The 111,340-nt window shown below is 44.9% G+C and overlaps 3 protein-coding genes across 3 annotated transcripts; all 3 read left to right on the forward strand.

Moving 5' to 3' along the window:
- The first annotated feature begins 974 nt into the window (after nucleotides 1-974).
- Nucleotides 975-10,103, forward strand: LOC140070271 (vomeronasal type-2 receptor 26-like). The gene is made up of 6 exons (XM_072116622.1): nucleotides 975-1,204; nucleotides 1,852-2,143; nucleotides 4,031-4,819; nucleotides 6,609-6,821; nucleotides 7,835-7,958; nucleotides 9,184-10,103. Exons 1-6 carry the CDS (start codon nucleotides 975-977, stop codon nucleotides 10,101-10,103), a joined length of 2,568 nt encoding a protein of 855 aa, XP_071972723.1.
- An 8,199-nt stretch (nucleotides 10,104-18,302) lies between these two features.
- Nucleotides 18,303-42,836, forward strand: LOC140070272 (vomeronasal type-2 receptor 26-like). Its single transcript, XM_072116624.1, has 8 exons — nucleotides 18,303-18,324; nucleotides 19,030-19,177; nucleotides 20,403-20,579; nucleotides 33,235-33,526; nucleotides 39,280-40,071; nucleotides 40,673-40,885; nucleotides 41,311-41,434; nucleotides 41,917-42,836. Exons 1-8 carry the CDS (start codon nucleotides 18,303-18,305, stop codon nucleotides 42,834-42,836), a joined length of 2,688 nt encoding a protein of 895 aa, XP_071972725.1.
- Nucleotides 42,837-56,451: 13,615 nt separating this feature from the next.
- On the forward strand, nucleotides 56,452-75,287 carry LOC140070273 (vomeronasal type-2 receptor 26-like). Its single transcript, XM_072116625.1, has 5 exons — nucleotides 56,452-56,616; nucleotides 62,401-63,192; nucleotides 64,060-64,272; nucleotides 73,784-73,910; nucleotides 74,368-75,287. Exons 1-5 carry the CDS (start codon nucleotides 56,452-56,454, stop codon nucleotides 75,285-75,287), a joined length of 2,217 nt encoding a protein of 738 aa, XP_071972726.1.
- Nucleotides 75,288-111,340: the final 36,053 nt, after the last annotated feature.

Here is a 111,340-nt window from a genome sequence, read left to right on the forward strand (position 1 = left end):
TGTCACAGTGCCATCACAGTAGCCAAGTCACAGGGCCACCGCTCTTGTTACTACCTCCACCCCACCAATACAACCAGTGTCCCAATAGTTTTAGAGTTAAAAAATAAATCTGTTTATACTGATTCTTTCTCTTCTATTCCTCCTTCCACATCTGTAGGAGATTGTGGTGCAGGCGCTGTATGATAGCAAATTCACCTGTCTGGACAGCTCCATTTTCAGACTAGGTAGGACGCGGTTCAGACAGATGCGTTGTCACATGTGGCCTGCAGCATATCTCACCATTTCAGTCAACTCTATCTGCATCTGGAGAATACAGATAGAGTTTCCTGATAGAGAGGCCTGCCTGGGACCCCAATTCATGGGTCCTGTAGCAGCCGCCATGGTAGTTCTGATCTTGCTTAATCTTGCATTACTCAATGAAGGCCACTCATGAGAATACATTGGGGTGACTTAGACAATGGGGCTATTTACTAAGGATTCTGACAAACCAAGATATTTAACTTAAAAATTGTGTCGCAAGCCATGCACTTACATGCACCAGGAGGAAGATGGTGAACTGAGCGGGGAAGCGACACATTCAGGAAATCGGGCGCACGATCTAAGTGAATCGCAGCACAGTGCATGATCGTCGGACATTCCGGATCGGGTAAGTAAATGTGCCCCAATGTCTATGGTAGCAGCTCCACATCAGATTAGCTTAGTGTCCCCACTTCTATTGATTACAAATACTAATTTTTTCTCTATATAATATCAGCAATTTTCCTTCATGACTAAAATAAAATTAGAAGGAGAGAAAAATATTGTGTGTTCTATTGTGGCTGCAGGCGTTTCATACAGTAAGAATAGTCGCAGCAGTGGAAGAGGCATGATACAAAACTGTATATAAGACGACTGCTGAGACTCTCATCACCTCAACCCTCTACAGACCTTGGGATACGTCTCCTCTGTGACACAGTGAATTCAACACTACTACAATGTCCATCTTCATGAAAGCTCTTCCTGTCCTGTTATTTGTCCCAAATTTTAGCTCTGTCGTAACTGACTGGTCATCAGCTTGTAATATTCAGCTGGTCCCAGCCTATGAGGACTATGAATATGTGCAGGATGGAGACATCATCATCGGAGGGATATTCTCTGTCAATTGTGTGCTGGGTTTAATTCAACTTTCTGAAATGCCTCATATGCCTCCATTTTTATGTATGAAGTAAGTACTATTTGGATAATATTTTGTGTACAGAATAAACCGTGCACATGTCTATGATGGTATTAAGGTTCTCCGAGTAACAAAACCTCCACAGATACTATATAGGACATTGTTTTAGGGGATTTGAATGTATCTGATCTGAGCCATCCCTATAATGTGCTGTTCTTCATTCAATATTTTACATTATGAGGTTCCCTTTAGCCACCTTCAAGAGGTTGGGATATAGTCTAACATCCACATGCATGCTAGGATCCAAGGTTTCATAGAGGAACTTACTACTTGCTCACCTGGTCCATATAGGGTCTATGATCTGTAAGACTGAACCACTTGACTAGACATGTAGATGGACGGGGGTCAACCTGGGCAGCCTGAGCAGTATATCCTTCAATTTTGAAATATTTCATGTGCAATGTCTCTTCTGTATGATCAGACTGGACAAGCCAAATCATTGCTCTTGAGCTCCATCATGCCTTCACACGACCTCCAGTGGGAACCACACGTGTCGAAACCATGTCTTAACTTTTCTGTATGATACAATGACAATGAAGTTTAACCAAAAATCTCAAGGATAGAACCTACAAAAAAAAATAAGCGTAACTGAAATTATTATGGCCAATCAAGTAATGATATTCTTCTTCTGCTTTCAGACCACTGTCCCAGTTCTACCGAAATCTGCAAATTTTTCTTTTCACCATTGATCAACTTAAGAAAGACCAATTTCTATTGCCAAACCTCACCGTGGGATATCACATCTATGACTCTTGTGCTCATCCAATGAAAGCGATCAGAAGTGTCCTACAGATGTTATCAGGACCTGGAGTGACCGTCCCTAATTACTCCTGCAAAAGAAACTGGAGACTCACCGGGTTTATTGGGGACCAGAGTTCAACCACAACTCTGCCGATAGCTGAACTTTTGGCTGTGTATAAATATCCACTGGTGAGTATTGATATGTATATCCTCGTTCTATACTATTATTTCTCCATGGGGCAATGCATGATGAACCAGCCGTAGCTGTGATCAATAGGAAATCACAAAAATGAAGAGAGATGCAAAAGTTCAGGTTGAGGTTTCGGAAGCCAATTCGGAAATATTCAGCTCCACTCATCACTAGTCATAATTATATTTGAGGGCAATTGAAAATATAATTACTTTATTAATTCTAATATTAGTTCCAGTGGAATAGGAAACACAACTTCCTAATGTAACAGTTAAGCCCGTTTGGATTTCAGCGCCATTCAGCTTCTGGACCTGGGCTCTGGTATCTCATAAAAGGTTTCGTGAACAATTGGTCTTTGCTTGTTAAAGTTTTATTTTTAACTCAGCTAGCTAGTTTTTTCTGTCTTCTGTATTCTGCTATCTTTGACCCTTGGACTGATTTTCTGACTAACCTTTAGCCTATTGATTTTGTCCTGCATTGTCCATTTTTAATGGCTAAATCTTAGGTATGCCTTATAGTAAGGTAAGTCTAATAGACTGTTAACATGGTAACTATTTTCAGGCAACGCGAATGAGATTTAGAGAAAGCTCTCCTCATATGGATGGCTCATAACTAGTGCGTAGAGTGTGTACCCGTTCGTCTTGGTGAGCCTAAGACTAAATACAGTGCATTGCGTATTAAACCTCCTTGAACTTTTCTACCTTTTGCCACATTTCAGGCTTCAAACGTAAAGTTATAAAATTGTCATTTTTTTGGTGAAGAATCAACAACGAGTGAAACACTATTGAAGTGGAACCAAATTTATTGGATATTTTAAACTTTTGTAAAAAAAATAATAAACTGAAAAGTGGGGCCATAACATTATTTGGCCCCTTTACTTTCAGAGCATGAGGATCTCTGAATGACCCAATGTTGTCCTAAATGACTGATGATGATGGATATAATCCACCTGTGTGTAATTAAGTCTCCATATAATTACACCCATTTTTACATATTTTTTTTTTACAAAAGTGTAAAATATCCAATAAATTTCGTTCCACTTCACAAATGTGTCCCACTTGTTGTCAATTCTTCACCCACAAAATTACAGTTTTTGAAATGTGGCAAAAGGTAGAAAAGTTCAAGGGAGGGGGGTGGCGATTATACTTAAAGGACATCTACCACCTGATTACTGGTGGTAGACTGTCCAAATTAGTTTACTCGTTACCAGTAGGGCAGTGTTTTTTATTAGTTATATGGCTTTCCGAATTACAGAGAAAATAACTTTGCACTATTATGTAAATGATCCTGAGGCCCTCAGGCTGACGTCACCTGAGAGCCTCATGGCTCCACTGACAACTAATTATGCATGCCCTCCCCATTCACTCTTCACAGACACCCGATGACATCAACTTAATGTCCACAATTCTTGCGATTAACATTCCTTGGGGGGCCAGCGGCTTACAGTGTGGGTACACAAAGAACGGTGTCCTTGCGCATGCTAGAGATTTGTCTACAGCCAGCTGACGTCTCCGGCTGTGTGTGAAGAGTGGACGGGGGTGGGGAATTGTGCATAATTAGTTGTCGGCGGAGCCATGAAGCACTCAGGTGACGTCAGCCTGAGAGCCTCCGACTCATTTACATATTCTTACAAAGTTATTTTCTCTGTTATTTGGAAGCTTTATAATTAATAAAAAAGCATTGCTCTACTGGTAACGAGAAAGCTAATAAGGACATTCTCCACTTCTCCACCAGTAATCAGGTGATAGATGTCCCTTGAACCTCTATTGCACGTTTATGTAAAATATGGACTTTATCCCTAGTTTACTTTGATATTGATATGAATTTTGGGAAAATCAATATACGGTATATATATATACGTATAATGTTGACCTTCTCCCTCATAGATCAGTTATGGAACCATAATCTCATCTTCAAGTAGCCCAAGTTTTATAACTATAATTCAGGATTATGGCGAGGTATTGGCTGGTTTATCTGAACTTGTGAAATACTTTGGATGGACTTGGGTTGGAATTATAACATCTAGTGATGAGAACGGAGAGAGAGAATCAAGCCTGTTATCACATTTTCTGAGACTTCATGAGATCTGTGTGGGGTTCCTTATACGTAATACTTTTATAACATGTGAGAGTAAACACACAGATCATCAAAGAAATCTTGAGATTGTTCAAAAACAGTCAGTCCAGGTGGTTATCCTGTGTGGATCTTATCATGACTTCATATTTGAGTCATCCATAGTGAAGTGGCTCCAGGGTGTGACTATGATTTTGACTCCTTCTTGGGCCCCACACATCGTCCTCATAGAGAAGTATCCGGAGATCTTCAATGGCAGCTTGTCACTTGAGCCTAGATCATTGGTCACCACTGAATTCAAGCATTTCATAGATGGATTTTACCCTTTAGGACGCCCTAGAGATGTATTGCTTCAGAATTTGTGGATGACAACGTTTCACTGCTTTTCAGGGGACAGGGAAAAAGATGAACACTTTGAGATGATTTATACAATTTCTCTACATAACTGCACCGGACTGGAGCATAAGACGGGAACATGGAGTGATGATCATGAGATGTTTGATCCGGTCTATAATGCCGTATGGTTAATGGCCAAAGTCCTAAATACCACAAGCTCATCCATAAATGACTGGTATGGGAATGAAGGATCTTATCGAAACCAGGTGAACTATAGAACTTCTACATTGTCATCTAAGACATAGTAATCACAGCAGTGCAATATCTTACCCATAGTCCTCCAGAGGAACATAGTTATCAGATTAGGACCAGATTAGGACCAGATTAGACTGGAAAGGAATATTTACGGTATCTCCCAAAACCACAAAAGAAAATGTGTGTAAAAAAACCCTTTACAAGGTCTGGAAGGCCAAAAACAAAATCTATTTGGAACCTAAAGAGAATAGTGCCACCTCATACAGTGCTCTCCTGTGCCCTGCTCCTTTAAAGGGTACCTGTCATGAGTGTCCCTTACCCCCTCCATACACACAGTAATTTTTGTCTGTGTTTATACATTATTCACTCATGTCTTTATACATGCGATAAATGCCACCATTCTTACAAAAAATAGACTTTTACTGAAGCCCTCTGTCACTAAAGATCTCACTAAGGAGCGAGCTACCTCGCCTCCTAACTGACACTGCTAACCTCAGGAATGAGGGGGTTGAGAGAGGCTGTGTGTGACTCACTGAAGAGAATTCCTGGGAGTAGGGGGAATGAGGGGGTTGAGAGATAAGGCGGCTGTGTGTGACTCACTGAAGAGAATTCATGAGAGTAGGGGGAATGAAGGGGTTAAGAGAGATAGTGGCCGTGCATGACTCACTGAAGAGAATTCCTGGGAGTAGGGGGAATGAGGGAGTTGAGAGAGATGGCGGCTGTGTGTGACTCACTGAAGAGAATTCCTGGGAGTAGGGGGAATGAGGGAGTTGAGAGAGACGGTGGCTGTGTATGACTCACTGAAGAGAATTAATGAGAGTAGGGGGAATGGGGGGTTGAGAGATACGGCGGCTGTGTGTGACTCACCGAAGAGAATTCATGAGAGTATGGGGAATGAGGGGGTTGAGAGATACAGCTGCTGTGTGTGACTCACTGAAGAGAATTCATTAGAGTAGGGGGAATGAGGGGGTTAAGAGAGATGGTGGCCGTGCGTGACTCACTGAAGAGAATTCCTGGGAGTAGGGGGAATGAGGGAGTTGAGAGAGACGGCGGCTGTGTGTGACTCACTCAAGAGAATTCCTGGGAGTTGGGGGAATGAGGGGGTTGAGAGAGACGGTGGCTGTGTGTGCCTCGCTGAAGAGAATTCATGGGAGTAGGGGGAATGAGGAGGTTGAGAGAGATGGTGGCCGTGTGTGACTCACTGAAAAGAATACCTGGTAGTAGAGGGAATAAGGGGTTGAGAGAGAAGCTGGCTGTGTGTGCCTCGCTGAAGTGAAATCAGCTCCCTAATCATCCCTCTCTCAGGAATTCTCTTTACACAGCCTGAACTCCCTCCTTCTTAAGGAGGACCGGGTTGTCAATGTCCGCATCAGTTAGGAGGACAGGTAGCTTGATTGTATGCTAGAGCATGTGTCCATGAAGAATGGTGGTTTTAATCCCTCAGATAGAGGTACCAGTGAAACATGTTCAATAAAATCTGTTGGGGGGGATTGGTTTGTATTTTATTTTCCTCACATCCAATACATGTGGCAAAGTCTATTAAAAGTTTAGATATTAATTTATTGGATATAAAATTTAAGGAGCTAAAGCTTATTATTTTTGGAAAGGAGCTCATTTGCTGAGAATTGCCTGATGTATAGCATTGACACATATGAGTATCAAAAAACGTTTTATTCTCATATCACACATATATACATATATTATTACAAAAGTAGCAATAAGGATGGACACATCTGTATGTAGGGTATACAATGTATATGCACGTACAATTAATGTCCCAAATATATTTTTTACTCCTAGCTAAGCCGGAATTTGATGCGTGTGGTCTTCCAGGGACACAGTGTCAATAACAAGGCTGGAGAGCTGATAACCAAATATTCCCTCTACAACAATATAATAGTCAACCAAACGTGGAATAAGATTCCCGTCGATGTCTTCTTGCCTTACGATTCAGCTCATTACAAAACCCTTATTAATATCAGTTCAATAACATGGAAAACCATCAATAATGAGGTGAGTGGACCATTATAGTCATGGGAACCAAATGTGGATCTACAACTGTTGTCAAAAACACAGTATAAAGGCTCCTGAGAATGGTAGTGTCAGGCTTCTGGGGTAGTGGACCCACTGGACCACCACGGACGATAACATAAGCTGACACCTGGGAGCATAGTCTAAGTGGCACCCAGTTTTCACCAGAGCCCACTGCAAAGTGAGTTGGACTTGCTGCAGCGTGGTACCATCAGGTTGCGGCCAGGGCGAGGTGCAGAATCGTGAGGCAGAACCATGGTCAGGGAAAGGCAGGAGGTCGAGACAGGCAGCACAGGATCAACGTCAAAGGCAAAGCATGAGGTCAGGGCAGGCAGCAAAGGAGTGTAGTCAGGGACAGAACCGGGGTTACAACGAGAATTCACAAAACTAGCACTAAGCTTTTCCTGAGGCACGAGGCACAAAGTTCCGGCAGGGGACACAGTAAAGGGCCTGGATTTAAACCGGAAGAGAAGATGGCCCTTTAAATTTCAGAATGCCGGCGCATGCGTACCCTGGAAGGTATGGACGCACACGCCGGAGCGAGGAGATCGCCGGTGGAACATGGGAAGGTAAGCGAGATGTCCGCGGGGGTCCTGGGGCACAGTGAGGGGAACAGGTGCGTCTGGGACCCGGGACATGGGTTGCAGGAGCACCCGTGACAGGTAGGAGAGAAAAATTGGGCATCTATTAGGGGTACGGGGTAACAAACAGCCATGGCTGCCAAGGTCATTATTCTGTCTGGGCAGTTACATTATTACCAACATTTATTCTGTAGTGGTTAATAAAAAATGAGAGCATAGATGGAATATAATAAAGTTTCTACAGCTGCTGAACAGAATTGTCTCCATGGTTACAGACTACAGACAAATCCTTTGTAGTCTGATCCAGCAATCATGTTTCATCTTCTACAGGTATAAAAATTACTGGTTTTGATATCTGATACCATGTAGGCTACCAGAATTTATATAAAAATGAACAATATCTTTCTCTGTTAGATTCCAGAATCTCATTGCACAAAAAGTTGTTTGCCGGGAAGTAGAAAAGTTCCGGGCATTACTATCTCCCCATGTTGTTATGGCTGCCTACCATGTTCGGAAGGAGAAATATCAAATAGATCTGGTCAGTATTACTAATTCCATATTATAATAACTCTTATTGTCGATGTAAGCCACAGGGCCCCAGTAAATGGTGTGTATGACAGCCCCTACCTACCATGTGCCGTGGTGATTGAAATTGCATGAGATTGTACCATACAGGTTCCTTTCACGGAGGCAGAAACCCCATTCACAGTTATTTATAATCTTTAGGAAGGTTTTTGTCACACAGTGTCACGGTTCGTAGGGACGGACCGTCAGAGAGTCTCTGTGGGAAGAGTCAGTGGATTCCCTGGACCACCGCCGGGGAATGATGGTACTAGCCGCAACCTGGGCCGGAGTCTAAGCGGCCCCTGGTCTTCACCAGAACCCGCTGCAAAGCGGGATTGTCTTGCCTCAGCGGGGAGCCACCCGGTCGCTCCCCGAGTGCGACTAGGCCCACGGTGGCAGACAAGGTAGGAAAGAAGGCAACAGGAATCACAGGATGGCACAGGAACCACAGGAATGGATCACCGGAGATGGACACAAGAACAGACGGCAGGATGGTAGGACCTTGGCAGGATGGCAGGACCTCAGCTGGACCACAGGAGTACAGGACCACCACAGGACCACCACAGGAACGCGGGAACGCCACAGGAACACGGGAACGCCACGAGAACTCCGGAACGCCACGAGAACTCGGAGGAACACTGGAGTACAGACACACAGAGGAAACACAGGAGGGCTTTTTCTTCAGGGAATGACTTGAAGATCCGGCAGAGAGTGAAGGGAGGTGTCGGATTATAAGGGGAGTGCGCAGCGTAGTCCAGAAGCTGACGTGTGGCCTACTCGGGCCCGACCCAGAGCCAGGACCCCGGAGAGGTGAGTACGGCCCTTGGGGCATAGGCGCCACATCGCGGAGCACGGGTGTACCCGCGATCCGTGACATGGATCGCGGGGGCATCCGTGACACACAGCTCAGCATCCGTGACTTTATACTTATGGTATATGCTCATATTTACAAAATGGGATGTGATAGATAATCACAATGCAGCTTCCGCTACCAATAATGATTTTGTCTCTGACTTGTCATGTGTGATACTGTGTTGAGGCATCATGATATTGATCACAAACTTATTTTTTTGGGGCCATTCTAATTTAATTTTCATAATCTGGGAAAATCGCATGATATGACTCCGGTCATGGTCCCATCATAGTTAAAGTATTAGTATTTGGAATGTTTTTCATGATTATATTCTCTTTCTTTCTAGACAGTGAAAATTGTATGAAATGTCCCGATCACCAATGGCCCAATGACAATAAAACTGAGTGTAAATCAAAACAGGTGGATTTTTTGTCTTACACAGAAGATGAGATATCAGTCATTGTGATTGCTGGATCCATATTATTTGTTATTGTGACTGGTTTTATATTGGGAATATTTGTATTATATCGGAAGACTCCAATCATCAAGGCAAATAACCGGAACCTGAGCTATGTCCTCCTGACCTCCATCATGCTGAGCTTCCTCTGTGTCTTCTTGTTCCTTGGTCGTCCAGTGGATGGAACCTGCATGTTACGTCAGATCTCTACTGGAATACTACTATCTATATCCATATCCTCATTGTTGGGCAAGACCCTAATGGTTTACATTGCGTTTAAAGCCACCAAGCCGGGAAGTGTGTGGAGAACATGGACTGGGGTAAAGGTCCCTAATTACGTGCTCCTAACCTGCTCTACCGTCCAGGTTGTCATCTGTATGTGTTGGGTGACTCTCTCTCCTCCCTTCCAGGAGGTGGACACACAAACTTATAATGATAAGGTCATAGTTCAGTGTAACGAAGGGTCAGATCTTTGGTTCTCCTCAGTCCTGGGTTATATGGGGATTCTGGCCACCGTTAGTTTTATTTTGGCTTTCTTAGCCCGAAAATTACCAGACACTTTCAATGAGGCCAAGTACATCACCTTCAGCATGCTGGTGTTCTGCAGTGTCTGGATAGCCATGATCCCGGCTTATCTCAGCACCAGAGGGAAATATATGGTGGCCGTGGAGATATTCGCCATCCTGACCTCTAACGCTGGACTGCTGGGATGTATATTTCTTCCTAAATGTTATGTTATTGTGTTGAAGCCAGAACTTAATACAAGAAAACACATACTAGAAACTAAAAATACCATGTCCCATCATTGATACTAAAATATCTGTGCACCACAAGCAAATCCATGATGGCCAAGTTGATTTTTGGACCCTTACATCCTCAAATGTATGACTTTGAGATATCATTTTTTGTACACATGAAAAAAATATAGTTGAAAGAGATCTGCCTAAAAAAGCAAAGGAATCCATTACAAGAAAGAAAAGTCATATAGTAAATCTTTTAGACCTAGATAATAGGCTGAACTAGTGGGTGCTATGCTCATCAGTAACTCACTTACGGTTATCCAGAACCGGCACATGAATGAAAATCTGCTTGAAAGGGGTGTTATGCCGGCTCTGGGAACAGCCAAAAGACACAGAAAGTGGGTCCTGACCCTAAAGCCCCTGCCATCCCTACCCATTCTAGGTGATGGGTAGACAACTAGTCAACGTTCCCTTTCTGCACCAAATTGCAAACACAGAGAAAAAGACAAACAGAGAAGGATAGTGTCAGAACTTGCAAAATGTTCTGAATGGGATCAGATTTCGTACCTCTGTGCTTGAAAACTACACCTCGGGCTGCCTTCATTGACAGCTCCCTTTCAGCATCTTTCCTGAGCGAAAACTGGGTGTGAGTTTGAGCTTGATTTATGTGCAGCTGTGAGTGATGGACGGCTGGGGGTGGTGTCCATTACTCGCTTTATATTCTGCCAAGTCCCTTCAGTGGGTGCTGGTAATTCAGTCTTCTCTTTGCTTTCTAGTGCTATTGCTTTGTTTGCTGGGTTATTGACTTCAGCTACATGTTACCCAACACTATTTATACAATTTTGTACCTTTGTCACCATCTTAGTTTTGACCTAATTCTATCTGAGTTCCCTTATCCGTCTGTTTCTGCTGTTTGTCCATTACCATTTATCTCCCGGTGTTACCCAGCTTTACCTGTCTCAGACTTGTTTGTAAACATTGGTCTATCTCTGATTTCCTATTACCTGTCCATTCCACTATCCCATGGCTACCAGACGAAGTAAGTTCATCCCCAAGAGCGGGTTTGCCCTTGCTGGGGCATTTTACCTGCTGTAGGCAAGGCCATAGCCCACAGGGATGTTGCAGTCTAATAGCTTGTGCCACTTCTGGTTGCTGAAAGGATTCATTATAGGTAGTAGCCAAATATGAGTCAAAATCAAAAGGACAAAGCAGTACAAAATCACCAGGCAAAACAAATAATCAAGAATACAAGCAAAGGGTTAAGGTAAACCAACATACAGAATGACAGGATAACACATCAAGCTTGCAAAGCATAAATACTATAGCACAGACAGAATACTGATTCTGAAGACCTTATATGTAAATCCATAGTCCCTGTCTGGAAGGTGAATGGATCAGAACTCTGACATCAGTCAGGAAGGCAATGGGAGTGGAGAGAGATTCTGTCAATAATGGTGGGCTAATTGGTAGTGAACTGGAGCACAGTTATTAGGGGACTGGTGGGTGTGGTAAGATTCAATAAAGGTAGTTAGCAAGCGTAAACCACTAGCAAGGCCAGAACTCCAAGCCACCTTGGACCACAACTGGAGCTGTTGGGTTAGACACCAGTAATACAGGAGGATATAAAAAATACAGAATTTCCTAGGTAGCTGTAGTATGATAGACACGGGATTAAATGTTTTCACTCATGCTATATGGACCACACTGAGGATCAAATTTCCCAGGCGGAATCTTGAGGCACAGATTCTTAATAGATAAACTAAACCCACTCCTTCATAACATAACAGAGAAAATAGCTGGTGAGGATACCCGTACTGCCTTCACAGTGACATTAGCAGCATTTTATTTGGTAATTAATTTTTTAACCCCTTCCCGACATGCACAGTCATACCCACGCCATACTATTAATAAAATATTATGGTGTTAGCTCACGAGTGGAGCCAGCATAATACAGAGCGGGTGTCGGCTGCATATCAAATCTGACACCCTGCACTACCAACCGTGACTGGAGATTGCTCTGATCGTGGATGTTATGACCTTAGTATGACGGTGGCGTGTAAGAAGAATCTGTCAACTTTCTCCCCCCTGTGCCACTTACCGATCCGGGGGTCCGATCCTTCTATGGCAGCCCCGCTGCTCTACAACACTTAAGTTCCACCTCCGGGCAGGACCCAACTGCAATGCATCCAGCATGCTTAGAGAGCTACATAACACACTGCAATATGTTTGTATTTCAGCTTGAACAAGTGATCAGAGGATTGCCTGTTCAAACCAACCTGTAAAAAATCAAACTGTAAATTAAAACTTTTTTTAAAAATAAAAATAAATAAATAAAATGTGAAAGTCCCCTAATCACCAACATAACATATACAGGCAGTCCCCGGGTTACATACAAGATAAGGTCCATAAGTTTGTACTTAAGTTGAATCTGTATGTAAGTAGAAACTGTATATTTTATAATTGTAGATCCAGACAAAAAAAAATTTTGCCCCAGTGACAATTAGATTTTCAAAATTTTTTGCTGTAATTGGACCAAGGATTATCAATAAAACTTCATTACAGACACCTTACAGATGAATATTGCAGTCTGGGACTAAAGTAAAGCATTCAGAGAGCTTCACTACAGGTCACAGTGGGCAGAGAGGTCCGTCTGTAACTATGGGTCGTCTGTAAGTAGGGGACTGCCTGTACATATCTAATAAAGTACAAAAAAACCCCTAAGATCACCAAAAAAACACATATTTTGTATTGCCGTGTCCATAACAAACTGTTCAATAAATCCGAAACATTATTGGACCTGCTCCCTTAACGCTACATTTAAAAAATGGAAATATTTGTAAATTTTTCGTCAAATCCCTTCACAAAAATGTTCTAAAAAGTGATCAAGAAAAGTTATATGCGCCAAAATGGTACCGCTAAAAAGAACAACTTGTCATGCAAAAAATAAGCCCTCAACCAGCTATGTAAACTGAAAAATACGCACATTATGCCTCTGAAAACATGGCAATTCTAAAGAATATGATATTTTCTTTATTTTAGCTTTTATTAAGTGAAATTGGCCAAATATAAAGAAAACTGAATAAATGAGATATCAACAGTAATCGTAGATAATGTATTATTTTTATGGTACAGTGAATTGCCCCCGAAATTTTTTTTATCCATTGTTAATATGTAAATTCTTTAAAAAATACAGGCAGTCCCCGGGTTATATACTAGATAGGTTCCATACGTTTGTTCTTAAGTTGAATTTGTATGTAAGTTGGAACTGTATATTTTATAATTGTAGCCCCAGCCCAAATTTTTTTTGGTCTCTGTGACAATTGGATTATAAAAATGTTGGGTTGTCATAAGAACCAAAATTAACAATTAAGCTTATTTGCAGGCACCTTTCATAACTCCTATAGCTGATTATTATAGCCTAGGGCTAAACTACAGTGAATTTACCGACATCCATAGGTCCTTTTGTAACTAGGGTTCGTCTGTAAGTCGAGTGTTCTTAAGTAGAGGACCGTCTGTACTTTCATTTCGCCAAAAAAATTACAATTTCAAAATTGCACCTCCATCTTGTTTTAACCTCTGCGAAATACTTTAAGGGTTATGTAACTTAATAAAATTTGTTTGACATACATTGAGGGTGTAGTTTCTATAATTTATGAGGTTTTAAGGCATCTCAAAGTGACTTGAAAGCTGAGCAGGTCCCTCAAAAGAACGTTAAAGCATTTTAATTAAAAATCACACCTAGGTTCTAAGCCTCGTAACATCCTATAAAGATGAGAGAATGCATAAAAGAACAAAAAGCAAACATTCACTAAAATGTCAAATATGTTGGTGGAATCAGCCACGGGAGCAGGAGGAGGAACTTGCTGGAAGAAGCGGTTCCAGATGACTGGCTTCAGGAGAGAGACATGGAAGGATTTCAGGATGCGCATGGTGGGAGGAAGGTGCAGCTTATAGTCCACAGGATTGATGTTCTCCAGCATCTCGAAAGGACCCAGGAAACGTGGCCCAAGTTTGTAGCTGGGGATCTTCAACCGAACGTACTTGGAGGACAGCCACACCTTGACACCTGGAGAGAAGATTAGAGGAGACCTGTGTCTTTAGTCGGCCTGGGTCTTGGTTCAGATAGACTAGAGATCTTGGACCAACTCTTCCATGGCAGGAACATCAGAAGGGACTGTATGAGGAAGAGGTGGAAGTGGGTGTTGTCCATAGACAATAAAGAAAGGAGAAAAGCCAGCAGATTCTGAGTCCAAGGAATTGTAGGAAAACTTAGCCTATGGCAGAAGAGAGGACCAGTCATTCTGTTGGGCACAGACAAAATGGCGGATAGCAGTCCAGGGTCTGATTAACACTCTCCACTTGTCCATTAGACTGTGGATGGTATGCAGAGAAAAAGTCCATTTTCACTTGAAGTTGGCTGCACAGAGAATACCAGAACAGAGAAACAAACTGGAGCCCTCGGTCTGACGCAATATGTAGGGAGTCCATGAAGCCAGAAGATGTGAATGAAGAAAAGGCTGGTGAGTCCTGGAGCTGATGGCTGAACTGGCAGGAGAACAAAGTGGGACATCTTGGAAAACGAGTCGGTAACCACCCAGATGACTCGAGGAAGATGGAAGATCTGTGATAAAGTCCATAGCCACGTGTGCCACAGCAGCTGGGTGTTGGTAGCGGCAGGAGAAGACCAGCTGATTTTAGACAAGATGGCTTTTTTCGGGCACAGGAAGTGCAGGAGCCCGTGAAATCCCATACATACTTGACCAGATCTGGCCACCAGTAGAAACAGGAAATGAGGGCAACAGAGCGTTGCACCCCAGGGTGCCCAGCCACACAAGAGCAATGTCCCCTAGTCAGTATCCTCTTCCGAAGAGAAGGTTGGACATAGGTGTTGCCAGGAGGAAGCTGCCACTGGAGCGGCAACAATCAGTCGTTCAGTAGGGAATGACTTGCTGAGTAGCCGGTTCTTCCCTAATAACATCAGAGGCATGAGAGAGGGCATCAGCCTTGACATTCCTCCCTGCAGGACAGAAGTGGATAAAGAAACTGAAACGGGAAAAGAAGAGTGACCAGCAAGCTTGTCGTGGATTGAGGCGTTGAACAGTCTGGAGATAAAGAAGGTTCTTGTGATCTGTATGTATGCAGACTGGATAGTGAGCTGCCTCCAGAAGATAGCGCCACTCTTCCAAAGCAAGTTTTTTGGCCAGTAATTCTTGGTCTCCTTTTGAGTAATTTCTCTCTGCAACGGAGAAAGTCTTAGAAAAGAACCGAAAGGTGAGACTTCAGCCTTTCAGCCCTTTCTGGGTGAGCACCGCTCCAGCTCCCGCTGAGGAGGCGTCAACTTCCAGCTGGAATCGCTTCTCCGTATCAGGCTGTATGATATTGGCAAAGGCAGACTTCAGTTTAGAGAAAGCTAATCCAGCCGCCGAAGGCCTGAGTTTACTATTGGCGTTCTTCTTGGTCAGCTCCACAATGGGAGATACGAGGGAGAAGTGTAATTAGCGAAGCCCAGGAATCTCTGAATAGCACTAAGTCCCACTGTGCGAGGCCACTGAAGTACTGCAGACAACTCGGCAGAGATAATGTATCCCAGGAACAGAAGTCTGTTCTGATGGAATTGGCACTTCTGGAGCTTGGCATTTAGGCAATTGGCCCATAGGCGTCTGAGAACTTGCCGTATGTGAAAATGTCGTTGACGAACTCCTGAAATACAACTGGTGCATTACAGAGTCCAAAAGGGATGATGAGAAACTTGAAGCCATGACTTTGTCTGTGGTGGCGGTCAAAGCGAAGTACAGAGTCGTAGAGCAGAATTATAGTCAGGGACAGGCAGCACGGGATCTTAGTCAGTGGTGAAGCAGAAGGTCATGGTTGGCAGCAGAGAAGCGTAATCAGGAACAGAACCGGGGTAACAACGGGAAATCAGTCTAAGCGCACGGAACAAAGTTTTCTCAATGGCATGAAAGCACAAACATCTGGCAGGGTATGAGGGAAGAGGTTGGCTATTTATAAATTGCAAGATGGCCAGCGTGCACTGGAGCGAGGAGAATGTTACTGTAGCGGAGAGGTAAGTGAACCTGCTGCTGGCGTGAGGGGGCATTGCAGGACCACTTGTGACAGTACCCCACCCCCCCAACCCTTCGGCCTCCACCTCTTTTTGGTCTGAAGAAACCTCTGCAGAAGTGCACGGTCCAGGATGTTGTCCTCAGTCTCCCAAGACCTCTCCTCTGGACTGAACCCCCTTTCAGACGACAAGAAAGAACTGCTTCCCTCTGACTGACTTCATATTCAGGACCTCTTTTACCTCATAGACATCGGTGGCATCACCTTCAGGAGTAGGGTGAGGTACCTGTCAGGAGAAGCGGTTCAGGACAGAGACATGGAAGGAGTTCAGGATGCAAATAGTGGGAGGAAGGCGCAGCTTATAGGCCACAGGACTGATGCACCTCAGCACCTTGAAAGGACCCAGGAAACATGGCTCAAGTACGTGGCTGGGAATCTTCAGCCAGACAAATCTGGAGGAGAGCCACACTTTATCACCTGGAGAAAAAACTTGGGGAGGTCTGTGTCTTATCGGCCTAATTTTTGGACGCCCGAAGTAGAGATTGACAAGTCTGTTCCCAGATGGTTTAAAGGTCTTCTACCAACTCTTCTAAGGCAGAAACATCAGCAGACCGATCTGTTATCAACCAGATGACTGTATTACTGGAAGAAGATGGGAGATGGGAGTCCATGGCTATGTGATACCATGGGCAACTGGGCAACAGCAACGGCAGGAGCAGATCTTCTGGCTTGAGATGTGACGACTTGTTATGGCCACAGGAAGCGCAGGAACTCACAAAATCTTGAACGAAAGCAATGTCCCCAAGTTAGTATTCTCCTCCTTAAAGCTGATCGGACATAGGTCTTGCCAGGAGGAAACTGCTGTAAGTTCACAGGAGCAGCAACAACCAGCTGCTCAATGTGTATAGGAATGGGCCCTTCCCCAATTACGTCAGAGGCACAAGAGAGGGCATCAGCATTAAAGGGGTATTCCAACGCAGACAAGTTTCTTATATGTATAACAAAATAACACATTCTAGACCTTTCGAGCCCTTTCTTGGTGCAAACGGCTCCAGCAACAACCGAGGAGGCATCAACCTTGAGCAGGAATGGTTTCTCAGTATCGGGCTGACTTCAAAGGCAGACTTCAGCTTGGAGAAAGCTTCCTCAGCCGCCTGAGGCCACAGTTTAGGATTGGCGTTTTTCTTTGTCAATGCCACAATGGGAGACACGAGGGAGGAGAAATGTGGAATGAACTGCCGGCAGTAATTAGCGAAGCCCAGGAATATCTGCATGGCATAAAGTCCCACTGGGCGAGACCACTGAAGTACCACAGATAACTTGGCAGGATCCATCTGTAGTCCCTTGTCAGAGATGAGGTAACCAAGGAATGGAAGACTCTTCTGATGAAACTGACACTTCTCGAGCTTGTCATACAGGCAATTAGATGTCTGAGAACTTGTTGTACCTGAACCTGATAGGACTTGAGGTCCGCAGAGAACACCAGGATATTGTTCAGGTAGACCACGACACAGGTATATAGCAAGTCTCTGAAAATGTCAGAACTCCTGTAATACATCTGGTGCGATACAGAGTCCAAGCGGCATGATGAGATACTCGAAGTGTCCATCAAGAGTATTGAAGGTGGTCTTCCTCTCATTACCATCGCGGATGAGGTTATACGCCCCAGGTAGGTCTAGTTTTGTAAAAACCTTGGCTCCACATAGGCGGTCAAAAAGTTCCATGATCAAAGGCAATGGCTAGCTGTTCATCAGAGTAATTTTGTTAAGCCTGCAAAAGTCTAGGCATGTACGGAGTGAGCCATCCTTTTTGGCCACAAAGCAAAACCCTGCACCGACAAAAGAAGAGGACTTGCATATTAACCCCTTCTGCCAGTTCTCCTTCACATAGGCTGATATAACCATGGTTTCAGGCACTGAAAGTGGATACACCCGACCCTGTGGAGGAGACGTGCCCGGCAACAGGTCTATAGTCGTAGGGACGGTGTGGTGGCAGAGTCTCCGCTTGCTTCTCCAAGAAGACATTGGCAAAGTCTTTATTGGAGAGGGTAGACCAACCAGAGGCTTGGAGGACATCGGAGAAGACATGGTGGACACGTGACAAGGTACCACCAAAAAGCATGACTGCCATTCTAGTCCCCAGTGGAAAACTTCCCCAGTCTGCCAGTTGAGCAGGGATGCGTGTTGCTGCAACCATAGAAGATGCAGAATGACGGAAGACGTGGACCAGGGTAGCACATAAAATGACTGTCTTTGTGTGTACAATGCCCTGATTTGCAGACGTAGAGGCTTGGTGCAGTACCGGACTGGATCGCAGGAATTTGATGCTAGGAGACCAGGGCAGCATCCACGAAATTTCCTGCAGAGCCGGAATCCAGGAAGGCTAAAGCTTGAAACTGGGTACCACACCCAGAGCTGAGTAGCACAGGGATATTCAGACTTGGAGAAGCTTTGTTCTCGCCCAGATGCTCCTCCCAGAAACCCTAGGTGCATACGTTTCCTTGAACGCTGAGGACGGAGAGGACAAATCACGAGAAAGTGCCCCGGGCTAGCACAGTAGAGACATAGATTCTCCTGTCATCTGTAACGCTCTTGGGGTTTCAGGCGAATTTTATCCACCTGCATGGCTTCCTCTACAGCAGACAAGGAGGGCAGTTGTGGTGGTCTTTGAAAAACTGGAGCCAGGCGGGGGAATCCTGATCTGCATTTGTTCTAGGCGCTGCTTGTCTAGACGCTCCAAGAACCTGATATCAATCCAAGTGGCCAGGGAGATGAGGTCACTCAGCAGGTCCCATGTAGACAGCACATCTTTTACTCTGCCAGGCGGGTCATGTCTTTAAAGTAGTGGTCAAGGCAGCTTCATTCCAAGAAAGTGGAGTATGGAATTGAACTGCGTAGTTGCCAACAGACAAGTCCCCTTGATGCAAATTCAACAGGGCGGTCTCAGCAGAAGATGCCCGGGCTGCTTCCTCAAAGACAGACCGGAATTCTGTTGGCAGTGACCAAGCAGTTCCTGTCTCAGAGGGGGTTGGCCAATGCAAAGCCTTTCCTGGAGAGTAGACTGACGACAAATGTGGATGTGCAGTGAGCACTGGGTGATGAAGCCCCTGCACGACTTGGCATCTTTGTCATATTTGGACGGCATGGACAAATGCAGTCTGGGTTCTGTAGAAGACAGTGTAGCTGCTGTAATAGAAAGTGCCTTAGGAACAGGATGCTACTGCTGGAAATACAACAATTGCTGTATAACGGTGGTAAGCTGACCAAGTTGTTGCTGGCACTGCAAGGAATTCTTCTGGGACTGCTGGGCCAAGACGGTGGTGAAATCAGCCAGTTCAGACAGCAGAACCTTGGCGGGATCCATGGCCGGATCAAGATTCGGGTGTAGTGGACCCACTGTACCCCCGTGGATGATGACGTAAGCCAACACCTGGGAGTGGAGTCTAAGTGGCACCCGGTTTTCACCAGTGCCCACTGCAAAGCAGGTCGGACTTGCTGTGGCGTGGTACCACCAGGTGGCTCCACAGGTGCGACTTTGTCAGAGTCGTAGAGCAGACAGGCAGGAGGTCAGAATAGGCAGCACTGGATCAGAGTTAGTGACGTAGTGAAAGATCAGGGCAAGCACAACGTGAACACAATGGGAATTCACCAAACAATCAAAGAGCATAGAAACAAGGTTTACCCTAAGGCACAGGGCACAAAGATCCGGCTGGACATTAGGGAAGAGCCTGACAAACTATTAGATTGCCAGGTGGCAAGCGCCAATTAGCGGTGTGCTGGCCCTTTAAAGCTCGAGAAGCCGACGCTCGCTCCTCCTAGGAGGTGGATAGCAGGACACGCTGCTGGATCGCAGACAGGTGAGTGAGCCTACCGAAATGCTGAGGTGCCACAGCTAATTATACAGTAAATCTTTGGCTTTTAAAATTTGGGTCCCTATGGATTTTGAGGGGTTCAGGGCCAAGTATGGCTACTCCTCTGTACTCCCCACTTGAATAGATTCCACATGTTTAATTTTTCTCTGTATAATATCAGCAATTTTCCTTCATGGCTAAAATAAAATTAGAAGATGAAGAAAATAATGTGTCTTCTTTTGTAACTGCTGCGGTTTCATACAGTAAGAATAGTCACAGCAATGGAAAAGGCGTGATACGAAACTGTATATAAGACGACTGCTGAGACTCTCATCACCTCAACCCTCTACAGACCTTGTGATACGTCTCCTCTGTGACACTGTGAATTCTCCACTGATGCAATGTCCATCTTTATCAAGTCTCTTCTTCTTGTCCTCTTTATTTGTCCCAACTGTTAGCTCCATCATCAGTGACCGCTCATCGGCCTGTCATATTCAGCTGGTCCCAGCCTATGAGGACTATGAATATGTGCAGGATGGAGACATCATCATTGGAGGATTATTCTCTGTCAATTATCTTATGGGTTCACTTGCTGTGTCTGAAATGGCACATCAGCATCCACTAGTCTGTATGGTGTAAGTACAACCTGCATCATTGTCTGCACACAGAAAACACAGTCTAGAGAAGTAATACACAGTCACATGTGTATGATGGTATTATGGTTCTCCAAGTAATATACCACCCACAGATTCCATATAGAGATGTATAGGGTAAATTTGATCTGAGCCATCTCTATAATGTGCAGATATGTAGCTTCCAACTCCCTCTGTTACATTATTAGGGTCCCTGCACGTCACCTTAAAGAGTTTGGAATAAAGCTGAACATCCACAATCCTCATAAATCCAAGGTTTCTTAGCAGAACGTTGTCCACATCAGACTCACCTTCTCCTTATAGGGCATCTCTTCCATAGGTAGGTTTCCACATTTATCTGGCTTCCCAAATCATGTTAAAGAAAATGTGACCTATAAGATCAAACCACCTTATTTCACCAGTTATTAGGCTCAGGTGTCCATTGTAGAGATGTAGATGGACAGCTGTTACCTCTGACCAACTGAACTTTAGAAAAATTCCATCTACAATAGCTCCTCAGTATGATTAGACCGGACAGGCTTATTTTTGCCGTCCAGCTCCCATGCACTCGTACACCATCATGCCATCGCACCACCACCGATGGGAACCAAACATGTGGAAACCATATACAGGCTGTCCCCGGGTTACATACAAGATAGGGTCTGTAGGTTTGTTCTTAAGTTGAATTTGTATGTAAGACGGAACTGTATATACTATCATTGTAATCCCAGCCAGAACTTTTTTGGTCTCTGTGACAATTGGATTTTAAAAATGTTGGGTTGTCATAAGAATCAGGATTAACACTAAAGCTTCATTACAGATGCCTGCGATAACTGTTATAGCTGATTATTGTAGCCTAGGACTAAAATACAATAAATTACCAATATCCAGTGGTCCGTTTGTAACTAGGGGTCGTCTGTAAGTCAGGTGTTCTTAAGTAGGGGACCGCCTGTATTCAGCTTTTCTCTATTTGGAAATGTCTCCATAAGAAGTATTCTTTCTTCCTGACCCCAGTCAAAAGCATCTAAAAACGCAAAAAAACCATTTCCCTACACTGTACTGAAGAGATGTAAAGACATTGAAACAGCGATGTCTACAATTGGTTTAATGGTTTAACCCCTTCGGGACTCAGCCTCTTTTGGCTTTAAGGACGTGGCTCCATTTTTCAGATCTGCCCGGTGTCACTATAAGTGGTTATAGCTTTGGAACGCTATGAGATATCCAGGAGATTTTGAGATTGTTTTCTCGTGACACATTGTACTTCAAATTGGTTTAAAAATTTGGATGAAATCTTTTGTGTTTAGTTATGAAAAAAAAAACAAAATTTGGAAAAATTCTTTATTTTCAACGTTCTAAATTCCCTACTTTTGATGCAGATAGTCATAACACCCAAATAAATTCATAACTTACATTTCCCATATGTCTGCTTTATGTTGGATGGTTTTTTAAGATTCCACATATTTTACTAGAATGTTATGAGGCTCAGAATTTCACATTTCTCTTTTTCACATTTTTTGTAAAATCACCAAAACCCGTATTTAGATGGACCTGCTCAACTTCTAATTGACACTGAGAGGCCTAAATAATAGCGTAAATTACCCCATTATGGAAACTACACCCCTCAATGTATGCAAAACCACTTTTAAGAAGTTTGTTAACCCTTTAGGTTTTTTTTTATAGGGGTTAAAACAAAATGGAGCCGCAGTCTACAAATTGTAATATTTTTTCACAATACACTCATTTTGGGTGGAAAATTAAAAATTTACAATGGATTAAATGAAAAAAGGCTCCACAAAGTTTGATACCCAATTTCTCCAGAGTCCACTGATACCCCATATGTGGTGGTAACCTGCTGTATGGGCACACGGCCGGGCATAGAAGGGAAGGAGGCAACATCCAGAGCAGATTTGCTATGTCACATTGTACAGGCTAGAATTTTTTTCATTTTTTAATGTGGACCTATAGGGGCTTATTTCTTTTGCCACATGAGATGCACTTTTCTGGTGCATAATTTTGGGGCATCTATAGCTAATAGGTGAGATTTTATTAACTCTTTGTTGGTGGAGGAAATGAAAATCATCAATTTTTAGGAAAATTTTTATGTGTTTTTTTTTTTGGCCGTTAACCATACCATAAAAATAGTATATTATTTATTTTTCTATGGGTTGCCACGATTACAAAAATACCTCATTTATATAGATTTTTTAAATTTTTTTCCCATTTTTACTGAACAAAAAGTAATTTGGCAAAAATGTTAATTTTAGCATCACAGTCTTTCATATGCATAACTTTTTAATTTTTCGACTCAAAAATCCGTTTAAGGGCTTATTTTTTGCGAGAAGGATTGTTCTTTTTAGTGGTCTTGTTTTAGAGTGCATAACATTTTTTATATCACTTTTTTGAGCATTTTTTATAGGGTTTTTAATTAAAAATTATAAAAAATTAGTTTTTTTTTAACGGGGTTCACTTTGAGGATCTAATAACAATTCTGTTTTATTATGCAGACAGATACGGACGCAGCAATACCAAATATGTGGGGATTTTGTGTATTTCATTCAATTGTACTGAATAAAAACTAATTTGGAGAAAATCTTGTTCATTTTAGCATCACCATTAGAGATGAGCGAACACTAAAATGCTCGGGTACTCGTTATTCGAGACGAACTTTTCCCGATGCTCGAGTGCTCGTCTCGAATAACGAACCCCATTGAAGTCAATGGGAGACTCGAGCATTTTTCAAGGGGAACAAGGTTTTGCACAGGGAAGCTTGGCCAAACACCTGGGAACCTCAGAAAAGGATGGAAACACCACGGAAATGGACAGGAAACAGCAGGGGCAGCATGCATGGATGCCTCTGAGGCTGCTTAATCGCACCATTATGCCAAAATTATGGGCAACAGCATGGCCATGACAGAGTGACAGAATGAAGCTAGATAGCATCTAAAACATCTAATAATTGACCCTGACACTATAGGGGACGGCATGCAGAGGCAGCGGCAGCAGGCTAGAGAGTGTCATGGCGACATACCCTAAATGGACTCAGGCTTCAAACCAATGGGTGGCAGAGAGGAACCAAAGGAGGTGAGCAAGAAGCGCTCAAATAATATCGGTACATGATAAAAGTTTGCCAGTATATTTTGTGGATTACACAGCAGGCTGGCGACAAAGTTAACATGGAAGCCATGAAAACAACCCAAAATTCTGCCTGACACAGCTCGTTTGATAAGGGGACCATGTATGGAGGCAGTGAACTAGTAGTAGATTAAAGGTGCTGCAACTATGTTAGTTGGATCTTGTGATGGAGCTGGCGCTCTGCAGCCAGGCGAGCTTTCGCCAATCCAAGCCCCTGTTTCTAGGCTACTCCCCAAACAGCACTTCTAAGAACCTTTTGTATAAGATCAAGTGTAGTAGCGTTCTTATAAGTTTAGGATATGGCGGGTGAGGGGAATGTAAACAGATGCGCAAGAAGCGCATGATGCGCATGGAGCTGGCGCTCCGCTGCCAGGCGAGCTTTCGCCAATCCAAGCCCCTGTCTCTAGGCTACTCCCCAAACAGCACTTCTAAGAACCTTTTGTATAAGATCAAGTGTAGTAGCGTTCTTATAAGTTTAGGATATGCCGGGTGAGGGGAATGTAAACAGATGCGCAAGAAGCGCTGAAATAATATCCCTAAATGGTAAAAGTTTGCCAGTATATTTTGTGGATAACACAGCAGGGTGGCGACAAAGTTAACAACTTTGATGTGGAATCCATGAAAACAACCCAAATTTCTGCCTGACACACCTCGTTTGATAAAGGGACGATGTATGGAGGCAGCTATATGGACGACTTTTGGAGGTAGCAATGGAGACAACGTGTGGAGGCTGCTATGGAGACAATTTAATTTGGATAGTGCCTGTATGTGGCAGTCCCAAACATTTTTCAAACCAGAGGAGCAGGTAGGTGGCCCTCCAGTAAAATGGAATAGATTGAGTGCCTGTATGTGGCAGTCCCAAAAATTGTTCAAACCAGAGGAGCAGGTAGGTGGCCCTCCAGTAAAATGGAATAGATTGAGTGCCTGTATGTGGCACTCCCAAAAATTCTTCAAACCAGAGGAGCAGGTGGCCCTGCAGTAAAATGGAATAGATTGAGTGCCTGTATGTGGCAGTCCCAAAAATGTTTCAAACCAGAGGAGCAGGTAGGTGGCCCTCCAGTAAAATGGAATAGATTGAGTGCCTGTATGTGGCAGTCCCAAAAATTGTTCAAACCAGAGGAGCAGGTAGGTGGCCCTGCAGTAAAATGGAATAGATTGAGTGCCTGTATGTGGCAGTCCCAAAAATTGTTCAAACCAGAGGAGCAGGTAGGTGGCCCTGCAGTAAAATGGAATAGATTGAGTGCCTGTATGTGGCAGTCCCAAAAATGTTTCAAACCAGAGGAGCAGGTAGGTGGCCCTCCAGTAAAATGGAATAGATTGAGTGCCTGTATGTGGCAGTCCCAAAAATTGTTCAAACCAGAGGAGCAGGTAGGTGGCCCTGCAGTAAAATGGAATAGATTGAGTGCCTGTATGTGGCAGTCCCAAAAATTGTTCAAACCAGAGGAGCAGGTAGGTGGCCCTGCAGTAAAATGGAATAGATTGAGTGCCTGTATGTGGCAGTCCCAAAAATGTTTCAAACCAGAGGAGCAGGTAGGTGGCCCTCCAGTAAAATGGAATAGATTGAGTGCCTGTATGTGGCAGTCCCAAAAATTGTTCAAACCAGAGGAGCAGGTAGGTGGCCCTGCAGTAAAATGGAATAGATTGAGTGCCTGTATGTGGCAGTCCCAAAAATTGTTCAAACCAGAGGAGCAGGTAGGTGGCCCTGCAGTAAAATGGAATAGATTGAGTGCCTGTATGTGGCAGTCCCAAAAATGTTTCAAACCAGAGGAGCAGGTAGGTGGCCCTCCAGTAAAATGGAATAGATTGAGTGCCTGTATGTGGCAGTCCCAAAAATTGTTCAAACCAGAGGAGCAGGTAGGTGGCCCTGCAGTAAAATGGAATAGATTGAGTGCCTGTATGTGGCAGTCCCAAAAATGTTTCAAACCAGAGGAGCAGGTAGGTGGCCCTCCAGTAAAATGGAATAGATTGAGTGCCTGTATGTGGCAGTCCCAAAAATTTTTTAAAACAGAGGACCGGGTAGGTGGCCCTCCAGAAAAATGGAATAGATTGAGTGCCTGTATGTGGCACTCACAAAAAATTGTTTCAAACAGAGGACCGGGTAGGTGGCCCTCCAGAAAAATTAAATGCATGAAGTACTATAGCAAGAGCCAGTGGGCCCTGTCAAAAAATAGCCATTTTCCTCTGCTTTACTGTACAAAGAGGAGGAGAAGGAGGAAAATGAGGAGGAGGAGGAGGAGTGGATCAATTATTCAGGTTGAGCTTCCTTCACCTGGTGGAGATTGGAAATTCTGAGAAATCCAGCCTTTATTCATTTTAATAAGCGTCAGCCTGTCAGCGCTGTCAGTCGACAGGCGTGTACGCTTATCGGTGATGATGCCACCAGCTGCACTGAAAACCCGCTCGGACAAGACGCTAGCGGCAGGGCAGGCAAGAACCTCCAAGGCGTACAGCGCCAGTTCGTGCCACATGTCCAGCTTTGAAACCCAGTAGTTGTAGGGAGCTGTGTGATCATTTAGGACGATGGTATGGTCAGCTACGTACTCCCTCACCATCTTTCTGTAAAGATCAGCCCTACTCTGCCGAGACTGGGGACAGGTGACAGTGTCTTGCTGGGGTGACATAAAGCTGGCAAAAGCCTTGTAAAGCGTACCCTTGCCAGTGCTGGACAAGCTGCCTGCTCGCCTACTCTCCCTCGCTACTTGTCCCGCAGAACTACGCACTCTGCCGCTAGCGCTGTCAGAAGGGAAATACTGTTTCAGCTTGTGCACCAGGGCCTGCTGGTATTCATGCATTCTCACACTCCTTTCCTCTGCAGGGATGAGAGTGGAAAGATTTTGCTTGTACCGTGGGTCCAGGAGAGTGAACACCCAGTAATCGGTGCTGGAATAAATTCTTTGAACGCGAGGGTCACGGGATAGGCAGCCTAGCATGAAATCTGCCATATGCGCCAGAGTACCAACGCGTAAGAATTCACTCCCCTCACTGGCCTGACTGTCCATTTCCTCCTCCTCCAACTCCTCCAACTCCTCTTCTTCTGCCCATACACGCTGAACAGTGAAGGACTCAACAATGGTCCCCTCTTGTGTCTCGCCAACATTCTCCTCCTCTTCCTCCTCATCCTCCTCCACCTCCACCTCCTCCGATATGCGCTGAGAAACAGACCTCAGGGTGCTTTGGCTATCAACAAGGGAATATTCTTCCCCCGTCTCTTGTGACGAGCGCAAAGCTTCCGACTTCATGCTGACCAGAGAGTTTTTCAACAGGCCAAGCAGCGGGATGGTGAGGCTGATGATGGCGGCATCGCCACTGACCATCTGTGTTGACTCCTCAAAGTTACTCAGCACCTGACAGATATCAGACATCCACGTCCACTCCTCATTGTAGACTTGAGGAAGCTGACTGACCTGACTACCAGTTCTGGTGGAAGTTGACATCTGGCAGTCTACAATCGCTCTGCGCTGCTGGTAAACTCTGGATAACATGGTCAGTGTTGAATTCCACCTCGTGGGCACGTCGCACAACAGTCGGTGAGCGGGCAGTTGGAGGCGGCGCTGCGCTGCCCTGAGAGTGGCAGCATCTGGGCTGGACTTCCTGAAATGCGCACAGATGCGGCGCACCTTCGTGAGCAAATCAGACAGATTGGGGTATGTCTTGAGGAAACGCTGCACTATCAGATTTAACACATGGGCCAGGCATGGCACATGTGTCAGTCTGCCGAGTTGCAGAGCCGCCACCAGGTTACGGCCGTTGTCACACACAACCATTCCCGGCTTGAGGTTCAGCGGTGCCAGCCACAGATCAGTCTGCGCCGTGATGCCCTGTAATAGCTCTTGGGCGGTGTGCCTTTTGTCGCCTAGGCTCAGCAGTTTGAGCACCGCCTGCTGTCGCTTAGCGACGGCACTGCTGCTGTGCCTAGAGCTACCGACTGATGGCGCCGTGCCCACGGATGGTAGTTCGGAGGAGTAGGTGGAGGAGGGGTGGGAGGAGGAGGAGGCATAGTAGGCCTGAAACACCTGGACCGAGGTAGGCCCCGCAATCCTCGGCGTCGGCAGTATATGAGCAGCCCCAGGGTCAGACTCGGTCCCAGCCTCCACCAAGTTAACCCAATGTGCCGTCAGCGATATATAGTGGCCCTGCCCGGCAGCACTCGTCCACGTGTCCGTGGTCAGGTGGACCTTGTCAGAAACGGCGTTGGTCAGGGCACGGATGATGTTGTCTGACACGTGCTGGTGCAGGGCTGGGACGGCACATCGGGAAAAGTAGTGGCGGCTGGGGACCGAATACCGAGGGGCGGCCGCCGCCATGAGGTTGCGAAAGGCCTCGGTCTCTACTAGCCTATAGGGCAGCATCTCCAGGCTAAGCAATCTGGAGATGTGCACATTAAGGGCTTGGGCGTGCGGGTGGGTTGCACTATATTTGCGTTTCCGCTCCAGCGTCTGGGGTATGGAGAGCTGAACGCTGGTGGATGCTGTGGAGGATCGTGGAGGCGACGATGGGGTTTTTGTGCCAGGGTCCTGGGCAGGGGGCTGACTAGCAGCTGACACAGGGGAAGGAGCAGTGGTGTGCACGGCCGGAGGTGAACGGGCTTGTTGCCACTGAGTGGGGTGCTTAGCATTCATATGCCTGCGCATACTGGTGGTAGTTAAGCTAGTAGTGGTGGAACCCCTGCTGAGCCTGGTTTGGCAAATGTTGCACACCACAGTCCGTCGGTCATCCGGTGTTTCCTTAAAGAACCTCCACACTTCTGAAGATCTAGCCCTCGCCGCAAGAGCCCTCACCACGGGAGCTTCACTAGTTGACAGTGGCGCTGATGCACCAGCTCTGGCCCTGCCTCTCCGTCTGGCCCCACCACTGCCTCTTCCAACCTGTTCAGGTCGAGGACTCTCCTCCGTCTCAGAAGCACTGTGTTCACCCGGCCTCTCAACCCAGCTTGGGTCTGTCACCTCATCATCCTCCGATCCCTCAGTCTGCTCCCCCCTCGGACTTCCTGCCCTGACAACAACTTCCCCACTGTCTGACAACCGTGTCTCCTCATCGTCGGACACCTCTTTACACACTTCCACTACGTCAAGAAGGTCATCATCACCCACAGACTGTGACTGGTGGAAAACCTGGGCATCGGAAAATTGCTCAGCAGCAACCGGACAAGTGGTTTGTGACTGTGGGAAGGGTCCAGAAAACAGTTCCTCAGAGTATGCCGGTTCAAATGGCAAATTTTCCTGGGAGGGGGCAGACTGGGGGGGAGGAGGCTGAGGTGCAGGAGCTGGAGGAGTGGGGATTTCGGTGACATGGGTGGACTGCGTGGAAGACTGACTGGTGGTGGACAAATTGCTCGAAGCATTGTCAGCAATCCACGACATCACCTGTTCGCACTGTTCTGGCCTCAACAGTGCTCTACCACGAGTCCCAGTAACTTCAGACATGAACCTAGGGAGTGTAGCTCTGCGGCGTTCCCCTGCTCCCTCATCAGCAGGTGGTGTCTCACCCCGCCCAGGACCACGTCCTCTGACCCCTGCAGTAGTTGGACGCCCACGTCCCCGCCCTCGTCCTCTACCCCTAGCCCTGGGGTTAAACATTTTTAAAATGAGAGTTATAACTTTTTTTTTTTTTTTACTTTTTTTTGTTTTTTTTTGTGTTTTTTTGTGTTTTTTGTTTTTTTTTGTGTTTTTTGTTTTTTTTTGAGTTTTTAGAACCAAACAATCCTATCCTATTGCTATGGCTATTTTCTAGCCAAGTATCAAAGGAAGCACACTACTATGCCAGATGAGATGACACTGAGTTAGTGCCTAATAGAAATCCAACCCCTACTGAATTTTCCCACTTCAGCCTTTGCTATGGATATGTGCGCCACTAAGCGCAGAACACAGCGGTCGCAAGTCTCACTACAAATTGCTCAGAATTGGCAAGTACATGCACTGCAGAAACTACAGCCACCAGCAGATCAACCAGAAATCAAATATATAGAACGCTACTGTAGGCTTCAAGAAGCTATTTGTATTCTCCTATGGCTATTTTCTAGCCAAGTATCAAAGGAAGCACACTACTATGCCAGATGAGATGACACTGAGTTAGTGCCTAATAGAAATCCAACCCCTACTGAATTTTCCCACTTCGGCCTTTGCTATGGATATGTGCGCCACTAAGCGCAGAACACAGCGGTCGCAAGTCTCACTACAAATTGCTCAGAATTGGCAAGTACATGCACTGCAGAAACTACAGCCACCAGCAGATCAACCAGAAATCAAATATATAGAACGCTACTGTAGGCTTCAAGAAGCTATTTGTATTCTCCTATGGCTATTTTCTAGCCAAGTATCAAAGGAAGCACACTACTATGCCAGATGAGATGACACTGAGTTAGTGCCTAATAGAAATCCAACCCCTACTGAATTTTCCCACTTCGGCCTTTGCTATGGATATGTGCGCCACTAAGCGCAGAACACAGCGGTCGCAAGTCTCACTACAAATTGCTCAGAATTGGCAAGTACATGCACTGCAGAAACTACAGCCACCAGCAGATCAACCAGAAATCAAATATATAGAACGCTACAGTAGGCTTCAAGAAGCTATTTGTATTCTCCTATGGCTATTTTCTAGCCAAGTATCAAAGGAAGCACACTACTATGCCAGATGAGATGACACTGAGTTAGTGCCTAATAGAAATCCAACCCCTACTGAATTTTCCCACTTCAGCCTTTGCTATGGATATGTGCGCCACTAAGCGCAGAACACAGCGGTCGCAAGTCTCACTACAAATTGCTCAGAATTGGCAAGTACATGCACTGCAGAAACTACAGCCACCAGCAGATCAACCAGAAATCAAATATATAGAACGCTACTGTAGGCTTCAAGAAGCTATTTGTATTCTCCTATGGCTATTTTCTAGCCAAGTATCAAAGGAAGCACACTACTATGCCAGATGAGATGACACTGAGTTAGTGCCTAATAGAAATCCAACCCCTACTGAATTTTCCCACTTCAGCCTTTGCTATGGATATGTGCGCCACTAAGCGCAGAACACAGCGGTCGCAAGTCTCACTACAAATTGCTCAGAATTGGCAAGTACATGCACTGCAGAAACTAAAGCCACCAGCAGATCAACCAGAAATCAAATATATAGAACGCTACTGTAGGCTTCAAGAAGCTATTTGTATTCTCCTATGGCTATTTTCTAGCCAAGTATCAAAGGAAGCACACTACTATGCCAGATGAGATGACACTGAGTTAGTGCCTAATAGAAATCCAACCCCTACTGAATTTTCCCACTTCAGCCTTTGCTATGGATATGTGCGCCACTAAGCGCAGAACACAGCGGTCGCAAGTCTCACTACAAATTGCTCAGAATTGGCAAGTACATGCACTGCAGAAACTAAAGCCACCAGCAGATCAACCAGAAATCAAATATATAGAACGCTACTGTAGGCTTCAAGAAGCTATTTGTATTCTCCTATGGCTATTTTCTAGCCAAGTATCAAAGGAAGCACACTACTATGCCAGATGAGATGACACTGAGTTAGTGCCTAATAGAAATCCAACCCCTACTGAATTTTCCCACTTCGGTCTTTGCTATGGATATGTGTGCCACTAAGAGCTAAACACAACGGTAGCAAGTCCCCCTGCTAATTCCTCACAAAATGGTAATAGATGCAAATTAAAATAAAAAAAGTAGAACGTTATTGTAGCCCTAAGAAGGGCTGTTGGGTTCTTTGAGAATCACTCCTGCCTAACAGTAAGCTAATAGAACACCCTAACGCTTTCCCTGACCAGCAGCAGCTCTCTCCCTAGCGGCATCCAGAGACAGAATGATCCGAGCAGCGCGGCCAGCGGCTAGTCTATCCCAGGGTCACCTGATCTGGCCAGCCAACCACTGCTATCGACGTGTAAGGGTACCACGTCATGCTGGGTGGAGTGCAGAGTCTCCTGGCTTGTGATTGGCTCTGTTTCTGGCCGCCAAAAAGCAAAACGGCGGGAGCTGCCATTTTCTCGAGCGGGCGAAGTATTCGTCCGAGTAACGAGCAGTTTCGAGTACCCTAATGCTCGACCGAGCATCAAGCTCGGACGAGCATGTTCGCTCATCTCTAATCACCATCTTTTCATATGCATAACTTTTTTATTTTTCGGCTGACAAATCTGGTTAGGGGCTTATTTTTTGCAAGAAGAGTTGTTCTTTTTAGTGTGCTTATTTTAGAGTGCGTAACATTTTTTATCACTTATTAGAGAATTTTTTTTAAAGATATTAATTAAAAATTATCTTTTTTCAGAACGTTTTTTGTGTTTTTTTCCTCCGGTATTTACCGCGCGGGTCCAATAACGATTCTGGGGGGCGATTTGTGTTTTTTATACTTTATTAAGTGTTTTTATGGGAAAGTGACATTTTGGAGGCTTACATTTTTATGTATTTATGTTTTATTTATTCTAATGTGTAGTGTTTAGTGTTTTTACATGTTTTTACTTTTCCATACTTGATGCTCTGATCGCTGGTTCAAGTTCAATACACTGCTCTACAATACTATACCCGGAAGGGGTCTGACTGTCAGGCACATCGGGCAGCCCCAGGGCACTTGTCAGATCTCGGGGCTGCCCAGAAGTGGATCCCCCGGTAAGCGGCACAGGGGATCTGATCCATATCGGAAACACACTTACATGCCGCGGTCATGCTGCGGGTGTTGGCGCACGCTGTCAGCTGTGATAGACAGCTGACAGCCACCGCTTCTGGTGCCGGCTCCGTTTGTGAGCCTGTGCCAGAAGCAGGGCATTATAGCACGTCCCTGTGCGCTTAGCATCTAGCCGCGGGGACGTACTATAACGTCCAGGTGCGCCCAGGGGTTAAGGTCATGCTTGGTGATAAGGGGGCTGCCTAACAAAGTAGCTAAAAGAGGTGTTGTTTTCCTTGTCCCATCCTGGAAAACACATTTGTATATTTCCCAGAATCCCCAAGTGCAGCGTCAATGCCTATAAGCCACCACACGCCTGCAAGGTGTCCTTAATTGGCAAAGTCTCCATAAAAAGATCTTTTACAGGCAGTCGCCGGGTTATGCACAGGATAGGTTCTTTAGGTTAGTACTTAAGTTGTAAGTCCTAACTAGTAGATTTTTTTTTATTGTAGCTCCAGACAAATAAAAATTCTTTATCCCTGTGACAGTTGGAATTTCAAAATTTTGTGCTGTCATGGAAACAAGAATTATCGATAAAGCTTAATTACAGACACCTTACATCTGCTCATTGCAGTCTGGGACTAAAGTAGAACATCCAGAGAGCTTCACCAGAGGTCACAGTGGGCAGAGAGGTCCGTCTGTAACTAGGGGTCGTTTGTAAGTCGAGTGTCCTTAAGTCAGACACCACCTGTACTTCCTGACCCCACACTAAAGTACTGATTTCACAACAAAACATAAGACTATGGGAGCTTATGAGGATGTGTTATAGTTTATAATGTCTGACTGGTCCTTATTCGGTAAATTACCAGTAGGAGAACCTAAAAGGTTTTATTATGGACAAACCCGTAATAATACTCTTCTTCTGCTTTCAGACCACTGTCCCAGTTGTACCGAAATCTACAAATTTTTCTTTTCACCATTGACCAACTGAACAAAGACCAATCTCTATTGCCAAACCTCACCGTGGGATATCACATCTATGACCCTTGTGCTCATCCAATGAAAGCGATCAGAAATGTCCTACAGATGTTATCAGGACCTGGAGCGACCGTCCCTAATTACTCCTGCAAAAGAAACTGGAGACTCACCGGGTTTATCGGGGACCAGAGTTCAACCACAACTCTGCCGATAGCTGAACTTTTGGCTGTGCATAAATATCCACTGGTGAGTATTGATAAGTATTTTCAGGGGCCTAACGGTCACAGTCTCAAGGGTGGGACCAAGCCCAGGGATGGAGGGGTCACAGACTGCAGGTCCATGAGAGGAAATGAATTGTATTCGTGGAAGACAATCATAAAATTGATTACAAGAGCAGACAAATTGTACTTCCAAGTGACAGTATTAAATATTCCATGCCATGTAGTTGTTAAAAAGTTCCAAATTGGTGAAAAAACGCATTTCCCCGTTTTCTTTCAGGCTTTATGACTTTCACTTTGATCTTCAAATGACAAGTCTCCTTATTCTTTCGGTCAGTAAGACTACTGGAATACCAGATATGCTTACGTTTTATTGTGTTTTAACACATGCAGAATTTTTTTAAAATTTGTTTCGCCATCTTCTGACCCTAATAACTTTGTCATAGTTCAGTGTACGGAGCTGTGATAGGTCAGGACTTTTAGGATGTTGCAGATACTTAACATGTAATGATGTTATTTGTTTATTCATTTTATATTAGTTATAGGGAAAGGGGGTAAAGTAAAGTATATGTGCCACTGACACATTGTAACAGGTCTGCACAAATGACACAGCCTTGGGTCATATAAGGGGAGGCTGCTGGACATTTTATTAATAAGAGACGGATAATTAGCATTTAATTACTGAGGGTAAGCTGCTGGGCAATTCATTAATGAAGGGGGCGGCTGAACCTTTCATTACTAAAGGGAGGCTGCTGGACATTTAAAGGGGTTTTCCCACCAAACAAATTAAGCCCTATCTAAAGTATAGGGCTTAGCTTGCTGATTGGTGGGGGTCTCAGTGATGAGACCCGGACAGATCACGAGAACTTAAATGTTCATCAACCTCCCCTCACTGATAAAATGTCCAACAGCCTTTCCTTGTTACTTAAATGTCAAGCAGCCTCCCCTCACTGATAACATGTCCAGCAGCCTCTTCTCACTGATAACATGTCCAGCAGCCTCTTCTCACTGATAACATGTCCAGCAGCCTCTTCTCAATGAAATGTGCAACCGCATTTCCTTACTTCTTAAACATCCAGCGGCCTCTTACTAATTAAATGTTCATGATCCTCCCTTACTAATTAAAGAGGATTGGGCCTAACTTTCTGATCAGTGGGGGTCTCAGTGATGAGACCCCCACAGATCACGAGACTGGGGGAGTCTGACGGTGTCTGAGGAACCTCTGTTGGACCCCTCGTTGCTGGCGATCTCCGTCAGCTCCATTTACAAAATATTTATGCGTTTGGTGATGTGTTTGCCCAATGCATTCGATTTGTAAACGTATAATCATCAGAATGTGGCCTCCAGCTGTGTTCACACTCTGCTTGAATAGTGTTCCTAAATGTAAAGCAAGCACAAAGTGTGTGTCACAGTCTGTGGGAATAGTCCCTTGGGACTAAAGTCTGTGGACTTCCTGGACCACCGCGGGAGAGAAAGATGCGAGCCGCAACACGGGAGCAAAGTCTAAGTGGACTCCTGGTCTTTGCCAGAGCCCGCCGCAAAGCGGGATGGTCTCACTGCGATGGGAAGCCACCAGGTTGCTCCACGGGTGTGACTAGGCCAGTGGTGGCAGCCAAGGTAGGCACACAGGGCAGGCAGGACCACGGGAAGGCAGGACCACGGGATGACAGGACCTCGGGATGGCAGAACCTCGGGATGGCAGGACCTCGGATGGACGGCTGGCAGGACCTCGGATGGACGGCTGGCAGGACCTCGGATGGACGGCTGGCAGGATCTCGGATGGACGGCTGTCAGGACCTTGGAAGGACAGCTGGCAGGACCTTGGAAGGACAGCTGGCAGGACCTCAGAAGACCACAGGATATCTAGACCGCCACAGGATTACCGGACCGCCACAGGATAACCGGACCGCCACAGGATTACAGGACCGCCACAGGATTACACGAACATGGGAACACCACGGGAAACACGGAAACACCACAGGAACACAGGAACATGGAAACATGGGAACACCACAGGAACACGGAGGCGTCTGGAAATGCTCAGGGAGGCTTTCTCTTCATTAGAATAACCTGAAGATCTGACAGGGGATGCTGGGAGTCACCAGGCTATTTATAGCAAAGCCGGGATGCCAGCGCCAATAAGGAGGACGCTGGCCCTTTAATTTCTTGGAGAGTCGGCACACGGTGGAGCAAGGGGGTACCTACGATCCACAACTTGGATCAAGAGACCTGGATCGTGGGGTCACCGGTGACAGCACCACCCCCCCCCCCTTAGGACCCCTCTTGTCTTCTTCTTCAGCGCGCTGTTTTTCTTTCTTCACCTCCTCCAATTCTTCTTGGTGATGAGACACCTTAGGAGGAGAGCAGGCACCGAGAAGACTTGGGAAGCCGCAGGCTGGGTCGGCTCTTGGCACACTGGAGCTGCCTCAGGGGAGGCCGGTGAAGACTCTGGAGTGGCCTCAGGGGAGGCCGGTGGAGACTCTGAAGTGGCCTCAGGGGAGGCCGGTGGATACTCTGGAGCGGCCTCAGGGGAGGCCGGTGGAAGTTGCGGAGTAACCGGAGCAGCCGTGGGAAGCTGCAGAGGCTCTGGAGCAGCTTTTGGAAAAGCCGGGGCAGCTCTGGAAAGCTGCAAAGTCACCGGAGCAGCACTGGCAAGCTGCAGAGGCTGGGATGCCACTAGAGCAGCACTAGCTGGCTGCGGAGGCTGGGGCGCCACTGGAGCAGCACTGGCAAGCTGCGGAGGCTGAGGCACCGCTGGAGCAGCTCTGGGAAGCTGCTGAGGCTGAGGCACCGCTGGAGCAGCTCTGGGAAGCTGCGGAGGCTGAGGTACCGTCGGAGCAGCACTGGCAAGCTGCGGAAGCTGAGGCGTCGCTGAAGCAGCTCTGGCTAGCTGCAGAGGCTGAGGCGCCGCTGGAGTAGCTCTTGGAAGCTGCAGAGGCTGAGGCGTCGCAGGAACAGTTCTGGGAAGCTGCGGAGGCTGAGGCGCCACTGGTGTAGCTCTGGGAAACTGGGAAAGCGTTCGGTGGTGAACTGGCATGACATCAGTTTGATGTGCAGCGAGCACTGGACAACAAAGCTCCTGCAAAAATTGGGGTTGCCATCAAATTTGTTAGGCATCAAAAAATCTGATCCAGAGTCTGCTGCCAAAAAACATGTCTGGGAGACAGAAGCAACAGGAGCCGCAGGAGCCTGCTGCTGGGAGGCAATCATCCGAAGAGTGGCAAAGAGTTCCTTTTGGGCATCAATCTCTTAGGACTGCTGGGCGATAGTGCTGGGAAGGTCACCCAGTAGCAGATACGGATCCTTGGGATTGTAAAACCTGTTTAGAAAAAGAAAGCCACTTTACCTGACTTATATGTGATGGTATACCTTTATTATATAAAGAAAAAACACATATAAACATTTAAAAACAGTTTGCAGGCTGATAATAATTTAAGGGAAACAAGGACACTACAAGAAAAGTTACAAAATTACAACCAGATGATCCGGGGTGATACATGGGACTGCTAAAGAGCAAAAATGGATATATCAGACATTAAAAAGCATTAAAAGCAGCTCGGAAAGTGCAGGGTGCATAAGATGGTTAATATCAGGGAGATTATACAGGTGCTTTAAATAAGGTGCTAAGAGTATGCACAGATTATGTAGTTCCCAGATATTGCACTATAGATTGTGTTACTTCTAAACAGACCGCATGTTTAGATATAGTGGGGTCTGTTAATCAGTAAGGTGCTATAACATATTGCACATGCCCAATATCACTGAAAGAAGAATGTATTGCACCTACCCATGATCAGTGATCAGTCCAAGTCTGGTGTAAGAGGATCCTCGACGCGCGTTTTGGCGCAAGATTTCGTCTGTAATACAATCTATAGTGCAATATCTGGGAACTACATAATCTGTGACTGCGATCATTATGCCTCTGGCCCTAAATCTCACCACCACCACACGGGTCCGCTAATCCCTATGCCCACGTGAAATACAGCTCATACTTATCCACATGATGTGATACATTTATTTGCTCTTGGTCATATAGACCAGTGATTTTCAACCTTTTTTGAGCCGCGGCACACTTTTTATACTTAGAAAATCCTGTGGCACACCACCAACCAAAATAGCACAAAATGACACTAAAACAGTCATAAAAGGCCTCCCTTTACTAATAAAAAACCCCCTAGCGCCCTCACTTTACTAATAAAAACCTCTAGCGGCCTCCCTTTACTAATCAAAAGCGCATAGCGGCCTCCCTTTACTAATTAAAAGCCCCTAGCGCCCCCTCCCTTTACTAATTAAGAGCCCCTAGCGGCCTCCCTTTACTAATTAAGAGCCCCTAGCGGCCTCCCTTTACTAATTAAGAGCCCCTAGCGGCCTCACTTTACTAATTAAAAGCCCCTAGCGGCCTCCCTTTACTAATTAAGAGCCCCTAGCGGCCTCCCTTTACTAATTAAAAGGCCCTAGAGGCCCCCCTTTACTAATTAAAAGCCCCTAGCGGCCTATCTTTACTAATTAAGAGCCCCTAGCGGCCTCCCTTTACTAATTAAAAGCCCCTAGCGGCCTTCCTTTACTAATTAAGAGCCCCTAGCGGCCTCCCTTTACTAATTAAAAGCCCCTAGCGGCCTCCCTTTACTAATTAAGAGCCCCTAGCAGCCTCCCTTTACTAATTAAGAGCCCCTAGCGGCCTCCCTTTACTAATCAAAAGCCCCTAGCGGCCTCCCTTTACTAATTAAAAGGCCCTAGAGGCCTCCCTTTACTAATTAAGAGCCCCTAGCGGCCTCCCTTTACTAATTAAGAGCCCCTAGCGGCCTCCCTTTACTAATTAAAAGACCCTAGCGGCCTCCCTTTACTAATCAAGAGCCCCTAGTGGCCTCCCTTTTACTAATTAAAAGGCCCTAGAGGCCCCCTTTTACTAATTAAAAGGCCCTAGAGGCCCCCCTTTACTAATTAAGAGCCCCTAGTGGCCCCCTTTACTAATTAAAAGGCCCTAGAGGCCTCCCTTTACTAATTAAAAGGCCCTAGAGGCCTCCCTTTACTAATTAAAAGGCCCTAGAGGCCTCCCTTTACTAATTAAAAGGCCCTAGAGGCCCCCCTTTACTAATTAAGAGCCCCTAGAGGCCCCCCTTTACTAATTAAAAGGCCCTAGAGGCCTCCCTTTACTAATTAAAAAGCCCTAGAGGCCCCCTTTACTAATTAAAAGGCCCTAGAAGCCCCCTTTACTAATAAAAAGGCCCTAGAGGCCCCCCTTTACTAATTAAAAGGCCCTAGAGGCCTCCCTTTACTAATTAAAAGGCCCTAGAGGCCCCCTTTACTAATTAAAAGGCCCTAGAGGCCCCCCTTTACTAATTAAAAGGCCCTAGAGGCCCCCCTTTACTAATTAAAAGGCCCTAGAGGCCCCCCTTAACTAATAAAAAGCCGCAGTTTCCCTTTACTAATAAAAAAAGACCCTAGTTTCCTTCCTTATACAACTAATAACATTATATACTTACCCTTGATGTCTTCTTCCGCGTAACTTCTCTCCTAATGGCGATCCGCCCATCTTCTATAGCTCCTGCACCGCGCGTCAGTCACGTGACATGGGCCGCGCGGTGCAGGAGCTACAGAAGATAGGCGGATCGCCGACGCAGGGCTTGTAGGTAAGTATGGGGGCCAAAACACGGGGGCGCGGCGGCAGCGCTACACAGGGGCTCCCCGCGGCACACTCAACCATGTTGAGCACATGGCACACAGGTTGAAAATCACTGATATAGACAGTTGACACTTTAATTTTGACCTTCTCTCTCATAGATCAGTTATGGAGCCACACTCTCATCTTCAAGTAGCCCACGTTTTTTAAGGACCATTCAGAATGATGGAGAGACATTTCCAGGTTTAATTAAACTTCTGAAATACTTTGGATGGAATTGGGTCGGAATAATAGGAACTAATGATGAGAGCGGAGAGAGAGAAGCAAGCCTATTAAAACGAATTTTGAAACAACATGACATCTGTGTTGGGTTTGAAGCAACTGAAACTTTTACAACTTTGGACAAAAAAACACCAGATGATCCAATGAATGATGGGATTCTTAGAAAGCTTTCAGTCCAGGTGGCTATCGTGTGTGGGACTTATCAAGAGCTTGTATTAGGAACTAAAATAAGGAAGTTTCTCGAGGGTATGACCATAATTTGGGCTCCATCTTGGGCCCCACACATCGTCCTCCTAAAGAAGTATCCAAAGGTCTTCAATGGCAGCTTGTCACTTGAGCCTAGATCATGGGTCACCACTGAATACCAGCATTTCATAGATGGATTTTACCCTTTAAAACGCCCTAAAGATTTATTACTTCAGAGTTTGTGGATGGTGAATTTTCACTGCTTATCAGGGAACAGAGAAAAAGATAAATTATATAAGGCATTCTATAAAATTTCTCTAAGGAACTGCACTGGGTTGGAGAGTATTCCTGGAACATGGAATATTATATCTGATGAGATGTTTGATCCGGTCTACGATGCCGTATGGTTAATGGCCAAAGCCCTAAATCCACTAAACCTGTCCATTAATGACTGGTATGGGAATGAAGCTTCTTATAGAAACCAGGTGGACCATAGACCTGCTTCTACATTTAGTGGGACTTAGTAATTCAATTAGAACATTTATAAATGTGACTTAGCTGTGTCAATCCCTTTACAAGGCCTTGAAGGCCAAAACAGAAATAGCTCCACCTCATCCAACCCCTTGTGTACTGCGCCCTAAAAAAGTCTTTTGGCCAGGACATCATCAAAGCAAACAAGTATGTTTGGGATATCTACCATCAGTAAATCTGATGGTAGATGTCCTTTTTCTATTTGGAAAGCAGCTCATTTACATAATATTTTTACAGAAAACATTTGCAGGATGGTTATTTCTTGGTATCGGAAAACAGTTTGATTTTTCAAACATATAGAGATATGGACCGACACCTCTGAATGTAGGGGATAGAATAGATATACCGTATATACTCGAGTATAAGCCGACCCAAGTATAAGCCGAGGCCCCTAATTTTACCACAAAAACCTGGTAAAACCTATATATTTTTTACTCGAGTATAAGCCGAGTTTGGGTTTTCAGCACATTTTTTTGTGCTGAAAAACTAGGCTTATACTCGAGAATATAAGGTACTTGGAAAATTAATACTAAAAAGTTTTTTTTTTACTCATAGCTAAGACGCAATTTGAAGCGTGTGGTCTACCGGGGACACAGTGTCAATAATGAGGCTGGAGAACTGATAACCAAATATTCCTTCTACAACAATATAATAAGCAATGGAAGATTGCTTCGAGTTCCGGTCGGTGTCTTCCGGCCTTATTCATCAGAAAATAACAGAACTTTTGTAAATCTAAGTTTAATTACATGGAAAACCATCAACAATGAGGTGAGCGGGAATTAAAGTGGTTGGAACCAAATTTGGCAAATCTTTAAAATGTTCTTCATTGTTCAATTATGGTAATGGTCTCCATGTGGATCTTCTCCTGTTCCAAGGCTGATGGGAACGGTAGGAGATGTAGTTTTTTTTATAGAGTATTATGGAAGAACTGGGCCTCCACTGGAGGAACAGGATAACAATCAGACATCATTATTCTCTCTGGGCAGTTACATTATTATTACCAAGAGATCTGAATGGAACACAACAGTCCTGTGTAGTCTGATGCAGCTGTCATGTTTAAGTTTCTTGCTTCTGCCTTCCCATCCCCTCTCCTGTCTATAGGTAGGAAAATAATCTTTTTTTTTAATCTGTTACCATGTGGGCTACCAGTTTATTTAATTTACATAAATATATTTTGTATCGTTCTCTATTAGATTCCAAAAGCTTGGTGCACAGAAAGTTGTTTACCAGGAAGTAGAAAGATTCAGAACCGTAGAAAAACCCTATGTTGTTATGGCTGCCTACCATGTTCTGAAGGAGAAATATCAAATAGAACTGGTCAGTATTACTAATTCCATATTATAATAGATAGAATAATAGAATATTATTGTAGATCTAATTCTAAGTCCTAGGGCCCTGATAAAAAAAAATCTGTAAGGCAGCCCCCATCTTCCTTGTGCTATATGAATGTAAATTGTATGGACTCCTCACCGGGGGCAGAAGCTCGTATCACAGTTACTTATAATAGTAAGACTGGTTCCTGTCACACAGTTGTGGGTAAGAAGCTCCTAGCTCAGCCTCCCTATCATCTTATCTACCAAAATGTAGATGGGGAGGATAATCATAGTGCACTCGCAGCAAGTAGGGATGGATCCAGCTCTGGCCGGTCATACTGTGTGGAGGCATCATGGGATCTACAAACTTTTTTTTGGCCATTCTAGTTTAATATTAATAATCTGGAATATCAGGTGATCTGAATCCCCTTTTGGTCGCACTATAGCTATAATATCTGATTTTTTTTTATTATTTACTCTTTATAGACAGTGAAAATTGTATGAAATGTCCTGATCACCAATGGCCCAATGACAATAAAACTGAGTGTAAATCAAAACGTGTGGATTTTCTGTCTTACACAGAAGATAAGATATCAGCCATTGTGATTGCTGGATCCGTGTTCTTTGTTATTGTGACTGGTTTTATATTGGGAATATTTGTATTATATCGGAAGACTCCAATCATTAAGGCAAATAACCGGAACCTGAGCTATGTTCTCCTGATCTCCATCATGCTGAGCTTCCTCTGTGTCTTCTTGTTCCTTGGTCGTCCAGTGGATGGAACCTGCATGTTACGTCAGATCTCTACTGGAATACTACTCTCCATATCTGTCTCCTCTTTGTTGGCCAAGACCATTATGGTTTACATTGCGTTTAAAGCCACCAAGCCCGGAAGTGTGTGGAGAACATGGACTGGGGTAAAGGTCCCTAATTATGTGCTCTTGACCTGCTCCTCTGTCCAGGTTGTCATCTGTATGTGTTGGGTGACTCTCTCTCCTCCCTTCCAGGAGGTGGACACACAAACTTATAATGATAAGGTCATGGTTCAGTGTAACGAGGGGTCAAATCTTTGGTTCTCCTCAGTCCTGGGTTATATGGGGATTCTGGCCACTGTTAGTTTTATTTTGGCTTTCTTAGCCCGAAAATTACCGGACACTTTCAATGAGGCCAAGTACATCACCTTCAGCATGCTGGTGTTCTGCAGTGTGTGGATAGCCATGATCCCGGCTTATCTCAGCACCAGAGGGAAATACATGGTGGCCGTGGAGATATTCGCCATCCTGACCTCTAACGCTGGACTGCTGGGATGTATATTTCTTCCTAAATGTTATATTATTCTGTTCAAGCCAGAACTAAATACAAGAAAACACTTACTAGAAACTAAAAATACCATGTCCCATCATTGATACTGAAATATCTGTGCACCACAAGCAAATCCATAATGGCCGAGGTGATCCTCAAATTTATGACTTTAAAAAATCATTTTTTGTAGACATGAACAAAATATAGTTGAAAGAGTTCTGCCTAAAAAAGCAAAGGAATCCATTACAAGAAAAGATTAAGTCATATAGTAAATCTTCTAGACCTAGATAATAGGCTGAACTAGTGGGTGCTATGCTCATCAGTAACTCACTTATGGTTTTTTTTTTGTAAATCAAAGCTTTTTATTGAGCATTTTCAACTTATTTTTTAACAAACATTTCCCACCTTCCCCCCTCCCCCACCCACAAGAAGACATACAGTCCCACCCTATCCCAACCCGTCCAGACACATGCATAATGTACAATAACCTGCACAATCATTTTTTCCAAAGTGTACACCTTATACAATTCCCTACATACAATATAGATAAATTATACATTGGCCACATGTTTTAAAGGAAGGCAGTCAACGGATTACGTTGTAAGTGTGTTGATGGTAGACCAGGAGTGTCTATCCAGGGACCCCATACATGTTCAAATTTTGCAGTTGCTTTCCGTTTGCAATAAACACCTCTTTCTAATCTAATTATGTTGAATTCACTTATGGTTATCCAGAACCTGCACATGAATGATCATATATGATGTGCTGGGAATTTAAGGAAAATCTGCTTAAAAGGGGTGTTATGCAGGCTCTGGGAACAGCCTAGAGACACAGAAAGAGACAGTGGAGTTCATTTACTAAGGGTCTGAATCGCGCACTTTCATCGGGTTTCCTGGCGATTTCCGATTTGCGCTGAATTGCCCCGGGTTTTTGGCACACGTGATCGGATTTTGGTGCATCGGCGCCGGCGTCGGCACCCGATGGTTTCTGAAAAACCGCAGAATTTAAAAAAATAAAACTGACGCAAGATCAGCACTTACATGCACCGGGAAGAAGCAGGTGAAATCCGGCGGACCTCGGCGCAGCAGCGACACCTGGTGGATATTGGGCGCACGGACCTTAGTGAATCCCGGCAGACCAGAATTCTCATCTGAGAACGCGCCGCTGGATCGCGACTGGACCGGGTAAGTAAATGTGCCCCAGTGGGTCCTGATAATAAAGCCCCTGCAGTTCCCTTCCGGGGCCAAAAAGCAAACACAGAGAAAAAGACAAGACAAACAGAGAAGGATAGTGTCAGAACTTGCAAAATGTTCTTAATGAGATCATATTTCAGACCTCTGTGCTTGAAAACCTCACCCAGGGCTGCCTTGATTGACAGCTCCCTTTCAGCATCTTTACTGGGTGTGAGTTTGAGCTTGATTTGTGTGCAGCTGTCAGTGATGGACGGCTGGGGGTGGTTTCCATTACTCACTTTATATTCTGCCCTGTTGAGTGGGTACTCATAATTCAGTCTCCTCTTTCACTTTCTAGTGCTATTGCTTTGTTTGCTGTGTTATTGACTTCAGCTACATGTTACCCAACACTCTTTTGTTATTACTGTTATTACTTTTTCTTTGTTATACGATTTTGTACCTTTGCCACCATCTTAGTTTTCATCTGATTCTGTCCGACTCTGCTTATCTATCTGTTTCTGCTGTTTGTCCATTACCGCCATGTATCTCCCATCGTTTTCTCAGACTTATTGTAAAAATTGTTCAAATCCATAGTCCCCGTGTGGAAGGTGAATGGATCAGAACCATGACATCAGTCAGGAAGGGAATGGGAGTTGAGAGAGATTCTTGGTAACGGTGGGCTAATTGGTAGTGAACTGGAGCACAGCTTTCAGTAGACTGATGGGTGTGGTGCGATTCAATAAAGGTAGTTAGCAAGCGTAAACCACTAGCAAGGCCAGAATAAATGAAACCCAATGAGATTAACAGCACCGGGGAGAGATGTTACAGCACCTCCCTTTTATAAAGGGCTTCTGGACTCTCATTAGTTCCACTAGGTTTGGAAAGATTTTAGCGATCTTGAGAAAATGTCAAGCATTTAGGATTCTGCCAGAGACCCATGACCGATCCTCAGCAGCAGATCCATTCCGATGAACTGCATTGAATTCTCGGTTCTATGAGAAACAAGAATCTTTTCTACCTAAAACTCCAAGTCACTCTGGACCACAACTGGAGCTGTTGGGTTAGACACCAGTAATACAGGACTAATATAAAAAATACAGAATTTGCTGGGTATCTGTAATATGATGGATTCATGTTTTAACTTATGGTATATGGACCATACTGAGGATCAAATTTCCCAGGCGGAATCTTGAGGCACAGATTCTTAATAGATAAACCACACCCACTTCCCCAAAACATACACAGGACCGGGAGAACGTCTTTTATTAGCCTGGGCCCAGACTGCACACAGTCATTAAAATGTTGTTTTGGCAGAGAAATTATCAGACTCATTGGTATTTGGTGTTAAATCCATATTTACATAAGAACTCATTGAGGAGTTGAAAGCAAATTCTGCATGTGGGAGTAAAACCTTCCATTCCTCCTAAACATCTAAGACAAAACACGTTAAAAATAGTTAAATGTTTTATTGAGTTTCTCTGAAAAGCGGATGAGAAGGACAGAGAGTTCCCCAAACACCCACAAAATTCTCCCCTCGTCAAGCATGACTGTGGCATGTAAGGGGAATGTGTCCACTTTCCCCATGGATCAGACCTCCCCGTGCCACTAATTATTAGATCCTCCTACAATAGCAGCGGGGTCTGACAATTGGCATTGGCGTTTCATGGCAAGTCCTACCTCTGGGCAGGACCCAACTGTATTTGAGCTCAAACAAGCAATCAGAGGATTATTTGTTCAAACCAACATGTTAAAATTCCAACAGTAAATAAAAAAAAAATAAATAAAAAAAATAAAGTGAAAGTCCCGTAAACACCAGCATTACATATACATTTCTAATAAAGTACAAAAAAAAGCTTACAATCGCAAAAAAAAACAACATATTTGGTATTGTCCATAATAATAGTGCTCATTTACTAAGGGTCCGCGGACCGCATGTCCGCCGGGTTTCCCGACGCTTTTCGATTAGCACTGCATTTAACAGGGTTTCTTGATGCACGCGATCGGATTTTGGTGCATCGGCGCCAGCTTTCATGCGACACAATTTGGGGGACGGGCCGTCGGTCAACCCGACGGATTCGGACAACGTGTCATTTCTATAATGGGGTAGATTATTTGGTTTAACTTTTATTTAGGCCTCTCAAAAGCATGAAAGCTGAGTAGGTCCTTCGAAAGATTCTAGATTCTACAAAACGGACACATAAAAGGGGTTAAGTATTTCTTTGTTTATTTTATTTTTTTAATATTATGTTATCATTTTAACTACTGTCCCTAGCCCATTTTGGCAGGGCAATTTGTTGGAATATTACACCCAATAGTATAGCCAATTTATGGCTGTTAAAATTTGGGTCCCTTTTCATTTCAATGGGGTTTAGGGCTAAGTCTGGCTACTCCTCTATAGTCCCCATTGTATAGATTCCACATGTTCAGTTTTTCTCTGTATAATATCAGCAATTTTCCTTCATGCCTAAAATAAAATTAGAATGTGAAGAAAATAATGTGTCTTCTTTTGTAACTGCTGCGGTTTCATACAGTAAGAATAGTCACAGCAATGGAAAAGGCGTGATACGAAACTGTATATAAGACGACTGCTGAGACTCTCATCACCTCACCCTCTACAGACCTTGTGATACGTCTCCTCTGTGACACTGTGAATTCTCCACTGATGCAATGTCCATCTTTATCAAGTCTCTTCTTCTTGTCCTCTTTATTTGTCCCAACTGCTAGCTCCATTATCAGTGACCGCTCATCGGCCTGTCATATTCAGCTGGTCCCAGCCTATGAGGACTATGAATATGTGCAGGATGGAGGCATCATCATTGGAGGATTATTCTCTGTCAATTATCTTATGGGTTCACTTGCTGTGTCTGAAATGGCACATCAGCGTCCACTAGTCTGTATGGTGTAAGTACAACCTGCATCATTGTCTGCACACAGAAAACACAGTCTAGAGAAGTAATACACAGTCACATGTGTATGATGGTATTATGGTTCTCCAAGTAATATACCACCCACAGATTCCATATAGAGATGTATAGGGTAAATTTGATCTGAGCCATCTTTATGATGTGCAGATATGTAGCTTCCAACTCCCTCTGTTACATTATTAGGGTCCCTTCCCGTCACCTTAAAGAGGTTGGAATAAAGCTGAACATCCAAAATCCTCATAAATCCAAGGTTTTCTATTAGAACTTTGCCCACATCAGACTTCTCCTTATAGGGCATCACTTCCATAGCTAGGTTTTCATGCTTACCTGGCTTCCCAAATATGTGACCTATAAGACCAAACCACCTTATTTTGTTTCTCTGTGGTCCAGTTATTAGGCTCAGGTGTCCATTGTAGACATGTAGATGCACAGCAGTTACCTCTGACCAACAGACCTTAAGACAAATTCCATCTACTGGTACAAAAGCTCCTCGGTATAAACAGACCGGACAAGCTTATTTTTGCCATCCAACTCCAATACACCATCATGCCTTCACACCACCAGCGTGGGGAACCACACAGGTAAAAAACATATATTCACCTTATCTCTATTTCTCTAGTCTAAAGCTTCTAAAAACACAAAAAAATTATTCTCTACACTGTACTGAAAAGATGTGGATCTGTTGGGAATCTGTTCCTTCTGGAATAGATATACTGTTTTGACTTAATCTCACATCATGTCATTAGGCTTCTTGAAAGTCATGCTTGATGTTAAGGGGGCTGCCTTTCAAGATAGCTAAAAGAGGAATTGTTTTCCTTGTCCCATCCTGGAAAACACATTTGTTTATTTCCCAGAATCCCCCAGTGGAGCCTCAATGGCTTTAAGCCTTTATATGCCTGCAAGATGTCCTACAGGAGTTTTTTTTTTCTTCCCGACCCCAGACTAAAGTACAAATTTCACAATAAAACATAAGACTATGGAGGCTTATGTGGACGTGTTATAGTCTACAATGTCTGGTTATGAACATAATTATGAACCTAATTTGGTAAATTATCAGTAGGGGAACCCAAAAGGTAAGTAATAGAGATGAGCGAACATGCTCGTCCGAGCTTGATGCTCGGTCGAGCATTAGGGTACTCGAAACTGCTCGTTACTCGGACGAATACTTCGCCCGCTCGAGAAAATGGCAGCTCCCGCCGTTTTGCTTTTTGGCGGCCAGAAACAGAGCCAATCACAAGCCAGGAGACTCTGCACTCCACCCAGCATGACGTGGTACCCTTACACGTCGATAGCAGTGGTTGGCTGGCCAGATCAGGTGACCCTGGGATAGACTAGCCGCTGGCCGCGCTGCTCGGATCATTCTGTCTCTGGATGCCGCTAGGGAGAGAGCTGCTGCTGGTCAGGGAAAGCGTTAGGGTGTTCTATTAGCTTACTGTTAGGCAGGAGTGATTCTCAAAGAACCCAACAGCCCTTCTTAGGGCTACAATAACGTTCTACTTTTTTTATTTTAATTTGCATCTATTACCATTTTGTGAGGAATTAGCAGGGGGACTTGCTACCGTTGTGTTTAGCTCTTAGTGGCACACATATCCATAGCAAAGACCGAAGTGGGAAAATTCAGTAGGGGTTGGATTTCTATTAGGCAATAACTCAGTGTCATCTCATCTGGCATAGTAGTGTGCTTCCTTTGATACTTGGCTAGAAAATAGCCATAGGAGAATACAAACAGCTTCTTGAAGCCTACAGTAGCGTTCTATATATTTGATTTCTGGTTGATCTGCTGGTGGCTGTAGTTTCTGCAGTGCATGTACTTGCCAATTCTGAGCAATTTGTAGTGAGACTTGCGACCGCTGTGTTCTGCGCTTAGTGGCGCACATATCCATAGCAAAGGCCGAAGTGGGAAAATTCAGTAGGGGTTGGATTTCTATTAGGCAATAACTCAGTGTCATCTCATCTGGCATAGTAGTGTGCTTCCTTTGATACTTGGCTAGAAAATAGCCATAGGAGAATACAAACAGCTTCTTGAAGCCTACAGTAGCGTTCTATATATTTGATTTCTGGTTGATCTGCTGGTGGCTGTAGTTTCTGCAGTGCATGTACTTGCCAATTCTGAGCAATTTGTAGTGAGACTTGCGACCGCTGTGTTCTGCGCTTAGTGGCGCACATATCCATAGCAAAGGCCGAAGTGGGAAAATTCAGTAGGGGTTGGATTTCTATTAGGCAATAACTCAGTGTCATCTCATCTGGCATAGTAGTGTGCTTCCTTTGATACTTGGCTAGAAAATAGCCATAGGAGAATACAAACAGCTTCTTGAAGCCTACAGTAGCGTTCTATATATTTGATTTCTGGTTGATCTGCTGGTGGCTGTAGTTTCTGCAGTGCATGTACTTGCCAATTCTGAGCAATTTGTAGTGAGACTTGCGACCGCTGTGTTCTGCGCTTAGTGGCGCACATATCCATAGCAAAGGCCGAAGTGGCAAAATTCAGTAGGGGTTGGATTTCTATTAGGCACTAACTCAGTGTCATCTCATCTGGCATAGTAGTGTGCTTCCTTTGATACTTGGCTAGAAAATAGCCATAGCAATAGGATAGGATTGTTTGGTTTTAAAAACTCAAAAAAAAAAAAAAAACACAAAAAAAAAAAAAAAACACAAAAAAACACAAAGAAAAACAAAAAGAAGTAAAAAAAAAAAAAAAGTTATAACTCTCATTTTAAAAATGTTTAACCCGAGGGCTAGGGGTAGAGGACGAGGGCGGGGACGTGGGCGTCCAACTACTGCAGGGGTCAGAGGCCGTGGTCCTGGGCGGGGTGAGACACCACCTGCTGATGAGGGAGCAGGGGAACGCCGCAGAGCTACACTCCCTAGGTTCATGTCTGAAGTTACTGGGACTCGTGGTAGAGCACTGTTGAGGCCAGAACAGTGCGAACAGGTGATGTCGTGGATTGCTGACAATGCTTCGAGCAATTTGTCCACCACCAGTCAGTCTTCCACGCAGTCCACCCATGTCACCGAAATCCCCACTCCTCCAGCTCCTGCACCTCAGCCTCCTCCCCCCCAGTCTGCCCCCTCCCAGGAAAATTTGCCATTTGAACCGGCATACTCTGAGGAACTGTTTTCTGGACCCTTCCCACAGTCACAAACCACTTGTCCGGTTGCTGCTGAGCAATTTTCCGATGCCCAGGTTTTCCACCAGTCACAGTCTGTGGGTGATGATGACCTTCTTGACGTAGTGGAAGTGTGTAAAGAGGTGTCCGACGATGAGGAGACACGGTTGTCAGACAGTGGGGAAGTTGTTGTCAGGGCAGGAAGTCCGAGGGGGGAGCAGACTGAGGGATCGGAGGATGATGAGGTGACAGACCCAAGCTGGGTTGAGAGGCCGGGTGAACACAGTGCTTCTGAGACGGAGGAGAGTCCTCGACCTGAACAGGTTGGAAGAGGCAGTGGTGGGGCCAGACGGAGAGGCAGGGCCAGAGCTGGTGCATCAGCGCCACTGTCAACTAGTGAAGCTCCCGTGGTGAGGGCTCTTGCGGCGAGGGCTAGATCTTCAGAAGTGTGGAGGTTCTTTAAGGAAACACCGGATGACCGACGGACTGTGGTGTGCAACATTTGCCAAACCAGGCTCAGCAGGGGTTCCACCACTACTAGCTTAACTACCACCAGTATGCGCAGGCATATGAATGCTAAGCACCCCACTCAGTGGCAACAAGCCCGTTCACCTCCGGCCGTGCACACCACTGCTCCTTCCCCTGTGTCAGCTGCTAGTCAGCCCCCTGCCCAGGACCCTGGCACAAAAACCCCATCGTCGCCTCCACGATCCTCCACAGCATCCACCAGCGTTCAGCTCTCCATACCCCAGACGCTGGAGCGGAAACGCAAATATAGTGCAACCCACCCGCACGCCCAAGCCCTTAATGTGCACATCTCCAGATTGCTTAGCCTGGAGATGCTGCCCTATAGGCTAGTAGAGACCGAGGCCTTTCGCAACCTCATGGCGGCGGCCGCCCCTCGGTATTCGGTCCCCAGCCGCCACTACTTTTCCCGATGTGCCGTCCCAGCCCTGCACCAGCACGTGTCAGACAACATCATCCGTGCCCTGACCAACGCCGTTTCTGACAAGGTCCACCTGACCACGGACACGTGGACGAGTGCTGCCGGGCAGGGCCACTATATATCGCTGACGGCACATTGGGTTAACTTGGTGGAGGCTGGGACCGAGTCTGACCCTGGGGCTGCTCATATACTGCCGACGCCGAGGATTGCGGGGCCTACCTCGGTCCAGGTGTTTCAGGCCTACTATGCCTCCTCCTCCTCCCACCCCTCCTCCACCTCCTCCTCCGAACTACCATCCGTGGGCACGGCGCCATCAGTCGGTAGCTCTAGGCACAGCAGCAGTGCCGTCGCTAAGCGACAGCAAGCGGTGCTCAAACTGCTGAGCCTAGGCGACAAAAGGCACACCGCCCAAGAGCTATTACAGGGCATCACGGCGCAGACTGATCTGTGGCTGGCACCGCTGAACCTCAAGCCGGGAATGGTTGTGTGTGACAACGGCCGTAACCTGGTGGCGGCTCTGCAACTCGGCAGACTGACACATGTGCCATGCCTGGCCCATGTGTTAAATCTGATAGTGCAGCGTTTCCTCAAGACATACCCCAATCTGTCTGATTTGCTCACGAAGGTGCGCCGCATCTGTGCGCATTTCAGGAAGTCCAGCCCAGATGCTGCCACTCTCAGGGCAGCGCAGCGCCGCCTCCAACTGCCCGCTCACCGACTGTTGTGCGACGTGCCCACGAGGTGGAATTCAACACTGACCATGTTATCCAGAGTTTACCAGCAGCGCAGAGCGATTGTAGACTGCCAGATGTCAACTTCCACCAGAACTGGTAGTCAGGTCAGTCAGCTTCCTCAAGTCTACAATGAGGAGTGGACGTGGATGTCTGATATCTGTCAGGTGCTGAGTAACTTTGAGGAGTCAACACAGATGGTCAGTGGCGATGCCGCCATCATCAGCCTCACCATCCCGCTGCTTGGCCTGTTGAAAAACTCTCTGGTCAGCATGAAGTCGGAAGCTTTGCGCTCGTCACAAGAGACGGGGGAAGAATATTCCCTTGTTGATAGCCAAAGCACCCTGAGGTCTGTTTCTCAGCGCATATCGGAGGAGGTGGAGGTGGAGGAGGATGAGGAGGAAGAGGAGGAGAATGTTGGCGAGACACAAGAGGGGACCATTGTTGAGTCCTTCACTGTTCAGCGTGTATGGGCAGAAGAAGAGGAGTTGGAGGAGTTGGAGGAGGAGGAAATGGACAGTCAGGCCAGTGAGGGGAGTGAATTCTTACGCGTTGGTACTCTGGCGCATATGGCAGATTTCATGCTAGGCTGCCTATCCCGTGACCCTCGCGTTCAAAGAATTTATTCCAGCACCGATTACTGGGTGTTCACTCTCCTGGACCCACGGTACAAGCAAAATCTTTCCACTCTCATCCCTGCAGAGGAAAGGAGTGTGAGAATGCATGAATACCAGCAGGCCCTGGTGCACAAGCTGAAACAGTATTTCCCTTCTGACAGCGCTAGCGGCAGAGTGCGTAGTTCTGCGGGACAAGTAGCGAGGGAGAGTAGGCGAGCAGGCAGCTTGTCCAGCACTGGCAAGGGTACGCTTTACAAGGCTTTTGCCAGCTTTATGTCACCCCAGCAAGACACTGTCACCTGTCCCCAGTCTCGGCAGAGTAGGGCTGATCTTTACAGAAAGATGGTGAGGGAGTACGTAGCTGACCATACCATCGTCCTAAATGATCACACAGCTCCCTACAACTACTGGGTTTCAAAGCTGGACATGTGGCACGAACTGGCGCTGTACGCCTTGGAGGTTCTTGCCTGCCCTGCCGCTAGCGTCTTGTCCGAGCGGGTTTTCAGTGCAGCTGGTGGCATCATCACCGATAAGCGTACACGCCTGTCGACTGACAGCGCTGACAGGCTGACGCTTATTAAAATGAATAAAGGCTGGATTTCTCAGAATTTCCAATCTCCACCAGGTGAAGGAAGCTCAACCTGAATAATTGATCCACTCCTCCTCCTCCTCCTCATTTTCCTCCTTCTCCTCCTCTTTGTACAGTAAAGCAGAGGAAAATGGCTATTTTTTGACAGGGCCCACTGGCTCTTGCTATAGTACTTCATGCATTTAATTTTTCTGGAGGGCCACCTACCCGGTCCTCTGTTTGAAACAATTTTTGTGAGTGCCACATACAGGCACTCAATCTATTCCATTTTTCTGGAGGGCCACCTACCCGGTCCTCTGTTTTAAAAAATTTTTGGGACTGCCACATACAGGCACTCAATCTATTCCATTTTACTGGAGGGCCACCTACCTGCTCCTCTGGTTTGAAACATTTTTGGGACTGCCACATACAGGCACTCAATCTATTCCATTTTACTGCAGGGCCACCTACCTGCTCCTCTGGTTTGAACAATTTTTGGGACTGCCACATACAGGCACTCAATCTATTCCATTTTACTGGAGGGCCACCTACCTGCTCCTCTGGTTTGAAACATTTTTGGGACTGCCACATACAGGCACTCAATCTATTCCATTTTACTGCAGGGCCACCTACCTCCTCCTCTGGTTTGAACAATTTTTGGGACTGCCACATACAGGCACTCAATCTATTCCATTTTACTGGAGGGCCACCTACCTGCTCCTCTGGTTTGAAACATTTTTGGGACTGCCACATACAGGCACTCAATCTATTCCATTTTACTGCAGGGCCACCTACCTGCTCCTCTGGTTTGAAGAATTTTTGGGACTGCCACATACAGGCACTCAATCTATTCCATTTTACTGGAGGGCCACCTACCTGCTCCTCTGGTTTGAAACATTTTTGGGACTGCCACATACAGGCACTCAATCTATTCCATTTTACTGGAGGGCCACCTACCTGCTCCTCTGGTTTGAAAAATGTTTGGGACTGCCACATACAGGCACTATCCAAATTAAATTGTCTCCATAGCAGCCTCCACACGTTGTCTCCATTGCTACCTCCAAAAGTCGTCCATATAGCTGCCTCCATACATCGTCCCTTTATCAAACGAGGTGTGTCAGGCAGAAATTTGGGTTGTTTTCATGGATTCCACATCAAAGTTGTTAACTTTGTCGCCACCCTGCTGTGTTATCCACAAAATATACTGGCAAACTTTTACCATTTAGGGATATTATTTCAGCGCTTCTTGCGCATCTGTTTACATTCCCCTCACCCGGCATATCCTAAACTTATAAGAACGCTACTACACTTGATCTTATACAAAAGGTTCTTAGAAGTGCTGTTTGGGGAGTAGCCTAGAGACAGGGGCTTGGATTGGCGAAAGCTCGCCTGGCAGCGGAGCGCCAGCTCCATGCGCATCATGCGCTTCTTGCGCATCTGTTTACATTCCCCTCACCCGCCATATCCCAAACTTATAAGAACGCTACTACACTTAACTTGGTGCAGGCTGGGACCGAGTCTGACCCTGGGGCTGCTCATATACTGGCGACACAGAGAATTGCGGGGCCTACCTCGGTCCAGGTCTCAAAGGCCTACTATACCTCCTCCCGCCCCTCCTCCACCTCCTCCTCCTCCGAATTACCATCCGTGGGCATGGCGCCATCAGTCGGTAGCTCTAGGCACAGCAGCAGTGCCGTCGCTAAGCGACAGCAGGCGGTGCTGAAACTGCTGAGCCTAGGCGATAAAAGGCACACCGCCCAAGAGCTATTACAGGGCATTCCACATCAAAGTTGTTAACTTTGTCGCCACCCTGCTGTGTAATCCACAAAATATACTGGCAAACTTTTACCATTTAGGGATATTATTTCAGCGCTTCTTGCGCATCTGTTTACATTCCCCTCACCCGCCATATCCTAAACTTATAAGAACGCTACTACACTTGATCTTATACAAAAGGTTCTTAGAAGTGCTGTTTGGGGAGTAGCCTAGAAACAGGGGCTTGGATTGGCGAAAGCTCGCCTGGCTGCAGAGCGCCAGCTCCATCACAAGATCCAACTAACATAGTTGCAGCACCTTTAATCTACTACTAGTTCACTGCCTCCATAATAATAATAATCTTTATTTATATAGCGTCATCATATTCTGCAGCGCTTTACAAATCATAGGAAACAAATACAAATGTAATGTAACAGAGCACAACATTTGTATGGAACAACAGGAGTGAGGTCCCTGCTCGCCAGAGCTTACGGTTTATGAAGATGATGGGGTAACACGAGGTAAAAGAATATTTAATGGTCAAGCCATTCTTCTTAGGGAATAGAAAAAAATATAATAAATGGAATTGCTGTCGCTTGAAACACTCAGCCGTCATCTTATATACCAGGTCCAGGGTGAATGGGACTGCAGAGAAGTCTGGTGCCTGTTGGTTGCTGGATAACAGATGGGAGGACGACACAGGACGGGTTAGTAGAAGAGTTAAAACTTCATGCAGTTAATGAGTGTTATAGGCTTGCCTAAAGAAATGGGTTTTAAGAGCACGTTTGAAACTTTGGAGGTTAGGTATTAGTCTGATAGTCCGGGGCAGAGCATTCCATAGAATTGGTGCAGCTCTAGAGAAGTCTTGGAGACGCGAGTGGGAGGTCCGCACTAGGGTAGAGGTTAATCTAAGATCACTGGCGGATCTAAGAGCACGGGTTGGGCGATAGACTGAGATAAGAGAGGAGAGGTAGGGGGGTGCAGCATTATACAGAGCTTTATGGATGAGGGTTATTATTATTTTAAACTATTCGAAAGGAGACTGGCAGCAAGTGCAGCGACTGGCATGAACTGTAAGCATACATGGTCCCCTTATCAAACGAGCTGTGTCAGGCAGAATTTGGGGTTGTTTTCATGGCTTCCATGTTAACTTTGTCGCCACCCTGCTGTGTAATCCACAAAATATACTGGCAAACTTTTATCATGTAGCGATATTATTTGAGCGCTTCTTGCTCACCTCCTTTGGTTCCTCTCTGCCACCCATTGGTTTGAAGCCTGAGTCCATTTAGGGTATGTCGCCATGCCACTCTCTAGCCTGCCGCTGCTGCCGCTGCCTCTGCATGCCGTCCCCTATAGTGTCAGGGTCAATTATTGGATGTTTTAGATGCTATCTAGCTTCATTCTGTCACTCTGTCATGGCCATGCTGTTGCCCATAATTTTGACATAATGGTGCGATTAGGCAGCCTCAGAGGCATCCATGCATGCTGCCCCTGCTGTTTCCTGTCCATTTCCGTGGTGTTTCCATCCTTTTCTGAGGTTCCCAGGTGTTTGGCCAAGCTTCCCTGTGCAGAGCCTTGGTCCCCTTGAAAAATGCTCGAGTCTCCCATTGACTTCAATGGGGTTCGTTATTCGAGACGAGCACTCGAGCATCGGGAAAAGTTCGTCTCGAATAACGAGTACCCGAGCATTTTAGTGTTCGCTCATCTCTAGTAAGTAAGTAATCAGTTTTATTATAGCCAATCCCGTAATAATACTCTTCTTCTGCTTTCAGACCACTGTCCCAGTTGTACCGAAATCTACAAATTTTTCTTTTCACTATTGACCAACTGAACAAAGATCAATTTCTGTTGCCAAACCTCACCGTGGGATATCACATCTATGACCCTTGTAGTCATCCAATGAAAGCGATCAGAAGTGTCCTACAGATGTTATCAGGACCTGGAGTGACTGTCCCTAATTACTCCTGCAAAAGAAACTGGAGACTCACCGGGTTTATCGGGGACCAAAGTTCAATCACAACTCTGCCGATAGCTGAACTTTTGGCTGTGTATAAATATCCACTGGTGAGTATTGATATATATATTCAGGGGCGTTACGGTCACGGTCGCAAGGGTGCAAGTCCACGAGAGGAAATCAACTGTATGCCTGGAAGACATGCATAAAATTGATTAGAAGAGCGAACAAATTGTACTTCAAAGTGATGGTATTAAATATTCCATGCCATGTAGTGGGAAAAAAAGCCCAAATTGGTAAAAAAAAAATTCCCCATTTTCTTTTAGGCTTTATGACTTTCACTGTGATCTTCAAATGACAAGTCTCTTTATTCTTTCTCTCGGTACGACTTCTGGAATCCTAAATTTGCTTAGGATATATTGGGGCAGATTTACTTACCCGGTCCGTTTGCGATCCAGCGGCGCTTTCTCTGCGGTGGATTCGGGTCCGACCGGGATTCATTAAGGTAGTTCCTCCGCCGTCCACCAGGTGGCGCTGCTGCGCTGAAAAGCATCTGAACGCACTCAAATTCACCGAGCCGGACCTAGTGAAGGTAAGTGCGTCCCAAGCGACACTTTTATTGTTTTAAATGCGGCGGTTTTTCCGAATCCGTCGGGTTTTCACTCGACCACGCCCCCCGATTTCCGTCGCCTGCATGCCGGCGCCGATGCGCCACAATCCAATCGCGTGCGCCAAAATCCCGGGGCAATACAGGGAAAATCGGCGCAAATCGGAAATATTCGGGTAACATGTCGGGAAAACGCAAATCAGGCCCTTAGTAAATTACCCCCATTGTATTTAAATACATTTAAAAAAATGTAATTCTTCTGTATGAAAAACAATTGTACAGGCAGTCCCCGGGTTACATACAAGATAGGTTCTGCAAGTTTGTTCTTAAGTTAAGTTCTTAAGTTAATTTGTATGTAAGTCGGAACTGTATATTTTATAATTGTAACCACAGCCAGAACTTTTTGCGGTCTCTGTGACAATTGGATTTTTAAAATGTTGGGTTGTCATAAGAACCAGGATTAACAATAAAGCTTCATTACAGACGCCTGTGATAACTGTTATAGCTGATTATTGTAGCCTAGGGCTCAAGTACAATAAATTACCAATATCCAGAGGTCTGTTTGTAACTAGGGGTTGTCTGTAAGTCGGGTGTCCTTAAGTAGGGGACCGCCTGTACTTGTTTCGCCATCTTCTGAAACTAATAACTTTGTCAAAGTTCTACCATTTTGGGGACTGCATTGACTTGATTACTTTATATTACAATTTTTATATGTTTCAAAATGGTGGTGGTTCCAACATTTGGCCGCTATTTTCCATGACAGGATTCAGCGCCAGGAATAACCGTTATTATATTTTGATAGATCAGGACTTATAATTTTATTTGGTTATTCATTTTATATCAGTTCTAGTTAAAGGGGAGTGATAAAAACTATAGTAAAAGTTACCATTTTTTTGAACATTTTTAATTTTCTTTTATATTTTTCAGATCCCCTAAAGTACTTTAAACCCTAGTTGTCTGATCAATCCTACCATAAACTACAATGCTACAGTAAAGAACAATATATGTGCCATCAGCACATTGTAACAGATCTGCACAAATGACAAAGCCTTGGGTATTACAAGGGGAGGCTGCTGGCCATTTGATTAATAAGAGGAGGCTAATGAGCATTTAATTACTAAAGGTAAGCCGCTTAGCATTTTATTAATCAAGGGAGGCTGCTGGGCATTTCATTAGTGAAGGGAGGCATTCAGGCATTTTAGTACTGAGGGGAGGCTGTTGGACATTTAATTACTGAAGGTGGCTGCTGGACATTTTCTTACTGAAGGGATGCTCCTAAGTATTTAATTACTGAGGGGGGCCACAGATCACAAGAATTGAATTTTCCAGCAGCCTCTTCTCACTGATAAAATGCCCAGCAGCCTCCTCTCCCTGATAAAATGTCCAGCAACCTCCCCTCACTGATAAAAGGTCCAGCAGCCTCCCCTCACTGATAACATGTCCAGCAGCCTTCTTTTACTGATAAAATGTCTAGCAGCCTCCCCTCACTAAAGAAATGTCCAACAGCCTTTCCTTACTACTTAAATGTCCAGCAGCCTCTTCTCACTGATAAAATGTCCAACAGCCTTTCCTTACTGCTTAAATATCCAACAGCCTCTTACTAATGAAATCTTCATGAACCTCCCCTTACTACTTAAAGGGGTTTTTCCATCAAAATAGTAAGGCCCTATCCACAGGATTGGGCCTAACTTGCTGACGGTGGGAGTCTCAGTGATGACACCCACACAGATCACAAGAACGAGTGGGTCCAACGAGGTCCAACGAAGGAAAGGCTGTTGGATATTTCATTAGTGAGGAACTGCCAGACATTTTATCAGTGAGGGGAGGGTGCTGGACATTTAAGTAGTAAGGAAAGGTTGTTGGATATTTCATTAGTGAGGGGAGGCTCTTGGACATTTCATTAGTGAGAGGGGGCTGCTGGGCATTTATCATTGAGGGGAAGGTGCTGGAAATATTAACAGAGAGGGGAGGCTGTTGGTCATTTCATTAGTGAGTGGAGGCTGCTAGACATTTTATCAGTGAGGGGAGGCTGCTGGAAGTACATATATTATATGGTATACGTGTATGGAGTGTATATGTCTGGGTTAAATATCATATCATATGTCTATTATCAAGTTGAATATGTGGAATGGAGGCAGTGGTGAAAATTTTGATATATGTGGACTTGACTCAAGGTTCGCATCGGGAGCCCATTGGTGTTTTGTAACGCCATTGGGTATACTTCTTTTAATAAGATATTTCTAAGATACAAATTACAGAAACAAGACATACAACTTTATTTTTACAGAATTTTCATATTTGAAGATTTTCTGATATTGAGATATAGGTAGAAATCTTTAGCTTCCAGGAGTTTTGTTTTTCAATTTTGACATGTAAAATCATAATTAACCCCATAAAGCCATACATTATCTGAAAGCGTAATTTGCACACAGTGTTTACACTACATTCATTTGGAATGTTATCTGTGAAATGCTGTATTTTTATTAATTACAGTGAATCAGAGAATGTGTTATTTTGTTATTCTGAGTATATTTTAAAATGTTGTCTCCCTGGGAATACACCTTTAATGTTAAAAGACTAAACTCATGTTACCACTTACAAAACGTAAATGCGCTTGGTATAGGTATATATATATATATATATATATATATATATATATATATATATATATATATATATATATTATATATATATATAAATGAAAACAGAACCAAAACCAAGCTCATTGTCAGATTTCTGAGCTAATGTGTAATACCTGCACTTACTGTAAATCCAGCAGCTTACACATGACGTCTTTGGTTGGAGGAATTATCTTTTATCTTCTTATTCTATCTGGAAAAAAAGGCAGCTTCTTCCAGCCAGAACTTGGCTATAAAAATTTAGCAACACAAAAAAGTTAGGTTCCTCATTTAATCCTTATATCCTCCACCTTCTTATGACAAATTTAAAAGTATTCTGTTTTTCCAATAGAGGTCACAATTATGCTCTTACAATAGTACCAGTTAAAGGGGTATTTCCACAAAGGCAAGTTTCTTATATGAACTCAGGATAACAAAATAACACATTCTCTAATTCACTGTTATTAACAAAAATACAGCATTTCACAGATATCAATCCAACCTTTCTATATCAGTCCTGGTGTACACAATTTCAGTTGGCCATAGGCACGACCCAGTAACTTCTGACTTAGGGTCGGGCCGCCATCCTGGATTTCTATGCTGTGCCTGTAGCCACACCCGTTGCATGTAATTTAGAGACTTTTACTGATTACTTCCTGCCAGGACATGGGGAGCAGAGAGAGAGGCTGCAAACTACAAGGGGATAAGTGATCTGAGGGAGGGGGAGGCAGGCACATATCTGTGAGATGAAGGAGAGCTCACAATGTAACAATGTAAAAGCCTGTCAACCTCTGTAATCACATGAATCTCTGATCTGTCTCATCTCTTTCTAAGTGTCAGATACTAGCACAATGTCAGAAACCAGATGAGAGTGCAAATACACCTGTACCCTGATAATATTGGGGCACATTTACTAATGGTCTGATGTGCTCTTTTTCGTCGGGTTTTCCGAAAATTACCAGTTTGCGACAAATTGCCCCGGGTTTTTGCCCCATGTGATCGGATTGTGGCGCATCGGCGCCGGCATGCATGCAACGGAAAACGGGGGGCATGGCTGTCGGAAAACCCAATGGATTCGGAAAAACTGCGGTATTTAAAAAAAAAAATGTGTCGCTTGACACGCACTTATAGGAGCTAAAACAGCAATAAGCAATAATGAGTAAAATTGTAAGGGGATAAAATGATCTCAATTGTGTTAACATCACTAGGGGATTGAAATGTGAGAATTTTCTTTTGTGGGAAAACCCCTTTAATTTCCACAGTAGCCATTAGTCACAGGGCTGCCACTAGTAGCTACAGTGGTACCCCTAGAAACCAGTGCTTCCCCAAGTAGCTAGTGCAGACCCCAGTAGTCGCAGTGCGGCCCCCAGTAGCCAGTGCTGCCTCCAGGACCAGTTGCCCCCAGTAGCCAGTAGGCACAATACTGCCTCCCCAGCAGTCCCAGTGCTGTCCCCAGGCCACAGTAGTCTCACTGCTGCCCACACTAGCCACAGTGCTGTCTCCTAGTTGTTCCAGTGCTTTCCCAGATGCCACAGTGCTGTCCCTGTAGCAAGTGCTGCTCCCAGAAGTAGCAAGTGCTGCTCCCAGCAGTAACAATTTTGCCCCCGGTAGTCACAGTGCTGCCCTCAGTAGCCATTGTGCTGATCCTAGTTGTCACAGGGCTGGCACCAGCAGTCACAGGGCTTGCCAATTTAGTTACACTGCTCCCCTCAGTAGCCACAAGGCAGCCATTAGTAGCCAGTGTAGCACCCAGTAGTTACAATGCTGCCCCAGAGGCCAGTGTTGTTCCGGTAGCCAGTGTTGCCCCAGCTGTCACAGTTTTGCTCCTAATAGTCAGTGCTGCCACAGTGCTGCCCCCAGTAGCAAATGATGCTCACAGTAGTCACAGTGATGCCTCCAGTTGCCAGTGTTGCCCGTAGTAGTCATAATGATGCCCCAGTAGTAAGTGCTGCCCACAAGTTGCCACAGTGCTGCCTCCAGTAGCCAGTGTTGCCCCAAGCAGTCACACTGCTGCCCTCAGTAGTCACACTGCTGCCACTAGTGGTCCGTGCTGCTTCCAATAGTCACATGGCTGCCCACAAGTAGCCACAATGATGCACCAGTAGTCACAGTGCTGCCCTCAGTAGCCGTAGTGATTTCCCCAGAAGTCATGGTGCTAGCCCCCCCCCCCCACACACCACCGGAAACCAATAGAAGCAACTTATAGCAATATGTTGAACTTCTTGCTAGTGCTGCTCCTCTTCTGCCCTCTTATCCTGACTGGCTCCCTGTGCTCCAGCGTCAGCGGCACATGTGCGCGTGGGATTTTGTTTACTTCCTCCTGATTGGTCTAGATGCAGCAAAAAACATCATTATTCACCACTAGCCTGGTGCCGCTGCATCCAATTCTCTATGCAGAAATTGTGCTCCAGTGCGTGTGTAACTGACACACGTCAGCAAAAAGCTATATTGCCACTAATACCCCCTATGTGGTTTACAGACCCCTAACCCCCCCTCCTCCTTCCCATGTACACAAGAATTTACTCATTCCCATTCCTTATGTGATGTACGGCTCATACATATCCACATGACATAAAGATTCCAAGAAACATGATTATGGATGTGATATAATTATTTGCTCCTGGTCATGGAGTCAGTTGACACTTTAATTTTGACCTTCTCCCTCATAGATCAGTTATGGAGCCACAATCTCATCTTCAAGTAGCCCAAGTTTTTTAAGGACAATTCAGAATGATGGAGAGACATTTGCTGGTTTAACCGAACTTCTGAAATACTTTGGATGGAATTGGGTTGGAATAATGAGATCTAATGATGAGAGCGGAGAGAGAGAATCAGGACTATTAAAGCTCATTCTGGAACAACATCACATCTGTGTCGGGTTTGAAACATGTGATACTATTGTATCACTTAACAAAAAAACAACAGATCATCAAAGAAATGTTGAGAGTCTTCAGAGGGTTTCAGTCCAGGTCGTTATTGTGTGCGGGACTTACCAAGAGTTTGCATTTGAATCTGTAATGGCGAAGTTTCTCGAGGGTATGACCATAATTTTGGCTCCATCTTGGGCCCCACACATCGTCCTCCTAAGGAAGTATCCAAAGATATTCAATGGCAGCTTGTCACTTGAGCCTAGATCATGGGTCACCACTGAATACCAGCATTTCATAGATGGATTTTACCCTTTAAAACGCCCTAAAGATTTATTACTTCAGAGTTTGTGGATGGTGACATATCAATGCTTATCAGGGGACAGACAAAAAGATAAATTTTATGAGGAATTTTATAGCTTTTTTCTACAGAACTGCACTGGGTTGGAGAGTATTCCTGGAACATGGAATATTATGTCTGATGAGATGTTTGATCCGGTCTACGATGCCGTATGGTTAATGGCCAAAGCCTTAAATCCGATAAGCCTGTCCATAAATGACTGGTATGAGAATGAAGCTTCTTATCAAAACCAGGTGAACCATAGAACCATCTGGTAGGACTTAGTAATCCGATTAGAAGATTTATAAATGTTATGTAGATGTGTCAATGTGTGACCCTTAACAAGGCCTTGAAGACCTAAACAGAAATAGCGTCACCTCATCCAGCCCCTCCTATACATATGGCAAGGCCTGTTAAAGTGCCCTGCATTCATTTATTGAAAATAATATTTAAAGAACATCTACCATCAGATTTACTGATAGTAGATGTCCCAAACTTACTTGCTGGTCCTGTCTGTCAGCATCGGCATTGTTCTAAAAACCACTTTATAAAGATATTCAAATGAACCCGAGGTGCTCAGGGCTATGTCACCCGAGCGCCTCTAGTATCCACCCCTTGCTAATATATGCTGTAATCACCCATTATATGCTGGCCCCACCCATCGATCTTGATGTCAGCGGATTGCTGGCCAGGACCAGCATACATATATTAGCAGGAGGCGGAGCCAAGTGTCGGTGGGTTGACGTAGCCCTAAACGCTTCCTACTCATTTGAATATCTTTATGAAAGCTTTTTTAGAACAATGCCGATGTCCCAAGACTTCATAAAAGTGAGATCGTCCCCTGACAGGCGGGACGAGCAAGTACGTTTGGGATATCTACTATAAGTAAATCTTTTTCTTTTTGGAAAGCAGCTCATTTGCAGAATATTTTCACAGAAAAGATTTGCAGGATGGTTATTTCTTGGCACAGTATCGAAAAACAGGTTTTTTTTTTCATATCAAACATTTAGAGAAAATATTAGGCCAAATGCAACAATATGGACAGACACCTCTGAATGTAGGGGATAGAATAGATATGCTTGGAATATTAATAATAAAAATATATATTTTTTTACTCATAGCTAAGACGCAATTTGAAGCGTGTGGTCTACCGGGGACACGGTGTCAATAATGAGGCTGGAGAACTGATAACCAAATATTTCTTCTACAACAATATAATAAGCAATGGAAGATTGCTTCGAGTTCCGGTCGGTGTCTTCCGGCCTTATTCATCAGATCATAACAGAACTTTTGTAAATATAAGTTTAATTACATGGAAAACCATAAACAATGAGGTGAGCGAATATTAACACCTTTCTGCACCTTGACGTGATACTAAGTCATAGGATGCGGGTCGTTCCCGCACCAGCTTCTGAGCCCGGGCGATCGCCGCAGGATCCCGGCAGTAAGCGGTAGCCGGGATCCCGCAGTAACAGCCAGGATCGCGACTATCGCAATCCCGGCTGTTTAACCCTATAGACGCCACGGTCATTGTGACCGCTGCGCCTATGGTGAACCGCCGCAACGATCGGCACCCTCCGTGCATGGCACGGAGGTGCTGATCGTTGCCATGGCAACCCTGAAGCCCGATAAGGACCCCAGGGTTGCCTTCACTAGAAGCCTGTTAGGATCGTACTTACAGCACGATCTAACAGTGCTGATGTCAGCCTATGCAGAATGTATAGGCTGACTATGTAATATGCTGTAATACATTAGTATTGCAGTATATTACAATGAACAAGTAATCAAATGATCACTTGTTCATGTCCCACCCTGGGACAAAATAAAACAGTAAAAAAAAAAAAAGTGAAAAAAAAAGTGCTATTAAAAAAATTACTAAAAAAGAATAAAAGTCCCTTGAAGTCCTATCCCATGCAATAATCCACTAAAACATAAAAAAGTGAAAATCACCAAAAAAACCACAACATATTGGGCATCACAACGTCCGTTACAACCCGTACAATAAAATAAAATTGTTATGAACCCATTATGAACCCATGATGAACGGCGTAAAAAAAAAAACACAAAAAAACTTGCAAAAATTATGAAATTTTCACATCTGACGCATAAAAAGTAATCAAAAAGTAACATTTACCTCGACATGATACCAAGAAAAAGTGCAGCTTGTCCCGCAAAAAATAAGCTCTATGAGTTCTATATTCTGCAAAACAAGTTAACCATAAAAAATCCATATAAATGGGGTATGACCCAGAGAATAAAGATAACACATTATTTTTAGGCAAAAAAAATGCTAAAAACCATAAACAAGAATTAATTATTTTTTTAACCACCACCAAGAAAGAGTTAATAAAATCTGATTATTAGCTATTGAGCCCCCCTGTAAATGATGTACCTGATCTGCTCTGAATGGCGCAGCTTCCCTTCTATGCCGTGCGCCCAAACAGCAGTCACCACCACATATGGGGCATCCTGTGACTCGGGAGACATTGGGTATCAAACTTTGTGAAGTTTTTTTGTCATTTAATACTTTGTAACGGTTTAATTTTTGGCCAAAATTAATATATTGTCTAAAAAAAATTACAGCTTGTAAATTACACCTCCATATTGTTTTAACCCATGTGAAGCATCTAAAGGGTTAACACACTTCTTAAAGTTGATTTTTTTACACATTGAGGGGTGTAGTTTCTAAAATGGCATAATTTATGCGGTTTTACTGCTGTTTAGGCCTCTGTAAGTCAGTTAAAGCTGAGAAGGAGCCTCTAAATAAGGGTTTGGGCGATTTTCATAAAAATGAGAAAAATTGCACCCAAAATTCTGAACCTCCTAACAACCTAGAAAAGAGAGAGGATGCATAAAACCCTATGCCGATATAAAGCAGACAATCCAGAAATGTTAGTTCTAAAGTTACTTGGGTGCTATGACTATCTGGCTGAAAAGCAGCAAATTTTGAACTTTGAAAATGAATAATTTTAAGAAATTTTTGGCAAATTTAAATTTTTTTCATAACTAAACATAAAAGATTTCATCAAAATTTTCTATTACTTTGAAGTACAATGTGTGACGGTAACACAATCTCAAAATCCTCTGGTTAAGTTAAAGCGTCACAAAGTTATAACCACCTATAGTGACACAGGGCAAATTAAAAAAATCAGGCCTGGTCCTAAAGGTCTAAAATGGCTTAGACACAAAGGGGTTAAAGTGGTAGGAACCAAATTTGGCAAATATTTTTAAAATGTTCTTCATGGTTCAATTACAGTAATGGTCTCCACGTGGGAACGGTAGGAGATGTAGATTGGTTATTGAGATGTATTATGGAAGAACTGGGCCCCTAATGGAAGTCCAGGATAAAAAACAGACATGGGTGCCAAATCATTATTCTCTCTAGGCAGTTACATTATTATCCTGCAGTCTTAGCAACCGATCGCTGTCCCCCGATGACGTCATGGGGAGCGACGATCCTCACCAAAATGGCAGGTCTTACAGCCATTATAAGGAAAACCACGCCAATTTTAGTTACCTTGTAAAGCATCTCCCATGACATCAAGCATGGCCTTCAGGAAGCCTTATAACATGATGCAGGATTAAAACCAAACCAGTATATAGGAGAATTATTCAGTGGAGGGAGTATTATTTAGTGTTCACTGCACATGATTAAAAAGGGGCCACAATCGTGAGTCATGAAGTGTTGAGGGGGCATTAAACACCAAAGAGGCATTAGAAGAGGCCACAAGTATAAAGTCCATTATTACATGTTGTGCCACGTTTAGGGAACATTTAGGGATTTTCTGTGTGTATGACAGTGCAACATCCCCCACCGGGGCCTAGCCTTTTCTTGGGGCCTGGAGACAGCCGGGCCCGCAGTACCTGAGTGGCTGGCGGTTGCGGCCTAGGCACGCTAGTGTCACGGTGCTTGGTATGGGGAACCGGAGGGCTGTCCTACAGCCTGGCAGGTCCTCAGCAGGGTGGTGTTGGCAAGAAATGATGAGGGAGAGGCTGCTGTAGCGGATCTCCCTGGGGCAACTCTTTGGTGTCTGGAGTATGAGTCCCTGTGTAGTGGACAGGGTGCCCGTGATGGTGACAGCCGTAGTAGCAGGGACCAGATGGAGGCAGACGTTGAACAAAAATAACTTACAATTCTTTATTGGAACCGACAGGAACAGTAGCAACGTGCCTTGACAAATGGTAGAATGCTGGAGATGCAGTTGGAGGGAGCCACAGGAGTAGATCACCAGCCTGGATGCAAAGGGCAGGCTGGGAGGTAGCTGTGTCCTAGTAAGATGCTTCAGCTTGTCCTGGGTTGCTTCAGATATCACCCTTGAAGGTAGGATGATACTAGAGAACATACTCGTCCGAGCTTGACGAATATTTCGCCAGCTCGAGAAAATGGCATCTCCCGCCGTTTTGATTTTTGGCGGCCAGGAACAGAGCCAATCACATGCCAGGAGACTCTGCACTCCACCCAGCTTCACGTGGTACACATCAGGTGACCCTGGAATAGACTAGCCCCTGCCCGCGCTGCTCGAATCATTCTGTGTCTGGATGCCGTTAGGGAGAGAGCTGCTGCTGCTGCAGGGATAGCGTTAGGGTGTTCTATTAGCTTACTGTTAGGCAGGAGTGAGTCTACAAGAACCCAACAGCCCTTGTTAGGGCTAGAATATTTTTTTTTTCTTTGCTTGTGGCTGGGCTTGCTGGCAATAGTAGTGCAGCTATTTAGCTCTTAGTGACACACATATCCACCTCAAACACCGAAATGGGACAATTTATTAGGGGTTTGATTGAATTAGGCACAGTCTGCCGATTTTTTTTTTTTTTTTCAAAACTAAAAGTCATCACAGGCACAGCACAAAATACTGTTGTGTGCTGACAGTGTAGGTTAGAAACTAGCCATAGCAATCATCATCATCATCTTCTGTGGTTGCTGTGTGATTTCTTCTGATCGTTTTGTTAAAAACAAAAAAAACCACACAAAAAATTTACAGTTTACACTTTAATTTTGAAAATGTTGAACCCGAGGGCTAGGGGTAGTGGTAGAGGACGAGGGCGTGGGCGTCCAACTACTGCAGGGGTCAGAGGCCGTGGTCCTGGGCGGGGTGAGACACCACCTGCTGATGAGGGAGCAGGGGAACGCCGCAGAGGTACACTCCCTAGGTTCATGTCTCAAGTTACTGGGACTGAGTAACTTTGAGGAGTGCTGGTAGAGCACTGTTGAGGCCAGAACACTGCGAACAGGTGATGTTGTGGATTGCGGACAATGCTTCTAGCCATTTGTCCACCAGTCAATCTTCCACGCAGTCCACCCATGTCACCGGAATCAGCACTCCTCCAGCTCCTCCACCTCAGCCTCCTTCCCCCCAGTTTGCCCCCTCCCAGGAAAATTTGGCATTTGAACCGGCATACTCTGAGGAACTGTTTTCTGGACCCTTCCCAGAGTCACAAACCACTTGTCCGGTTGCTGCTGAGCTCTTTCCTGATGCCCAAGTTTTCCACCGGTCGCAGTCTGTGGGTGATGATGACATTGTTGATGTAGTGGAAGAAGTGTGTAAAGAGGTGTCGGACGATGAGGAGACACGGTTGTCAGACAGTGGAGAAGTTGTTGTCAGGGCAGGAAGTCCGAGGGGGGAGCAGACTGAGGGATCGGAGGATGATGAGGTGACAGACCCAAGCTGGGTTGATAGTCCGGGTGAACACAGTGCTTCTGAGACGGAGGCGAGTCCTCGGCGAGAACAGGTTGGAAGAGGCAGTGGTGGGGCCAGACGGAGAGGCAGGGCCAGAGCTGGTGCATCAGCACCAAATGTTTCACGAAGTGAAGCTCCCGTGGCGAGGGCTAGATTTTTGGAAGTCTGGAGGTTCTTTAAAGAAACACCGGATGACCGACGGACTGTGGTGTGCAACCTGTGCCACACCAGGATCAGCAGGGGTTCCACCACTACCAGCTTAACCACCACCAGTATGCGCAGGCATATGAATGCTAAACACCCCACTCAATGGAACCAAGGCCGGGCACACCACTGCTCCTTCCCCTGTGTCATCTGCTGCCTCTGCTAGTCAGCCCCCAAGCCCTCAACGTCCACATCTCCAAATTACTCAGCCTGGAGATGCTGCCCTATAGGCTGGTAGAGACCGAGGCCTGTCGCAACCTCATGGCGGCGGCCGCCCCTCGGTGTTCGGTCCCCAGCCGCCACTACTTTTCCCGATGTGCCGTCCCAACCCTGCACCAGCACGTGTCAGACAACATCATCCGTGCCCTGACCAACACCGTTTCTGACAAGGTCCACCTGACCACGGACACGTGGACGAGTGCTGCCGGGCAGGGCCACTATATATCGCTGACGGCACATTGGGTTAACTTGGTAGAGGCTGGGACCAAGTCTGACCCTGGGGCTGGTCATATACTGCCAACGCCGAGGATTGCGGGGCCTACCTCGGTCCAGGTCTCTCAGGCCTACTATGCCTCGAATTACCATCCGTGGGCATGGCGCCATCAGTCGGTAGCTCTAGGCACAGCAGCAGTGCCATCGCTAAGCGACAGCAGGCGGTGCTCAAACGGCTGAGCCTAGGCGATAAAAGGCACACCGTCCAAGAGCTATTACAGGGCATCACGGCGCAGACTGATCTGTGGCTGGCACCGCTGAACCTGAAGCCAGGCATGGTTGTGTGTGACAACGGCCGTAACCTGGTGGCGGCTCTGCAACTCGGCAGACTGACACATGTGCCATGCCTGGCCCATGTGTTAAATCTCATAGTTCAGCGGTTCCTCAAGACATACCCCAATCTGTCTGATTTGCTCACGAAGGTGCGCCGCAGAGCAGAGCGATTGTAGACTGCCAAATGTCAACTTCCACCAGAACTGGTAGTCAGGTCAGTCAGCTTCCTCAAGTCTACAATGAGGAGTGGACGTGGATGTCTGATATCTGTCAGGTGCTGAGTAACTTTGAGGAGTCAACACAGATGGTCAGTGGCGATGCCGCAATCATCAGCCTCACCATCCCGCTGCTTGGCCTGTTGAAAAACTCTCTGGTCAGCATGAAGTCGGAAGCTTTGCGCTCGTCACAAGAGACGGGGGAAGAAGATTCCCTTGTTGATAGCCAAAGCACCCTCAGGTCTGTTTCTCAGCGCATATTGGAGGAGGTGGAGGAGGATGAGGAGGAAGAGGAGGAGAATGTTGGCGAGACAGAAGAGGGGACCATTGCTCAGTCCTTCACTGTTCAGCGTGTATGGGCAGAAGAAGAGGAGTTGGAGGAGTTGGAAATGGAGAGTCAGGCCAGTGAGTGGAGTGCATTCTTGCGCGTTGGGACTCTGGCGCATATGGCAGATTTCATGCTAGGCTGCCTATCCCGTGACCCTCGCGTTCAAAGAATTTATTCCAGCACCGATTACTGGGTATTCACTCTCCTGGACCCACGGTACAAGCAAAATCTTTCCACTCTCATCCCTGGAGAGGAAAGGAGTGTGAGAATGCATGAATACCAGCAGGCCCTGCCGCACAAGCTGAAACAGTATTTCCCTTCTGACAGCGCTAGCGGCAGAGGGCGTACTTCTGCGGGACAAGTAGCGAGGGAGAGTAGGCGAGCAGGCAGCTTGTCCAGCACTGGCAGGGGTACGCTTTACAAGGCCTTTGCCAGTTTTATGTCACCCCAGCAAGACACTGTCACCTGTCCCCAGTCTCGGCAGAGTAGGGCTGATCTTTACAGAAAGATGGTGAGGGAGTACGTAGCTGACCATACCATCGTCCTAAATGATCACACAGCTCCCTACAACTACTACAAGCTGGACATGTGGCACGAACTGGCGCTGTACGCCTTGGAGGTTCTTGCCTGCCCTGCCGCTAGCGTGTTGTCCGAGCTGGTTTTCAGTGCAGCTGGTGGCATCATCACCGATAAGCGTACACGCCTGTCGACTGACAGCGCTGACAGGCTGACGCTTATCAAGATGAATAAAGCCTGGATTTCTCAGGATTTCCATTCTCCACCAGGTGAAAGAAGCTCAACCTGAATAACCGCCATAACCAAGCCAATGACTTATAAGAACAGTACTACACTTGATCTTATACAAAAGGTTCTTAAAAGTGCTGTTTGTAGCCCCCGCCTGCTTTGAAAATTATAATTTTTTCAAAGTAAACGCTTCTGGCCCTCAGGCTCATTTTGGGTGGGGAGGAGCCGAGAGGCAGGGACTTGGACAGGAGAAAGCTCGCCTGGCAGCGGACCGCCAGCTCCATCCCAAGATCCAACTAACATAGTTTTAACTGCAGCACCTTTAATCTACTACTACTTTACTGCCTCCATACATCGTCCCCTTATCAAACGAGCTGTGTCAGGCAGAATTTTAGGGTGTTTCACCAGATACATAGTGGAACTCGGCCCATCTGTTGCCGCCATGCTGGAGACCTGAAGTTGCAATCATAGCAGCGCAATATGGATGCCCCATACTGTCGCTCTTAATCATGGAACCATTTACGAAAAAACTATTAAAAATAGAACTACTATACTATTCCATTATTCCTAGGTGAAATATTCAAACGACCCGGCCTGCTTTGAAAATTATAATTTTTTCAAAGTAAACGCTTCTGGCCCCCAGGCCCATTTTGGGTGGGGAGGAGCCGAGAGACAGGGGCTTGGACAGGCGAAAGCTCGCCTGGCAGCGGACCGCCAGCTCCACCTCAAGATTAGTTAGCCTCAGTGGCATCCATGCATGCTGCCCCTGCTGTTTCCTGTCCATTTCGCCTCCACGATCCTCCACAGCGTCCACCAATGTCTCCATGCGCAACTTTCAACTGTCTATACCCCAGGCGCTGGAGCACGAGAGGATATGCAGCACATCATCCCCTTATCAAACGAGCTGTGTCAGGCAGAATTTTCAGGTGTTTCACCAGATACATAATGGAATTCGGCGCATCTGTCGCCGCCATGCTGGAGACCTGAAGTTGCAATCATAGCAGCACAATATGGATGCCCCATACTGTCGCTCTTAATCATGGAAGTCGTCTCCATGGCTGCCTCCACATGTCGTCCCCTTATCAAACAAGCTGTGTCAGGCTCATTTTTCGGGTGTTTCACCAGATACGTTATGGAACTTGGTCACTATGTCGCCACCATGCTGTGTTATCGACTAAATATACCGTTAACCTTTTGTTCACATAGGAAATCATTTCAGTGCTTCTTGCTCGCCTCCTTTGGTTCCTCTCTGCCGCCTTAACCAGGCAAAATACTGATACATACAGTGCTACACATTATCCTCGCCAAAAGGAATTTTTTAAATTGGTTTGAAGCCTGAGTCCATTTAGGGTATGTCGCCATGCCACTCTCTAGCCTGCCGCTGCTGCCGCTGCCTCTGCATGCCGTCCCCTATAGTGTCAGGGTCAATTATTGGATGTTTTAGAGGCTATCTAGCCTCATTCTGTCACTCTGTCATGGCCATGCTGTTGCCCATAATTTTGGCATAATGGTGCGATTAAGCAGCCTCAGAGGCATCCATGCATGCTGCCCCTGCTGTTTCCTCTTCATATCCGTGGTGTTTCCATCATTTTCTGAGGTTTCCAGGTGTTTGGCCAAGCTTCCCTGTGCAGAGCCTTGGTCCCCTTGAAAAATGCTTGAGTCTCCCATTGACTTCAATGGGACTTGTTATTCGAGACGAGCACTCGAGCATCGGGAAAAGTTCGTCTCGAATAACAAGCACCCGAGCAATTTAGTGCTCGCTCATCTCTAGATGATACCCCTTTCATCTCACTAACTAACTCACTACACTCTTCGGGCAGGGAGCTGAGCTCTCCTGCTCTGGTCTGTCTTCCTGTCTAACTAGACTGGACTGGAACTCTAGAACTTTCCTGACCAGGGGTTTTATTACTCCCACTGGTCAGGTGGTGGTTACTCCTCCAATTGCATCCCAGCTTACAGATACAAGGTATAACACATGTGATTGGTTGTTGGAATTGCATCACATAAAACAATTAACTCCTGCCTCACCAGGCAGACTCTACCGCTGCAGTGTTCCCCTGTGTTATGTAGTGACCTACTGTGGGGTTGATCAGACCCTACACAGGCTGCAAGCTACATTGTGGGATGTATTCGCAACAACCCCTCTGCCTGTACCAGTAGGAAGGTGTACAGCGTGTGCCTTCCTACTGGTATAGGTAACATTACTGCTCTTATGTGAGGGACGCCTTTCCTCTGTTTGCAATTCCTACTTAGGTTGTGACTATTAATAGGCTACACTTACCAGTCTCTACTTGTTCTACTGGTTTTATCAACTTTATATTATGTGGCACTCTCTGTTGTTTTTATATTGTACTGTTGCTGGTGCATTGTGATGCACTATTTTTTCTCAATAAAGATTGTTTTGTATTATACGAAATATACTTTAGATGCTGTGTTTTTCAATTTTTTGGTGAGATAAACCCCTCTGCCTTGCATCGGCAGGGGTGTTGCAACAGTATTTAGGGGACAGTGTTGGGGGACCATGATGTAGAAATAATGGAGAACATAAGATGTCTGTGTGGTGAACTCCACAGGGAGGACACGTGTCTCCGAAGTGGAGACATGGTGATATAGGACCTAATGGAGAAGATAGAGAACAACTATAGTCCATAGACACGTCCCCTACAGCTACTGGGTGGAATAGGTAGGGATTTCTCCTGTGTTTTAAGTTGGTTTTGGAAGCACATTTGAGGGTACAAGAATGGAAATGACTGAACATTCAATAAATATGCATTGGGGCCCTTTCCCCGGATCTTTTATGGCCCTAGCAATGCCCCTGCTCCTGTCTATAGGTAGGATAATCTGTAATCTGTTACCATGTGGGCTTCCAGTTTAATGAACTTATGTAAATATATTTTGTATCGTTCTCTTTTAGATTCCAAAAGCTCAATGCACAAATAGTTGTTTACCAGGAAGTTTCAGAAAGACTCAGAACCGTGTACGCTCCTCATGTTGTTATGACTGCCTACCATGTTCTGAAGGAGAAATATCAAATAGAACTGGTCAGTATTACTAATTCCATATTATAATAATTCTTATTGTCGATGTAACTCTAAGTCCTCAGGCCCCGATAAACAATCTGTAAGGCAGCCCCCATCTTCCTTGTGCTATATGAATGTAAATTGTATGGACTCCTCACCGGGGGAAGAAGCTCATATCACAGTTACTTATAGTAAGACTGGTTCCTGTCACACAGTTGTGAGTAAGAAGCTCCTAGCTCAGCCTCCCTATCATCTTATCTACCACAATGTAGATGGGGAGGATAATCATAGTGCACTCATAGCAAGTAAGGAATGGATCCAGCTCTGGCAGGTCATGGGTCATACTGTGTGGAGGCATCATAGGATCTACAGTATCACAAACTTCATATTTTTTGGCCATTGTTGTTTAATATTAATAACCTGGAATATCAGGTGATCTAGAGTCCCACCATTTTTCATGATTATTTCCTCATTCTAGACAGTGAAAATTGCATGAAATGTCCTGATCACCAATGGCCCAATAACAATAAAACTGAGTGTAAATCAAAACGTGTGGATTTTCTGTCTTACACAGAAGATGAGATATCAGTCATTGTGATTGCTGGATCCGTGTTCTTTGTTATTGTGACTGGTTTTATATTGGGAATATTCGTATTATATCGGAAGACTCCAATCATCAAGGCAAATAACCGGAACCTGAGCTATGTTCTCCTGACCTCCATCATGCTGAGCTTCCTCTGTGTCTTCTTGTTCCTTGGTCGTCCAGTGGATGGAACCTGCATGTTACGCCAGATCTCTACTGGAATACTACTCTCAATATCCATATCCTCATTGTTGGCCAAGACCATAATGGTTTGCATTGCGTTTAAAGCCACCAAGCCGGGAAGTGTGTGGAGAACATGGACTGGGATAAAGGCCCCTAATTACGTGCTCCTAACCTGCTCTACCGTCCAGGTTGCCATCTGTATGTGTTGGGTGACTCTCTCTCCTCCCTTCCAGGAGCTGGACACAACATCTTATAATGATAAGGTCATAGTTCAGTGTAACGAAGGGTCAGATCTTTGGTTCTCCTCAGTCCTGGGTTATATAGGGATCCTGGCAGCGGTTAGTTTTATTTTGGCTTTCTTAGCTCGGAAATTACCAGACACTTTCAATGAGGCCAAGTACATCACCTTCAGCATTCTGGTGTTCTGCAGTGTGTGGATAGCCATGATCCTGGCTTATCTCAGCACCAGAGGGAAATACATGGTGGCCGTGGAGATATTCGCCATCCTGACCTCTAATGCTGGACTGCTGGGATGTATATTTCTTCCTAAATGTTATATTATTCTGTTCAAGCCAGAACTAAATACAAGAAAACACTTACTAGACCCTAAAAATACCATGTCCCATCATTGATACTGAAATATATGTGCACCACAAGTAAATCCATCATGGCCAAAGTGATATTTGGACCTGGACATTCTCAAATTTAGGATTTTGAGGTCTTATTTAAATACATATATAATTAACTCTCCAAAACCTAGATAATATGGTCAACTTTTGGGTGGTATGCTCATCTGTAACTCACTTAAGGTTCTCCAGAAACCTGGACATGAATGATCAGATATTGGGGGTCATTTACTAAGGGCCCGATTCGCGTTTTCCCGACGTGTTACCCGAATATTTCCGATTTGCGCCGATTTCCCCGGGATTTTGGCGCACGTGATCAGATTGTGGCGCATCGGCGCCGGCATGCACGCGACGGAAATCGGGGGGCGTGGCTGAACAAAAACCCGACAGATTCGGAAAAACCGCCGCATTTTTAAAAAAGAATTGGTCGCACGCGCCATACTTACATGCACCAGGAAGAGATCAGTGAACCGCGACGCAACTCGCCGGACCTCGGCACAGCAGCGACACCTGTTGGACCTTCATGAATCGCCGGAAGACCCGAACGCTCGTCGGAGAAGCCGCCACTGGAACGCGAATGGACCGGGTAAGTAAATGTGCCCCATTATGCATTATGTGCTGGGATTTTAGCATAATCTGCTTAAATGAGTTGTTATGAGAAGGATAGCCTCCAAAAACAAGAGGACAAAACAGTACAAAATCTGTACAAAATAAATAATCCATGATACCGGCAAAGAGTCAAGACATGATGGACATGTGTCTTTTTTCAACCATATAAACTATGTAAGATAACAGAATGACATGATATCACATCAAGTTTATTATGCACAAAAACTGTAGTAGGCACAGAGTACTGATACTGAAAACCTTATATGTGAATCCATAGCATCAGTCTGGAATGTCATTGGATCAGAACTCTGAAGACGACAAGGGCAGTGGAGTGAGATTCTGTCAATCACAATGGGCTAACTGTTGCTGAACTAGAGCACAGTTTCCAGGAGACTGATGGGTATGGTGCAATTCAATCAAAGTAGTTAGCAAGTATAACCCAAATCAAGGTAGTTCGCAAGTTTTCACACTAACAAGGACAGAATGAAAGAAACACAATCAGGGCTTATTTACTAAGGGTCCCCGGATCGCATTCTGTTGGACTTTCCAACGTTTTAGGGGATTAAACACCTGTGATAGGTATTTAGAAGAGGATTGTGACACACGCGATCCAATTTTGGCGCAATCACTGCAGCTTTCATGAGACAGAAATCGGGCAGGCCGCCGGACATTCCGATGTATACGCACTGAGCGCGGGATTTACCTTTAAAATGGTGTCGCAAGTCATGCAGTTACATGCACCAGGAAGAAGAAGGTGAACTCCGTCTGACCTGAGCGGGGATATCGGGCGCATGATCTTAGTGAATCGCGGCAGAGTACATTAGCGTCGGAACAATGCACTTCGGGTGAAATCTTTGGACAGGTAAGTAAATGTGCCCCAATGAGACTAGCGGTTGGACTCTCATTAGTTCCACCAGGTTTGGATGGTTTGTGTCGATCTTGAGAAGTTGTCAGGCATGGAGATCCTTGTATAATGTAGAAGTGTAAGTATAGTGTAGAATTGTTCTAGAGATTGTTCTTGAGAGATCTCCAAACACCCACAAAATTTGCTCCAGAACCTAAAGACAAACTACATTCCCCGGTGAGATACAATAATTTCAGGGATGCCATGAAGGTGAACATTAAAGAATCTATCACAAACCACCAAGTCCACAGTTTTTCCATAGGAATTAGGCAAATCGGTAAAAAAATCTATAAAAATGTGAGTCTGTGGCCTTTTTATGTCGAGGAAGAGGGTGGAGGAAGTCCGCCGGTGATCTTTGGGGCACTTTTGTCCTAACAAATACTTCACAAGCTGCTACAATGTATTGGACAACACATGGACCTCGAGGGCCACCAGTAGTTGGTGGTTCCAGCATGTCCGCTAATACAGTACAATGAATCTGGGGTCACAAACAATTTATCCGGAAGACAAGGCTTTTTCAGAATTAACCTCTGGGGAATGGCTGGTACAAAAACTGTGAGAGGACATTTGCCTTGACAATTTAACTACCAGGATTGTATGTAACAATGGAATTGAAACAAGTAAAATATAATGCCCAGAAATCCAAGAGAATGTTGGATAGCATTATCTAAATACAGACTATTCTTATGGTCATCGATCACCTCGGCTCAGTGTTTGGCTCTCTCAAGGAATTGTCTCCATTCCTCAGACGCCCACTGGATGGCCAAGAGTTCTCGATAACTCACATCATAGTTGCGTTTAGAGGGGGAGAACTTCCTTGAGAAAAAGACCATAGTCTTAAGACTAGCTAGAGACTTAAACCTCTGCAACAAAACGGCTCCCTAGAAGCATCAACCTCCACCACAAATGGTCCAATTAACAACCATTAAATGTTTGACTAAAACCAAAAACATTAATTAGTAGTTAGAAAAGCCCAAAAAAAGGTTGAAGAGCTTTAAGACTGGTGGGGCATTTCCGGTTCTCTATAGCCGTGACTGAACGGATCCATACAAAAAGATTTCAAGGTGACAATGTAACCCAGGAAACAAATATTTTTTGACTCCAAACAAGCATTTAGGCCCCTTTCTCATGAATGTATGCTCACCCAGGAGAGAGGGAGGAGTGCGGCAAGGCAGTAAGTACAAGGAAAAATTAAGCAAGCTCTATCTTTTACCCGTGTATGCTATGGTATGGTGGGCAACATGGTCATTCATATGGTTGGTTGTATATCTCAACAAAATACCTGTGGCCAATAGTGGATTATCATATAGGCATTTTGGGCTGTAGCCGGGGCCCAAGCCTTGTAGAGGGCCACCCAAATCACCCACCAAATTTTATACTGAGGACATTCACCAATGAAATCCTCCTACATCTGTTCCTGCTCTCAATACACATTTACACAGATTGAAAGCAGCAGAAGGGTCACATCCTCCTGATTCTAATATCATATGTAGAAGGTGATAGGGCCCCCCACAGATCACGAAAACGAGGGGTCTGTCAGGGTTAAATGCCGAGAATTACCGTTATTATATTTTGATAGATCGGACATTTTGCAACGTGGCGATACCTAAAATGATTTTTTATTGATTTTAATTTTTAGATTGATTTATTTATTTTACTTTTTTTTTTACTATTTTTCAGACCCCCTAGGGTCTATAACCCTAGGGCAGTGATGGCGAACCTTTTAGAGACTGAGTGTCCAGACTACAACCAAAAGCCACATATTTTTGCCAAAGTGCCAATTTAAAGTAACTTATTGCCCCCTGCTGTGTCACAGATTTGAACGTATTGGCGTCCTGAAGACACCAATACAGTAGAAAGATGGAGAAATTCCATCTAAGGTCCCCTTAACAGGATGAATCACAGGAACTGTGGACGGGTTTCAATGATAATCCAGCTCTGTCCACACCTCCTTGCTTCTCCTCTACTTCAAGTCTCTATAAAATAGTGCTGAACACGGCACTTTTTGGGCTGCCTGTGGCTGCAGGAGGAGGAGTCCTGAATGGTGACCTTTGTGTTGGGTGATGGCCTGGGTGCCCACAGAGAGGGCTCCGCGTGCCACCTCTGGCACCTGTGCCATAGGTTCGCCACCACTGCCCTAGGGTGTCTGATTGATCCTAGCATATACTGCCATACTACAGTATGGTTGTATGTGGGGATTTTACATTACAATGTGCCAAAGATGCAAGGCTGTCATAGCAACAGATTCTTGCTCCCCGATGACATCACAGGGCACCCACGCACCTCCAGCTTTGCCGCGAACACTTACCATATATGGAGAGGGCTCAGCCCAGGAGTCCTCTTCGAACATCCACAGCCGACATGTGACGTATATATATATCACACATATATAGGGGATAAGTGAGGTTTCAGGTAATTGGGGGAATATTTTTGAAGTGTTGGAGTTGGGAATGCTTGGCATCCGAATCGCGCATTTTTGTCAAGTTTCCCAAATTTTTTCCAATTTGCGCCGAATTACTCCCGGATTTTGGCGCAAGCGATCGGATTGTGGCGCATCGGTGCCGGCTTTCACGCAAAAGAAATCGGGGGGTGTGGCCACTGGAAAACCCGACGGATTCGGAAAAAACGCTGAATTTTTTAAAAAAATTGTGTCGCAAGAATAGCACTCACATACACCGAGATGGAGAAGGTGAACTCCAGCAGACTTCAGCGCAGCAGCGACACCTAGTGGACATCGGGTGCACGACCTTAGTGAATCCGGCAGAACCTGAATCAGGTCAGAGAACGCGCCAAGAGATCGCGACTGGACCGGGTAAGTAAATCTGCCGCACGGTTTGTGGTTTATTAGGCCATTTTTTGATGACAGGTTCCCTTTAAAAGAGTTAATGCGTGTTTATGATTCAGCGTTTTGGAAAAAAAACTGAATCACATGTATTTCACAAACTTTTATAGGTGGAAAATTGATGTCATTCGATTCAATGCAAAACATCTATGGAATAGATAAGAAGTTTTATTTTCACTATTTAAAGTTATTGCGCAGAACCAGGAGTGTAAAAAATAAGGAAATATTAACTGATCACAATAATAAAGGAGTGGAATTTTTGTCTAATCTTCACATTGCTAATAAAAAAAACCTAAAATCTAAGATTTATAGATCTTTGATGGGAATGGTGGGTGATTAAGTTCATAACAGCAGGATAAGTTGGGATGAGGATATGTATTTGGGGTCAGTATGTGAGGCTCATAGGTATATTCAATTCATCATAATATACAGACTGTATTATACTCCTAAATTGTTAGCCAAATTCACATAAAGGGATATTACCACGAAGACAAGTTTCATATATGTACTCAGGGTAACAAAATAACACATTCTGTAATTCACTGTTATTAACAAAAATGCAGCATTTCACAGATATAAGTCCAACCTGTGTCTATCAGTCCTGCTGTACACAATTTCAGGTGCCCCTACACCCGACCCTGTAACTTCTGACTTAGGGTCGGGTGGCGGCCATCTTGGATGAGATTGTGAAGACGAGATTTTTGTCCGTCTCTGCTGTGTGGCTGTAGCCCCGCCCCCTGCACGGAGCTCAGAGACACTCACTGATCACATCCTGCCAGGAGATCATGAGGAGAGAGAGGAGCTGCAAACTACAAGGAGATAAGTGATCTGGGGGAAGGGGGAGGCAGGCACATATCTGTGAGATGTTGCAGAGCTCACAGTGCAACAGTGTAAAATATTAGCCTCTGTGTAATAGGCATCGTGCATCTCTGATCTGTCTCATCTCTCCTTCTATGTGTCAATGTGTTAGTACAATGTCAGAAGCCAGACGAAACTGTATACACACGTTGTACCCTGATAATGTAACCACACTGTCACCCCACAGAACTAGATGGATAATACAATAATGTGTCTGTTCAGAGAGGCCCCGCCCACACCCTGGAATCTTCCACTGAGCAGCTATGGGAGTGATAGGACCTAAAACAGTAATATAACTGAGTAAAATTGTAAAGTAAGGGGTTAAAATGATCTTTATTGTATTAACATCACTATGGGGATTGAGATGTGAGAATTTTCTTTTGCGGAAAAAACGCTTTAAAAAGAAATAGAGTGTAATAAGTACCAGTGAAAATATGTTCACTGGATGTATCCATAAAGGTAACCTTTCACTAGAACAGCGTTTTATGTTCTCCCATGTCCCCACAATCAATACCAAGCACATCTGAAAACAGTTTTTATCAGATTTCTGCCTTTTTTTCTTTCAAACAATAACTTTAATAAAACTTTACCTGGCTCCCTACCTGCTTGTGTCCCGGAGGGTGGGTCATCCTGGCCTCCTCCACAAACAGCTCGTCCTCCTCGATTTTTAATTTAAAATGCCTTAAATTTGCTGTGATACTGATTAAAAAAGATTTGTAAAACATTTTAATGGGTTTTTGTATTCGAAAAAAATCTAATAAAGTATTTAAAAGAAGAAAACAAAAAAAAAACAATCTTGTGGAGCTTTACCAAACCCAAAGGGCTTCACCGGGTATTCACATTGCCCTTCTGGGGTATTGAATGCAGTTTCCCACTCATCCTATGCTCTAATCCCGCATAGGCCCCGCAGAGATCAATCTTAAAAAACCAATGGCACCCACAATCTGATGAAACAATTTAGGAATCAAGGGAAGAGGATTCTGTTTTTTACTGTGATGTTGTGAAGTTCAGGGTAGTCAATACAAGGCCTGAGTCCACCATCTTACTTTTGTACAAATAAGAAAGGAGAGATTAGAGAGGTGGATGTGACCCAGTTGAAGACTGTCCTGAATGTAACCTCACACATCTTCACATCCTGGGGGAGACAGATTGAATATTGAATAAGTCCCAAGTAAAAAGACCGTCAGATGAAAGACATCATTATGCAAAGCAAACCATGGAAGACCCAAAATAATGTGAAAGGACAGATTTTTCAGGACAAAAAACATTGCAAGTTCAGCAGGAATGGAGCCAGCATGCCAGCTATACCTGAGGTGTCCTTAACTCCTTAAGGACGCAGCCACTTTGCAACTCAGCCCCATTTTTTGTATTCTGACTTGCGTCGCTTTATATGATTATAACTTTTATACGCTGTTACTTATCAAAATGATTCTGAGATAGCTTTTTCCTCCCATGTTGTACTTCATTTTAGTGGTAAATGTTGGCTGAACCAGCTTAGAGGGTATGTCTAGCTTCAATAACCAGGATCGGAGGATCCAACTTGACCAAAATCCAGGCCTAAAGCCAAGACAAATGCAAAATCAATCACATTTGCAGCAGACCCTGGGGGATATTTATCATACGCTGGTGCTTGTGCGCCAGCGTATGATCGCCCCGCCGCTGCGAATTCGCAGCCCGATACATCAAGAGGCTTATGCCTCTTCATGTATCGGGCTGCCAGTAGCACAGCGTTTATCCTACGCCAGGCAGGATAAACGTATGAAAAGTCGCCGGCAGCAGCGAGTGCGCAGGCGTGGGGACAGTAACGCCTCGCGCCGCCCCCCCCCCCCGCTCGGCCGGCCGCTCCCCCCCTTCACGCCCCACTGGCGTGAAGGTGGCGGATTGGGGCAAATAATCGCAAAAGCTAGCAATAAGCTAGCATTTGCGATTATTTCAGGGCCTCTGCGCCACTGGCGGTGCGCAGAGGTCCTGATAAATATGCCCCCCTGGATCTATTAAGGCCTCTACAGATTTATCTTCAACACACAGGGACCGTGGGGTAGATTTACTTACCCGGCCCATTCGCGATCCAGCGGCGCTTTCTCTGCGGTGGATTCGGGTCTTCCGGCGATTCACTAAGGTAGTTCTTCTGACGTCCACCAGATGTCGCTGCTGCGCTGAAGAGCATCAGAACGCACTGGAGTACACCGAGCCGGGCTGAGTGAAGGTAAGCGCGTGCCGAGCGACACTTTTTTTAAAAATGCAGCGGTTTTTCCGAATCCGTCGGGTTTTTGTTAGGCCATGCCCCCTAATTTCCGTCACGTGCATGCCGGCGCCGATGCGCCACAATCCGATTGGGTGCGCCAAAAACCCGGGCAATACAGGGAAAATCGGCGCAAATCGGAAATATTCACGTCGGAAAAACACGAATCGGACCCTTAGTAAATGACCCCTGTGTGTAACAGGACCCTGGTAATAGATTCAGAAGATACCTGATGGTCTGAGTGGTCTCCTCGTATCCCATTCCGGCGCTGAAATTTTCCTGACAATGTCCAGGATCTGTGCCACAGATATTGGCTTGATATACCTCAATACAGGCAGTCCCCAGGTTACATACACGATACAGTCCATAGGTTTGTTCCTAAGTTGAATTTGTATGCAAGTTGGAACTGTATACTTTATAATTGTAGTTCAAGACAAATTTTCTTTTTGTCCTAGTGACAATTGGAGTTTCAAATTTTTTTGCTGTAATTAGACCAAGGATTATCAATAAATAATAGACACCTTACAGCTGATCATTGCAGTCTGGGTCTATAGTAAAGCTTCCAGAGAGCTGCACCAGAGGTCACAGTGGGCAGAGGGGTCTGTCTTTAACTACGGCTTGTCTGTAAGTCAGGTGTCCTTAAGTAGGGGACCGCCTGTACATGGTCCTGAGACGATATTCTTTCCTGGCTTCAGCCTCTGAATTTCCCAGTAGCTTCTCAGCTTCATAGCATTGAGGAGAGAGCGGAGATAAAGAAGGAAGTGGAGAAGAACAAACTGGGCCTATTCCAGATTTAAGACAACCCCTGAGCAATAAGCAAAGGGGGGCATGACTTTTTGGTAAGGGGGGATCTATTACGCCTGCATTTTTATGTAATGGTATTGAATAATAAGGGGTGGGTCTTCTTCTAGGGGACAAATATGAGGCGTGCAGTGCAGGCCTATTAGGGCCTACAGAGTATGTAATGGTCAGTGAGGTAATGTGAGAGGGGCCGGGCCCAGCAGTATCTCTCTTCCTCCTTCTCTCACCAGAAGACCATGAAGAAACATGTCTGCTGCCTGGGGGTCTATAATACTGGGGTTATCTCACTCGGTTGTGACCACATACACCTCACACATCATGTACTAGTGGAGAATCAGCTTCTATATCATATATGAGAGGATTATTACCTCAGAAATCAAAGCTAACACGGGAGTTTATGTAATATGTCTCCTCATTAATATAATCCCAGTTATCTTATATATGGCAGACATGATGGTATGTCAGCTTATTACCTCATACACTGCGGATGTGGCTGGTTAATGTTACTGAGGAGAAATATTTTATAATATTATGTGGACATGACTGCAGGGGTGACATACCTGCTCCCACTTACCTCACATAGTGCAGACATGGCCGTGCAGGTATCTGCTTCACACAGGGATTGCTATGGTGATTGTTATGAGTGTTATTACCTCACAACTGACATAACACCAGACCCCTCCCTGTGTATGGGATCTGGTGTTATGTATATGACTTCCATCTCACTGCTGCTCTGTATTTATGGCACCTAGTCATCTTGTATATATGGTTGCCCACCAAGACTGTTAGTTTTTATGCCAGCACTGAGGGGGTACACGCAGCCTCAGGCTACATTCACACGAAGTATGCCCGCCGTACCGTAGTATGGCGGGCATACATCGGCGCCGCGGAGAGGAGCAGGGGATGAGCGCAGCTCACCCCCGCCCCTCTCCATAGGAAGATACAGCGCACGGCGCCGTATCACAGGAAAAGATAGGACATGTCCCCGTACAGGGCCGTGAGCCCATAGAAGTGTATGGGGGGCGTATATCGGCCGTATATACGTCCCCCATACATGTGTGTGAATGTAGCCTTAGTTTATATTATCAAAGAAGCTCTGTAGTGTATGACTACATGTGCTCATGTATATATTACATAGGAGGTAGATGGGGCAGTAGTGAGGGGAGTACATGCACCCTCTATATTACTGCAGAAGCTCTGTAGTGTAAGGCTGCATTCACATGAACGTTTGATTTCTCCAGTCTGTATTTCTGTGCCCTATGAAATCGTCTATACTTGGCGTTTTTCATCCGTAAGCAGAACGTATTTAACCTGTATTTATACGTCCCCATAGACGTCTTAGGGCATGTGGTACTGAAATACGGGAGCAAATAGACAAACTCTGTATTTTTAATTGGCTCATATACAGTGTGGTGTAAACAACGGCAATGCAAAATGAATGTGGCCGTATGTAACCCACAAAAAAACGATACAGGTGTAGAGGATGCCCCCTGTCTATGGTGACGGTAGAAACTCCTCCTCTAGGTGTAGAGGATGCCCCCTGTCTATGGTGATGGTAGAACCTCCTCTCCTCTAGGTGTAGAGGATGCTCCCTGTCTATGGTGACGGTAGAAACTCCTCCTCTAGGTGTAGAGGTTGCCCCTGTCTATGGTGATGGTAGAGCTACCTCTCCTCTAGGTGTAGATGATGCCCCCTGTCTATGGTGATGGTAGAACCTCCTCTCCTCTAGGTGTAGAGGATGTCCGCTGTCTATGCTGATGGTAGACCCTCCTCTCCTCTAGGTGTAGAGGATGCTCCCTGTCTATGATGATGGTAGAACCTCCTCTCCTCTAGGTGTAGATGATGCCCCCTGTCTATGGTGATGGTAGAACCTCCTCTCCTCTAGGTGTAGAGGATGCCCCCTGTCTATGGTGATGGTAGAACCTCCTCTCCTCTAGGTGTAGATGATGCCCCCTGTCTATGGTGATGGTAGAACCTCCTCTCCTCAAGGTGTAGAGGATGCTCCTTGTCTATGGTGATGGTAGAACCTCCTCTCCTCTAGGTGTAGAGGAAGCCTCTGTCTATGGTGATGGTAGAACCTCCTCTCCTCTAGGTGTAGAGGATGCCCCCTGTCTATGGTGATGGTAGAACCTCCTCTCCTCTAGGTGTAGAGGATGCCCCTGTCTATGGTGATGGTAGAACCTCCTCTCCTCTAGGTGTAGAGGAAGCCTCTGTCTATGGTGATGGTAGAACCTCCTCTCCTCAAGGTGTAGAGGATGCCCCCTGTCTATGGTGATGGTAGAACCTCCTCTCCTCTAGGTGTACAGGATGCCTCCTGTCCATGGTGATGGTAGAACCTCCTCTCCTCTAGGTGTAGAGGATGCCTCCTGTCCATGGTGATGGTAGAACCGCCTCTCCTCTAGGTGTAGAGGATGCCCCCTGTCTATGGTGATGGTAGAACCATCTCTCCTCTAGGTGTAGAGGATGCCTCCTGTCCATGGTGATGGTAGAACCTCCTCTCCTCTAGGTGTAGAGGATGCCTCCTGTCCATGGTGATGGTAGAACCGCCTCTCCTCTAGGTGTAGAGGATGCCCCCTGTCTATGGTGATGGTAGAACCTCCTCTCCTCTAGGTGTAGATGATGCCCCCTGTCTATGGTGATGGTAGAACCTCCTCTCCTCTAGGTGTAGAGGATGCCCCCTGTCTATGGTGATGGTAGAACCTCCTCTCCTCTAGGTGTAGAGGATGTCCCCTGTCTATGCTGATGGTAGAACCTCCTCTCCTCTAGGTGTAGAGGATGCCTCCTGTCCATGGTGATGGTAGAACCGCCTCTCCTCTAGGTGTAGAGGATGCCCCCTGTCTATGGTGATGGTAGAACCTCCTCTCCTCTAGGTGTAGATGATGCCCCCTGTCTATGGTGATGGTAGAACCTCCTCTCCTCTAGGTGTAGAGGATGCCCCCTGTCTATGGTGATGGTAGAACCTCCTCTCCTCTAGGTGTAGAGGATGTCCCCTGTCTATGCTGATGGTAGAACAGCCTCTCCTCTAGGTGTAGAGGATGTCCCCTGTCTATGGTCATGGTAAAATCGCCTCTCCTCTAGGTGTAGAGGATGCCCCCTGTCTATGGTGACGGTAGAAACTCCTCCTCTAGGTGTAGAGGTTGCCCCCTGTCTATGGTGACGGTAGAATAATAACAATAAACACATATACTCACCTTCCCCCCTTCTCCTGCAGCAGCTCCTCTCTCCTCTGCTCCGGCTGTATGTAGCTCTGAAGCTGACAGGCAGATGACATCATCACATCCTACCTGCTGGTTCTGCTGCATTATCAATGTAATTAGCTCTGCCGACCTCTGGAGGATGATGTCCTGGCACATATAGGCCCAAAAAAGAGGCATTGTCCCACTGGATCCAGGACGATTGGGAGGTAAGATCATAAATAAATAAAAATTAAACAAACATAAAGATGTTAAGTATCGCCGCGTCCCAAAAGTCACAATCTATCAAGCTATCAAGACAATTACTCCTGGTGTGAACCCTGTAACAGAAAATGGCGCCAAAATGTCCAAATTGCCACCTTTTCTCCATTCCACATAAACACACAAAAATTTTAATAAAAAATTATCAAAAGACCACACAGTCCCCAAAAAGGTAGCAATGAAAACATCAGCTCATCCAGCAAAAAACCCTCTGTGCACTGAAGTCTGAAAAAGTTATTGGCGTCAGAATGTGGCGAAATGAAGAAAAACTATTTTGATACAAAAGATTTACTTTTTCTAATGTATCAAAACAAAACATAACGAAACCGCTATGAATTTTGTATCTCCCTCATCAAAATGGAGACGTCCCTTTTGGAGCGCACAGTCAAATCTGAAAAAAAAAACAAGCAAATGGCACAAATGTTAAATCGGTTTAAACTAATTTGGATTCTTTTTCCAGCTCCCCAGTACAAGGCACGGAGTATGTAATACCGACAGCAGCAGGAAGTACAATTTGTTACACAGAAAATAAGCCCCTTGCATGGAAAAATACAGAAGTTACGGATTTTAGAATATGGGTAACGAAAAATGGAAACACAAATACGAAAAAGAGCCAGGTTCTTAAGAGGTTAACAGTAAGTACTGAAAAATCCCTTCAAGGCTGAGAATACATGGACAGCACTTTACTAAGATGTAGGAATACCGTATATACTATGAAAACATTGCACGTATAGACGATAGCATTTCTCAAACTGTCCAGCAGATGGCAGCACAGCACTGCACTAAATGCCATAGGCTCCAGTTTCAGTATCTCACCACTAGATGGCAGTACATCTCAATACTTTTTTGGGTTGTTTTCGCTCATATTAGCACAAAATGTCATAATATCAAATCCAAATCTATAAAACAAATAAAATGTGAAAGTCTTATGAGCTGAACAGAAGTTTCCATTATTTCATCCTGTTATGAGATACAGAGGGAAATAATAGCAGCGGGAGGTTGATGTGATTTCGGAATATGTTAGTGATCTGTAGGGCGATGTTCACGTCTGAGCAGTTTTTTTTTTCAGATTTTCTGTTTGCGCAAAAATGCAGCAAAATGAAGAAACAAAACACAAAATATATAAAAACTTATATAATGGACCCCTACAGTGCCCAGTGTTATGCACTATTGTTCCAAACCTCCAAGGATGCTTTTATTAGCCCTGTCACTGTATATGATTAACCCCTTTACTGCTATAGACCCCCCCAGGGATACAATAATGAAGCATCATACTGAACTAGAACAGCAGGTCTCTCTAAAGATACTATAGTTACTCCCATAACTACCAGAGATCGTCCTCTTTACTGCCCTAGACCTCCAGGGATACTGTTGTTAACCCTCTGATTGATAGGGTTAACTCCTTTACATCTCTACTTTACCTCCAAAGATTCTATAGTTAACCCCATGAGTACCCCACAACACCGGGTATACTGTGAGTATCCCCTTCCTTGTTTTAGACCTCCAGGGATACTGTAGTACTGTACGGATACAATGTATAATATGATTACTGCACTAGATCTGTAAATATACTATGGTTAACTCTGAGACGATAGTTAATCACATAACATCAGATATACTGAGATTAACCCCTTCACTGTCCTAGATCTCCAACTGTACTCCAAAATTACCATAGAACACCAGTATCATAGTTTATACGGTTGAAAAAAGACACTTGTCCATCAAGTTCAACCAAGGAAGGGAAGGGATTGGATGGGGAAGGGATTTAGGGGAAACAATTCTATATAACATAACCATCAATGTTATTTAGGTGTAAAAAGGCATCTAGACCCTTCTTGAAGCTCTCCGCTGTCCCTGCTGTGACCAGCGCCTGAGCTCTGCTATTCCACAGATTGACAGTTCTCAAAGTGAAAAAGCCCTGTCGCCTCCGGTGATTAAACCTTGTTTTCTCCAGACGGAGACAGTGCCCCCTCGTCTTTTGATTTGATTTAATCTGGAACAACTTACCACCATATTTTTTGTATGGACCATTCATATATTTATATAAATTAATCCTGTCCCCTCGTAGTCGTCTCTTTTCCAGACTAAATAAATCTAGTTGATTTAATCTTTCCTCATAACTAAGACCCTCCATACCCCTTATCAGTTTTGTGGATCTATGTTGAACCCTCTGCAGCTCCAGGGCATCCTTTTTATGGACCGGTGCCCAGAACTGGACAGCATATTCCAGGTGAGGCCGAACCAGTTCCTTGTATAGTGGTAATATTACATCCCTATCACAAGAGTCCACACCACTGCTGATACATGACAAGATCCTACTGGCTTTAGAGGCAGCTGATTGACATTGCATGCTGTTATTCAATTTATGATCTACTAGTACCCCCAGGTCCTTCTCAACAAGGGACTCTCCCAGATTTACTCCCCCAAGGACATATGTTGCCTTTGGATTATTAGCCCCCAGGTGCATAACCTTACATTTATCCACATTAAACCTCATTTGCCAAGTGGATGTCCAAACATCCTCCATAGACTGTATTACACTACACAGCTGGTACTGCTACTTCCATCCCCCATAGACCGTATTACACTACACAGCTTGGTGTCATCTGCAAAAATAGACACAGTGCTATTAATTCCTACCTCTATATCATTAATAAATATATTAAATAGTAGTGGGCCAAGCACAGAGCCCTGGGGTACACCACTCATAACTGGTGACCATTCTGAGTAGGAATCATTGACCACAACTCTCTGGATACGATCCTTCAGCCAGTTCTCAATCCAATTGCAAATGATTTCTGCCAAACCAATAGCCCTAATTTTACCCATCAGGCGTCTATGAGGGACAGTGTCCAATGCCTTTGCAAAGTCCAAGAACACAATATCCACAGCAGCTCCTCTGTCCAGGCACCTGCTCACCTCTTCATAGAAGCAGATCAGGTTAGTCTGACAACTTCTATTCTTAGTAACCCCTCGCTGGCTGTCACTTATTGTACCATGTGACCATGTGATGTCACATACTCCAGTATATTTCCAAAAATACTTTAGTTGCCCTTTTAATAACCCTAAAACACGATTTACAATGAGATAAGCCCCTTTGCTGCCCTGGACCTTCAGGGATACTGTAGTCAAGTCATTCGCTGCAATAGAACCACAAGTTGGCTATGATAAACTCCTTCATTGCTCCAGGGGTACCAGGGTAAAACCCATAACACTGAGATGGACCTCTTTACTTCCCTAGACCACCAGGAGTACTGGAATGACTCCGGTCACCGCTCCAGCACAGACCTGGATACTATTTGCTTTGTTGCTATCCAGCTCTGTAGGTCAGGCTCCTCTGAACTAAAGACTCGAAACAAGACCCCAGAACAAGTCCAGACCCCTTCACCCTTTCCTTTGTATTATGCTGTAGGGATGGCGCAGTAGATCAGGCGAGGAGACCAATGTTACATATTTACAAAGTTGCTACATCCATTATATCTCCAGACCTACAAGGAATCCATCTTCATCCTATGACATGTGTCCCCGTCCTGAGAAGATACAACTAATGTATGTGTGCTAATCAGAGCTGAGGTGTCGCTGCAGTGTGCTGTCATACCCGCTGATTACCGAGACTAATGCATCCACAGAAATTTGCTGGAAATGTCCATTAACTTAGTCGAGCAGTTTATTCCATGACCTCGGAACGAAGGGTTTATTCCTAATCATATAATGGAACAATACATTTATCAGTCACCAGTGCACTTCTAATAAAGGTCACTAGGGGCAAAGATATATTTGTTTTTTGTATCTTCTATGACATAAAATCTAGCAGCAAAGCCTCAATGTTACCAGTAAAACCTATTGTGCCCATAACCCAGCATGATCATTATAAATCAGTTACACAAATTAGAAGAATAGTGAGTGCAGCTCTGGGGTATAATACATGATGTAACCCAGGATCAGTACAGGATAAGTAATGTCATGTATGTACACAGTGACTGCACCAGCAGCAGAATAGTGAGTGCAGCTCTGGAGTATAATACAGGATGTAACTCAGGATCAGTACAGGATAAGTAATGTCATGTATGTACACAGTGACTGCACCAGCAGCAGAATAGTGAGTGCAGCTCTGGGGTATAATACAGGATGTAACTCAGGATCAGTACAGGATAAGTAATGTCATGTATGTACACAGTGACTGCACCAGCAGCAGAATAGTGAGTGCAGCTCTGGAGTATAATACAGGATGTAACTCAGGATCAGTACAGGATAAGTAATATCATGTATATACACAGTGACTGCACCAGCAGCAGAATAGTGAGTGCAGCTCTGGAGTATAATACAGGATGTAACTCAGGATCAGTACAGGATAAGTAATATCATGTATATACACAGTGACTGCACCAGCAGCAGAATAGTGAGTGCAGCTCTGGGGTATAATACATGATGTAACCCAGGATCAGTACAGGATAAGTAATGCCATGTATGTACACAGTGACTGCACCAGCAGCAGAATAGTGAGTGCAGCTCTGGAGTATAATACAGGATGTAACTCAGGATCAGTACAGGATAAGTAATGTCATGTATGTACACAGTGACTGCACCAGCAGCAGAATGGTGAGTGCAGCTCTGGGGTATAATACAGGATGTAACTCAGGATCAGTACAGGATAAGTAATGTCATGTATGTACACAGTGACTGCACCAGCAGCAGAATAGTGAGTGCAGCTCTGGGGTATAATACAGGATGTAACTCAGGATCAGTACAGGATAAGTAATGTCATGTATGTACACAGTGACTGCACCAGCAGCAGAATAGTGAGTGCAGCTCTGGAGTATAATACAGGATGTAACTCAGGATCAGTACAGGATAAGTAATATCATGTATATACACAGTGACTGCACCAGCAGCAGAATAGTGAGTGCAGCTCTGGAGTATAATACAGGATGTAACTCAGGATCAGTACAGGATAAGTAATATCATGTATATACACAGTGACTGCACCAGCAGCAGAATAGTGAGTGCAGCTCTGGGGTATAATACATGATGTAACCCAGGATCAGTACAGGATAAGTAATGTCATGTATGTACACAGTGACTGCACCAGCAGCAGAATAGTGAGTGCAGCTCTGGAGTATAATACAGGATGTAACTCAGGATCAGTACAGGATAAGTAATGTCATGTATGTACACAGTGACTGCACCAGCAGCAGAATGGTGAGTGCAGCTCTGGGGTATAATACAGGATGTAACTCAGGATCAGTACAGGATAAGTAATGTCATGTATGTACACAGTGACTGCAGCAGTATAGTGAGTGCAGCTCTGGGGTATTATAAAGCATGTAACTCAGGATCAGTACAGGATAAGTAATGTCATGTATGTACACAGTGACTGCACCAGCAGCAGTATAGTGAGTGCAGCTCTGGGGTATAATACAGGATGTAACTCAGGATCAGTACAGGATAAGTAATGTCATGTATGTACACAGTGACTGCACCAACAGCAGAATAGTGAGTGCAGCTCTGGAGTATAATACGGGATGTAACTCAGGATCAGTACAGGATAAGTAATGTCATGTATGTACACAGTGACTGCACCAGCAGCAGAATAGTGAGTGCAGCTCTGGGGTATAATACAGGATGTAACTCAGGATCAGTACAGGATAAGTAATGTCATGTATGTACACAGTGACTGCACCAGCAGCAGAATAGTGAGTGCAGCTCTGCAGTATAATACAGGATGTAACTCAGGATCAGTACAGGATAAGTAATGTCATGTATGTACACAGTGACTGCACCAGCAGCAGAATGGTGAGTGCAGCTCTGGAGTATAATACAGGATGCTGGTGCCCCTGGGTTTGCTGGGATACATTAGAGATTAGCACGTCTCTTATAACATTAGTGTCTTCAGATGACTCTTCCTCTGTTGCTCCAGTGCTTCCCTTTACGATCCTTTGGCTGTGGGTCTCTTCATACTGGATGTACTGAGTATTTGGCAGGGGTGCGCTGCCATGATGTGATATCTAGGCCTCGTTCCTCCGCATACAACACGTGCGTGTGAGTCACTGCTCCCCATATGCACATTCCTGACGCTTCTCGTCCAGTCACGCTGAGCAGAGAGCTGTCCTTCAAGCATGTGCACAGTGACATCACGTTGGCCTGTGTTCACACTTCCCCAGCCTCTCGGGGATCCCTGTGGTCATGTTTACACCGTTACACATAAGTGATGAGACTCAATTACACAAACCCTCAGAATAACATGTCCTCATCTACCAGCACCTTATGTACAGGAGCCCAAACATCTTCTCCCTCACCCTCAGAGGGAAGACAGGACGCTCTTAGGCTGCGTTCACACTAGGTGGCATTTACATGACGTTTTACATGACTTTCAGTCTTCTACCTGTGGAGTCCCTTTCGCCGTCTCCAATACCTGTGCGGTCCCTTTCGCCGTCTCCAATACCTGTGCGGTCCCTTTCGCCGTCTCCAATACCTGTGCGGTCCCTTTCGCCGTCTCCAATACCTGTGCGGTCCCTTTCGCCGTCTCCAAAACCTGTGCGGTCCCTTTCGCCGTCTCCAAAACCTGTGCGGTCCCTTTCGCCGTCTCCAAAACCTGTGCGGTCCCTTTCGCCGTCTCCAAAACCTGTGCGGTCCCTTTCGCCGTCTCCAAAACCTGTGCGGTCCCTTTCGCCGTCTCCAATACCTGTGCGGTCCCTTTCGCCATCTCCAATACCTGTGCGGTCCCTTTCGCCATCTCCAATACTTGTGCGGTCCCTTTCATCGTCTCCAATACCTGCGCGGTCCCTTTCATCGTCTCCAATACCTGCGCGGTCCCTTTCGCCGTCTCCAATACCTGCGCGGTCCCTTTCATCGTCTCCAATACCTGCGCGGTCCCTTTCATCGTCTCCAATACCTGCGTGGTCCCTTTTGCCGTCTCCAATACCTGCGCGGTCCCTTTCATCGTCTCCAATACCTGTGCGGTCCCTTTCGCCGTCTCCAAAACCTGTGCGGTCCCTTTCGCCGTCTCCAATACCTGTGCGGTCCCTTTCGCCGTCTCCAATACCTGTGCGGTCCCTTTCGCCATCTCCAATACCTGCGCGGTCCCTTTCGCCGTCTCCAATACCTGCGCGGTCCCTTTCATCGTCTCCAATACCTGCGCGGTCCCTTTCGCCGTCTCCAATACCTGCGCGGTCCCTTTCATCGTCTCCAAAACCTGTGCGGTCCCTTTCGCCGTCTCCAAAACCTGCGCGGTCCCTTTCATCGTCTCCAATACCTGCGCGGTCCCTTTCGCCGTCTCCAATACCTGCGCGGTCCCTTTCATCGTCTCCAATACCTGCGCGGTCCCTTTCGCCGTCTCCAATACCTGTGCGGTCCCTTTCGCCGTCTTCAATACCTGTGCGGTCCCTTTCATCGTCTCCAATACCTGCGCGGTCCCTTTCATCGTCTCCAATACCTGTGCGGTCCCTTTCGCCGTCTCCAATACCTGCGCGGTCCCTTTCATCGTCTCCAATACCTGTGCGGTCCCTTTCGCCGTCTCCAAAACCTGTGCGGTCCCTTTCGCCGTCTCCAAAACCTGTGCGGTCCCTTTCGCCGTCTCCAATACCTGTGCGGTCCCTTTCGCCGTCTCCAATACCTGTGCGGTCCCTTTCGCCGTCTCCAATACCTGTGCGGTCCCTTTCACCATCTCCAATACCTGTGCGGTCCCTTTCGCCGTCTCCAATACGTGCGCAGTTCCTTTCACCGTCTCCAATACCTGCGCAGTCCTTTTCGCCATCTCCAATACCTGTGCAGTCGCTTTCAACGTCTTCATTACCCTTGTGCCGCTACTTTCCTGGGTTTGGACACAGACAACCGTGATGTTGTGATGCCATCGCACCCGCTGCTCCAACCTGCTGATAGAGGGTGAGGAGGACCCAACTCCTCCTAGATATAACCTGCACCCATCCAACACAAAAACAAAGGTATTCTTCATCAAAAGGAAGTATTACTGCATTCTATCCAAAATGTCGGCAGCAGTTTGTCACTCGGAGCTGCAATTTCTACAGGTTACAAGTCATTGCAGCCATGGTCCCACACGTTAGTTGAGATGAGGATGAAACTTCTAGTCACCCACTTGTATATATGAATATTTGGACTCCCTCTCCTTCTACCCTCTGGACGTTCAATCACTGGATGACGTAACGACAGCCCTGCCACCATTCATACATGTGGACACTACGCAGTTGGGTGAGGAATCCATGATTATACGTGGAAGGTTCCTCCATCGTTGCACCACTGATCATAGAAGATCAAAGCAAAGAGTCATAGTAAATCTTTAGAACCTCAACCTTGGACGTAGATGCACCAAGCAGATCCATGTAATAGATGGAAGTGTCTCCAATGTGAGGACGACTCTGATAACGCAGAATGTTAATGTCTAATTCCAGAACTCTGAGCTCAGAGCAACCTCCACAACCCCCAACCCATAGCACAAGCCTCAGATGAAGAAAAGATGTTCCTCCGCCGGGCACACGGCGCATTTTATAGTTTTTAGGTCATTTTTATCTCTAGAATTTATTACATTCTAATAGATACAATATTACACAGGACAGAGGATTGTGGTCACGATGTTCTAATGATGCAATTACATAGTAACTATGCGCCAGACGAAGAGACGGCAGAGGAGAGACAGAACGGGACGCATGTATTAAGGTGTCTGCGCCAGTTTTCTGTCTGACTTTGCACTGATAGAAAAAAAAGTTGGTGCACAATTTCCGAGCAGTGCAGGGGGCACCAGATTCATAAAGACCGTACCCCAATATTTAGTAATCTGCCGCACTCTGCACACTCCTCAGGCAAGCTGCATATAGTACATAGTACACATTGCATGAGTTTTGATAACTGTGACCCTATGTGTACAGCGCAAGAAGGGCACCACAATGTACCGCACCAAGTGCCTCATGTAACCCGCAAGGTACAATAGTTTGTACGATCCACAATAAAAGAAATTATATATATATATATATTATAGCTAATAAGAATCCATTTTACCCACTAAAAATACTTGAATCCTGTCCCCTAGGTACAAGAATATAACTACTATAATACTGCCCCCTATGTACAAGAATATAACTATTATAATACTGCCCCCTAGGTACAAGAATATAACTACTATAATACTGCCCCCTATGTACAAGAATATAACTATTATAATACTGCCCCCTAGGTACAAGAATATAACTACTATAATACTGCCCCCTATGTACAAAAATATAACTACTATAATACTGCCCCTATGTACAAGAATATAACTACTATAATACTTCCCCCTATGTACAAGAATATAACTACTATAATACTGCCCCCTATGTACAGGAATATAACTACTATAATCCTGCCCTCTATGTACAAGAATATAACTACTATAATACTGCCCCCTATGTACATGAATATAACTACTATAATACTACCCCCTATGTACAAGAATATAACTACTATAATACTGTCCCCTATGTACAAGAATATAACTACTATAATACTGCCCCCTATGTACAGGAATATAACTACTATAATACTGCCCCTATGTACAGGAATATAACTACTATAATACTGCCCCCTATGTACAAGAATATAAGTACTATAATACTGCCCCCTATGTACAAGAATATAACTACTATAATACTGCCACCTATGTACAAGAATATAACTATTATAATACTGCCCCCTAGGTACAAGAATATAACTACTATAATACTGCCCCCTATGTACAAAAATATAACTACTATAATACTGCCCCTATGTACAAGAATATAACTACTATAATACTTCCCCCTATGTACAAGAATATAACTACTATAATACTGCCCCCTATGTACAGGAATATAACTACTATAATCCTGCCCTCTATGTACAAGAATATAACTACTATAATACTGCCCCCTATGTACATGAATATAACTACTATAATACTACCCCCTATGTACAAGAATATAACTACTATAATACTGTCCCCTATGTACAAGAATATAACTACTATAATACTGCCCCCTATGTACAGGAATATAACTACTATAATACTGCCCCTATGTACAGGAATATAACTACTATAATACTGCCCCCTATGTACAAGAATATAAGTACTATAATACTGCCCCCTATGTACAAGAATATAACTACTATAATACTGCCACCTATGTACAAGAATATAACTACTATAATACTGCCCCCTATGTACAGGAATATAACTACTATAATACTGCCCCCTATGTACAAGAATATAATTACTATAATACTGCCCCCTATGTACAAGAATATAAGTACTATAATACTGCCCCCTATGTACAAGAATATAACTACTATAATACTGCCCCCTGTGTACAACAATATAACTACTATAATACTGCCCCCTATGTACAAGAATATAACTACTATAATACTGCCCCCTATGTACAAGAATATAACTACTATAATACTGCCCCCTATGTACAAGAATATAACTACTATAATACTGCCACCTATGTACAAGAATATAACTACTATAATACTGCCCCCTATGTACAAGAATATAACTACTATAATACTGCCACCTATGTACAAGAATATAACTACTATAATACTGCCCCCTATGTACAGGAATATAACTACTATAATACTGCCCCCTATGTACAAGAATATAACTACTATAATACTGCCTCCTATGTACAAGAATATAACTACTATAATACTGCCCCCTATATACAGGAATATAACTACTATAATACTGCCTCCTATGTACAAGAATACAACTACTATAATACTGCCCCCTATATACAGGAATATAACTACTATAATACTGCCTCCTATGTACAAGAATATAACTACTATAATACTGCCCCCTATATACAGGAATATAACTACTATAATACTGCCTCCTATGTACAAGAATACAACTACTATAATACTGCCCCCTATATACAGGAATATAACTACTATAATACTGCCTCCTATGTACAAGAATATAACTACTATAATACTGCTCCCTATGTACAGGAATATAACTACTATAATACTGCTCCCTATGTACAAGAATATAACTATTATAATACTGCCCCCCATGTACAAGAATATAACTACTATAATACTGCCCCCCATGTACAAGAATACAACTACTATAATACTGCCCCCTATGTACAGGAATATAACTACTATAATACTGCCCCCTATGTACAAGAATATAACTACTATAATACTGCCCCCTATGTACAGGAATATAACTACTATAATACTGCCCCCCTATGTACAAGAATATAACTGTTATAATACTGCCCTCAATGTACAAGAATATATCTACTATAATACTGCCCCCTATGTACAGGAATATAACTACTATAATACTGCCCCCAATGTACAAGAATATAACTGTTATAATACCACCTGTATGGACATGATACGGCTATGTACATGGTTTGTTCCTCTGGAGATGTCGGTGCTGTGCGGCTCCTTGCTGACATTGTGTATACATTCTCTCCGTCCATCATTGTGACATAATAACATATAATACAATCTCTTCTTGTGCTATTAATGAGGGAACACAATGTTCTTCTCCTAATTTATGGGAGCTGGAATTACTGAGTGTGATAGGACCCAGCACCCGGATGATTTGTGGGATGTGGGGTGAAGGTATCTATCCCAGGATATGAGTGTCCTGGGATCAGACTGAGCGGCTCTTCACACTGATAATGGCTGAGGACGGGGAGATAAGGCCCAGACCTCTCCCGGGGGCAGTATAATATATGGAGACATCAGGGACATTCACTATCGCCCCCCTCCCCTCTCCGGATTATTAAATATTATAATCTCCAAATTAAATTGACCCCAATACAGAAGGCAAATAATGATTTACACTGCGGGACCTTTATACAGGACGACCAATCAATCACGGATAGCGGGAGACACAGGGGGGGCCGAAACACTTCACCCAAGTCTGTTGTTACGTCTTTGCCTGTATCGTCTTCTGTCCGCGGTATGCGGCTTAGAAGGCGTTGAGGTTGTTCAGTGTTCCTGTGTGTGAACTGAGACTGAGATTGCTGCAGGGTTGATTGTTGCACCACACCCGCTTCCCTGCAGTCTAGCAACAGTTAACCTGCTGTGAATGACAGATCCCTCCTCCAGTCACCTTGAGGGGAGGTTCCCCAGTCACCTATATTACTTCCCAGCACAGGTTTCCCAGCGCTGGTAATACTCGTATTTTCAGCTCCCCAGTCCTTTCAGCGTTTTGTTCTTATATTGACTTCTCTGGCATTCTGACTTTGGCTTTCGTTACTTACCTCGGCTCTCGCTTTCTGATTCTGCTTATATATTGCTCTCTCCGTTGTGACCCGGTTTACCTGACTTCGCTACCTTTGTGTATTGTTTGTTTGTCGTGTTCTTTGTCTGCACTGTGGCCTAGGAAGGGATCGTCTTCGTGGTTGTCCCGTATCAATAGGATACCGGAGGCAAGTAGGCAGGTGACAGCATTGGGGGGCTCAGACTTGGGGCTCACTGTCTGGTTTGTCGCCCCTGTATCCCCGAGCCATCATTACATAATTACCAGCCATTTAAAAATCCTTAGTTTGCTACGTCTTCCGGATCCGCCAGGATGAGCTCCATCCCGGATCTTGTGCATCGCATGGAAGGCCTAGCAGGCATTGTGGCTGATCTGGCTAACCAGGTGCATGTTCTAACTCAGTTTAGAGCAGAGACCCCTGCCACGTCTCCTGCTGCTCCGCAACCTCCACTCCCCAGTATTAACAAGGTAAAAATGTTACTCCCGGATCGATTCTCAGGTGATAGAGAGAAATTTGAGACTTTCAGGGAATCCTGTTTGCTTTATTTTCGGGTTAACCCGTTATACTCCCAAACTCAAATGGTGGGGGTGGTTATTTCCTTACTCCAGGGGGATCCCCAGGCATGGGCCCTGAAACTACCTCCAGCCGCAGAGGAGTGGTCCTCTTTGGAACGCTTTTTTCAATCCTTGGGGGCCATATACTCAGAACCCGATCATGTTGGGCTTGCGGAGTCCAGTTTGCTGTCTCTTTCGCAGGGTACCCGCTCTGCGGAGGAATACTGCATGGAATTCCGCAAACACTGCGTAACCTTGAACTGGTGTGAACCGTCCTTGAAAGCCCTTTTCAGAAAAGGCCTGTCAGAACCTGTAAAGGATGCCTGGATTGGTCATCCTGATCCAAACTCACTGGAGCAAACCATGGCCTTAGCAGTCCGCATTGATCGTCGCCTACGGGACAGACGAAAAGATAGAGTAGATGCGAGTCACTCCTCCGGGTCACCTTTACTTTCTCCTAAAAACTCTGTCTCTCCTATATCTGAACAAGAACCTATGCAGTTGGGCACGGCGAGAGCCAAAACCCGGAAAGAGCATCGCCAGAAGAATCGTCTTTGCTTTTACTGCGGTGAATCTGGACACTTCCTGAGAGGCTGCCCTACCAGACCCAGGCCACAGGCGGAAAACTTCAGCGCCTGAGTGATAATCGGGAGTGTCACTCAGGCGCACAGGTATCTTCCGACTCTGTATCTAAAATTTTGTTGCCAGTGTCTCTGTTTGCTAATGATAAGTCTATATCTGGACAAGCTATGGTTGATTCTGGATCCGTTGCTAATTTTATTGACTCTGCTTTTGTTTCAGCCCTAGGGCTGGAGTTGGTTAACCAGAATCCTCCTGTCCTGGTTGTGGGGGCAGATTCTACCCCTTTAAGGGGGGGTAGAGTTTGTTTCAGAACTCCACAGATAACCATGCAGGTTGGTGCTATCCACACCGAACGGGTAGTGTTTTTTGTTTTAAAAAACTTGTCCGCTGATGTCATTTTGGGGTTTCCATGGTTATCTGTACACAATCCTGTATTTAATTGGACCACTGGAGAACTGGTTAAATGGGATCCGCTGTGTTCCTCCCATTGTAATACGCTGTTCCTCTCTGAATGTCAGTCAGAGGAAGAAACTCTGCCTGAATTTATCTCTGATTTCTCTGATGTTTTTGATAAAAAGACTGCCGAGTCCCTGCCTCCACATAGGCCTTATGACTGTGGGATCGATCTCATTCCCGGGTCTAAATATCCCAAGGGAAGGATTTTTAATTTGTCTTCCCCAGAACGAGAGGCTATGCGAGAGTATATACAAGAGAGCCTTCAAAAGGGTCATATACGATCCTCGAATTCCCCTATGGGGGCTGGTTTTTTCTTTGTTGGGAAAAAAGATGGTGGACTTAGACCCTGTATTGATTACCGTGAACTGAATAACATCACTGTCAAAAACCAATACCCACTTCCTCTTATCCCTGATTTGCTTAACCAGGTGGTGGGTGCCCGCTGGTTCTCCAAAATTGACCTCCGTGGGGCCTACAACCTGATTCGCATCAAAAAGGGGGACGAGTGGAAAACTGCTTTTAATACCCCCGAGGGACACTTTGAATATTGTGTGATGCCCTTCGGGTTGTGTAATGCACCAGCAGTATTTCAAGAATTTGTGAATGATATTTTTCGTGATAGACTACCACATATTGACCCAGGATATCTGGATGATATTCTGATTTTTTCCCCTGACTGGTCAACCCATATCCGACAGGTCAGGGATGTTCTCTCTAGATTATGTAAGAATTCCTTATGTGCTAAGTTGTCTAAGTGTCTGTTTGGGGTCCAAAAGATTACTTTTTTGGGTTATATCATCACCCCTAAATCTTTTTGTATGGATCCACTCAAGGTCACGGCTATCGAGAAATGGGAACATCCCAACACTCTTAAAGCCCTTCAGCGGTTTTTAGGGTTTGCCAACTATTACCGCAAATTTATTAAGAATTTTTCTGTTGTGGCTAAGCCGTTGACGGATCTCACTAAAAAGGGTGCTGATCTGACCAATTGGACTCCAGAGGCGGAGCAAGCATTTGCACAGCTTAAAAGATGTTTTGTAACCGCGCCAGTTTTGACTCAACCTGATTTGAATCACCCTTTTGTAGTTGAAGTTGATGCTCCGAAGTAGGGGTGGGAGCAGTGTTATCTCAGGGATCAAAGTCTCTCACTAACCTAAAACCTGTAGCGTTCTTCTCCAGGAAGTTCTCCTCTGCCGAACATAATTATGATGTGGGTAACAGAGAGCTTTTGGCCATAAAATGGGCATTCGAGGAATGGAGACACTTCCTAGAAGGAGCTAAACATCCCATAACTGTGATTACTGACCATAAAAACCTGTTATACTTAGATAATGCTAAACGACTGTCCCCCAGACAAGCTCGCTGGGCACTCTTCTTTACTCGTTTTAATTTTGTTGTTACTTACCGTCCAGGCACTAAGAATATCAAAGCTGATGCTCTATCACGTAGCTTTGGTAACGACAATACCCCAGAGGTTGTCCCAGATAAGATTCTATCGCCTGGTATTGTGTTATCTGCTATTGACCATGACCTCGCCACCGCTATCTCGAACTCTCAAGATCTTGCGCCTAGTAATCTTCCTATGGGTAAATTGTTTGTGCCACATAATCTCCGGCTCCGGGTCTTGGAAGAGATCCATTGTTCTGTGCTCGCCGGACATCCTGGTATTGCCGGCACTAAGTATCTCTTAGAAAGGTTGTACTGGTGGCCCTCGTGGTCACGTGACGTTCAGGAGTTCGTAGCAGCATGTGATATATGTGCCAGGTCTAAGGTGCCCAGAAGAGTACCAGAGGGACTTCTCCAACCTCTCCCTCTGCCTAAAAAACCCTGGACTCATATCTCCATGGACTTCATAACTGACTTACCTGTCTCTCAAGGGAAAACTGTCATTTGGGTGGTTTGTGACCGATTCTCGAAAATGTGTCATTTAGTACCCCTCAGGAAATTACCCAGTGCTAAATTATTGGCCTCATTGTTCATAAACAATATTTTGCGTCTTCATGGTATACCAGAAAATATTGTCTCCGATCGGGGGGTACAGTTTGTCTCTAAATTCTGGAGAGAATTTTGTGGTCAATTGGGAATCTCTCTTTCGTTTTCTTCCGCTTTCCATCCTGAGACTAATGGGCAGACAGAGAGACTTAACCAATCGCTTGAACAGTTTTTAAGATGCTTTATTTCCGATAACCAGGAGAAATGGAGATCCTTCCTCCCGCTCGCCGAATTTGCCTTAAACAACAGGGTTAGTACCTCATCTAAAATGTCGCCGTTCTTTTGTAATTACGGGTTCAACCCAAAGTTTTCGTCCTGCCAAGACATTGAGTCTGTTAACCCTTCCGCTGAAGCAACGTTCCAAAGGCTGAGCTCAGTCTGGGCACGGGTTCTGTCGAACCTGGTGAAAGCCCAAGATACCCAACGGCGTCAGGCTAATAAAAAACGATCTCCCGGTCCTGAATATAATGTGGGGGAACGAGTGTGGCTATCTACAAGAAATTTGCGTCTCAGAGTGCCATCTGGGAAATTTGCTCCTCGATTCATTGGGCCATACACGATTAATGAAATTATTAATCCCGTCTCTTTTAGGTTACAATTACCTAGCTCTCTTCGCATTCATAATGTTTTTCACAAATCTCTTCTAAAAAAATATATCCCTCCCGTGTTACCCGTGACTAAACCACCAGCTCCTGTGGTGGTCCAAGGTGAACTAGAGTTTGAGGTAGAAAAGATTTTGGATTCCCGCAGGGTACAAAACTCTGTCCAATATCTGGTCCATTGGAAGGGTTATGGCCCGGAACATCGTACCTGGGTCTCTGGTAAAGATCTCCATGCTCCACGTCTCCTCAACATATACCACCGCCAAAATCCTTCTAAACCAGGTGGGAATAGTGAGGGTCCAGTGGCCCCTCATAAAAGGGGGGGTACTGTTACGTCTTTGCCTGTATCGTCTTCTGTCCGCGGTATGCGGCTTAGAAGGCGTTGAGGTTGTTCAGTGTTCCTGTGTGTGAACTGAGACTGAGATTGCTGCAGGGTTGATTGTTGCACCACACCCGCTTCCCTGCAGTCTAGCAACAGTTAACCTGCTGTGAATGACAGATCCCTCCTCCAGTCACCTTGAGGGGAGGTTCCCCAGTCACCTATATTACTTCCCAGCACAGGTTTCCCAGCGCTGGTAATACTCGTATTTTCAGCTCCCCAGTCCTTTCAGCGTTTTGTTCTTATATTGACTTCTCTGGCATTCTGACTTTGGCTTTCGTTACTTACCTCGGCTCTCGCTTTCTGATTCTGCTTATATATTGCTCTCTCCGTTGTGACCCGGTTTACCTGACTTCGCTACCTTTGTGTATTGTTTGTTTGTCGTGTTCTTTGTCTGCACTGTGGCCTAGGAAGGGATCGTCTTCGTGGTTGTCCCGTATCAATAGGATACCGGAGGCAAGTAGGCAGGTGACAGCATTGGGGGGCTCAGACTTAGGGCTCACTGTCTGGTTTGTCGCCCCTGTATCCCCGAGCCATCATTACATCTGTTCTATCTATGGAGGGATAGTCCATATTATAGGGATTTCTAGGATTTTGCTGGAAGGAACAATTGTGGAAGCAGGAATATGAGCAAGCGGAAGGATCCGAGGGACAGGGACCAGGGATGGCCATAGTGTTACATGTCCGTCTATAGTAGCAAAAGTAGCCTTGTCCATGTGATCCGATGCTACACAACACAACAGGGATGTACAAATAGTATCAGGAGGAAAAAAAAAAGGGTTTTCCAGCTCACCTCCCCGGTCACGTTGGAGTCGGCACGGAACCCGCCTTGTTTGCACAGGCAACGTACTGGGAGAAACCAATTTGATGGTCCAGCCAACAGCGGTGATCTTTTAGACTTTTATTTCGTCAAATCTCGAATATTCACAGTGTTAGTCCATAATTCCTACGCGTTTCAAGCGAACTGGTCGCTCTTAGTCATGGAATTCCATGACTAAGAGCGACCAGTTCGCTTGAAACGCGTAGGAATTATGGACTAACACTGTGGATATTCGAGATTTGACGAAATAAAAGTCTAAAAGATCACCGCTGTTGGCTGGACCATCAAATTGGTTTCTCCATGTACAAATAGTGACTGCACAGGAGGAAGAGACTGCGCACATAGTGACTGCACAGGAGGAAGAGACTGCGCACATAGTGACTGCATAGGAGGAAGAGACTGCGCACATAGTGACTGCACAGGAGGAAGAGACTGCACAGGAGGAAAAGACTGTACACAGAGTGACTGCACAGGAGGAAGAGACTGTACACAGAGTGACTGCACAGGAGGAAGAGACTGTACACAGAGTGACTGCACAGGAGGAAGAGACTGTACACAGAGTGACTGCACAGGAGGAAGAGACTGTACACACAGTGACTGCACAGGAGGAAGAGACTGTACACACAGTGACTGCACAGGAGGAAGAGACTGTACACATAGTGACTGCACAGGAGGAACAGACTGTAAACATAGTGACTGCACACATAGTGACTGCACAGGAGGAAGAGACTGTACACATAGTGACTGCACAGGAGGAAGAGACTGTACACATAGTGCCTGCACAGGAGGAAGAGACTGTATACATAGTGACTGCACAGGAGGAAGAGACTGTATACATAGTGACTGCACAGGAGGAAGAGACTGTAAAAATAGTGACTGCACAAATAATGACTGCACAGGAGGAAGAGACTGTACAAATAGTGACTGCACAGGAGGAAGAGACTGTACACAGAGTGACTGCACAGGCAGAAGAGACTGTACACATAGTGACTGCACAGGAGGAAGAGACTGTACACATAGTGACTGCACAGGAGGAAGAGACTGTACACATAGTGACTGCACAGGAGGAAGAGACTGTACACATAGTGACTGCACAGGATGAAGAGACTGCACACATAGTGACTGCACAGGATGAAGAGACTGCACACATAGTGACTGCACAGGAGGAAGAGACTGTAAACATAGTGACTGCACAGGAGGAAGAGACTGTAAACATAGTGACTGCACAAATAGTGACTGCACAGGAGGAAGAGACTGTACACATAGTGACTGCACAGGAGGAAGAGACTGTAAACATAGTGACTGCACAGGAGGAAGAGACTGCACACATAGTGACTGCACAGGAGGAAGAGACTGTACACATAGTGACTGCACAGGAGGAAGAGACTGTAAACATAGTGACTGCACAAATAGTGACTGCACAGGAGGAAGAGACTGTACACATAGTGACTGCACAGGAGGAAGAGACTGTAAACATAGTGACTGCACAGGAGGAAGAGACTGTAAACATAGTGACTGCACAGGAGGAAGAGACTGTACACATAGTGACTGCACAGGAGGAAGAGACTGTACACATAGTGACTGCACAGGAGGAAGAGACTGTACACATAGTGACTGCACAGGAGGAAGAGACTGTACACATAGTGACTGCACAAATAGTGACTGCACAGGATGAAGAGACTGTACACATAGTGACTGCACAGGAGGAAGAGACTGTACACATAGTGACTGCACAGGAGGAAGAGACTGTACACATAGTGACTGCACAGGAGGAAGAGACTGTAAACATAGTGACTGCACAGGAGGAAGAGACTGTACACATAGTGACTGCACAAATAGTGACTGCACAGGAGGAAGATACTGCACACATAGTGACTGCACAGGAGGAAGAGACTGTACACATAGTGACTGCACAGGAGGAAGAGACTGTACACAGTGACTTCACAGGAGGAAGAGACTGTAAACATAGTGACTGCACAGGAGGAAGAGACTGTACACATAGTGACTGCACAAATAGTGACTGCACAGGAGGAAGATACTGCACACATAGTGACTGCACAGGAGGAAGAGACTGTACACATAGTGTCTGCACAGGAGGAAGAGACTGTACACATAGTGACTGCACAGGAGGAAGAGACTGTACACTGTGACTTCACAGGAGGAAGAGACTGTAAACATAGTGACTGCACAAATAGTGACTGCACAGGATGAAGAGACTGTACACATAGTGACTGCACAGGAGGAAGAGACTGTAAACATAGTGACTGCACAGGAGGAAGAGACTGTAAACATAGTGACTGCACAGGAGGAAGAGACTGTAAACATAGTGACTGCACAAATAGTGACTGCACAGGATGAAGAGACTGTACACATAGTGACTGCACAGGAGGAAGAGACTGTAAACATAGTGACTGCACAGGAGGAAGAGACTGTAAACATAGTGACTGCACAGGAGGAAGAGACTGTAAACATAGTGACTGCACAGGATGAAGAGACTGTACACATAGTGACTGCACAGGAGGAAGAGACTGTAAACATAGTGACTGCACAGGAGGAAGAGACTGTAAACATAGTGACTGCACAAATAGTGACTGCACAGGAGGAAGAGACTGTACACATAGTGACTGCACAGGAGGAAGAGACTGTACACATAGTGACTGCACAGGAGGAAGAGACTGTACACATAGTGACTGCACAGGAAGAAGAGGCTGTACACATAGTGACTGCACAGGAGGAAGAGACTGTAAACATAGTGACTGCACAGGAGGAAGAGACTGTAAACATAGTGACTGCACAAATAGTGACTGCACAGGAGGAAGAGACTGTACACATAGTGACTGCACAGGAGGAAGAGACTGTACACATAGTGACTGCACAGGAGGAAGAGACTGTACACATAGTGACTGCACAGGAGGAAGAGACTGTACACATAATGCTGAAGGGAAGAAAACGCATGCTGCACCAGGTGTGAATAAAAACGTAGCTCTTTATTTTCCAAAATTTCTTCAGATTAAAAATAGTAGCAAAATTCGTACAAAAAGCTGTGGCTTTGCATCCTGTATGACATAGTCGTACCAACAAAGGAATTTGTAGGGCAGAAAAACCTACGCGTTTCAGACGTACCACACGTCCTTACTCATGGCTGATGTTTGAACTAATGAAGCATGGATATATACTCTTGACACCCAACTACTACCACGCCCAGTCATGCGTCTCAAAAAGGTGGAGTCTTAATCCTAAAATACAAATGATAAAAACAAACAAAAATGCTGCCACTAACAATAGGATACCGACTATTGTTGTTAGTATTTATGAAATGGAGATACTATATAAATACTGACGTATTCCAGATAGAAAAAACAGATCAAGCGTATAAACTTACTCCTAGTCCTGCTCGACCCGCAATCCCCCGGAAGTGTCTGACAGGCACTCCCACCGGAAGTGTGCTGCAACGTTGCCATGTCAACCAGTGACAACAATGCAACGGAAAACAACTTTACTGCGGAGAGCCTGGTAGAACAAACCAAACGAGGGAAAACGCAAAAAGACATTAATAACAAATACATCTGGCTATAGGTAGGACAAGATATAATGCAAAATGCAAGTGTAATTGATTTTTCCAGTTGCGACATTGCCGCAACAAAGTAAATGTGTGTTCATGTTTTATATTTCCTTGTCCTATTTAGCAATGTATTAAACATAGGAAAAATAAAAAATGGAATCAATAGTGATACATGAGCTCCCTCCTATAGTTCATACCCCTCGGATAACTAGTATTGGAGCATTTCCATGTAAAACTTGTTCTTTTGCAAGACAAACAAAATTCTTCTCTAATTCAGCCAATACACATACATATGACATCACACAATACCTTAATTGCAACTCAGATCATGTTGTTTATATCATTAGATGCAAAGTATGTGAACATATGTATGTAGGCTGTACCACCAGAAGATTTAAATTAAGATTTCTTGAACATCTCAGGGACATTCGAAATTGGCACAAACTCACAGCTCTACAACAAGTGGATAAAAGAAAGTCCCTTTCAGGAGCAGCTAGACACTTTATTGAATGCCATAAAGGTGAAATATCATCTTTAGAAACTTTTATCGTAGAACAGGTCCATCTTCCCAAACGGGGAGGTGATAGACATAAAATCCTGGTAGATCGTGAAGCCTATTGGACACTGGTTCTCAATACTAGTTATCCGAGGGGTATGAACTATAGGAGGGAGCTCATGTATCACTATTGATTCCATTTTTTATTTTTCCTATGTTTAATACATTGCTAAATAGGACAAGGAAATATAAAACATGAACACACATTTACTTTGTTGCGGCAATGTCGCAACTGGAAAAATCAATTACACTTGCATTTTGCATTATATCTTGTCCTACCTATAGCCAGATGTATTTGTTATTAATGTCTTTTTGCATTTTCCCTCGTTTGGTTTGTTCTACCAGGCTCTCCGCAGGAAAGTTGTTTTCTGTTGCATTGTTGTCACTGGTTGACATGGCAACGTTGCAGCACACTTCCGGTGGGAGTGCCTGTCAGACACTTCCGGGGGATTGCGGGTCGAGCAGGACTAGGAGTAAGTTTATACGCTTGATCTGTTTTTTCTATCTGGAATACGTCAGTATTTATATAGTATCTCCATTTCATAAATACTAACAACAATAGTCGGTATCCTATTGTTAGTGGCAGCATTTTTGTTTTTATCATTTGTATTTTAGGATTAAGACTCCACCTTTTTGAGACGCATGACTGGGCGTGGTAGTAGTTGGGTGTCAAGAGTATATATCCATGCTTCATTAGTTCAAACATCAGCCATGAGTAAGGACGTGTGGTACGTCTGAAACGCGTAGGTTTTTCTGCCCTACAAATTCCTTTGTTGGTACGTCTATGTCATACAGGATGCAAAGCCACAGCTTTTTGTACGAATTTTGCTACTATTTTTAATCTGAAGAAATTTTGGAAAATAAAGAGCTACGTTTTTATTCACACCTGGTGCGGCATGCGTTTTCTTCCATTCAGCATTCGTCTTTTACTCGTGGTCCCCGAGTAGCAGCCAGCACAGAAATCGACATATAAGGTGAGCGGTCAACTATATTTCTCTATTTTTGTACTGTACACATAGTGCACAGGAGGAAGAGACTGTACACATAGTGACTGCACAGGAGGAAGAGACTGTACACATAGTGACTGCACAGGAGGAAGAGACTGTACACATAGTGACTGCACAGGAGGAAGAGACTGTAAACATAGTGACTGCACAGGAGGAAGAGACTGTACACATAGTGACTGCACAGGAGGAAGAGACTGTACACATAGTGACTGCATAGGAGGAAGAGACTGTACACATAGTGACTGCACAGGAGGAAGAGACTGTATACATAGTGACTGCACAGGAGGAAGAGACTGTACACACAGTGACTGCACACATAGTGACTGCACAGGAGGAAGACGGCCGAACTGTAGTATCTAGAGGAAGTAAAAGTCGTAACACCTCAATGTGCATAGTGACTGCACAGAAGATGGCAGGAGTTCAAGAGAAATCACAGATATAATTTTACCCTTTTCTTGCATGAGTTGCATCTATGGTGGCCAAATATACTAGAGACTCAAAAAACTACTAGCCATGATATGTAGAATTGCTTCACAATTTGACATTTTGAGATTTTGTAACTTGTAAATCATAACTAACAATCTCTACAGACCACAGTCTCTATTTATAGGCACAGGAGGTCTTTACTTCCTAAAATATTCAGAAGTTACTAGAATTACATAACATTTCCCCTCCAGGGGGCTATTCTGTAATTTGTGGTCCCATATCTGTAGCTCTCATATCTGTATAATGGAGGAGGGAAATTCTAGATAACTCAGGAAATAATAAAAACAATATTCCTCATTCCCGTCCCTCTACGGATCCTTCATATATCATCAGGATTGATTCTGAGGCGCCGGTCACTGGTCTGATCTGGGCATATCCAGAAACATGAAGTAACATTTCCTCAGAACTGTGCCTTGGAATGACTGATGATGATTTCTCCTCCACATCTGGACTGACCAAGAGCCAAGAATCCTCCTCGCCTCTGGATGGTCCCATGGTGGCCGCAGACAATGTTCAGGACTTTTCTGTTTATCTCTTAGTAGAACAATTTGTTATCTTCCTACCCCAATGGAACATTGACACTTGGAATATCCAAGGGGTCCTAGTATGTTACGTGACCCCCTCCACCTATGTGATCTTCTAGGGGCACTATAGTCAAGAGATTGTGAAGGTTCTTGGGCATTCAGAAGACCCAAATGGGTTTATATGATATTCCATAGAAACTGATATGGGCCGGAGAAGATGAGTGGTCAACCACTGCCAGACCCTATACTTGTGTTTTTTGTTATGACTTTATTATGTCCATACCTTCCCGTGGCACACAGACAGCCCTCCTCGGTGGGTCGGTCATGAGTACCTTGTAAGTAGACTAATTTAAAGTCTTGAAGGAGTTTCCAGTTTTTGATGACCTAGGTCTTCGGACTCGCTTTTCCCACTCTGCACTTTGAAGGACAACCAGTCTGCCGAATGGACAGGAGCAAATAATACTCTCCACGGTTCATGTCTGAACTCCAATAGTAATACCATATTGAGTGAGAGAAGGGTGTATATAACTTTGGTCAAATGATATAAAACTCTGTATAACACCCA

Source organism: Engystomops pustulosus, chromosome 7, assembly GCF_040894005.1.
Source record: "Engystomops pustulosus chromosome 7, aEngPut4.maternal, whole genome shotgun sequence".
NCBI lineage: Eukaryota > Metazoa > Chordata > Amphibia > Anura > Leptodactylidae > Engystomops > Engystomops pustulosus.

Excerpts from the sequence above, each read along its gene's own strand:
- LOC140070273 (XM_072116625.1), top strand. The coding sequence starts at position 56,452 with ATGAAAGCGATCAGAAGTGTCCTACAGATGTTATCAGGACCTGGAGTG. Across the intron at positions 64,273-73,783 it reads GGAAAACCATAAACAATGAG|ATTCCAAAAGCTCAATGCAC; the intron begins GTGAGCGAATAT and ends GTTCTCTTTTAG. Across the intron at positions 73,911-74,367 it reads AGAAATATCAAATAGAACTG|ACAGTGAAAATTGCATGAAA; the intron begins GTCAGTATTACT and ends TCCTCATTCTAG.
- LOC140070271 (XM_072116622.1), top strand. The coding sequence starts at position 975 with ATGTCCATCTTCATGAAAGCTCTTCCTGTCCTGTTATTTGTCCCAAAT. Across the intron at positions 4,820-6,608 it reads AAGGATCTTATCGAAACCAG|CTAAGCCGGAATTTGATGCG; the intron begins GTGAACTATAGA and ends TTTTACTCCTAG. Across the intron at positions 6,822-7,834 it reads GGAAAACCATCAATAATGAG|ATTCCAGAATCTCATTGCAC; the intron begins GTGAGTGGACCA and ends TTTCTCTGTTAG.
- LOC140070272 (XM_072116624.1), top strand. The coding sequence starts at position 18,303 with ATGACGGAAGACGTGGACCAGG. Across the intron at positions 20,580-33,234 it reads CATCCACTAGTCTGTATGGT|ACCACTGTCCCAGTTGTACC; the intron begins GTAAGTACAACC and ends TTCTGCTTTCAG. Across the intron at positions 41,435-41,916 it reads AGAAATATCAAATAGAACTG|ACAGTGAAAATTGTATGAAA; the intron begins GTCAGTATTACT and ends TACTCTTTATAG.